Here is a 144,179-nt window from a genome sequence, read left to right on the forward strand (position 1 = left end):
ATTTCACCTTGTTGATTATGAAAAGTGAATAGCATGACGGATGCGCAATGTCGGGAGACATGCAGCGGGTCAGACATGAGTTTGACCACTTCATTAAGTTTTGTTTTATAGTAAGCCTTTCTTTTAAAGTGAATTTTGTTTTGTAGAAATTGTATCTTAATTTCAATCAATGTTTCATTAACCAATTGCCTATATTTAATAAATAGGAAGAAAGCCAAGAACGTCGGGTGGAATGTATTGAAGTGCGTAACAAACGAACATGTTTCTGCGGCCTTTGAATAAGGCTGAAGCAATATTCTGTTTTTATTGAATATCTTAAATAAATATAAATTCATTCGATGAATCTGAATGTATGTTTACATGAACGCTAAATAAAGTGATCGGGTTAACGTGCGCGTTTGTCACAAGTTTCAAATCAGAATTTTTTTTTTTAATTTTTTTTTTAGAATCGTAAGCTGACTTTTTTGTTATTTTTATTTATCCATAGCTGCCTGTTACCATGCCAGGTTATTTCCAAATATGTGATTATTATTATTAATAGGTTATTTTTTTAATCGGTTGGTGCTGTTGGTTCATGTTGTAACTGCAGTTTTGTCTTGTTCTTATCTCGTTCTAGATTTACTTGAATTGATATTGTCATGTAATATTATATTAAATAACGTAATTTGAACTTGCCATACCTTGACTTTTTGTGAATTGACCACTGAGGGACTGTCCATCATTTTTTTCCCTCCCAAATTAAGCCAGTTGAAAAACAAGGGATGATACGAATTATTCTGGCCCACCCACCATCCACTTTCTGCCTCCGCCACTGTCAACAATATCTTAATTTGTGTTCCGAAGATGAACGAAGGTCTTACGTGTGTAGAACGACATGAGGGCGAGGAATTAATTACATTATTTTCATTTTTGGATTAACTGACCCTTTAATGCTCAGTTTAAAAAAAAAAAAAATGCTGTATTTTTCATACATTTCACCTTTATTCTACACCGCTGTTTCCATTGTCATTTGAACGGCCTGTTTGGTTTCCTGATTCTATGATACCACTCCCTCCGAAATAGCGATGGGCTCAGATTGGTTAGCGGGCCCAGTGTATTGTGATTCGCTGAAGCATCCAGTAACACCACGCCCCTTACCATTCGTTGTCACATGTGCTTCAGTGTGAATGTAAATAATGGCGTCTATTGATGTATCAAAATGAGCCCGAATCAGACCCAGATAGCAGTAATGGTGAAGAGGGTCAAGCATAACCTCTGCAAGTACGGTTTTTAAGGGATGTTTCTGAATGTATTTGTATTTCCGTTTGTATTTGTGTCAAAGTGTTTAGATATGCTGTCACTGCTGTTTGTTAGCTTTCAATATATGGTTTTATCCTTATTAAAGCTTTACTGTATCCGAATACATGACCGAGTAGTAGCATTTTTGTAAAGGTATCATTTAATTTATAGCATGAACAACTGTCTATGAAACTAGAAGTTTGAATTTAGATAACTGGCTAGCGAAGCAAAAATGCATTGGTCTTTGTTTACGTCCTTGATGCAACCAAAAAATTGCAACAGAACTATACATTTAAAAGACATACAAACAATAAAACGTACTTACAGTTTGAAGCCAATAAACAGCAGCTTCTGCTTTTAAAAGTGGGAACTGCTTCTTTCAGTAAAAGCCTTTGTGCAAATCCAGCATTGAGCTTGTGTAGATTCTGGAAGCTGTCATCCAGTGTAGAAAATATCACAGATTATTATGGGTTCTATTATCTTTTGACGTGTCGCTCGCATCCGGTATACACAACTCTTCTGCTTCCATAATGCCGCACGACATGGCCTCGCCCACTTTGTTGCATGTTCCCTTGGAGAATTGCAGGATTTATGATGTCACCATCCCAGGAAGAAGCTTGTTGTAGTCCAAACCAGTCGTTTTTGTAGGCAATAAACTGCCATATCTTTAAAAGACAATATCTCCGTTTGCATTGAACTTTCAGCGCTGTAACTTTGCAGATACTGTTTATGCTCAAGCAGCAACATTACACACTAACTAAAGTTAAAAAAGTGGAATTGCAATGATCCAACCCTTTAAAGAAGTCACCACTCACACATCAAAATCATCAAATTCTTCTCAATTGTGATTTCAGAATCCAACTTCTATAGAATGTCTTCAAAATCTTCTTGATCGGATCGGTAACATTACAGCTCAAGTGCTTCCTGTGGATGTAAGTCTTCAAGAGAAAAATGATCAAATAATCAAATAAAATGTAATTGTCAGTTACATAACGACTGACATCACAGTTCTGATTAATTGGCTGTCTTGATATTTACATGTTCAGTAATTGTATTTTTCTGATCAATTAGACTGTGACTGACCTTTTGAATATGGTGCACAACGCTTCAAAGATTTTACAGTCATCATCATCATCATCATCATCAATCAGCCCAGCTGAACTCGCCTACTATGGAAACCGTTTGTTATTAATCAACGAAAAACTCATCTCTACATTGGTGAAGCCAACAAATACGAGTGACAATGTCAGTTTTTCTCTTGCTGCTATAGGTGAGTGGAGATACAGGTATTATTAATGATTAAATATGACGTCAGTGAGTTTATATATTTGTTTGTTTGGATCCCCATTAGCCACTACTTTGATACTTTTCCTGGAGTCCCAACAAGTAAAAATATAAAAATGCATTAATCAACAACAATAAAGTAAAGTCAATAAAACATATGAACCCAAAATTCATTCCAATTATCAAAATGAACAATTTACTATATATTGTGCCATTTAATATTCCTTTAAAGATTTTTTAAGATGCATTTTACATGTTAAAAATATGTAATATACGATAGTAAATCATTCTATATTTTCATTCCTCTACACATTAAAGTCTGTTGCTTTGCACTTGTTTTTGAAACAGGAAGTAAAAAAAAAAACATCCTTTGATGCATGTCTGGTGTTAAGCTTATGACTAGTGCTACAGTCAGTTGACAATACAATTGACAATAGGAACTCTAGACACAGAAATATTTAGCATGAAACAAAGCAGGGAAATAATCGTCCTATCCTTCACCAGTGACCAACCTAATGTTTTGTGCATTCTTATTATATTATCCCTTATTTATAAGTAAGAACCATTAAAAATGGTTGGTGGATCCTGTGGTAAAGCAAGAAAATCCACGTCCAGGCATCCGCATAGTTCGATAGCTAAAATCCTTTATTAAAAGACAGGGCTACATCTTAAAAAACACCAATGCATATCAAAGTCCTGATTGGGCATAAAATAATCATGATATCATGGATCATGTCAGTTATTATTGCTCCATCTGCCATTTTTCGCTATTGTCCTTGCTTGCTTACCGAGTCTGATGATTCGGCTGTGCACAGATCCAGACGTTAATACTGGCTGCCCTTGTGTAATGCCTTTCATAATGTTGGGAAGATAGGCTGGCATATGCAAATATTGGGGTCATACATATTAATGATCCCGACTGTTACGTAACAGTCGGGTGTTATGTTGAGATTCGCCTGTTCTTCGGAGGTCTTTTAAACAAATGAGATTTACATAAGAAGGAGGAAACAATGGAGTTTGAGACTCACTGTATGTTATTTCCATTGTATTTGATCCAAATACAATGCTTTTAGTTTTTGTCTAATTTAGAACCAACTTATTATTCCATACCCACTTTATAACCGATTGTAATTCCTCATCCAGAGTAGACGATTGCTCAATTGATGTTGCTGCTAAATATGTTGTATCATCTGCATACATGACTGTTCTTGCACATTTTAAAACAAAATCATTGGTAAGAATAGAAAAAAAATCATTGGTAATCATTGGTGTGTTGAGACACACCACATTGCAGCTCTTTCACCTCTGAATAATATCCATTATGAAATACACATTGTTCCTCATTAGACAGATCACTTTTAAACCAATGTACAGTATGAGGAGTAAATTTGTAACATTGCAATTTGTTCAGCAATAATTTATGATCCAGTACATCAAAAGCTGAGCTAAAATCTAACAATACTGTTCCTACTAAGTTATTGTCTTCAATCTATGATAAGAAATCATCTGTCATTTGTGTTAATGCAGTTCCTGTTGAATGTCCCTCTTGATGTGCATGCTGAAAATCATGGAGTAAATTATTCTCTTTAAAGAAGAATTTAATCTGCTCACAAACTATAATTTCTACCAGAAAGACTCGGGGAGGTAAGATAACGTGACAACCATATTTATTAGCAATCAGCAAGCAAAATGTTGTAAGAAAGTTCTTTGGCATAGGCCCCGTCCGTAGCTCAGATCCTAAAGGTTTGCATCAGCATCTGCGGGCTCAAACATGTGTCAGCAATCTTTTATACTCCAAGTGCAAGATAATGATTAGCTCTATGGTAACGTAACTTCGAGTCTTTCTGGCAGAACTTACGCTAGAGCTTTCATTTCCAATACTTTGCTAAGGACTGATAACAAACTTATTGGTTGACTTTTGGCACCCAGTGGTGCATTTTTCTGTAGAGGAATAACCTTTGCTTCTTTCCAAGCTAAAGGAAAAATTTGTTTTCAATACTTATTTTAAAAATGTGGCAAAAAGGTTTGACTAAACAGCTGTCTTATAATTTCACAAGGCGACCGTCCAAGTTATTTATGCCTGCTGGTTTATTTGTTTATAGTTGACAATTTTTGTTCCACTTGTTTTATATTTACCTTGTTCAATTCAGAACAGAGGGATGGCTTATCACTTTTCTTCACACAAAATTTCTTCTGTTAGTTTATCAACCTTATTGATAAAAAAATCATTAAAATAGTTTGCAATTTCATATGATTTAGTTAAAAATGAATATAGTCTAGATCACCAGTGACAGACAACAATAAAAAATACAGCTACAGCAAATATATAATTGTGTAAAAGTATAAATATATAAAAGTATATGATCTAACCTTTGACCTTTTAAATGACCTAATTGTTAATAGTGCTTATTTTTACATTGTCAATTAGCAGATTAAATCAACAAGTGATTAAATTAATAACATTTGATGTTATAAAACATTGTTTTAAAGTAAACAGAAGAGTTTAAACTAGTAATTGGATGAAATAGGCATTTTATTTATTTGTCTTTTTATTGTACACTTTTAAATTTCATAAATTTTTTATTTGCACATTTCTGAATCGACTTTAATTTAAAAAATCATAACTGCTTATTTTCTAAATCAGAGGTTGAAGTCTTCATGGTTGGACCACATTTCACCTTAGATAAAATCCCTCAACTCAACACGACAAATTCTTCTGTGGACATTGATCTCATTGGGATCGCCAAGAACAACAATGAAACAAGTATGTGAGATGTTTTAATAAAAATATTTTAGAAAATATATCACTAAACCCCATTTATCAGAGGTTTTTCATTGTGTTGAATACAAGTTTCTTCTGTTTCTGTCACACAGGATCAGCTGCTGTGGCTTTCATGAGCTACAACACAATAGAGAATCTACTGAAGCCCGACTTCTTCAACACATCAAATGACACGATTAAAACCATGATGTCCACTGTGATCTCAGCTACTCTTCCCAAAACCACCAACACTAAACTCACCAAACCAGTCAATTTCACCCTCAAACACATCAGAGTGAGAGACTGAAATGTGTTTCTGTCCAACCTGAGAACTGATGAACATCTGAAAACATCTAATATTCAGTCTTGTAATATTTTCTGCATGTTCTTTCTTCTTTCTGCAGGAGTTCGACCCCAGCGGTTCTCTGTCCTGTGTGTACTGGAATATCAGCGAGTGGATTGTAGATGGTTGTTCTGTCTTAGAGACCAACAGCAGCTACACTGTGTGTTCCTGTGTCCATCTGTCAACATTCGCTCTCATCATGCAAACCAGCAGACCATCAGAGGTACGAGAACATGTCAGACAGGTGAGATTTACACCATGATGGAATGGTGTGTCTCAGGCCTGGTACCAGAAGATTGGTGGAATAGTCTTCTAACAGACTACTTGATTAGTAAGGTTTTGTGATGCTTTTTTTTTCTTCAATTTTGTGCAAGTGGATTTTAAGTGGATAAATTTAAAGAATTGACTTTTTAGTGTGCTTTGGTATGCTGATATAGCAGATGTGAGATAACCGTGTTGTAATCCATTGCGAGGATAGATTGTTTTGTGCAGCATTGTGGCTGATATATTTTAATCAACTAAATATACTGTATGTTGGTTATGTCTATTCAGAATGACTTATGAGTAGCAACCTTTTTATTTTGGGTATGTCATTTATGCTCCACTTGCCAAAATGGGAGGCGTCTAGTAAAGGTCCCGATATAATCACGGCAAAGTTCTTTTTCATTCTTCGTTTAGGGGTAGAAGAAAATTTGAAAATCTGATTCGATTTGATTTGAAGTATAACAGGGCCTTAAGGGGTTTCATTGAAATCAAGGTACCAATTTTCTGGTGGAGATTCACTTGTCCCTAATAATATTTGTAAAAGCTACAAAAATATGATAAAAACAGTTGGAATTTGTCTCACGTGTTCTTGTTTAAATGTTTTCCTCAGAGCGACCCACAGCTGGATCTGTTGAATTTGGTGTTTGTGTCTGTGGGGCTGGTGTTCTTCAGTTTGGCCCTGTTGACCTTTGTCCTTTGTCAGTGGAGTCCTGGAGTGAATAATGTGGCTCGAATCAACATCTGCATCAGTCTTCTGCTGGCTCACCTTCTGTTCCTGCTCACACAACAGTTCCTGAACCTCATACGCCGTCATCAGGTGAGAATGATGAAGGAGCCCTACAGCTCAGCACAGCCTCACTGAGAATCATCATAACCGTCTCTCTTGGTCTCCAGGTGTCGTGTGCCGTGATATCAGGTTTGCTGCACTTCCTCTTTCTCTCCGGCTTTGTGTGGATGTTCATTGAAGCTGTGCTGCTCTTCATCTGTGTGAAGAACCTATCACAGATCAGCTCCAAAAAGAGGGAGGTGCTTAGCAGTGGATTCCTGTGTGTGATTGGATATACGGTTGCTCTGGTTGTGGTGGCCGTGTCTGTCGGGCTTGTTCCTGAAGGTTATGGCAGCGAACAGTGAGTTTAGTTTGAGTGGCTCAGTGATCAACACCTTCATCCACACAGTAAATTCCCGGTGTTAAATTAACACCGCTCACTGTTCTTACCATCAGCAGGGTGTTAAAAGAAACAGTGTTAATTAGATACTTAAGTTATTAATTGAGTGATCATTGTTTGATTATTGAAGACACCTGATGATAACGAGCAGAATCACTGAAGGAAAGAGAAACACAAGAACTACAATTGACTGACTTCAGCCACAACCTCAGATGAAATCAACTGAAAAGACATTAAATCTCTCTTATTACAAACCAGACTGACTTTATTTCTGTAATTTGTCTACAGTTATCTTTGAGAACTAACAGAGATTTAGGTTTCAGTGTATTATTGAAAATGGTCACCATTATTGTGATCAGTGTTTCATTTAGTTGGGTAGTTTGACTCTGCTTTTTTATGTTAGTTTGTGGTTTTTGTAACAGTGTTTACCAAAACACATAATCTGTAGCAGAAGAAACCATAAACAAAGATATTCAATTGATCTATCTTTCATCATAAAAAATGGTTAACTATGATTAGTAGTTAACCATTTTTAGTAGCACACAAAGATCAAGAATCAGCATTTGAATCTCAACGATGTTAACACATAAAGTTGCAGTGCATGATGGGATTCATGAGTTTTATACTATTGGGGCTCCCAGCATGCACTGTGGCATGTCACTATAGTTGAGATTCATATGCTGATTCTCAACATCTGTGTGTCTAAATGATGCACAATTTCTTTTATAAAATAGTTTAAAAAATCTTTTTTTTTTTTTTTTCAAGAAAATATGCATTCAGACACCCCAACATCAAGAATCAACATATGAATCTCTCTCAACAATGGTGGCATGCCTTATGCTGCAATGAATGCTTGGAGCCACAATAGTATAAAACTCATGATTCCCATCATGCGGCAGGAAGTATGCAACCATTGTTAAGATTCATATGCTAGTTCTTGATGTCTGTGTGTGCATCTAAATGACAGACCGATCACCATAATGGTGACTAAACATTTTCAATAAAACATCAACATCTAAACCTCTGGTAATTTTCAAAAGAACTGTAGATGAATTATAGAAATAAAGTCAGTCTGGTTTGTAATAAGAGAGATTTTCAGTTGATTTCATCTAATGCTGTGGCTGAAGTCAGTTGTAGTATTTCTCTTTCCTTCAGTGATTCTGCTCGTTATCATCTGTCTTCAATAATTGAACATTCATCACTCAAATAATTCACTTAAGTATCCAATTAACTCTAAAACTGCTTCATTGTTACCTTTAACACTCTGCTGGTGGTTCCCATATGAACACAGAGCGGTGTTAATTTAACACTGGGGAATTTACTGTGCATGTTTGTTCATTGATATTTTTTTGTCTGTATCTTCTTCCAAACAGCTGCTGGATTAAAATGGATAAAGGTTTTATCTGGAGTTTTCTGGGACCTGTTTGTGTCATACTAGCAGTAAACAAATTTTTCATCATGACTTTTTTTATTAAAACAAAAACAGTGATTAATGATTAATTACTGTTTTTTTTTTTCTTTTCTTACTGTGCAGTTAAACATGATTCTCTTCATCTGCATCACCATCAGTCTGAACTCAACTTTGAAAAATCTGAACGTTGAAGTTTCACAGATGAAACAAACCAAGTAACAAACAATCTTTAAACTTTAAAACAACATATAGTCAATAAAGACACCTTCAATTTATTTATTTCTGTCTCTCTGCAGGATTATGACATTTAAAACACTGGCTCAGTTTGTGGTTCTTGGTTGCTCCTGGATTCTGGGTTTCTTCACTAATGGCAGTAAGGAGCTGGAGATCCTCTTCCTGATCTTGAACTCCCAGCAGGGAACCTTCATCTTCCTGGTCTATTGTGTCCTCAATAAAGAGGTCAATCATCTCTCAATTTACCACCATATGTGTTTAAGTGTTTTACTTTTAAAACTATATTTTACACTAAATTTTGTCTAATTGTCCAAGTTATCTCCATGAATTAACGTTAGAAAAGTGTTTTTTTTAATGTGGATTTTACATAAATAGTTATTTTGGGGAAAAAAATTAAAAATATTTATTTATTTATATAAATTTAAAACATGCCATACGTGATGATCACATTAGTGATGAACACCTGCTGTTTACAAGCAGAATCACTGAAAGAAAAAAGAGAAACAAGAACAGAAAAAATAAGAGACCAGCTGTGGCTGACTTCCAGCCATTACACATTATCACACTTAAAGGTGCTAAAGAGGATCTTTTCATCGACTGAGAACCCAAAGACTGTTAGTGAGTTTTTTTAATGAGCGCATGCGTAAGAACAACTCCCTCCTTCACAGCTCATTTTGAGGGAACGCCTCCCAAAACTCGTGCACGAGTATTGGAACAGGAGTGTTTACCACCGGCATTCGCTGTGTCGTGTTAGTGGGTTCATTATGTCGGACTCACCGCAGGTGACTCATAATCTGCAGTTGTTACTCCTGTCTCCTGACAAAAACATTGCATGAGGCGCCTGTGGAGTGTGGAAAGTTACTGGAGTGCGCAGCCGCGCACGTCTTTCACAAGGAACGTAATGGCAGTGATTGACAAGCCAATCGTTTACGCGATGATCGCGTAAACGGAAACTAATAATAATAATAATAATTCCTTACATTTATATAGTGCTTTTCTGGGTACTCAAAACACTTTTACATATGGAAGGGGGAATCTCCTCAACCACCACCAATGTGCAGCATCCACCTGGAAGATGCGACGGCAGCCATATTACACCAGAACGTCCATCACACACCAGCTTATTGGTGGAGAAGAGACAGAGTGATGAAGCCAATCAGTATATGGAGATGATTAGGAGGCCATGATGGACAGAGGCCAATGGGCAAATTTGGCCAGGATGTCAGGGTTAAACCCTTACTCTTTTCAAAGGACATCCTGGGATTTTTAATGACCACAGAGAGTCAGGACCTCGGTTTAACATCTCAGCTGAAGGACGGTGCTTTTTGACAGTATAGTGTCCCCATCACTATAGTGGGGTGTTAGGACCCACACAGACCACAGGGTGAGCACCCCCTGCTGGCCTCACTAACACCTCTTCCAGCAGCAACCTAGTTTTTTCCAGGTCTACCTTCCAGGTACTAACCAGGCTCGGCCCTGCTTAGCGTCAGTGGACAACCAGTCTTGGGCTACAGGGTGATATGGCTATATCACCTACTGCATTATTTAGACAAGTCGCAACAAAACAGCAACAAAATAAATCAAATATAAGAATTAATAAAAGAATAAGGCTGTGTCTGAAGTCAGTTGTAGTTTTTGCGTTTCTGCTCGTTTCTGAACGGTGTTGGTGGTTAACTCAGTGGTTAAACTGATATCATGAAATCACTGCTCTCATCTCATTCTTGTCCAGGTCAGACAGCAGTACCGGAAGTTCTTCAGATGTCTTTGCTGTGGACTCAAACCCAACAACATCAAAAGTGTCCAGGAAAAAATGTTGGGGACTAAAGCATCCATATTCAGGAAATGAATGAAGCACCATTATCATACAGTAATCAATGCTTTCAGATATTAACACCAGTCTCAGCTTCTGACTTTAAATTAGTAATTACTAGCCTTACTGGTCTAATATTATAGCTATTATTTTTTTATGTAAATCTTTTAACTTTCTTTACTATTAGTTTCTTGGTGGAGGGTTTGTTGCCTCATTCTTTTAGACCTGTGTGTGATTTATTTTACTCTAGACCCCTAAAGAGATTTGTGTTTCCTTTAGTTCACCATAGACCTTTAAGAATAATGATGAAGACAATAAATGATTGTAATGTTTTGCTTAATATTAATCAGTAAATAATGTATTCCCTGGAACATTCTTATAACTTTGACTAATGTTCTGACAAGGTTCTCTCAAAGTTATGAACAAACATTATTCCGGTAACATTTATAGAGTGTTTGTTCAACGTTATCTGGTCTTTAATAATGTTCTCAAAAGGTTAGCATAAAAAAAAAACATTATTTATACATTGTTTCTAGAAGGTTTTTTGAATGTCCTCATAATGTTGGGAGAAAACGTTCTTTGAACAACATTCTTGGAACATCCTTTAAACATTAGAATGACAACTAACTTCAAATAAATAAGATTGTGTTTGCTCTGTTAAAAGAACATCCTTGTAAAGTGAGAAAGTTTCGTAACCTGTCCCATAGTTATTGTTCCTAATTTTCTTTTTAATTTATATAAAGTTTATACAAGTTTATTCTGAAAACACCTGCAAATTAAAAAAAAAAAGCAATAAAAAAAAATTCATTATCACTGCTTCTTTTCTAACTGTGACTGAGACCAGAGTCCTTCTTACGGGGAGTACAGATCCATCTGAACTGCGAGTCCATGTCTAATTGCAGCGATGTGAGAAACAATGCTAACTCAGTCATTTCAAATCAGTCGGCTTATGATCAATGCAGTGAATGTGGTGAAATCCATGGGGAACAAATTCCTCTTGCTAAATTCCTGATTGCACAATTCCTAGTGAGATGATGCTGTTTTGCCTGTCGAATTCGCCATTTAATTTGCTCCTGAGAAATGCAATATCTGCTGATATACTGAGGACCTTATATATAGATGCTGTGATAGGCGTTGTATTCCTATAGGTAGACGCAAGTCACCTGGGAGTCAGCTGATGCGAGCTTGACTGACGTGACCTGCCAGAACTGACGCTAACGCTGGATATTAATTTCCCAATTTTGAAAAAAAATGGACATCTTTATTGACATCTTATGCTAACATTATACTTGAAAATACTAATTAAATAATTCTTCCATTTTCATCCTGTTCAAATGAGAAAAACTATTCAAATTTTAACTGTCAAAAATTCAAACTTTTAGGTCTGGCTTTCTTTCGTTTTGTGCTCAGCAATTAGTTCAGTCATTTTATGATCCCGCTCCATATGGAAACCATTTCACTCTCTGCAGAAACAGCATAAGAAAGAAAAGAAAAGCATCATTTACTTCTGAAAATGCAACTCTCATCTCATTCTTGTTCAGGTCAGACAGCGTTGCTTCAGATGTCTTTGCTGTGGACTCAAACCCAACAACATCAAAAGTGTCCAGAAAAAGGACTACAGCATCCATATTCAGGAAATGAATGGAGTACCATTATCATACAGTGAATTACCACTACAACATAATCAAGAATATTAACACCAGTCTCAGCTTCTGCCTGTAAATTATCCTACTGTATACTGGTCTTATTTTATAGCTATTTGATGTAAATTGTTTAATCTTTTAAATGTCTTTACTATTAGTTTCTTGGTGGAGGGTTTGTTGCCTCATTCTTTTAAGAACATTAAGTGTGACGAAGACAGTAAATGTAATTTTTTTGCATATTGATATTAATCAGTAAATAATGTATTGGTTTCCTTGTATTTTTCTGCAGCTTTAATGAGTCTCTATTAAATATAAAGGACATTATCTAGTAGAATTACACTTTTACAACAGATGTTTCACCATATATCTTCATATACTCTACCAGCCACTTCAGAGATTATATGTTCGTAATATTATCATATAATTAAAGTTTTAATCATAGACATGTTCATTCATCCACAAGACATTATTCACATTGACTGTATGATATCACAGACTCAAATATGGCATAGTTTACAGGTATGAATATATCTATGTTTAGAAACAGCATACTTTGACAAGCATAGTTAAAGAGTAACTAAGGGATGATGTATTCTTAATAGTAATTTCACCCCAATGAGACCCTATAAATGTTTTTACCACACACACACAAAAAAATAAACCTCCAAAAATGGTAAAATACAATGAGATTTGAGTCCATGAGTTCATTTAATATAAATTATATAAACTAACCAATGTCCAATCAAACAAGCACAACTACAAGTGTTAATTGAAAAACATCTTATAATGTGATAATATTGTTGGTTATTATAAAATAGTGAGAGATTATGATATTATTGCTTATGTATTGGATCATCGTTTAATTGCAATTTATTTGGAACAAATTCACTTCATTACAGGAAACAATTTGATCAAGTTCAGGCATTCTGCATCTTCCTCCTGCAGTCTTTATGGTGGAGTTTCAGACCAGACCAGACCTGAAAAACTATAATTCAATTATGACAACTCTCGGAGTGGATTAAATTCAACCAGCATTTATTGGCATGGGGTATGAAGTATACATGGCTTGATTTTGGCGTACGAGATCTGCTACGCTGCTGCTGTTGCTGCTGAGCAAATACAAATTGTTCAGCTTAGTCAAATAAAACAACAAGGAAAAGGCTGCTGCAAGAATGGTAGAACCCCCGTAGCAGATCTCTACAGGTGGCACTGGGGAGGAGGAGGGATAACAGTGCTTCACATTGCGCAGCTTGTCGATCGCAGGCTAGGGTACGATATATATGGTTGCGTGGATATGGAATTACTTCCGATTGGCTGATCAGTGCTCGGTTAGAGTTTCATGACTGAACTTTGTATTTATCAATCATAAACAAGTCTTTTCTCAAAATATATGGGATGATTTTGGGGATTCTCATTAGCTACATCAGCAACAAATGAAACTAAATGATTAAATATTAACTCAAATGACGTCAGGCATTCATCTACTCCTTGGTGGATTTGCATCTCTAATGCAAGATGTAAAGTAGCGGAAAGATCTCTGTTTATCCCATCACAGCAGAATGGAAATAAAGAGATCAGGTGTTTCTCCAAACCATGGTGAAAATCAACAGGGTTCAAAGGTTTCACTCTCCAAAGTGGACATAAATGTAGTGTGAAAGTAATACATACAACTGTTCCCTTTGAATAATGGAAATTCACACTCAAATCATGAACAGTTCAAATAATATACAAGATCACAACTAGGATCATAGATGAACTTAGACTCTGGGCCTTTTAAAACCTGATCAAGTATTTGCTGCAAACAAGATTTTACAATATAGTAACAATAGGATCCTATGAAACTATTCACACTGGGCACAAATATTTGACATTTGACTTCTTTTAATGAAGAGCAGCTTTTGGAGACACTTTTAAAAGTCTAGTTCAAACAAAGCAAATGTGCCAAGTTAGACGTGACCTTTGTATTCATGTTGGTTTCATACATATAAAATAATCTTGGCATGTGTTCTGTCTTTATGAATTTGAATATGAATTTGAATTTGAGCAGGAGGAGATAACAGAATGCGTTTTCTCAGGTAGATGAGAAGATAATTGTCATTGACACTTCTGACTCTCAAATATTTACGTGTCTTCAGCCAAAGATCATTTAAAGATAATTTCATATCAGGTAAGACACTCTTGAAATACTTCATATATCAGATGAGAATAAAGTGCTTTAGTGTCACTATCAATCTTGCAGTTGTTTAGTGCTTATTAACTGTTAGTGATTCATGTTTCAAGTCATTTATAGTCAACATGTTGAGCAGAGGAAATCCTGCAGATCATCTAATCTCTGATATTCATCATGATGAAGACACTTTTCAAACGTATATGAAAAATATGACTGCACACTCACTTGCAAACAGTTTATTCATCAACGTTTCGGCAAAAAGCCTTTGTCAAGGTGTCATTTCGCTCGGAGTGAAGAGCATAAATAGACAGTCATCAAAAGGTTTTCAAGACGCTTTTCATCATGTAATCACCTGTGATTTATGTGTTATTTTGAGTAATTCAGTCTATATTCTTAACTTCAAAGGACTGTTTAATGTTGCAAGGGTTACAGACAGACATGAAGTCAAAATCAAATTGTGAAAATAAAATCACTTTGTTAACACTTGACAGTTTTCAGTCTGTGTTAAATATCTCTGCAGGAACTAACAGTAACACAGCTAGAACGAACTGCTCTCCTCGTCGCTGTCTTTAGTTTTGCTTAGGATTACGGTTGCAAAGGGGAAGAAAGTTTTCGGTAAATTTTCTGGAAACTTTCCATGTGAAGTTAAGTTGGGGAATTTTTGTTATATTCCAAGTTGGACACTTAATGAGAATTTACATGAATTAAAGGGGATTAATTAGCAATTTGCAGTAATTTATACAAACTGTATCATAAACATTTTGTTTGGCCATACAAATTAATACAAATTTTAAAAATATAATTTTTAACTAGTTTTGGGAATCTATTGAGGTAAATAGACTTCATACACTTTATGACATTGGGAGCAGTTGGATAAATGACTGAAGAAGTGAAATTAGTTGATAAAGGCAGAAAAAGCAGCAAGTTAGCCCCCCTTTCAAAGTTCTTAAAAAAATAAAAATAAATAAAAATATAGCTGCAAGCAGCAATTCGGGGCCAAGCCCCAGTAGGGGCAGTAGCGCAATACGGAGCAGGAAGAGCAAAAACAGCAGAAATTGAATGTACATGCAAAACATCTGGTTCAGAAGGACAGGTGGAAATTAAATGAAAATCAATAGAAGTTCAGAGAACGAACACGGAATGAACTAAAATACTTGTATCTCATTGAAGAGGAATAAAGATTAGCACAATACTTATTTGGATAAAAAAGGTATCAAAATGACTCATTACACACAATTGTATAAAGGAACCCCACACGAGATTCGAATCCACGACCTCCGGGTCCAAGGTCCAGTTCTCATCTCATTGCACCACTGTGCAAGTGAATGTTTCCACACCTGCCGAAGTTTATTAGTTCATGTGAAAATGAACTCAAAATGAAGAATTCTTATAAAGCTGCACTTTAGATCATTCTGCAGCTCATCATGCTGTAGTGCAATACAGAGCAGGAAGAGGAAAAAACAGCAGAAAATGAACAAACATGAAACAGCTGGTTCAGAATTACGGGCAAGAATGAACTCAGAATGTACATAAGCTTAGATGAAAATGAACACAGCATGAAACAAAAAGCATTTATTTCTAATCCAAGAGGCAGTAAAGGAATCAAAACACACTATTTTATAAAACCGCTCCACCTGGGATTCGAACCCACTAACTTCGGATACAGGGCTCTTCAGATAACTGGCTTTACACATTGAGCTACTTGAGGATGCACATTCAACAGACTGTGGAAGAAACCTTTTAGTCTAACAAAGAATTCACAAAAAAAGCATTACTTAGCATGCTAACCATATTAGCATGCTAAGCTAACTTAATGCTAATGAAGCTCATGGTTAACTTGATAACTGAAGAGCCACATTAAAGAGAATGACAACTGGTTAGCATGCTAAGCAATTAGCATGCTAAGCTAACTAGCATAAGACAACAAACACAAGCAAGGTCACATTCAGAGATGAATATCTTGGGAATGGTAGCGAATATCAAAAATCCATTCAGTCATTTCTGTGCGGCTCGGTCCAAAGATCACCTGAGCTGATTTTGGACAAAATTGGACAAAAATTGTAGGAGGAGTAGCGAAAAAACTGTTTTCCATTTATTTCAATATGGCGGACAGGTACATTTAAGGAAAATGACAAATGACACATCGTCGGAATCGGCATAAGCCAGGGAATAAAATGACATAAAGCATACACATTTTGGAAAGTGTTTTCAAAAGTTATAAGTGGTTTTGCAATAATCATTACATCTGTGGAACAGTAGGTGGCGCTGTGTTGAAACTTCTCAGGTACCTTCAGGACCTTCTAAAGGTCATACATACCAATTTGTGTGAAGATATGTCAAATTGTTTAAAAGTTATTGCAATTTATGACAAAATTCAAAATGGCGGACACGTGGTTCATCCGATGTTGACGAATTCGATATCCTCGGATTCGGCATGGCACAGGGAATCCATAGACACCAAGATCTTGATTTTCTAATAAAGTGTTCAAAAGTTATTGGCCAAAATAGCCATTTTTCAGATCTCATGACCTGTAGGTGGCGCTGTTCCCAAATTTGGCATGTAACCTCAGATCATGGTCTTGATCAAGTGTACCAATTTTAGTTTTGATTGCTCAAAGTTTGGCCGAGATACAGCCTCTATAGCAGGGGTCATCAACTATATTTGTCCAAGGGCCAGAATTTTTCACTGCAGACACTGTAAGGGCCAGATACTCGTAATATAAAATAAAATTCGAATTGTATCCTAATACTGTATGTTATTATTTGATATACTAATTCTAATTCCAAATTTATGTTATTTTTTTACATATTACCTGTACTGCAGCAAGCCACCAGGGGGCGATAGCGATATTTTAGGCTTCATATTTGTGAGGCTTTCAAGCTGTCCATCACTGTCACGCAATTGTGCGCAAATCCCAGGCAAGGAAAATTTTGACATTTGTGAAAAAATGAGCACGTGAAACAATAAAAGATGTTCAATGAGAGAACGCGTTTATCGTCATTCTTGACTGAAGGCAGGCTATGGCACAAGCTACTTTTCAGAAGGCTTTTTGTTTTGTTAGATTAAAAATAAAAAACGGTTCTCATTCCCCTTGAATAAGGCCGGCGACACACTGGCTGCGTGAGCGACTCAGCTGCGTGGCGTGTCCGTTTTTATTTCGGCTCCCATATTTAACAGGTTGGAGTTTGCACACTGAGACACGCGTCTCAGGCGCGCTCGAGCCACGCAGAAAACGCGTGCATGCTAGAAATAGAACCGACGCGTGTTCCAGCAACGGGAGTGTTCTCTGGCTAGAGCGCAGAACAGCGGAGTTTGTGCATGTCTGAGCTTGTGTTTTGTTGCTTTGACATTGTGGAAAATAGAATAATAGACAAAATGTATTAGCATTTTTACCCGTTATTATAAATCTAAATTAATCTCGTTTTTAATTTAACTTAATTTCGTTTTTCTTTGTTTAAATTTCTGTGTCAATTTGTTAGTCAGAAAATTATTAGACTACCTTAAAAGTATTGCTTAATTTAACAGACCTGTGTGTGTGCGTTTTATATCACTAGTGCAGTGTCCGTTCTCGGAGCATAAGCCCTGCCCGCGTGAGGTGCGCCGCTTCCCGCTCGCGCTGCTCTAACTGTAGTTTACTAAAAGTTTATTAATTCTGAATGTGTCGCGTCTCGCGTGTCCATCTATATTGCACCAAATGCGACACTGCACTCCCCTGTGAAGTCGATTGGATGAACGGTTCTCGAAATAATAAAAATGCAAACGGATATACAGACACAGATTCCTGCCTTTATTAGAGAGAAAAATATGTTCAGCCCCTCTCTCCAAAGCTTCGAATAGTCGATGTTCATCAAAAAATGGTATTCGGACCAGCCCTAAACTTTTTCCTCTTACAAGGCTATTCCTGAATTCAGTATTATTCTGGGGGCCGGATGGAAATCTCTGGCGGGCCGGATTTGGCCCGCGGGCCGCCAGTTGACGTTGCATGACCTAGGAAGTCGAGGAAGGTTTCGTTTTTTTAAGTTTCATTGCAAGCTGTTCACACATTGGGATTAAATAAGCGATTGACACATGACAATTCTTAAATATACTCTCTTCAAAATTAAATAGGTAATATTAACTGTATACATACAAATGTTTGATTTTAAGACATTTTGTTCGGTTTTTTTTTTTTTTTTTTTTTTTTTCTTTTTTGGTAGTATGTTGGATTGAGGAATCTTCAGAGTAGAAATTCAGCTGAATTTGCATCAAATCTGGTTGCTTTAACAAAGATTATGCTGCAAGATTTCAACTACATTTAACCCTTGAGTCAATTTAAAATGTTACTCTGTGGTCCTTAGAGGACAAAAAATGTGTCAAAATGATCGTCATGAAAATTTGATCTCATTTTGATCTCATTTTAAAGAAGACCCATGGCAGATTATTGATGAAGTACAAAAAAAAAAAAAAGTTCAAGTTCAAGTTTAAAATGATTTATGAACATTATTTTATATAAAATATATATTTATTCAAACATGTTGAACTCAAAAACTGCTAGAAAATCAAAGCCATAAATCTAAACAAGGTGTGTTCCAAATTTGAAGATTATTTCAGAAAGATTTTGTTTGTGTGCAGTACCAAATTTCCCCCTGTAGATGCCAGCAAAACTCCACTGGTACCCACAGTGGTTAGATTTGTGATTTGCAGTACAGTAGAGTTTTTCTCTCTCAAATATTATTTATAAATATATTATTTATAAATATAATAATATAAATATATGGGTTTTTTTATTTTATTACACACACAACATCCATACCAACACACCCACACAATTATAGCTGCATAATTTATCCATTTGGCCCTATAATATACAAAAGTAGATAACAGGAATAAACTACATCATTGACAACAGATAATAGACATAGCTTAAGTGACATAGTGACTTATTCGCAAATGCCTAGTTGTAAACAGCTGGCAGAAAACACAAATGTTGAAATATAAGTGAAGTGATGAACAGGTCAATATTAATCAATCTCCTCCACCATCAGCCAAACATGAGTAATATTGTACTGAAGGGACAGAGGTATTTCACTGGGACTCGTGACCCCATAAAAAAGAGACTAGCGACTGTCCTGCAACGAGCACAAACACAAATCTCTCCAGTCTCTCTTTCTTTTCACAAACAAAATTAAGACAGAGTGACTTAATGCTGCCACCTTGTGTCTCTAAATGATTATGACTCTTCTCATTTATAACTGGTGCAACATGTACTGTAACTCATAAATACAGTGGAATATTTCATGTGTTTGACACAAAAAGGAAACAAACTAAAGTCATGCATCAGTATTTTGGGTAATTTGTTTGTTTTTTCCCCTCTAGACTGTAAAGGAAACTCGTCCTCTGAATTATTTTTTTATAAAGAGAAATTCACCTGAATGACCAAACTGACTATGGCTCTCTCTCTTCATAAAGGTGAGTAAATTATAAAAGTGCTTCCCATTGCTGCAAAAACAGTTATGACATGAACTGCAGTCAGATGATGAAAGTAGCTTTCTCAAACTCAAAACTGCAATTCAATCAAATGCATTTTCATTAGTTTTAATAGTTCTTTTTCTTCATATTTCATGACAGGTTTTATAAGAGCACAGACTATCATCTCTGTCATGCTGTGTAAGTCACTAAGCAGTGTTTTTCTTGCTGTTTTTTATTGTGAAAATAACACATAAGCAGGCCCTCATGTTTGTTTAATAAATATTTTATTATGCAAGTCCAATCTGATTAAGACAGTTCACCATGTTTCTCCTCCTCAAACTCAACACAGTAGATGATAAATTAGACTTGATGATGCACTTCTGGATAGATTTTATAACCATTTATTACAATAACATTTTAATAACAATAACATGTCATGATTTCTTAAAATATTTTACAGCTATTCTCTCTGACCCCTGCTACAACTACCGTGAGCTGGACAATCCATGGAGATCCATCAATAATACAGAAAACTCCAACATGTGTGACAAGTCTGTCTCCTGGAGCGGCTGGTATCGTCTCTTCATTAACAGCACGAGCGCTCATATCCCAGACACGTGTGTTGAGAAGAATAGCTGTGGCACTGTTGTCCCACTGTGGATACGTGGTGGACACCCAAAAGTTGAGGATGGAGTCGTCACTCGAGATGTCTGTTGTAACTGGGTCAACTACTGCTGCTTTAATGGGTCTTTTCCCATTAGAGTCAAAGCCTGTCCAGATAATTATTATGTCTATGAGCTGGTTAAACCAACTGACTGTGATTCAGCATACTGTGCAGGTAATAATATTTACATGAGCTCTTATTATTATTTGTGTTTTTGTTCATTTATATTCATCAGTTATTATTTTTTTCAGTTGTTACTAACATCAGCAGCACCGATACAACAGTCACACCAGAGACGACCTCAGCTGGTAATGTAGTCTGATGTTTCCTCTGTTGGATTGTGTTTTGACTGAATGTTTGTGGATCTGTAGAATTGAACAGATGTGTGTGAGTGTGTTTGTTTTTCTAAATAAAGATGAGCAGAGGTTATATCTACATGAGCTCTTTGTATTGTGTTTGTTGATTCATTGCTATTCATCAGTCATTATTCTTTCAGCTGTTACTAACATCAAGAGCACTGATGCAACAGTCACACCAGAGACGACCTCAGCTGGTAATGTAGTCTGATGTTTCTTCTGTTGGATTGTGTTTTGACTGAATGTTTGTAGATCTGTAGAATTAAACAGATGTGTGTGAGTGTGTTTGTTGATTCATTGCTATTCATCAGTCATTATTCTTTCAGCTGTTACTAACATCAAGAGCACTGATACAACAGTCACACCAGAGACGACCTCAGCTGGTAATGTAGTCTGATGTTTCTTCTGTTGGATTGTGTTTTGACTGAATGTTTATGGATCTGTAGAATTGAGCAGATGTGTGTGAGTGTGTTTGTGTTTAAAGACAAGAGATAAAAGAGGGTGTGAAATGTGCAGTTATATTATTAAACATTTCCATGAACATCTGGGCACAAGCTGTTATTAAGAGAAATCATGTTTGACAGTTTCCATAAGGTTGCATGTGCAAATCATGATGATAAGATTATTTGCACATTTTGATCAGACTGAAAGTATGTGTATAGTGGCATAGTCACGTTTAGATTTTAGTTTCATGTTTTTACACATTTCTTATTTTATTTTGATTTTTTTTTTTTTTTGTCGTCCCCACACTCATGATCACATGGCTGCATTTTTCATTATTGTAAATTTTTGTGTTGGATCAATATTTCACAAATTGCAACTTTCTTTCATTTTGACTCCTACTGATCTGTTTGGTAAATTCTGAATAGTTGCTTGTAAGAATAGATATTTTTTTAGGGGCTATTTTTTCAACATTTTGCAGTTTATTGTATTATTGTCTTCATGCTGATTTCTGTCATTGCAGGTATAAATATAATGCTGCCGGATGGATGCACCGTAAGTTGAGTTTCTGAAATTGAAGTTGTAGAGTTGAACTCACAGTTCCTATCAAAAATAGACCAAACTAGAGAAGTGCAATACACTGTGGATATGTGTGTAAATATAAATGTGCTTTTCTTTTAATTGCTGATGGTTTTACGGTCCATGTGAATAGCTGTGGGTAGCTGTGAATGCTTAGCAAGCCATTTAAGAGAATGAAGAGAATCACTGATTCGATCTGTAAAGCTCCGAAGCTGTGTTTTGAAATTGGCCCATCACTAAATTGTTGAAAAGGCATTATTTTGTTTTTTTGCCGCACAAAAGTATTCTCGTCACTTTATAATATTAAGGTAGAACCATTGAACTCACATGAACTATTTTAAATATGTTTTTAGTACCTTTTTTCAAGAGATTTTCAATAGCATTGCTGTCTATAGAGGCCTCACTGAGCCATCGGATTTCATCAAAATATCTTAATTTGTGTTCTGAACATGAACGAAGGTCTTACGTGTGTAGAACGGCATAAGGGCGAGTAATTAATTACATTATTTTCATTTTTGGGTGAACTAACCCTTTAATGCTTAGTTTTTTAAAAAAAAGGCTGTATTTTTCATACATTTCACCTTTACTCTACACCGCTGTTTCCATTGTCATTTGAACGGCCTGTTTGGTTTCCTGGTTCTATGATACCACTCCCTCCGAAATAGCGATGGGCTCAGATTGGTTAGGTGGCCCAGTGTATTGTGATTCGCTGAAGCGTCCGGTAACGCCACGCCCCTTTCCATTAGTTGTCACATGTGCTTCAGTGGAAATGTAAATAATGGCGTCTATATTGATGTATCAAATTGAGCCCGAATGTATCAAATTGAGCCTGAATGTTAAAGAGGGTCAAGCATAACCTATGCAAGCACGGTTTTTAAAGGATGTTTCTGAATGGCAAGTATTTCCGTTTGTATTTTTGTCAAAGTGTTTAGATATGCTGTCACTTGTAAATGTTACTGCTGTTTGTTAGCTTTCAGTATATGGGTTTATCCTTATTAAAGCTTTACTGTAGCCGAATACATGACTGTAGTAGCATTTTTTGTAAAGGTATCATTTAATTTATAGCATGAACAACTGTCTATGAACATAGAAGATTGAATTTAGATAACTGCCCTAGTGAAAAAAAAGTATACTTTATTGTATTTTAAATATATTCCCTTTTTCTATAGTTCACTGCAAATATACTAACAAAAAATGTACTATCATTAAATATATAAAAAGTATATTAGTATCATATTTTCACAATGCAACTTTTAACACACTTTAAAATAATTGTACTTTAGTATATTTTCTAAAAAATATATTTTAGAAAAATATACTTGAAGTGTAAGTTCAGTTTATTTTTTAAAAGTGTATTTATTTGCACTTTATAAAAATATATTTGAGGTATATTTTAACAGTGTGCTGAAAATGATCATTGTAACAATGCACTGAAAGTATATTTAAAAAATACATTATTTAATATCCTGAAGTTGTAGTGTATCTAATGTTAAATTTGAGTGTATTTTTAAGTTTATTTCTTCATCCTTGGAATTCATTATATTACTTGTGCTTATTTATTTCAGTATGAATGCATTACAAGCCCATTTAGTATATGCAGTGTAGCCTATACAATTTCCAAATATGTGTAAATGTTTATTAAGTTTACACTGGCAGAATCATTTTACAATTGTACACACAAATTTATATTAAACAACACACCAGCAGCACAAGTAAAGCGAAAAAATATGTTGAGTGGTTAAACTTATCGGAATTCAAATGTCTCTTCAACTTGGTCTGTGACCAATCAGATTTTGTTGCTCACTGCCTTCAGCCAATCAGAGCTGCTGACGTCACGGTCGTCGTCTGAACCCCCTCGCTCAGGTGAAGTATAATGTCGCAATGTATAATTTATTTAATAAAACACTGAAAGCGCAATACATCGCTCAATCTTGGGGATTCTGACCAGTTCAATCAAGTGACATCGCAGCCTGACCGTGATGGCGACGACAACCGGCTAATCTAATGGCCTACGCGATCCTGAAAGAACCGGAGAAAAGTGCTGCTATTGGGAGGTGAGTTGTAGTCTAACAGTTAACAAACTTTATTTTCTTTTCTTTAACAAACAGAGAGCGATATTTCGGCTTGATATCTCCTTTTTGAGTTTTTGTGTGGTGGTTTATGGCACATGTTTGTATGCAGCACCAAAACATTCATATGATTGGTCAAATCGGCCCGTATTTTGTACGATATTAATTCATAAAGTGTTTTATGCTTGACTATGTACCGAAAACAATATCGACATGCCATTCTGATACAGTTCCCTGCTGCTAATCCTCATTTACTGTTCAAAAATAGTATTGGTTCAATGTAGGATTTAGACAGACTATTGTAAACGTGAATAAAGAGTTGAACATGCTGTCTTATATCTTTGGTATATTCTGTCAACAGATGCTGTTCCTCACGAGTCTCTGCGGTCATCATTGTGCCATCAGACACAGTGAGAAGCTCATCAGAAAATGGAATATAATGTGTAATTTGTATTTGTGTATAGAGGGTCACCATGGTCCAATATTTTTTTTTTTTTCTTTAATGAAAAACATGGTAAGTTTTGCTGAATCTAAGTTTAAATAAAAACCACTGGATTTGTCAATGAAATATGTCTCTTCATTAGTGATGTTGTTACATTTTATTTGTTTTAATGGCCTTGAAAACAAATGCATTCAACTTTGGGAAAATGTGTTAAACTGTATTTAAATAGTAGCACAACTGTATTGTGTGAGATTATGTAATTCAAAGTACAGTAGTCAACATTTGAAGTGGATCAAAAAAGTTAGGACACCTTTGATTAAAGGTTTTGATCTTTGTACAAAGTACAAAGTGTATTGTTATTGACTGCAAAGTGTGTAATGTTTAATATTTGGAATAAGCCAAAGGTACTGAGCATACAGTATATACTATTACCTGTAAAATAATATATTCAGTGTATATTGCTTGTGTTTTCTGAAGACACTCGTAATTATTTTGTAATGTACTTAAATCACAAATAAAGTGTACTTATAACACAAAGTGTACTCATAACAGAAATAAAGTATACTTATAACACAAATAAAAGTATACTTATAATACAACGTATATTATAACAAAAAATATACTTTTAACACAAATAAAGTATACTTATAACCCAACTTAAGTACACTTTAATATCACTAATCAAGCATGTAATTAGTCCCTACACAGACATATACTTAAAGTGTACTAAGTATACTTGAAGTTGTTCCAATTTAGCACACATAAGTATACTAAATATACTTAAAGTTGTATTTTAATACTACTTAATTTCAACTTAAATATACTTAGTACAAAATTAGTTGTTTCAAAATAGCACACTTTAAATGAACTAATCATTAACACACTTGAAATATACTAATAATTAGTCTTGCTGCAAGTATACTTAGTATACTTTTTTTTCACTAGGGTGGCTAGCGAAGCAAAAACGCGTTGGTCTTTCTTTGCATTCTTGATGCAACCAAAAAATAGCAACATAATACATTTAAAAGACATGTACAAACAATAAAACGTACTTACAGTTTGGAGCCGATAAACAGCAGCTTCTGCTTTTAAAGTGGGAACTGCTTCATCTTTCAGTAAAAGCCTTTGTGCAAATCCAGCATTGAACTCATGTAGATTCTGGAAGCTGTCATCCAGTGTAGAAAATATCACTGATTATAATGGGTTCTATTATCTTTTGACGTGTCGCTCGCATCTGGTGTAGACAACTCTTCTGCTTCCATAATGCCGCACGACATGGCCTCGCCCACTTTGTTGCATGTTCCCTTGGGGATTTGCAGGATTTACCAACCCTGGAAGAGGCTCCTTGTAGTCCAAACCGGTCGTTTTTGTAGGCATTAAACTGCCATACCTTTAAAAGACAATATCTCCGTTTGCATTGAACTTTCAGCACTGTTTATGCTCAAGCAGCAACATTACACACTAACTAAAGTTAAAAAAGTGGAATTGCAATGATCCAACCCTTTAAAGAAGTCACCACTCACACATCAAAATCATCAAATTCTTCTCAATTGTGATTTCAGAATCCAACTTCTATAGAATGTCTTCAAAATCTTCTTGATCGGATCGAGAACATTACAGCTCAAGTGCTTCCTGTGGATGTAAGTCTTCAAGAGAAAAATGATCAAATAATCAAATAAAACGTAATTGTCAGTTACATAACGACTGACATCACAGTTCTGATTAATTGGCTGTCTTGATATTTACATGTTCAGTAATTGTATTTTTCTGATCATTTAGACTGTGACCAAACTTTTGAATGTGGTGCTCAACACTTCAAAGATTTTACAGTCATCATCATCATCATCATCAATCAGCCCAGCTGAACTCGCCTACTATGGAAACCATTTGTTATTAATCAACGAAAAACTCATCTCTACATTGGTGAGGCCGACAAACACGAGTGACAATGTCAGTTTTGCTCTTGCTGCTATAGGTGAGTGGAGATACAGGTATTATTAATGATTAAATAAGACGTCAGTGAGTTTATATATTTGTTTATTTGGATCCCCATTAGCCACTACTTTGATACTTTTCCTGGAGTCCCAGCAAGTAAAAATATAAAAATGCATTAATCAACAACAATAAAGTCAAGTCAATAAAACATACAAACCCAAAATTCATTCCAAATATCAAAATGAACAATTTACTATATATTGTGCCATTTAATATTGCTTTAAAGATTTTTTAAGATGCATTTTACATGTTAAAAAATATGTAATATCCAATAGTAAATCATTCTATATTTTCATTCCTCCAAACATTAAACTCTGTTGCTTTGCACTGGTTTTTGAAACAGGAAGTATTAAAACATCCTTTGATGCATGTCGTTATGACTAGTGCTGCTACAGTTGACAATACAGGACATTAGGAACTCTAGACACAGAAACATTTACTATGAAACAAAGCAGGGAAATGATCGTCCTATCCTTCACCAGAGGCCAACCTAAATTTTTGTGCGTTCTTATTATATTAGCCCTTATTTATAAGTAAGAACCATTAAAAATGGTAGGTGGATCCTGTGGTAAAGCAAGAAAATCCACGTCCAGGTATTCGCATAGTTCGATAGCTAAAAAGCCTTTATTAAAAGACAGGGCTACATCTTAAAAAACACCAATGCATATCAAAGGCCTGATTGGGCTGATACGCATTGGTGTTTTTTAAGATGTAGCCCTGTCTTATTATAAAGGCTTTTTACATTTCGAATATGCGAGTGCCTGGACATGGATTTCCTTGTTTTACAACAGGATCCACCTACCATTTTTAATATTTTGTTCCCCTTCTGGAGCACCCATAGTTTTCAATACTTATATTAAAATCTGGCAAACAGGTTTGGCTAAACAGCTGTCTTATAATTTCACAAGGCGACCGCCCAAATTATTTATCCCCACTTGTTTATCTGTTTATAGTTGACAATTTTTGTTCCACTTGTTTTATATTTACCTTGTTCAATTCAGAACAGAGGGATGGCTTATCACTTTTCTTCACACAACATTTCTTCTCTTAGTTTATCAACCTTATTGATTAAAAAAAAAAATATATATATATATGATTTAGTTAAAAATTAACATAGTCTAGATCACCAGTGAAAGAGACAACAATGAAAAATACAGCTACAGCAAATATATAATTGTGTAAAAGTATAAATATTTAAAAGTATATGATCTAACCTTTGACCTTTTAAATGACCTAATTGTTAATAGTGCTTATTTTTACATTGTCAGTTAGCAGATTAAATCAACAAGTTATTAAATCAGTAACATTTGATGTTACAAAACGTTGTTTTAAAGTAAACAGAATAGTTTAAACTAGTAATTGGATGAAATAGGCATTTTATTTATTTGTCTTTTATTGTACTTTTTTTCATTTCATACATTTTTTATTTGCACATTTGTGAATCGACTTTAATTTAAAAAATCATAACTGCTTATTTTCTAAATCAGAGGTTGAAGTCTTCATGGTTGGACCAAATGTCACCTTAGATAAAATCCCTCGACTCGACACGACAAATTCTTCTGTGGACATTGATCTCATTGGGATCGCCAAGAACAACAATGAAACAAGTATGTGAGATGTTTTAATAAAAATATTTTAGAAAATATATCACTAAACCCCATTTATCAGAGGTTTTTCATTGTGTTGAATACAAGTTTCTTCTGTTTCTGTCACACAGGATCAGCTGCTGTGGCTTTCATGAGCTACAACACAATAGAGAATCTACTGAAGCCCGACTTCTTCAACACATCAAATGACACAATTAAAACCATGATGTCCACTGTGATCTCAGCTACTCTTCCCAAAACCACCAACACTAAACTCACCAAACCAGTCAACTTCACCCTCAAACACATCAGAGTGAGAGAAATGTGTTTCTGTCCAACCTGAGAACTGATGAACATCTGAAAACATCTAATATTCAGTCTTGTAATATTTTCTGCATGTTCTTTCTTCTTTCTGCAGGAGTTCGACCCCAGCGGTTCTCTGTCCTGTGTGTACTGGAATATCAGCGAGTGGATTGTAGATGGTTGTTCTGTCTTAGAGACCAACAGCAGCTACACTGTGTGTTCCTGTGTCCATCTGTCGACATTCGCTCTCATCATGCAAACCAGCAGATCACCAAAGGTACGAGAACATGTCAGACAGGTGAGATTTACACCATGATGGAATGGTGTGTCTCAGGCCTGGTACCAGAAGATTGGTGGAATAGTCTTCCAACAGACTACTTGATTAGTAAGGTTTTGTGATGCTTTTTTTTCTTCAATTTTGTGCAAGTGGATAAATTTAAATAATTGACTTTTTAGTGTGCTTTGGTATGCTGATATAGCAGATGTGAGATAACCGTGTTGTAATCCATTGCAAGGATAGATTGTTTTGTGCAGCATTGTGGCTGATATATTTTAATCAACTACATATACTGTATGTTGGTTATGTCTATTCAGAATGACTTATGAGTAGCAACCTTTTTATTTTGGGTATGTCATTTATGCTCCACTTGCCAAAATGGGAGGCGTCTAGAAAAGGTCCCAATATAATCACGGCAAAGTTGATTTTCGTTCTTCGTTTAGGGGTAGAAGAAAAGTTCAAAAAAGTTCAGCGATGTACTGTTATTGAACATCTGACATTTGAACATCTGATCATAACAACATGGGTATGTTAGCACAAGCTCTGCAAATTAGTACTCCAGTAAAGTCATGTCACGTTTATTTATATAGCATTTTATTCAATAGATTGCTTAAAAGCAAGCAGCTTTACAGTATTAAACATGAAAAACAGTGTCACCTCCTATGACATTATCGTCACGGACCAATGGTATAATGAAAGTGTTTTGCAGCTGGAATTAACTTTTCCTAAAAGTTTGCTTTAGCAATCCATTTCGGACTCCCAAAGAGAACCCAAAAAAATCTTTGTTTTGGCCTGATTTTGTTTGAAATGACGTCATATTAGTTTGTTCTTCGATTTGATTTGAAGTATAACAGGGCCTTAAGGGGTTTCATTGAAATCAAGGTACCAATTTTCTGGTAGAGATTCATTTGTCCCTAATAATATTTGCAAAAGCTACAAACACTGAGGTGATAAAAACAGTTGGAATTTGTCTCACGTGTTCTTGTTTAAATTTTTTCCTCAGAGAAATTCACTGCTGGATCTGTTGAATTTGGTGTGTGTGATCGTGGGGCTGGTGTTCTTCAGTTTGGCCCTGTTGACCTTTGCCCTTTGTCAGTGGAGTCCTGGAGTGAATAATGTGGCTCGAATCAACATCTGCATCAGTCTTCTGCTGGCTCACCTTCTGTTCCTGCTCACACAACAGTTCCTGAACCTCATACGCCGTCATCAGGTGAGAATGATGAAGGAGCCCTACAGCTCAGCACAGCCTCACTGAGAATCATCATAACTGTCTCTCTTGGTCTCCAGGTGTTGTGTGCCGTGATATCAGGTGTGCTGCACTTCCTCTTTCTCTCCGGCTTTGTGTGGATGTTCATTGAAGCTGTGCTGCTCTTCATCTGTGTGAAGAACCTATCACAGATCAGCTCCAATAATAGGGTGCTTAGCAGTCGATTCCTGTGTGTGATTGGATATATGGTTGCTCTGGTTGTGGTGGGCATGTCTGCTGCGGTGGATCATAAAGCCTACGACAGCAAAGAGTGAGTTTAGTTTAGTTTGAATGGCTCAGTGATCAACATCTTCATCCATGTTTGTTCATTGATATTTTTTTTCTGTATCTTCCTCCAAACAGATGCTGGATTAAAAGGGATAAAGGCTATATATGGAGTTTTCTGGGACCTGTTTGTGTCATAATAACAGTAAGCACCTTTCTTATCATGACTTTATATTATATTTATATTAAAATCAGTGATTAATGATTAATTACTGTTTTTTTTTTTATCTTAATGTGCAGTTAAACATGATTCTCTTCATCTGCATCATCATCAGTCTGAACACAACTCTCAAAAAACTGAACACTGAAGTTTCACAGATGAAACAAACCAAGTAACAAACACTATGATTTGATCACTCCATAGAAAAATATATGTAGTCAATAAAGACACATTAACTCTCTCTGTTTCTCTGCAGGATTATGACATTTAAAGCACTGGCTCAATTTGTGGTTCTTGGTTGCTCCTGGATTCTGGGTTTCTTCACTAATGGCAGTAAGGAGCTGGAGATCCTCTTCCTGATTTTGAACTCACAGCAGGGAACCTTCATCTTCCTGGTCTATTGTGTCCTCAATAATGAGGTCAGACATCATTACAGACGGTCTACCAGAAAATCTTCTCTAACCTCCTTTATATTAAGTTCATTTTTCAGTTCTTATACATCTATCTTCAGAAATTAACTATAAACTTTCTTTATGCAATATATTATTGATTTTGATTTTAATGATTTTGAAAAACCAGGTTAAAATAATATCTCGTCTCATTCTTGTCCAGGTCAGGCAGCAGTACAGGAAGTTCTTCAGATGTTCTTTGCTGTGAACTCAAATTGAACACTATCAAACGTGTCCTCAAAAAACGCTGATCCAAATTCAGGAGAGGAAGTGTCATTATTATAAAAGTGATCCTATCACTACTTTGATGTTAAATTATAGTCTCAGCTACAAATTTCAGTTAACATGCCATACATTTACAGCTGTCAATACTCTTATGTGAATCTATGTATTTTTTAAGTGCAACATTTCGTTGGTCGAGGAACTGCCATGATTTTTAGAACCGTGTATACTGGAGCGATTTATACTTTCAATACACCCATAAATTAAAAGGTTAGTTCACCCAAAAATGAAAATTCTGTCATTTATTATTCACCCTCATGTTGTTCCACACCTGTAAGACCAACACAAATTAAGACAATTTAGTTGAAATCCGATGGCTCTGTGAGGCTCTCAAGATCCATTAATGTACTAAAAACATATTTAAATCGGTTCATGTGAGTACAGTGGCTCAATATTAATATTATAAAGCGACGAGAATATTTTTGGTGCGCCAAAAAAACAAAATAACGACTTATTTAGTGATGGCCAATTTCAAAACAATGCTTCAGGAAGCTTTGGAGCACAATGAATCAGTGTATCGAATCTGCTGTTCGAAACGCCAAAGTCACATGATTTCAGTCGTTGGCAGTTTGACACGTGATCCGAATCATGATTCGATACACTGATTCATTGTTTTGAATCACAGCTACTGACAATTTCTGACATTTTGGCTGCAAGAGATTCTCCAGTTTTGTTGTTGTTGAGTATTCGAAGCGTGAGCTGTTAAAGCTCTGCCCTCTTCCGGACAGGGCGCAGCAGCTCATTTACATTTAAAGGGACACACAAGAACGGCATGTTTTTGCTCACACCCAAATAGGAGCAAATGAGCTGTGGGTATTTTGAGCTGAAACTTCACAGATACACTGGGGACACCAGAGACTAGTATTTTACAGAGACTTATATTACATCTTGTGAAAAGGGGCATAACAGGTCCACTTTAAAAACAGCTCATAACACACAGTATCTGACAATCCAAGTTAAAGGGATAGTTCACCCAAAAATGAAAATTTGATGTTTATCTGCTTACCCCCAGTGCATCCAAGATGTAGGTGACTTTTTTTCTTCAGTCGAACGCAAATTATGATTTTTAACTGCAACCGCTGCCGTCTGTCAGTCAAATAATAGCAGTAGATGGGAACTTCAACTATAACAGTAAATAAAACTTGCTTAGACAAATCAAAATTAAAACCTGCGGCTCGTGACGACACATTAATGTCCTAAGACACGAAATGATCGGTTTGTGCGAGAAACCGAACGTTATTTATATAATTTTTACCTCTAATACATCACTATGTCCAACTTCGTTCAGCTTCCTGTTAGTGAGGTCAAAAAACGCGTTCTGAAGACGGAAGTGATGTCTCGCCCATATACTTCAATGAGCGCGAGACATCACTTCCGTTGTCAGAGCGCGATCAGACCTCACTAGCCGGAAGCTGAATGAAGTTGGACATAGTGGTGTATTAGAGGTAAAAAATGATATAAATACTGTTCGGTTTCTCGCACAAACCGATCGTTTCGTGTCTTAGGACATCAATGTGCCGTCACGAGCCGCAGGGTTTAATTTGGATTTGTCTATGGAAGTTTTTTCGACTCTTATTGTTCAAGTTCCCAATCACTGCTACTATTTGACTGACAGACGGCAGCGGTTGCAGTTAAAAATCATAATTTGCGTTCGACTGAAGAAAAAAAGTCACCTACATCTTGGATGCACTGGGGGTAAGCAGATAAACATCAAATTTTCATTTTTGGGTGAACTATCCCTTTAAGCTATTGCCTTTATGCAAAAGATGTAAAAGGGAAAAAGTATGTAATGAGAGAAAAAAAAACAAAAAAAAACCCAGAATTGTCTCACAGAATTTATGAATCAACACATTCAATCACAATTCAAAACAATTAGTAACATCAATTACCTGTAAGAAAAAAAAAAAAAAAAAAATTGTATGAGAAATGAACCACAATATCAGTAGTTTGAATCTTTTAAAATTATTTATTTCATTTTATTTATAAATTTGTCATCTAGCTGACTTTGTTTGAGCTTTTGAGTTTCTGAACATGTAACGTCTGTATCAAGTGCTGTTTCACGTTCTTAGAAGTGGGAGGATCCAAGCATGGATCACTTTGGGTCACCACTATATTGGAAATAACGTGGCATCCCTAAATGGTCACATTAGACCGTATTAGAAGAAAAGGTACAGGCTGCTTTCACAGAAAGACATCCCTGAAGTATCCAAAGGATTAGACTGCTTATAGAAAACTATATTATTCACAACATACTCTCAACATACTCTACTGTACACCTATGGAATAAGTAAACTTAAATGTGTGTAGTTCACAACACAATGCTGACCAAGAGGTCGCAGCTGGAGACTTTCTGCTGGACTTGACCCAAAGGAAACATGGGTTCAAAATGTACATGACACAGACAAATAAACCAGTCTAGTCCAGCTATGTTTTGATTCAGATAGTCTCTCATTGGCAGTACATTACAGAATAACAGTTCAACAATTTTGGCAGCTCGAGGGCTTGTTATTGGGGTGAGCTCAAATATTCATCCTTTATATATTATGAAACCAAAAATTCCCAATGGCAACGGCTCCAGCATTGTAGTATACACAGCTCAAGAAGCTGGCAAAACACTTGCAATAGTGTCCTTAGCACTCTGGCTCAATCTTTCGGGAAACTTGATCTCGTATTCGACAATCAAGTCCCCACGGCGATCTGGGGATTTTGGAAGAGGAAGACCTTCTCCGGTGACACGCCGTTTCATCCCGGGGCGAACAATGTCTTGAGTTGTTAAGTTGACCGTGCGACCATCCAGCGTCGGAACGTTAACCGTGCAACCACAAAGTGCCTGAGAAAGAAGAGAAGAACGGGATTAGAAAAATACAAAGAGAGTAAAAAAAGAATGAACAAACTCTTAAAATAAGAACCTGTCTTACCTCTTTGAGTGTAATTTTTGCAGGATAAATTAGGTCCGATCCGTCTCGTCTGTACACTGGATGTGGCTTATCCTTCACCACAAACACCACATCTGCGGGGATATTTGTTGGCGTCTCATCACCTTCCTTGGGGAACGTAATCTTGGTTCCTTCTTTCCAGCCTTTCTTCACTTCCACTGTAAGGATCTTGTCCTCAGAGCGTGTCGTTCTTCCGTCAGGATTCAGGCGCTTGCGGGAGATCTTCATCTTCTTGGTGCAGCCAGTCAACACTTCTTCTAGACTGACCCTCAGGTCGTGAGTCACTGGAGGGTCCTGTTTTTTCTCCAGTCTCCCGCCGTGACCTCGCGTGTTAAAGGAGCGTGGGAAACCGCCCATGCCACCCATGCCAAAACTAGCAAATGGGTCATCAGTATCCATACTCTCATCCATGCCACCATTACGGCCAAAAATGTGCTCAAAAGGGTTTCGGCCTCCGAAAAACTCTGCAAACATTGCATGAGGATCACCTTGGAATGTGTAGGTGAAATTACCACCGCCTCCTCCACCGCCAGGGATGCCTCCCTTCAGTCCTGCACATGGTAAACAAAGAGGTCACATTTTACAGAATTGTAAGGTGTTGTATATAAAATTATAGAAAGCTTATAAATTCTGAACCAAGCGACCAAATGTACTTTTTACTAATACTGCCAATGGAAGTAACAATTAAGAACTTTTACGGTCTACTATGAGTTAATATAGTTTAATTCAGGGCCATAACCACCATAGAGATTGAGGGGGACAGTAGGTCCTGATGGGATGACAGAATGTTTTAGTTTTAAAAGTTACATTTTTAAGCTGGTCTGATCCAGAGGTCTAACAGCAATTCTCAATGTCAAAATGTTTGCGATGACCAATCAAATCAAAGAAGGCGGGGCTTACTGTTCATAGAAGATGAGTGCGAATACCAACCAAAGTCCCTTTCAACGTGACACTTCAGTTTTTGCAATGAAAGAGTGCATGGTAGTGTGTAAGTAGATGTAAATATTTGAAAACTGTTTTACGCTAGAAATGTTCAACGACTGAAGCTTGGTTTATACTCGCCGTGTACGTACGGTGTGCGCAGCAAAAATGATGTCATCGAGGTGTGCACGGTCGTGCGCGAGAACCCATTTCGCCTGGCGGTGTGCGTGTCAATTTTTTGTAACTTTGCGCACCTCCGCATCCGAAGATCCACGACTTCGAGCTGATTCTGGCCGAGCAGGTACATCTGCACAGGCATCTTTAACAGCACCCAGTTTGCGCTTGTCCAAATTAATTGCTTACATTAACAACATGAGCCTGCAATGGCTGAAATAAACTTTTTTAACTAAAATAAAGGTGCATGTTTAATAAAAATGTTCATGAAATTAAAAAAAAAAAAATTAAGAGAGATTGTTGTTTAGTTTCATACATATGTTCTCATATCCATATATATCGTTCTAATGTCACAAGTAATAATCTCAATGTTTACTGCATTTTACACGATTCTTTGGTTCTTTTGCTTGCGCTGCAGAGCCAGGCGAAAGTATAAACAAGGTTTTTTTTCATGAAATTGAAAAATACTATATTTACATGGTTTATGTAATTCATAACGAGAGACAACACGTTTTCCGTTTTTGATATATTAGACATACTAATAAGATTAGATGTGTGCAAATTTTAAAATGAAATATTAGATTGATTACTTCATAACTACAATAGACCTGGAACTGTCCCTTCTTTACTCTCTGAAATCCCTCTTAATCGTTTAATTCCTTTAAATTAAAATACCAATAACACCCCCTCACCCACATAAAAAAAAAATCTGAATAAATAAATAAATAAAACCATTGTTCAAGACATGGTTATGGCCTTGGTTTAAATTAAACTTCATATTTTACCTTTTTATTCCTCAAAAATATTCTAGAGTTGTATAAAAATTTCTAGAAGGGGACAACCCTAGCCCTAGGCCAGAGTGGATTGGCAAGAGAAGCTTGCTGAACAAAACTGAACATGCACAGAACTGCTGACAGCACTCCGCCTTTTTCTACCACGTGACCATCAGAATCTTCCAGCAAGCACAACATTCCAGAACAAGCCGCTCAAATAGCCAATCAGAATGCATCATCACTAAACAGATCCATTTAACGTAATTTGAACAAAGCTGAAGTTTATTAACATTTTAGATTCACTAGACTAGGCTGATTTTCTCGACCTAAAACGCAACAATTATGTAGCTATACATGCGTGAATGCTGTCATCATCAACTAACGTTAATCCAGTCAGTGATCTCATTTAGACACTAGATAATCTCTAAACACAACTGTTTAACATTTAAACGACATTATGTTAAAACTAAATGCTAAAAGTGTCTCTTAATTCATTCTCATCTCAGTGTCATTAAGCAGAGCAGTACGAAAGTTTACATAATTTCACTCACCTTCTTCGCCAAACCTGTCATAAATGTCTTTCTTTTTCGGGTCACTCAACACGTCGTACGCTTCCGCGATCTCCTTGAACTTTTCCTCGGCGCTGGGCGACTTGTTTTTGTCCGGATGGTATTTGAGCGCTTGTTTGCGATACGCTTTCTTGATCTCATCATCAGATGCGCCTTTCTGAATCCCCAAAACACTATAATAATCTTTCCCCATCTTCACCATTGAGAGTTTATTTTCTTTAAGTAGATATCCTCCAAAAATAAAACAGCGGTTTCAGAGCAGTCCTGCTTGCGTTGCGGTGTTTTTTTTTAGTTTAGTTCGGTTCGCATCAACTTGATAAAATAATCTTAGCAAATAGGTCTCAGGATAAATTTCTTGCAGAGCTGTTGTCTCATCCACCTGCGGTTTTTATGCAGTGCCTCGCTGCGGCACGTCCCTATTTGAAACCGTGAGGAAAGTTCGAGAAATGTCTCAAAGTCTCTGGTTGTTTCCACACCCGAACCACGTGAATGAGCTGCTCCACCCAAAGACCTGCGGGACACTGATGAAACCGAAACTAAAATAAACTGAAATAAAATAAATATAAGAAATATATGAAACAAAATAAAATAAAAATAGAAATAAATAAAATAAAACAGATGCCTTTCACAAATAAGAAACTATGGCACGGAATACTCAAATGTAAACACGCCTGTTTACGTCATAACGGACGCTTTTACTAAATCGCGTATTTGCATAATCCAGTTACAGTTTTGACCGAGTGACCTACAAAATACATTAGTGTTTTTTTTTTGTTTTTTGTTTTTTGTGTGCATCGTTCTAATTTTTAAGGATGGGACCTATATGAAAATATATTTTTAAATTTATTTTATTTGAATAAATTGTAATTTATTTTATTATAATTCTAATTTATTTTACGTTTAAGGTTTAAGTTTATTTATTTTTAAAGCACCTTTACAACAGCCACAGGACTGACCAAAGTGCTGTACATGAGTGAGATAAATAAAAACAACAATAGTAATAATAAAACTACACTCTAAAAAATGCTGGGTTAAAAACAACCCAAGTTGGGTTGAAAATGGACAAACCCAGCGATTGGGTTGTTTTAACCCAGCGGTTGGGTTAAATGTTTGCCCAACCTGCTGGGTAGTTTTATTTAAACCAACTATTGTTTAAAAATTGCTATATGGCTAGCTTAAAATGAACCCAAAATAGTTGGGAAATCAAAAACCAGATGCAATTAGAGGCAACAATAATAGACAAAAGGTGAATGTTTATTAATAAGCTTGAATATTTTATTAATATAAATGTAATAGTTTACTAGTTTATTAATATAAATTTATTAATAAGCAATTTAATAAATGTTTATTGTTTAATAATTATTCATTGAACATTAATAAATGTTCATTTCCAACATACTTTGGTTAATTTTAATTAAGCAATACAGTAATTTTTAAACAATAGTTGAGTTAAATAAAACTACCCAGCAGGTTGGGCAAACGTTTAACCCTACCGCTGGGTTAAAACAACCCAATTGCTGGGTTTGTCCATTTTCAACCCAACTTGGGTTGTTTTTAACCCAGCATTTTTTAGAGTGTAATAACAGAAACTTAACAAAAGCAAAGATTAACAAGTATTAAAGGGTTAGTTCACCCAAAAATGAAAATTCTGTCATTAATTACTCACGCTCATGCCGTTCTACACTCATAAGATATTTTTGTTGAAATCCGATGGCTCTGTGAGGCCTCCATAGCCAGCAATGACATTTCCTCTCTCAAGATCCATAGGTGCTAAAAACATAAATCAGTTCATGTGAGTACAGTGGTTCAATATTAATATTATAAAGCGACGAGAATATTTTTGGTGTGCCAAAAAAACAAAATAACGACTTATATAGTGATGGCCGATTTCAAAACAACGGAGTCTGATCCCCCCTTACCCTCAGCAACGTAATTAAAGCTGCGACAGTTAAGTTCATGAAGTGTCCACACTTCATTTTTTCCATTAATTTAGTGCATCATCCGGGTATTTAAAGTGCACTTTTTCTTTTTGAATCTTCATAGAATAGTGCATAAGTACGAGAATTGAGATGCACCTTATAGCAATGGAATACACAAATGTAAACACACCCGTGTACGTCATAACAGATGCTTTTCATCTTAAGTCTCGCATTTGCATAATCCATTTACAGTTCTGACTGAGTGACCTACAACATATACATTTTTCAGTTAGTGCGTTTTTTTTTTTTTTTTCATCATTCTAATTTTTAAGGATATGGCCTATATGAAAATAATATTTCTAATTTATTTTATTTAAATAAATTGTAATTTATTTTATTATAATTATAATTTATTTTATTATAAACATCTCCATTTTTCTTACGTTTTCCTATTATAAAATTTTAATTAATTTATTGAGTTATATATAAATATATTTATCAGAATGTTTGTTTTTTCTTTTTAAATTTCCTCTCTGTAAGTATAAAAAGAAATTAAAAATGATGCCTTCTTCAAATATAAACTCAAACAATTTCAATTAGCTTGGTATTTTACACACAATTTGTAATTGTTTTATAACAAAGAATCGGTGTCTTCAAATAACTGCTGTCACAAGCATGTTTTCGCCTCACATCTCCACTAGGCGGCGCCTAATGTTTGTTTAACGCTTCATGTGTCTAGTCGGATTCCGATTGGTTACTAGGTCAAAAAGGCGGCTCTGATGCGTTTCACCAATGACAAGATCGACCGTAGGTCTCCGTATTTGCTGGAAAACGCTCAGCACTCAATGCCCATTGGATGTTCAGCATCTTCCGTTCCTCTTGATTGGACTTCGTGCTTGTCTCTCACCTTGCTAGGATAAGCCATTCAAACTGCAACAATGAAGCATTACGAGGTAAGATATTGTTACTGATTTTCAGAGTTCTCATTTTATAGGCGTGTGTGTCTCAGTTGATGCTATGGAGATGAGGAAATGATCATGCCGTGTTAAAATGAATGATAAAGGCATTACTGAGGTTGCAGATTATAGAGAATAACACCCTATGTGACAAGCACCTCGGCCTAATAGGAAATAATTGCTTGGTATGTGGAATTAATAAACTGACAAGAACACACACGCATTATGATAGATCACAGATTATGCATACTGGACTGAAGTAGGAAAGGGAGATGTAGTTTTTGCATTAAATGCTCGCCTCGACCCAGAGAGACTCTGAAACAACCCCTGTTCCATATTACGACACAGTATGTGTAATAGGGATATCGCTTGCAACATAAGAGGTGGTTGTTGCGATTAAATTCATCCAAATAGGCATAAGTATAAAATATCAATGGCTTTTCAGAAACGAAATGTAGTTTTGAGTAGCTCGTGTGCACCTGACTGACTAGTGATTTAACGTCCCTTGTATTCACTAGTCGTTCGGTGTTTCAATTTCTGACCTAAAACAAGTGTGCTGTGACAGGACGGCGAGTATTCACTCAATAAGTGTGTTCATGTGGGACTCGATCGTAGAGAATTAAGTCAAATCATAGCTCTCCATAAACCCGGAAGTAGTTGAATGTTTCTGTGTGAATTTGCTATTTGTGCACATCAAACCTGACTAACGCAGAACTAGTCTTGAAGGATATTTTACATGCTGATGTAACACTTTGGCACATATTGAACATGTAGGACATGTTCGGTCAAAGTCTTGTTGATAAAACTGACATAAGTAATGTTCTATGATGTCCACAAGAGGACGCCAACGGTTTTGAAGATCTCTCAGGGACATAAAACATATAATTCATCGTATTAAGTAACTAATAAGTCAAGAAAGAATCAAAGAGGCGAGTAAAACTAACATATAAGATCAATAAGAGGTACATTAATGTCGATGTTGAGCGCGCGGAAGTCACTCACGTGCTTCTCTTTGGACGGTTTAACGGTCGCTGCTGCTGTCTCTTGTCTGGAGTGTTTCTGTCGTTCGCCTTAAAGTAAACTTTAAAGTAATTTTGGTCCTGTTCCTCGCATTTCTCATTCAGTTGGGGTTTCTCTCGGTGGCAGTGGGGTTTTCCTCCAGTGTCATCTGCTCATGCCCTTTCAAGTTATTAATAATCTCTCTCTTCCTCCTCCCTAAAATAGCAACGCTCCGAACAACGCACGCTATCTGATAAACCAATGAAAATCAGGGTAAATTTTCACCGCAAAATTTTGAAAAGGAAGTCTATTTTTGTAGATTTTTATTATTATTATTATTTTTTTAAATAACATTCATTTATTCTGATTTTATATTTGACGAATATAATAATAGTTTTTTAATTAATTATTGCATATAATTACGATAATAAAATAATTAAAAAACAGAATCATAATTTCAAATAGCCAGAATGGGAGATTTGCTTAATTGTCATGAAAATAATGCAACATATGTTTACAAACTAACTTCTTCCTTTTGGTTATTTTTTATTTATTTATTGCTTGTTTGTTTAAATATGACCAGGGCCCAGTTACATTAAGACTAGTCTTATAAGTTAGTCTTTTTTTCTTCTTTTTCTTTAAATCTGTGCCACCTTTTTAAAGTCAGTTACAAAAAAAGTGCATTGGCCTAATTTGATACTGAAAAAAGACTGACTGCCCTTTGACTAACTGCTTGTGGGCATTGTTGGGGAAAGTTACTTTTCAAAGTAATCCCTTACAATATTGCATTACTCCCTAAAAATGTAACTGATTGCGTTAGTTACTTTTTATGGATGCATTACAGTAGTTTTGCATTACTTACTCTCGGCTGGGCTGTTTGTTTTAACAACAAAAAAACAAAAAAAGTTCTATTTTTGGCAAATCTAAAGGCCTTTTCACACCAAAAGTGAAATTATTAAGATTCAGGCTTATTATAAATGTGATGTTTTTCTATAGTAATTTTTGCTTATTAGTATGGTTGAATTGGCTCATCGAAGGTCAGCAGCGAATATATTTTTTTGTATACAAAGGTAATGTGTTACTTTACTAGTTACTTGAAAAAAGTAATCTGCTTACATAGCTCAAGTTACTTGTAATGTGTTACCTCCAGCACTGCTAGTGGGCCATACTAGATCTTAAGACACTGTCTTAACATAATGGCTATGTTTATGTAAACATATTTTTTGTGAGAATAACCTTTACATTATCATTATACTGGCAGATATACCCCAGCACAAAGGTGCAGACCTAAAATCTTAATACTGTAATGGTTCTGGTCTCTCTAGATGAGAGCATGGCTGGGCTCTGTTGCATTCGTGTGTGTGTTCATGTGTGCATCCATAAGGCAAGTTATAATTAGCACATATTGGGATGACTGGAGAGGGGTCACGTTTCCCCTGGAGGTTCAGAGGAAAAAACAGAATTAGGTGCATGTGAGTGAGAGAAAGAGATAAAAGTTTTGTTTAATTGTTTGTGCATGTGTTTTTAGGAGGGCTGTTGGCCAAATGTACAGGTATAGATGAACAAGAGGGTGACAACAACATAGAGGAAGGGGAGGGTTGAGTTAAAGCGAGGAAGAGAGAGAGAGAGGGGTGGGGGCTCAGACAGACAGATTTATTTCCACAGCTGACAGTAAAGCTCATGCTTTCCAGAAAGTCCTGCACTCGTTTCTGGAGGTGAGAGAGGGGCTAAGAGAGGAAAGAAGTTTAAAAACTCAGAGAAAGTGGATAAATAAAGCAGACAATATGGATGCCTTGGCTTTAGAGGCCACTCAGCCCAAAAAGGCTCAGAACGGGGCCATGCTGGCAGCACCCGGGTTTCCCACCCCGGCCAAACGCAAACCTGCTAAAAAGACTAAGAAAGCTGTTGTCTTTTTCGAGGTGGAGATTCTGGACGCCAAGACGAAGGACAAGCTCTGCTTCCTGGACAAGGTAGGAAAAACACTTGGCTTCATTTGGATATTTGACGTCCTGTATGCATTACCCCATCTGAAACCATTTTAAACAACATGATCTCATGCATAATTATGCACATGCACATTTTACAACCTCATATTGATTAAAAGACAACATGGGATGTATATGCATTAAAAGATTTATTTGTCATGCTGCAGCAGTGTTATTTTACTATCATTAATACACTATTATTATTATATTTTTTTTAAATATCATTTTATTATATTATAACTGTTATAATTATATATATATATATATATATATATATATTTTTTTTTTTTTTTTTTTTGTCTTTTCATTTTCATTTTTATGTTTTAGTAATTTAGTTGTGTTAGTTTTGTTTTTTAAATGTGTATATAGTTTTTATGAACTTCTATTACAGTAGTACCCCAACTTAAACTACACAAAAATTAGAAATGTTGCCTTGGCACCTAACTGAAAAAAAAAAAAAAAAAAAAAAGTTTTGTTTATTAATATTATATTCCAGTTAACATTTACTTTAAGAAACAAAAATGTTTTTTGATGGTTTTAGTTTTAGTTAACGATAATAACCCCGTGCAGCAAAACAATTTATGAACTGCAAAAAAGCTAAAATACTATTAAAATTGTGAGAATAACTCAATGGAAAATGGTAACCAGTCTGTTATGAACTTCGCCTTAAAATTACCTAAAAATGTTCCAAATCAGTGATATTTTTCAACTACCCAGTTATAGATGCTACCTCGTAACATTAGCTTCAGTCAATTCTCGTTCCATTTACTCTTCATTATTTTCAAATGAATGAACACATTTTTCCCGCTATAAAATGTGAAGTTCTCATTCCTGCAGTGGTGCTATCTATAGAAAATGTCCGGGCCATGCGCTGTGTGCTCATGGTTGTGGTTTACTCTTGCACAGAGCTGTACCTCTGGCTTGAGGTCTTGCTGTAGTCGTCCCTGTAAGGAGGTGCCGTAATGAGGCCTCTAGAATGTCAGGAACCGCGCTGCAGGATTATCGAGGATTGCACTCGTATGTCCTTGGATTAACTGCCGCTTCCCCTGTGATGTCACTGGCTACTGGTGTTGTGATGTCACAGAGGAATGCTAGCCTGTGGTGATGACGTCATACGTACAAGGCAGAAAGAAATGACCAGCTCAGGAAGATGCTTTAATACAGACTGTTTTAATATATAAGGCCTACTTATCTCAGAGAATGACATAGAGTTTACTCAAGGTGCTTCAAAGGTACTTTCAATGCAAAAAAAAAAAAAATAAAATACTAATAATAATATGTTGGTCATTTTTGTAAGTAAAAAGCCTTGCATGAGAGCGGCGAGCACCAAGGTTGTTTTTGATCCTTAAAGGTGCAGTAAGCAATTTCTGAGAATCAATGTTGAACACTGTTGATATTTGAAGTCAACCCAAACAAACACACCCACTCTTCATTGCTCCACCCCCAAAATGCACGGTGCAAGAGTGGGTGTCTCTTTACCATAGCAGAAGTGAAAATAATGCTTCATGAAAAATGAAGTGAAAATGACGAATGAACAACAAGGAAGAATAAAAGATGAACATACTAGGGCTGGGTATTGACACAATTTTCAAAATTCGATGGATTACTATTCACATGGATTCGATTTGATTACGATTTTGATTATTTTGGATGTAGTATATCAGTTACAGTACATAGCAAATTTTCTAGAGAAAAAAAAAATCAACTAATGCTGTAAAGTAAAGTCAGCTGGTACTACTAAAATAATATTGAAGGTTAAATTAACTTATACAAACACTTAAATTACACTCAATGTTTTTATAATAAATAAAGTTTAGAATTACATAATCATATTTCTACTCCAATTCGTTTTTTGAAATATAAACATTTTAAATTACGGCTGTCATAACTGATTTATTCAAACATGCATTAAATATTGAAGAACATTAAAAATGATAATGAGTATGTAACGGTGCATAGCTATATTCATCAGAATGCTGCTTTCTAGAGTTCATTTTTCTAGCTGACTAATGAGTTTATGCTCACTGAATGTGTTTTTCTGAGGTAAATGTGACGTTACGTGTCATTGTTTACAAGCTGTTTTATTGACGTCTTTCCGAGGTTGAAACACTGATTGGACATGATACGGATTTCAGTAAGTTGTACTGTATATTGTAACATACCTTCAGATGTTTATTCATGTTTATTTCACATTGTAACTGGTATTAAAGCGGAGGAGAGGATGTTCACAAGCGCTCGTGCTGCCGCTTCTCTTTAACTGAGGTGCTAAAGCGATCTGTCACGCCACATTAAACAGCGCCAAAACGGTATTTATTTTTTGAATCTCATAATAAGATGGACGTCATTTGAAATCTGAGACTTTGCTTCACATCAAAAGTAACAAAGCACAAAGATTATTGCGATTTAATGGATGGGAGGCCCTACATATTCTGCTCATTCATCAACTGAAAACAGACTAGACTAATCGATTCTTGGGATTTAAGAATCGATATCGGTTCATAAAAATGAGAAATCAATATTTTTTACCCAGCCCTAGAACATACAGTACACAAGTATATAAGCAGGAGTTCATTGTTAGTCAGCAGCACCACACACTCAAAACCAATGTTCCCATACGGAGCAGAAACATCACAACCTCAGCTTCTGTTTTCAGGCCTTCCCGCTTCAGTCTCTCCAGTGCTGGAAAGCTTTTCTAATATTACCATGGGTCGTAAAGTTCTTGCCTGATTATAACCCTTCTGAGTTTTTCTCTTTTGTAATGTCTCTCAGACATCTCTCTTTCTACAAATCTCCCTCTTGCTCACACTCTCCCCTCCCCCATCGTGACACGCCCCCTACTGCTGATTGGCTCATTCTCCTACCTCATTATAAGTGGACGCGCCCCCTACTTTTAATTTGCTCACTCTCTTTCTTCCCCATCCTGTGTGGACACACCCCCTACAGCTGATTGGCTTACTCTCTTTCCTCCCCATCATGAGTGGAAACGCCCCTACTGCTGATTAGCTACAAGAGTTTTTCAAAAATCGCTTACTGCGCCTTTAACACTGTGAAACAGAATTACAGACATTTCTTAAGCAGGAGTGTCATATTGCAGTGGTTTTTATGACAAATACATATTTGAGCATATTCATTCCAGCACTGAGGTCTTGCATGTTCATTAAAGGATTAGTCCACTTTTAAATAAACTTTTTAAACTTTTTTAAAACAACTTTTCCTGATAGTTTACTCACCCCCATGTCATCCAAGATGTCCATGTCTTTCTTTCTTCAGTCGAAAATAAATGAAAGTTTTTGATGAAAACGTTCCAGGATTATTCTCCTTATAGTAGACTTGAATGGGCACCAAACAGTTGAAGGTCAAAATTACTGTTTCAGTGCAGCTTCAAATTGTTCAACATGATCCCAGATGAGAAATAAGGGTCTTATCTAGTGAAACAAGTGCTCATTTTCTAAGTTTTAACCTTAAATGCTCATCTTGAACTAGCTCTCTTCTTCTTCTTCTCTATTTGTAGACACTGCTAAGTGTATTACTGCCCTCCACAGGCCAAAGTTTGAACTAATTGTTATATACTATATACTATACTAAAAATTAGTTCAAACTTTGGCCTGTGGAGGGCAGTAATACGCTTAGCAGTGTCTACACTGCTGGAATTCAAATAGAGAAGAAGAAGAGCGCTAGTTCAAGATGAGCATTTCTGGTTAAAATGTATATAATTTTCAATTTTTTTTTCAGAAAATGAGCGATGGTTTCACTATATAAGACCCTTATTTCTCATCTGGGATCGTGTTGAACAATTTGAAGCTGCAGTGAAACTCATTTTGACCCTCAACCGTTTGGTGCCCATTCAAGTCTACTATAAGGAGAAAAATCCTGGAATGTTTTCATCAAAAAAATTTCTTTTCGACTGAAGAAAGAAAGACATGGACATCTTGAATGACATGGGGGTGAGTAAATTATCAGGAAAAGTTTATTTAAAAGTGAACTAATCCTTTAAGTTTTTGGAGTATTTAAGATCATGTTGGTTGGAGAAAGAGGGGAAATTATTGGCATTGTGGGTTTGGAATAGCATTTCAAATTCAATTATTCCTGCTTTCAGTTGGTTTCACATTCAGTAGTTATTTTGCTATACTGACAGAACATGTACAAACATTAGATCAAGCAGTTTCTTGGAAGAATTGTTGAGGCGGAAGATGTCTAAAATCTCCCAGCTGTTTGTTACTAACTCAACACCAGACCTTTTGTGAGATCTGGTCAGTTGGTCATGTTTGTGTTTGTGGGTCTGTTTGTTTGGTGTTTTGTTTGTCTCTCAGAACAGCTGCTGTACTAAAGTCACGTCGTCTGGGGATTGTAGCTAAATTTACCCCTCATTCAGACACACACTCTAACATTTGTTTGATTGGCAGGTTGAGCCCAATGCCACTATCGGGGAAATCAAGTCCATGTTCCACAAGAGTCGTGAGTATAAATGAATTTCTGATCTTCACTCAGCTTTAACTTCCATTTAAAAGTTTGGTACTAGTAAGAAAGACATGTTACAAAAGATTTCTATTTTAAATACATTCTGGGGAAAAAACACTTCCACACTTTTCACATGTTGTTAAACAACACAACCGTTGCCCGCTGTTACAGTAATCAGAAATGTTTCTTGAGCAGAAAATCATCATATTAGGATGATTTCTGAAGAATAATGTGACTCTGAAGACTGGATTAATGAAGCTCAAAATTCAGCTTTGATCACAAGACTAAATTACAATAGAAAACGGTTATTTTAGAGTGTAATAATATTTCACTATTACTGTTTTACTGTGTTTTTAATCACATAAATGCAGCCCTTTTGTGAGCAGAAGAGATTTCTTTCAAAAACAATACCGACCCCAAACTTTTGAAAGGTAGTGTAAGTTTAAAATGTGTATTTTACTGTGCTGTAATTGTATTTTCCATGTTTGTTTCAGACCCTCAGTGGTATCCGGCCCGACAGTCCATTCGTTTGGATCCCAGTACGTATGGAACTTTTGTTTAACATGACTCCATTATCTCGACTGAGTGATTGGACCTTAGATCTGAGTCTGCTGACATTTACTGTTGGCATGATAAGAGATTCATGCTGTCAAAGCTCTTGCAGACTGTTTCTGAGTATTATAGAAGTTGTCTGTGGTGTAGGTTTAAATAAGATTTACACCAAAATCAATATTAGGTTTTTACCAGACGGTACTAGATACTGTTTTTGGAGCAAACTGCTTAAATTAAGCTGGAACTTGGTTAAGTTAAGCCAAACATTGTACCGAGACTGTTCTTTAAGGGGTTAAATATAAAGGGTAGATTCTATTGTACATCTGTATAGATGAAGGTTTCTATTAGTAGACATTTGCTGATGCATTATGGGCTTGTGGTGCAGAGGGGAAGTCTTTGAAGGACGAGGACGTGCTGCAGCACCTGCCTGTGGGAACCACTGCAACCTTCTACTTCAGAGACCTGGGAGCCCAGATCAGCTGGGTCACGGTGAGAGACCACACACACACACACACACACACACACACAGGTTTGTTTTGCTATCTTAGTGAGGACATTCCATAAACGTATTGTTTTTTTTATACTGTACAAACTGTACATTCTCTCCCCCTACACAACCCCTACTCCTAAACCTAACCATCACAGGAAATGTTCTGCATTTTTACAATTTTAATAAAACATTGCTTAGTATGTTTTTTAAAGGGTTAGTTCACCTAAAAATGAAAATAATGTCATTTATTACTTGCCCTCATGTCGTTTTACACCCGTAAGACCTTCGTTCATCTTCTGGCTCAGTGAGGCCTGCATAGCCAGCAATGGACACTCCCTTTTTCAGTGCCCAGAAAGCTACTAAAAACATATTTGAAACATGTGACTACAGTGGTTCAACTTTAATGTTATGAAGCAACAAGAATACTTTTTGTGCACCAAAAATAACAAAATAACGACTTTATTCAAAAATATCTAGTGATGGGCGATTTCAAAACACTGCTTCATGAAGCTTTGAAGCTTTACGAATCATTTGTTTTGAATCAGTGATTCAGAGCATGTATCAAACTGCCAAAGTCCTGTGAAATATTGAAGTTTCAAAACACTTATGACATAACAAAGCCTTGTTTACTGAAATCATGTGATTTTGGCACTCTAAACTATGATTCGAAACAAAAGATTCGTAAAGATTCGAAGCTTCATGAAGCAGTGTTTTGAAATCGCCCTTCACTGGATATTGTTGAATAAAGTCGCTATTTTGTTATTTTTGGTGCACAAAAAGTATTTTCTTCGCTTCACAACATTAAGATTGAACCACTGTAGTCACATGAACTGTTTTAAATATGTCTTTAGTAGCTTTCTGGGCATTTAAAAAGGGAGTGTTATTGATGGCTATGCAGGCCTCACTTGAGCCATCAGATTTTATCAAAAATATCTTAATTTGTGTTCTGAAGATGAATGAAGGTCTGCCGGGTGAGTAATTAATGGCATAATTTTCATTTTTGGGTGAACTAACCCTTTAAAGCTATTTTAAATATGAGGACTCATGAAATGTTTTCATAAAACATGTTTACGTCGTAATACCAGTGTAAAACCCGTGTCATTATACAAATCTGTGTCCTCATAAATCATGAAAACAAGCACACACACACACACTTATACACACACGCTCACTCTCTCTCACAATCACACACTCATACATACACTCTCTCTCTCTCTCTCTCTCTCTCTCTCTCACACACACACACACACACACACACACACACTGTGCAAATGAGCTCATACCATAGACGTTAGTCAGGATAGCCCCATATTTAATTTTTGACAGGAGTGAAAATGAGGCTGTGAGGGACAGAGTACAGTGCGTTCAATGGATTGTACTGTTGTTCAATAACAAACCAACTGTTCAGCTGACAAAACATTCAGTCGACAAAAACAAGTTGTGAGTTGTGAAAATGACATGAGAACAACCTTTACGCCATGTTTTAATGATGTAAAGGTTGCGATAAGATTCCAGCGACAAGCAATTTTTGTCCACATCAGATGTGACACGACTACAAGACATGACAAAATCAATCAAAAATCACAGCCAATCAGAAGAGTGTGGGTGGAGTCTCTCTGAAAAGCAAACTGCACTCGCAGCCAAATGGCTAAGTATATAATCAACGTCATAAATATTACACCATTTTAACATTATTAAAAATACATACTGAGTGACTGATACAATCTTTGTCATAAAATAGACACAGTTTGAACGTTCTTGGTTCAAAGATCTGAGGAGAATTATTCATTGTCGCTTTCGTTATGGCTACAAAGGTCACGCAAAATGATATTAAAACTTGCATTAAATTCAAAAGCACATAATCTGTGCTTGATATCATCATTGTCATACTCTGTATGTCCTTGTTCCAGCCGCGACTCTTAAGTCTATCCCTCACAGCTTAGCTTTCATCCACATTTAATTTAATATAGCGTCTAACCTGACTTCTAAACCTCAGCCAGAGCTCAGAGTCTACTAATGTTCTAATTTCACTCGATTATCTGCATTTATATGTTCTTATGTGAGTGTTTGTGTGGCTGTGTGTTAATCTGTTTCTCTTAACTGGTCCGTTTAGTGTCTGTCACATTATCTCTGTGAGAGCATGAGATATTTATAACCTGGAAACGTGAACGTGTTTCCCGACAGCTGAGGAACTCGGCTCATGAACGCGTTATAAAGCTTATGTACTGACGCTCTCTCTCTCTCTCAGGTGTTTCTGACAGAGTACGCCGGCCCTCTGCTGATTTATCTGATGTTTTACTTCCGAGTCCCGTTTATTTATGCACCTAAATATGACTTCACCACCAGCAAACACTGGGTCGTACAGTAAGTCTCAACACTACAGCAACAAATGCACAAGAAAATGCTTTTCACAGTTGACATTTGAGAAACATCTTTGATCCGCTCCATGCAAATGTTAACATCCATATAAGTGTCTATTTTTGTGACATATTGCCACAGTAAAAGCTTCAGAGGGCTGATGGGTAATTCAGTGTTTTGTTGTTGTAGTTTGGCATGTATGTGTCATTCCTTCCACTACGTTAAGAGACTTTTGGAAACATTGTTCGTCCATCGCTTCTCGCACGGGACTATGCCGCTCCGCAACATCTTCAAGGTGAGATATACGACTTCAGGATACACACAAACACACACACACACACACACATGCAGTTTGTATACGTTGAGTTCATCAGTGACATTTAAGTGCTTTTATCATTATGTTTGTAAATATATTTGCATACTAGATGCATGCAAATGCTTAATGTGAAATTCAGTCATATTGCTAAATTATGGCATAATAAAGATGTCATCTTTCTTCAGATGTGGTATGCATCGTTCAGGAAATGATTAATGGCCAATCAAAACCTATATGATTGATTCATGTTGATTGATTAATCTTTATTTCTCTCTGAGCACACATCCTGCACTGGGCTTATACTACGCTTAATAATAAGAATAGAGTTAATAATAACTCAGATGGTCTGTTGTTGTGATTGGTCTACTCTGCTTTGATTGGTCAAATGGCTCAGTCTGGGCTGCGTTCAGCCCCAACAAAATGTTGCAAAACGTTTTTTAAACGGAAACGGTGGTGCGTTGAACACCCTGTTCTGATGACGCAAGAGTTGCAACTTTGGCAGCTGAGAAGGCCATTCTTTGTGTTCTTTCTGGAGAATTGATTTGCTACATTTTTAATATAAAACTCTTACGACAAACATGTCTTCTAATATCTTCAATTGTTGCATATACTGAGATGCAGCGGACACATTTGTAAACGACTTTACTTGGGCCCATTGTGTGAGCTGTCTCTTTAATACAGCGTGGTTTATATAATATGTTGCTGCTGATTGGGCTGACATTTTTGACACACCCACCAAACAAGAGAAAATGTATCTCAAACCCCATTGCACACCATTTCCAGGAAACATGCCGTTCAACCCGGAAACTGTAGCAAAATGTTGAGCACCGGTGTGAGCTTGAACATGCCCCTGTTGTGATCGGTCTACTCTGCTCTGATTGGTCAGATAGCCCAGTCTGTTATGATTGGATGCTGGAAACACCTGATACTATATCCGAATTGCAGCTCTTCCTCAGCACTTGATTCATAGTGATACAAACAGTAATGATGATCCAATGAAGTCCACATTTTTTACATGTAGGTTTGTGCGGGAACCAACATTGGAATAATACTGCCTTCACGTGCTATCAGAATTACCATAATTATGAGTTTCCTAGTTAAAAATTGAACATGAACGCCCTCTAGAGTCGTATTTACCACTGGGAAGCTCAGGGATCATTTTGATACCCAATTTTTTCTGAATTGTGCGTCTTATAAAGTTTAATAAAGAATACCAGTCACAGCAGCAGTCATTCTCCTCTCCACCATGGTTAGTTTTTTTCACAGCTAAATGGTCTTGTCAGTAAAATTGTGCATATTTACATACAGTACAGTCCAAAAGTTTGGAACCACTAAGATTTTTAATGTTTTTAAAAGAAGTTTAGTCTGCTCACCAAGGCTACATTTATTTAATTAAAAATACAGTAAAAAAACGTAATATTGTGAAATATTATTACAATTTAAAAAAACTGTGTACTATTTAAATATATTTGACAAAGTAATTTATTCCTGTGATGCAAAGCTGAATTTTCAGCATCGTTACTCCAGTCTTCAGTGTCACATGATCCTTCAGAAATCATTCTAATATGCTGATCTGCTGCTCAATAAACATTTATGATTATTTTCAATGTTGAAAACAGTTGTGTACTTTTTTTTTCAGGATTCCTTGATGAATAGAAAGTTCAAAAGAACAGCATTTATCTGAAATACAAAGCTTCTGTAGCATTATACACTACCGTTCAAAAGTTTGGGGTCAGTAAGAATTTTTATTTTTATTTTTTTGAAAAGAAATTAAAGAAATGAATACTTTTATTCAGCAAGGATGCATTAAATCAATCAAAAGTGGCAGTAAAGACATTTATAATGTTACAAAAGATTAGATTTCAGATAAACACTGTTCTTTTGAACTTTCTATTCATCAAATAATCCTGAAAAAAATATTGTACACAAATATTTTGTACAATTGTACACATTAAATGTTTCTTGAGCAGCAGATCAGCATATTAAAATGATTTCTGAAGGATCATGTGACACTGAAGACTGGAGTAATGATGCTGAAAATTCAGCTTTGCATCACAGGAATAAATTACTTTGTCAAATATATTTAAATAGTACACAGTTATTTTAAATTGTAATAATATTTCACAATATTACTGTTTTTTACTGTATTTTTAATTAAATAAATGTAGCCTTGGTGAGCAGACGAAACTTCTTTTAAAAACATTAAAAATCTTAGTGGTTCCAAACTTTTGGACTGTACAGTATGTAAAAATCATTTGAAGCATAGTGCATGTTTTATAAACAGCTAAAATAGCCTGTATTTGACCAAAATTCCAGAATTAGTAACCTGACTATCTAGATAGGGCTGTGAGTGTTTATATAGTTGTCAATAAATGGGATGCTAAATATCATTATGACTTTAAGATTTTCCCAAAAATAGGGAAGAATAAATCTGGTATCCTTCATAATTCCTGTTCTATCCGCCAACAAAGCACTTGAATGCGATAAGGACGTAATCATGACTTGGAAGTGGGAAATTTCCGATAGCAGGTGAAGGCAGCATTACTGACTCGTTTCAGCAGTTCAGAATCGGTTCTTTCTTTTGGGAGAAAATAACTTGATTTATCTGCTCTGTGATCTTTGAAACTTTGCAGACCTACATTCACAAACCGCTATATTGCAAACTACATGAAAGGGAACTTCTGTAAAAGGATAATTGGGGCATTTTAATAAATTCTCATTCTTCCTGTTCAGCCTGTCATAGTAATATTTTTAGCTATTATAGCAGTTATATTAAATCATGTCATTGTGTGTTTTTGCAGAACTGCACATACTACTGGGGATTTGCAGCTTGGATGGCTTATTACATCAATCACCCGCTGTACACGCCACCCAGTGAGTCCTTACTAACCGCTTTAGCTTCATGTACTGCGTCCTGCTTTTTTGTTTTTGCATTTATTTATAAATTACACTGGCATTATCTGGTGGTGTCATTTCTGATGTCAGCAGATAACTGAAATGTGTGTTCAGCTTCACGGTTCACACTCTTGTTTGCATTACAGCCTATGGAGAACAGCAGATCAGACTGGCCCTCATCGTGTTCCTGGTAAGATCAGCTCTTATACAGGATCATTGTGATACAGTATATCCGTGATGAAACTGATCTCAGGTCAGAGCTCAAGACTAATGATCTCTTTATGGCCACAGTTCTGTCAGATTGGAAACTTCTCCATCCACATTGCCCTGAGAAATCTCAGACCACCAGGTGAGATCCCAAACTGAAATTCTGGTTTAGATATTCATATTCTGTAACACATTTACTTGGCTCATTATTGAATCAAGACTGCCAAAAGTAAGGATTTTTTTTTCTTCTGCAGGATCTAAGACCAGGAAGATCCCATACCCGACGAAAAACCCCTTTACCTGGATCTTCCTGTTGGTCTCTTGCCCCAACTACACTTATGAGGTCAGGAAGATCTCCGCTCAGATGCTCATGTTCAACTCAGATGCCTGAATCTGCCGTTTTATTGAAAACTGTGCTGATTCGGCATCGGCTTGTCTTTTGTATTCTGATAAAGATTTTAAAACAGATGCTGAGACATTTATAATAATTACACTCTGGCATAGATTTATTGTTTGGAATAGGTTAAATGTATTACAACCTAACCTGACCCAAACTAATTGTAACCTCACAAGTCCAGCTCATAGACGACCTCAAAGAGGTTTTCAAATGTTGTTTAATCAAGTTAGTGATCAGAATCAGCAACAAGACCAAAGTTATATATCAGTAAAACAAAACTCTTACACACTTGTAGTTCGATTTGCTTGGTTCGTTTGGTCTGGACCAAAAAAAAAAAAAAAAAAAAAAAAAAACATTTAGTCCTGGTCTGCTTAGCGTTCAGATTGGCATTTTTATCACCGAAGATACTGAACCTAAAGGCATAGGGACTCGTTCACAATCTGATTGGTCGGCATTTGACATATTGCCTATTTTAAAACAGAACTTACCGAACATCCAAAACAATGCTGTGTGCTGAGATAAATATGTTCGTTGTCTATGTGAACATATGATGGTATTTTGACCAGCTGAGAATTCGTGAAGAGCTTATAAAATGTGTAAAGGAGTCAAAACAGCGGCAGAAATCCCTCCGTCACACACTCTGCTGTGAGAGATGGTTCGGATGCCTGTACCGAACTGTGATGGGAAACATCACGACTATGACGCGAAAAACTGATATGCGTGAGCATTCTGTCCTTTTTAGGGTCTCATCTTCCTGTTTTTGGTTAGTTTAGATGTCTTTGGTCCATGTTGCGTTCATATATCATTCGAACCACACCAGTTTTTTTTTGGAAGTGGACCGAGACTCATCTTTTCAGGGCTTTTTGAACCGCACAGGGTGTGTTCACATTTGGCATGTTTGGTTAGATTAAGGGTGCTTTCACAATAGCACTTCTGGTGCGCACCCGGGTTCGATTGACGTCAGAGTTCGGTACGTTTGGATGATGTGAACACTTGTCTTCTGAACTCGGGTGCGCACCCGCGAACCGTAAAAAGGGTGGTCTGGGGTGCGGTTCAAGTGAACTCCGGTACGGTTAGCTTCTGATATGAATGCAAACGTACCAAACTGCGGAAGTGAACCGCTATTAATGCCGTATTATTTGTTGGCCCTATGTGTGTTTCACTCACTTTCCCGACGAGCGTTACTGACGTGCTGTAAACAGAGAGCTGTAGGGTAGCTTTGCTCATTTCTGCTCGCCTTCAGCATTCTACATTCGCGGCAGATAGACGCAAGAGCCGTTATGAACAAAACCAACGGTTCAAAAATATGAAAGTGAGGAGAGCAACGTTATGCATTTTGCCGCCTTCTCCTGCGCCATCGTTACTAAGCAACGTAGTAAACAGTTGCTGGTTTGATGACGCAAACGAACCGCGGGTCTGACCCAAATAATATAATGTGAACACAGTCCATTGGCGGCAGGGGGAGGAGGGAGCAATCGAACTCTGGTTCGGTCCAGGCAATCGAACCAAGTGTGAAAGCACCCTAAAACAAACCCTGGTGCAATTTCTCTGTTAGTGCGGTTCATTTGAACATGTAAACGCTGCCATCCGAACCCTGGTGCGCACCAAACAAGTGGACTGAGACTGCTGAAAAGATGGGTCTCGGTCCACTTCCAAATGAACTCTGGTGCGGTTCGAATGATATGTGAACTCAACGCGGACTAAAAACATGTAAACGAACAAAAACAGTATGAAGAGACCCTAAAGGACCACATGTTCTGCACGCATATCGTTTTTTTCTCATAGTGGCGAGTTTGCCCATCACAGGCATCAGACACCTGTCTCCACGCAGCAGATTTTGTGTGTCCCGCCGCTGTTTTGACTCCTTTACACATTTTATAAGTTCCCAGCTGGCCAAAATTACCATCAAATGCAGGCTACGCACACACAACAAGCACATTTTGCCCAGCACACAGCATTGTTTCGGATGTTCAGTAAGTTTCGTCTCAAAATAGGCAATACGTCAAAATCCGATCAATCCGGTTTTGATCATATCCCTATGCCTTTTGGTTCGGCGATTAAAATTGGCAATCTGAATGCTAATCGGACCAGGACTAAGGGTGTGTTCACACTTAAAATGTGTAAAAGAGTCAAAACAGTGGCAGGAATCCCTCCATCACACACACAAATGATCTGATGCGTGGAGATGCGCATCATCTGATGCCTGTGGTGGGCAAACTCGACTATGACTAGAAAAAGCGATATGCATGAGGATTCTTCCTATTTTTTTGTTTACATGTCTTTGATCCGTGTTGTGTTCATTTATCATTCGAACCACACCAGAGTTCGTTTGGAAGCGGACCGATACACATCTTTTCAGCAGTCTCGGTCCGCTTGTTTGGTGCGCACCAGGGTTCGGATGGCAGCGTTCACACATGCTCAAATGAACTGCACTAACAGAGCAATCGCACCAGGGTTCGTTTTAATCAAACCAAACATGACTGAAGTCTGAACGCAAGGGTGAAGCTCATGAAAAACATCAGGAAACACCTCAAATCTTAAGACAAAAATGGCATTACATGAATGCAATCTACCATTATGATATTTTTGCATTGTGAAAAATCATATGAATTATTTTATGTGAATAATTATTGTAATGATGACCACCCCTCCCAAAATTTGTCATTACTGTTGTTTATTTTATTCAGTTGTTCTGATTTTTTTTTTTTTTTTTTTTACTTTACATTAATTATATTATTTTTTTTTTCTGCATTATAGTAATGAAAATAATTAAAAATTACTATATTAAAGTAATGATTCAGGGAGAAATGTGCTTAACTATCATGAAAATAACACCACAATGCAAAACAATCTTGAATGTCCCAATTTTCATAAAGCAAACACTTTTTTCCCCTTTTAATCATTTGGGTGAACGTCACAAGGAAATGTCCATGTCATATTTCACCCCAAAACCCTCAGTGTGTGTAATGATGTGCGTTATGTGGCTGAAGTATGTTTTATATCATGAACTGAATTTCCTCTGGTCTCTCTGTGTGAACGCAGCTGGGATCGTGGCTGGGCTTCACTCTGATGACCCAGTGTCTGCCCGTGGCGTTCTTCACCTTGGTGGGCTTCATTCAGATGACCGTGTGGGCGAAAGGGAAACACCGCAGCTACCTGAAGGAGTTCCGCGACTATCCCACGCTCCGCTCTCCCATCCTTCCCTTCATCCTGTAGGACAGTCACGCAGTATTCCTCTCGTCTTTTTAACCTTTCTTCTCTCGTCCTCCTCATCGTCTCTCTTTTATACTGCACATGGTCTGCCTCCATTCGTTTTACATCCGGCATTTGTTCACTGCTCATCTCTTAAAACGGACTGATTCTGAATAATAATAAAGTCTACTCAGATCCAGAACCTCGAAAGCTTCATTCTAATGGCTCAATATGTTGGATATCTTTATCATCATGAAAACTGTCAAAAGCATGTCCAGATCATAATTATATCAAAATCAAGAAAGTAGTAACTAATATTTTGCACCATAATTGACATTATTTTCATAATTAAGCATGCCATGAATTGTGAAAACATTTTTTGAAGTACAATTGTAAGTATACAAAATCCTTGTCTGGTCAATGTGATTTATTTTGTATTGTATTGCTGAATATATATTGCATTACAATTATGAAAATTTGAGAAACGAGAATACTTGTCACAATACAAAATCTTTAATGGGTCATTTACTTTATGCAAAATATTTTTTTTCCCCCCACACCTGGACGTTTCTTCATTAGATTCCTCTCATCTAGTCATTTAACATCTATAGAAGCTTTGAGGGAAACTGGTCAAACATGTATTTACAGTTTTCCCCCCTCTGTATCATGTTTGTGCTCCATTACTGAGAGTCATTCTGTATTTTGAGTGCTCTACATGCTAATGATCTCTGATATGCACTGACAATGTGACAGCTGTAACCTCAGTAAAGATGTTTAGTTCTGCTTTAATTCATTGTGATGATCTCAAAACACTAACAGGAGGACCTGAAGTATCCGGTCAAAGACCATCAACTGTATTCATCCCTGTAGAGACGAGTTTCCTTCAGACACGCCACACTGTATGTGATTATTAGTACATGTGAAGCTAAAGGAAATTTGGCGTAAACTGCAGATGTTAGATCTGTTTTGTTGACCTAACAATTTATATAAAAGAAGAAAAAAAAAAACGTATTGTCTTGTGATTTGTCCAAGTTTTTACAAATGGTAATGTGCATTGCAATTCAAGAAAAGTGTGTAACATTTTATTATATTCTGCTAGGCTGGTTGTGCAACTTACGAGTTTCTAGATACAAGTCTGCTCATGTGCATCTGTGTTTTAAGAAAATGATCCATTCTGTTGAGCTCACAAGATAATCTTTATTATTATTGAGAGAGCTATTTATATACACAGAAACAGGAGAAAATTATGGAGAAATGAATGAAGGCGGGATATTTATGCTGCATTCACCTCGATCCTCTTCTTCCTCAAGTTCAGTCTTCTCTCTCGCTCATACTCTTTCATCCTCATCACATAACTGCAAAGAACAAGAGAAACTCAATAAGACAACAGTGTTTTAAGAAATACACCAATACAAATTAAGCAAGCAAAAAAAAAAAAGTTATATATATATATATATTTTTTTTTTTTTTTTGCATGACTGGTGATCACCACAGTATGAAATGTGCTTCACATACACAAAAATAAATGTTCTTTATTGGCATTGATGGTTCCATGAAGAACATTGAACATCCATGGAACCGTTTTAATGTTCTTGAGACACTAAGAAAAAAAATGTTTCTTTTAAGAACTGTTCACTGAAAGGTTCTTTGGGATTTATGTCATCACTGACCTTTATTTTTAAAAGCACAATATAACTTTTTGAATCAATACACCATCAATCCTTTTTCTAAAACATGTTTTTGTCATGTTTTAACCTGATTCACTAAGGTAAGCCATTACCAATTATAAGTTTACATTTTAGACCAGACAGGATGCTTTTTGTGTGAAATTGCGTACATATGTCACTCGCACATGTCTCTTGTCATATCCGTACATATATTTTTGTAAAAGTTTTTACTCCTTTTAAAAAAAGAAGTGTCCACACAAGCACGGTTTTTAAAAAATTCACCGTCCACATGAAAACGTAAAAAACATGCTCTGAAGTGCAGTCAAAAGCCATGTTGGCCAATCAGAAGCCTGGAAAAATGTTTATTACCAGTTCCAGTAGGCTGACAACATTGTCATATTATTAAGCATTTTATTACCATTATTAATTCCATAAACCAGAACAATACAATGAGACATTCATTCAAAGTATTGCATTCTGACACATTTGTTCTGCAATATAATGGGAGAACTGTGCATTAATCTGTATACATAAGCCCTGTTAGCAGCTATTAGCAGCAATATTTTGGCTAAGTCCGTCAATGCACAGACTCACCTCACATAAAGCGCCACACAATCTGACGTCAAACAGAGCACACTCCGATATCACTGGCCAAAATCTCCAGTTTCACCGTCTACACTGTACGTATACTGTAACAATGCTATAACCAGAGTTTCTAAAAATCTTCACCCTGGCAGAAGTTTTCAAAAAAAGTTTGGTTTCACTGACCGGTTACTGCATTTGCGTGTGGACTAACAGCCAAACTGCATAGAAAAACTGTGAAAATACCCGTGTTTGTGTGGACAGGGCCTAAATCTCCACAAATCTCCTAAATCTCCACAGAATCACCCGTTTCGAAAAAAACACCAAACAGGGGAGAGTCTGCTGGCAAAAAGTGACAGAGCTCGTAATAAAACAAGAATCAACATTGGCTTGGCTTTTCGGAGATGGCGAGAACTGAAGGATCTGAAATGTTGTAAAAGTGTTTTTATTACTCAACAGGTGAGTAAGGTATTTTATTAAACATGAACTGCCATGTGTATCTCTCTAAGAGAGTTCATTGTTAAGCATTATTTATTGTGAAGGGTCATTTCATTATTGTCGTTGTAGCGCTTGAATTCATTTTCAAGGAAGTATCGTGTTTATTAATGGCTAAAGCTACAGTAACATCTTCAACTAGTTAGCTTGAGATCCTTTCCATCTAAACTGGTTATATCTCTTAGTAGTAAATGTTTTCTGAGCAGTTGGACAGCCATATTCATGTGAAATGTCACGCAGAACCAAAGCACATCCAAAACAATGTTCTTCCGCAAAATGGATGCAGTTTTGTTTTGACCGCTGGAGGGCCAAAAGTTACACAGTGGACCTTTAAGAGTCTATAATGATTTACTTAGTAACAATTGTAGGCCATTCAACATTTAAAACAGAGGACTTCAGAAATAAAAGGTATTTAAATAATTATAAAAAAAATGAAAAGTTGCAAAAACAGCTTTGGGTTTTTTTTTCGTATGCAGTTAATGACCAATTATAATAAAGTTTTTAAGACATGTTTTTGTATTCAGGGTAATGCACTTGCACTTCTAAATTAATCTAGCAGGAATGTCAATCTAGTGTGAGCAGCAGATAACAGAATTACTTTTGGAACCAAATTATCTTTCAAAGGCAGATTTTTCAAGCCTGAGGATCCTGCATCAAACTGCTGATTTAAAATCAATTAAAAAGTCTTACATTTACTGCCTACATCTATAATATGTGTAAGTCTACAAATACGTGTTAGTACAGACTGATTGAGAAGAGCGTTTCTTACTCCTGATGTTCACAGTAGTCCCAGTCATGTCTCTCATGTTTGCAGGCCAAGAAATTAGGGAAGTTGTCTCTCTTGCACTTCATGAGTTTGAGCAGGTAGTGTGCGCAGTAATCACGCTGCTCCACTGGCAGCATCGCCAGGTTCATCTGCTCCTGTGTCGCCACCATTACTGAGAGGAACACAACGCAAACCATTTGAGCTTCACAATCAAATAAAATTGACAATCTATAATGATATGTTCATTCTTAGTCGGTTTTATTACATGACAGAAAAGTGAACAAGATATGACAGATCAGCATTACCAGGTGTCAAAGAGGACACAATGGCTAAATAAATGCAAATGGCTAATAAACTACAATTGAGTACAATAATTGTACCAGTTTCATTTATGTACGAGTATGAATATGCATCACATTACATTCTTGAGATAAGAGACAAATAATGTTTTAGAAGTTAACTTAATATATTTGTAGACAAAGGTCTCAGCTAATGATTGTCTGGCTATCACCAGACCAAGCTCAATTTAAAATTGAACATTGGTCTGGGGAGTCTGCCATGTATTTTCTACTGCACAAGAGGCGTGATCAACGAGCATTATTCACGCAATTGGATAGTCCTTCAACCAATCAGATCAACGATCCGGGTGAAGTACTTTGCAGAGCGACGCGAAAACTCCAGACAGGTTTAGTTTGTATTGGTTTGTAGCATTGATCAGCAGTTTGCAGAAGCACCAATTGCATCGAGCGATTTTTGCAGGTTGTGCAAAAAAACATGAAAGTGAGTTGGTTCCCGCAAAAGTGTAACAGAAGCAGTAGAAATGAATGTACGGGTTTCCAGACTGAGTTGCCGGGCGAAATCAAATCGCCGGCAGATCAGGCTGGGTTTACCCAGTCTAAGCTAATGAACCATGTAAGGGAAATGTTTTTTTTTTGTTTTTTTTCTTTCTAAAAATGTAGATTCACTTCAGAATTTGTCTCAAGTCCGTCAGACACATTAAAATGCATGATATTTTATTCCATCCAACAACAGTGTAAAGTCTTCAATTATGTAATAATGGTGTTCGGTAAAGGAGCTAGTGAAAAAAATAAATTCTCCAATTTTTTTTTTCTTCTTGGGTTAGGGCTATTATGAACAATCCAGTTCCTAAATTCCTTAATTATCTACCCTCCTTTTTGATATTAAAGATATGTAACCAATGTTCTTAGGTAAATCAGACATGATATCATGTAGTTTAGTTGATGTTTTAATATTTTAACACAATGAATTGAAAAAAAAAGAATAAGACATTTCTTTCAAAATTAACAAAAACCTTCACCTTATGGTTGACAAATGCCGACGGATTTGACAAATGCTGATGGAGTTGACAAATACTAACGGAGTTGACAAATACTGACGGAGTTGACAAATGCTGATGGAGTTGACAAATGCTAACAGAGTTGACAAATACTAACGGAGTTGACAAATACTAACGGAGTTGACAAATGCTGACGGAGTTGACAAATGCTGATGGAGTTGACAAATACTAACGGAGTTGACAAATTCTGACCGAGTTGACAAATACTAACAGAGTTGACAAATACTAACAGAATTGACAAATACTAACAGAGTTGACAAATACTAATAGAGTTGACAAATTCTGACGGTGTCGACAAATACAGACAGAGCTGGCAAACACTGACGGAGCTGACAAATACTAACAGAGTTGACAAATACTGACGGAGTTGCCAAAAACTGACTGAGTTATACAGTAACAGAATCATGAAACAACATTAGAAGATTAAATTAACATTAAATCACATTATATAGACTTTTTGAGACCACTTGTCAACCATGACGGAGTTGACAAAACTGAATATTTTTCACCATAACAACATGTTAATTTTGTTTTCTTTCTCAGTTGTAGCTGCCTTAATAAACATATCAAAAGTGGTAAGATTTATCTGACAACTATTTACAGAAACTATTACACCGGGATGACGGAGTTGACATGTTAAAGCTGTGACCGCAGAGACTTCAACATTGTTTGTATAAAATATTACAAAAATATAAAACTTCCAGGACTGTTTCCTACTGTGAGATCCACAATGAGTAGGAAATAGGAAAGGGTCCTCAGAGGTAAAGATGACCATGACATTGCCTGATTTATTCAGAATTATATTTTAAAAAATCTGACGGAGTTGACACAAATTGAAGACACAACTTTGATAGCCATTTTTTTTTTTTTATAGAAAATATAATTCAAGATCAAGACTTACTTTTTGTATTGTTTGATATATTGCAGATCTCTGCCTTTCAAATTAAAATTCATATTTCTGAATTTGTTGCCTTTTTAAACACAGTTTAGCAGTTTTACATTGTGAACTCATGCTGAAGACAGGCTAAATTACATGTATTTTCCAAGTATAGCATTTAAATACTAACAAAATTATTTAAAAATAAAAGCAATGAATGTCCTGAATATCCAGATTTGCTTTAGATGTAACTTTTTAAGTATTTTTATTTTGAAGAATGTATTTATTTTTAACATAAAGACGGCTTTTGTGTGTAGGACATGTTTTGTCCCTTATCTCAATAGTCAGTGATTAGATTATTAGTTTATATTAAAGCTGTATTAAAAGGTATTGTGTTTTGGGGAACAATGTTCTTTAGTCAACTCTACATGAATATGAGTTATGATGACACCGAAAATCAGGTCTAAGCACACATCTTGGCATATTTTGGCAGGAGCCTCTGGAATGGACCTGAGGTTCAAAGTCAATCTGAGGACCTAAAGACTCGCGGTTCATATTTAGAGACTTGATTAAGTCTGACGGGGACGGATAATGTCTGAAATGCGCTGATAAAGTGTGTTTGAGCGTTTTTATTGTCACCTCTCTCCTTCCGCTCCGCGAAGCCCAGATTCGGGTCATATGCAGACGGCTTCTGCGGGTCTGGCGCCGCGTCTCTTTCCGTGATATAACTCCGCACGAGATGAGAACCCATTCTGAACGCAGTATTTCACCGCCGACAGCAAAAACAGTTCAACGTACAACTACAGAGAATAATAATTCCGCTTATAATGCAGAAAGCGAATCAATTCTGCACACTGGCAGTCGGTCACCTCCAGAAACCATCTGAAGTTTCCGGTCTGCACAGGAAGTAAACACGCGCAACGAGTAACACACTCCTGAACGTCCTCGACACTAATGACACCGTTCCGCCTCAAGATATCTCCCTAAAGGCTGTTAAAAATTAACTCAAAAATCAATTGCTGAGGTTGTTGTTGCGTTCATAACACGTACGTCAACATAACATACAATTTTCTGCACCCTTCATTAATAAAAATGCAACAAAGCGCAATCATTTAATATTTGATTATTTTTAGTCACTGAGAGACAGTTGACATTAGCATTAATCGGGAGCTATTATGGCGTTTAATTAAATAATTGAGTTTGACTTTTATCCCAAACTCGTTATAATGTTCCATAAATATATTAATAAAATTGACATCTTAATTGTTTACTTGACGAGCTATAACTTTCAATGCTTCATAAATTTCAATTTATTTCTAAGTCCGAGAAGTGACAGAAAAGCCCGCCACAGATTTTCAAAAACTAACGGTCGACTCGATCTGCATTTCTCTTCATTTAATGCATTCATGCATGTATTTATGATTCTTAAAAGATCAGGCTAGTTAGAAAATGATAAGTGGAAACGAGTGGATTATTTTGCTTATTGGCAGACTTAAATGGGTGAATCTGCAAATTTGTTTTGTGGTAAAGATTTAGGCAGCTAATCCCTTACGAAAATGATCCATAATCACAAAAAAAAACATAGTTAAACTATTTTTTGTAAGGGATATTTTCTTAGCCTAGCTAATTGAACGTTTAAACAAAGTTGAGTTTACTGTCTTGTTTTGAATATATAATATTGACATTATGGTGACATTTAAAGGGTTAGTTGACCCCAAAAATGAAAATAATGTCATTTATTACTCACCCTCATGCCGTTCCACACCCGTAAGATCTTCGTTAATCTTCGGAACACAAATTAAGATATTTTTGTTGAAATCCGATGGCTCAGTGAGGCCTGCATAGGGAGCAATGACATTTCCTCTCTCAAGATCCATAAAGGGACTAAAAACAGATAAATCAGTTCACGTGAGTACAGTGGTTCAATATTAATATTATAAAGCGACGAGAATATTTTTGGTGCACCAAAAAAAAATCAGCGTATGGAATCATGATTCGGATCACGTGTCAAACCGCCAAACTGCTGAAATCATGTGACTTTGGCGCTTCGAACAGCTGATTCGATACACTGATTCATTTGTGCTCCGAAGCTTCCTAAAGCAGTGTTTTGAAATCGGCCATCACTTTATGTCGTTATTTTGTTTTTTTTGGTGCACCAAAAATATTCTCGTCGCTTTATAATATATTGAACCACTATAACTCACATTAACTGATTTAAATATGTTTTTAGTACATTAAGGGATCTTGAGAGAGGAAATGTAATTGCTCCCTATGCAGGCCTCACTGAGCCATCGGATTTAATCAAAAATATCTTAATTTGTGTTCCGAAGATTAACGAAGGTCTTACGGGTGTGGAACTGCATGAGGATGAGTAATAAATGACAGAATTTTAATTTTGGGGTGAACTAACCCTTTCAGGCACAAACACAACTAAACCTAACTGAGATCTTCAGAAGAACTTGATAATTACAGACAGGTGTGTTGTATTAGGGACAGAGTTGGATGGATCTTAACTCTGCAGGTAGGCAACCTGGATTGGGAAAAAGATTGGGCACCCCTGATTTAGAAAGTGGTTTCTACAGCCAGAAGGGGTTTAATTAAATTTCCTTTATTAATGTCAGACACACATTCACATCAACACATGTATTTAAAAACATCATTTTACAATTTAATGTGAATAATAGGCATTAAATTGAATATTTCTGAGATTTTTTTTTTCTAGCAGACCTAAAAGAGATCATAATCTCTTACTTATAAATCTCTTACTTACTATAATCCCTGTCAGAATGGGAAAAAAAACAAAGATATGGTTGTTTTTCACTATTAATAACCATAATGTGCAGATTCCAGTAGCAGTTTCGTATTTTCTCTCCCTGTTGCACACACCAGGTGTTGGGCTGGTCGAGGATTGTTGACCTTTATTACTGATAGAGATCATCATCTCCATCATTTCTGAAATGACCCCCAGAGCCTTGGCCTGACCCTTGACCTCCACCTGACTGAGCTGCTGTAGGAAACCTGAAGATGAGTCAAAGAATGAACGAGATTGAGGTATGAAGTGGCATGAGGTACCTTTGATTTGTGCGTTTGTTTGTTTGAGTACCTGAAGTTCCCGAATCCACGGCTCTGTTGAAGAGTCTGAGCAAACATCTCATACTTCCGTATGTCATTATCACTAACAGACCGACGAGCAAATCTCATGGCTTCCTCAAAATGATCCTTCCTGATCTCAGGCACCGGGTCATAATCATCATCCTGGAAACAGTTATGAAGGTATAAAGCACAGGTATGAATCATGTTTCTTTATTTCAGAGTATATTACACTCTAAACCAGGGGTCAGCAACCTATGCTGCTATACATTTCAGAGTTTTTCAACCAAGTACATTGAGTCCTATTAAACACACACACACACACACACACATCAAAATAACTGTGATACATGGAAACTCTGTTCAGGCATACCTGGTCACTTCATGTGTTTTCTCTGATTGGATAGCTATCCAATTGTGAAAAGACCGAAAAAGAGGGCATTTTTTCGAATTTGGGTTGAAAGACAAAATGCATCTAGTTGTTGAAACCACATATCTAAAATGGTAAAAACTAAACATGTGAGAGCATGTTATAACAGCTCCTATGACAGAGCTACTGCAGCACACATTGCAGCAGATGAGAAGAGACCATTTCTTCGGCAAGCTGATGTTCAAACTGACGCAAATGAAACTGAAAGTTCAGCGTCACATCCTGAATCTCAACACACAGTTTTCATTAAAAGTAGTGAGGCTAAATGATCTTACCAGTGCTGATGCCGCTCTCTCTCCAATTGCAGTCATTGATCTTGCAATTGGCTTATGATAAATAAAATGAAGCTCATATCCTGCTTTCTTTGATGTTATATTTTAATATAGTGTGGGAATTGAAGATTAGATTCATATTTGTTTCGTGAAGACACAATTAAGCTATCCGATCAGTAAACACATGAATGACCAGGTGTAAATAGGCCCATTGGAAATCTGTTCTTTAAGTGAAAACAAACAAACTAAAGGATTTTGACAAATGTAAAACCAATTTTATGAAAAATTGCTTTATGCACTATTTTTGCACAGAATCCTGGTAAAAAATGAAACCTCCAGAATCCTGGAAAACAATCTCCAGAATTCTTTTTTCTCCTCAATCCTGGAAAGAAAACACTTTCACTTCATTACAAAAAGGTTGCCGACCCCTGCTCTAAACACACAGTAAAAATCACAATATGGCTGATCTTTTGACCGTATTCGATTTTTTTTGGCCAGTGTGTTTACATTCACTTTAGACGCGACTGGTATCCGATATCTGTGTTTACATTAATTCCCGCCCAAAATGTTTGTCCTTGATAGCTTTACATGCACATGGTAGACCCTCGGATTTTGAATGGCCGTGCTTTTAAAAAGATTTACTTCACGTTGGGTGGCCATGCTGCCAGAATGGATAAGTTAACAGCTGTCAGTGTCATGGATGTACTGCAACATGAAATCTGACTGAACGAATATAGACTGGAAAATAAAGGTAATTTGCATTTGTTATTTTGTGTACAGACATTAGATTTAGAATTCTAAAGGGAAATAAAATAGCAGGTAAGATTACATTCATTTGAATGAATGATAATGAGAGAGTGAGCGAGGGAGAGAGTGCACACGAGAGAGTAGCCTACCCAGTGAAGATTTAGGTTTATTAAAAACAAACAAAAAAACAAACGGCAATCTCTTTTAAATGAACCGGGAGGTTGAAATTCAGCTGCTGAATGTGTGTGTGTGTGTGTGTGTGTGTGTGTGCATGTGTGCGCAATTTCTTTCTAGGAAAAAATAGATAGACAAAGTTCCCACCTCAATAATAAAGCTGTGAATTTTAAGTGCACATCTGCTTCATAATACAACATTAAAGCTACCTTTTAGTGAGCAAACGTGCCGCTCCTCGCCTTGTGGTGGCTTGGAATTCCAAGAGGAATTGGAAATGCGTGTTTAGACGTAGGTTGCATGTCCAGAGATCAGATATGTTTCTGATTTAAAACCACATTTGGAAGTGGCTCGGATTGGATGCGAAAAAATCGTATTAATCAAATAATATAATTGTAAAATCGAAATAATGTGCAACTAATTCCGATCTGTGTCAGTCGTGAGCAAAAAATCAGATATTTTGTGCCAGTGTAAACGCAGCCTATAAGACGCCTATGAGATTAAAGCTGAGGGATCTGATTTATCATAAACGAGAATGACACAAAAGACACAAGGGATTGGTCAGAATGACCATCTAGTTTGACATTTGATTAGTGAGGTTGACTAGTTTTTCTGTGTTTTTTAGCAACAGTACTCTAAAGTTGCTAAAAAAGAAATTTCCTAAACTGTTAGTTAAGATTATTTCACTAAATTATTTAAAATTAGTAATAGACCAATTTGGTGTTTGCAAACAGCGATGACGTTTTTTTGTGGGCGGAGCCTACCTGGTTGCAAAAAATGACAGTTGAGCAGTAGCAGTCTATGGAAAATAATTAAAAAAGTACATTTCGAGTTTATATCTCACAATTCTGACTTTTATTTCTCGCAAATCTGAGTTTATATCTCACATTTCTTACAAAGAAAAACAGAATTGTGAGATATATTTGTTATTCTGTCTTTTCTGAATTGCAAGTTTATCCCGCAATTCTGGCTTTTTTCCCCTCAGAACTGTGAAATAAACCCACAATTGCGAGTTATAAAGTCTGAACTGGGAGTAATAAACACGCAAATGCAAGAAAAAAAGTCAGAATTGTGAAATAAAAATTTTATAGGCTATGTTTAAAAGTTATCTATGTAAAATGTTATAGGTTTAAATATTATTTCATGCTGTAACTGCTATGTATGTATGTCCTCTGAACTGCATATGTGAATATTATGTAGACTTACTGTTTACATCAAATTCCTGCTTTAATAGTAGACTAATCCTTGCAGGTGTCATCAGTCCAGTCTGTGAAACGTCTCCGTTTAGCTTCAAAGGACGTTTTCAACGATGGTTCTCTTTAAAAATGAAGACTATATTTTTTTGCGTGCTGAGTCCAACATCCAGAGGCACAACAAAACATTTTTCTCTTATTCTGTGGATTTTGCACATTTTCCTCCAATTGCTACCGCTATTTTTCTGCAACCACTATGCGCGCGCAGCTGCAAGTGACGTAATTGTGACGTCTGCTCCAAAGGGGTCTATAAAATCTGACATCAGTTTTGCTTGTTCGGCTTAAATCATTCTCAAAAACGGTACTTTTCCTTACTGGCACAGTCCGTGCACATGCAAATTCTAGAGTTAACAAATGCAAAAATATTCTTTTAACTAACAATACACATTTTCATTTCTCCAGTCGCCATATTCATTGTGCATGTTCTTCTTTATGAATGTGTGTTTTTCATGTAGTTTTGCTTTGTTGGTGGCCAGTCCCAAGTCTAGCTACGAAAGAGTTAGGGAACCAGGACTTTACCGCTCTCTCTGTATAAATTTGTGTTCAGCACACATGGCTGTACACCACAGAGCAGTGGCTTTCTCATTCACATACGCACTAACCATAGCAGTCTCTTTCCTCTCTTGCCGCTGTCTCTCAGCACGGATCTCTGCCTCTATAGCTTCTCTGATAGCAAGCTTACAGGCCCTCTGACAGATCTCAGTCAGGTCTGCTCCGGAGAAACCCTCTGTTATCCGGGACAGATACGCCAGGTCTACGTCCTGAGATGAACACAAAGAAACACACAGTTAGAGGCTGGTTTCGTGTGGAGATGCGTGTACAGTACAGTCCAAAAGTTTGGAACCACTAAGATTTTTAATGTTTTTAAAAGAAGTTTCGTCTGCTCACCAAGGCTACATTTATTTAATTAAAAATACAGTAAAAATAGTAATATTGTGAAATATTATTACAATTTAAAATAACTGTTTTCTATTTGAATATATTTCACAAAGTAATTTATTCCTGTGATGGCAAAGCTGAATTTTCAGCATCATTACTCCAGTCTTCAGTGTCACATGATCCTTCAGAAATCATTCTAATATGCTGATCTGCTGCTCAAGAAACATTTAATGTGTACAATATTTTTTTTCAGGATTATTTGATGAATAGAAAGTTCAAAAGAACAGTGTTTATCTGAAATCTAATCTTTTGTAACATTATAAATGTCTTTACTGCCACTTTTGATTGATTTAATGCATCCTTGCTGAATAAAAGTATTCATTTCTTTAATTTCTTTTCAAAAAAATAAAAATAAAAATTCTTACTGACCCCAAACCTTTGAACGGTAGTGTATAATGCTACAGAAGCTTTGTATTTCAGATAAATGCTGTTCTTTTGAACTTTCTATTCATCAAGGAATCCTGAAAAAAAAGTACACAACTGCATCACAGGAATAAATTACTTTGTCAGATATATTCAAATAGAAAACAGTTATTTTAAATTGCAATAATATTTCACAATATTACTGTTTTTTACTGTATTTTTAATTAAATAAATGTAGTCTTGGTGAGCAGACGAAACTTCTTTTAAAAACATTAAAAATCTTAGTGGTTCCAAACTTTTGGACTGTACTGTATATATGTGTGTGTGTGTGAATGACCTTAGCGACTGGAGACTTGCGGAGGTTGGCACGTAGGATGGCAGTGCGGGAGCCCATGTCAGGGAGAGGGATGTAAATCAGCTGATCCAAGCGACCAGGTCTCAGGATTGCAGGATCTATGATATCAGGCCTTGAGCGACAGACATGATTAGCACATCCCTTCCTCACATGATCCACTGCCAACAAATATAAGCAAGTTTTTTTTTTTACCTGTTGGTGGCGCCAATGATAAAGACGTTCTTCTTGTCACTCATCCCATCCATTTCTGTCAAGATCTGGTTGATGACCCTGTCCGCCGCACCTCCTGCATCTCCAGCTCCGCCCCCTCGTGATTTAGCAATAGAGTCCAGCTCGTCAAAGAACAGAATGCACGGGGCCGCCTGCCGGGCCTGTTACCACGACAACACAAGCAACATGTGATACAGTTCTGACAGTTTGAACACACTTATACTTTCTAAATGGGGTTCAGAATGCTTTATGAGTGGAACATTAAAACCACATTTTGAGTTAACAGGCTAAAACACATTTGGCCACATACAGAATAATGTGTCTGAATACAACTCAAAACTTCACAGTTGTGCTGAGATTGTTTTGTATTGTATTAACAATGATGTAAAAGTGACAGTAGATTATATGCACTACCATTCAAAAGTTTGGGGTCATTTTATAGTGACATTTATAATGTTATTTATAATGTTACACGCTTTCAATACTTTATTAAACAGCACAACCCTTGTCAACTGTTATAATAATCAGAAATGTTTCTTGACAAAACAACTCAGATTTGAGTTCCACCTCTGCAGCACCCAAACCTTCAGATAGTTCTAGGGAGGAAGCAACACCCGAAGCCACACCCTCTTCCGGTAAGATCATTTCAAGTCAAGTCAAGTCACCTTTATTTTAACAATGCAGCTACCAACTACTTTTGTTTTACAAGCTCAGTGCGCAGCATCTCCTTAATCTCCTTCTTAAGTGCATGACGAGGTACGACAATATCAAAGAAATCTGCAATCAGTAAAAAATCATCTTTACGGCACTTATCAAATGTGTGGGTGCAATTGTAAATTTGTCCAATTAAAATTTTGACGTCATCACGCTACCTACACTTCCTCCCACACAAAGTAAAAACACCAGGCAAACAAAAAGTTGAATAATGCTTAAAGGGTTAGTTCACCCAAAAATGAAAATTCTGTCATTAATTACTCACCCTCATGTTGTTCCACACCCGTAAGACCTTCGTTAATCTTCAGAACACAAATTAAGATATTTTAGTTGAAATCCGATGGCTCTGTGAGGCCTCCATAGGGAGCAATGGACACTTCCTCTCTCAAGATCCATAAAGGTACTAAAAACATATTTAAATCAGTTCATGTGAGTACAGTGGTTCAATTTAATATTATAAAGCGACGAGAATATTTTTGGAGCGCCAAAAAAACAAAATAACGATTTATTTAGTGATGGCTGATTTCAAAACACTGCTTCAGGAAGCATTGGAGCTCAAATGAATCAGCGTATGGAATCATGATTCAGATCGTGTGTCAAACTGCCAACGGCTGAAATCACGTGACTTTGGCGCTCCGAGCAGCAGATTCAACACACTGATTCATTTGTGCTCCGAAGCTTCCTGAAGCAGTGTTTTGAAATCGGCCATCACTAAATAAGTCGTTATTTTGTTTTTTTTGGCGCTCCAAAACTATTCTCGTCACTTTATAATATTAATATTGAACCACTGTACTCACATGAACCGATTTAAATATGTTTTTAGTACCTTTATGGATCTTGAGAGAGGAATGTCATTGCTCCTTATGCAGGCCTCACAAAGCTATCGGATTTCAACTAAAATAGAAAGAATGAACGAAGGTCTTACGGGTGTGGAATGGCATGAGGGTGAGTAATAAATGTCAGAATTTTCATTTTGGGGTGAACAAACCCTTTAAATCGACCCGTTTTACTCATGAAAAAATGACAATTTTGAAATTTCGTCTGAGAAAAAAATAGGACGAGCTCCCAATTTCATGTTACGCCCCATCTAGGTCAAAGGATGTAACATGAAAAAAAGCAAAACAATAAGGTATTTTCAGAGGTGTAAAGTACTTGAGTAATTTTACTTGATTACTGTACTTAAGTATTATTTTTGGGGATTTTTACTTTCCTTGAGTACATTTAAAAATCAATACTTTTACTTTCCTTGATTACATTTTTTGAGAAAAAAAAAGTACTTTTTACTCCTTACAATTTTATTTACAGTCAAAAAGTACTTATTTTTTGGAGATCACTTCATTCTATCTTCTTTTGCTATTACCAAACCAATTGAATTGCGCTGATGACCAGTTTAATTTAATGGTTATTTATTCAATGAGATTCATTTTCACATTCCATGAAATTGGTCAGACATGTTCATTGGTCCTTTGGAAGTGACATCATGTTGCATCAATTACCACAATGCACAGCACCTTGACCTCAAAGAATATACACTAACAAGAAGCGACACTCAACAGAATGTTCCATTGCAACACCGGCCTTGTATTTCTGCCATTTTGGGGTGAAGGCGACTTGGCAGTCCACTAGTTTCTATGGCAATATCAGCTGCTTTGTTAAAAAAAAAAAAAAAAAAAAAAAAAAACTTTTTCACAAAAACTTTTTGCTCTCAGTCAGTTTGGGTTAAAACTCTTTAAAAGATCTAGTATTAGTATTAGACTTATAAACACTGAATTAATACCGACATATGAAATTGAAATTATGACATGCATCAGAAAAATTGGGAATGTTGGACAATAAATATATGAATATAACAGCTTGATTTTGCAGTGTTGTCTAATGTCCATTGAAGCAAAAGTGTCCAAAAGTGGGAATTATGCGATAATGGACACAGCAGATCATAAGATCATTATGTTTGTAGCGTGATCCATTAAAACGTACAATATAGCTTATTTCAGTTCAGATCTAGATGTTATTATTATTACTCCACTAGGTCTGAAATATATTGTTCGCTGCAAACATGATGATCTTAAATTAATTAATTATTAATTTACTATTAAAAAATGTGTAAAGTTTCATAAAATTAAAAAGGCTCAATAAAGTAGGCTAACTACGTTACCTCAGATGGATGAATGGTTGGATTCCACAACTGATAAAATAAAATGTATATAAGACAATACAACATTTACTGTAGGAGCCATACAATTTACTGGTGACTTAATTTAAAAAACTGTTCTACTGTGCTTCTGATTTGGCAGTGAAATTCAGCGATTTTGGGTGCATAAGATGTGAAGGATTCAATGCTCCAGTTAGTATTTTCACCCCATAATGGTGGCCGCGCTTCTGGAGCGCCATCTAGTGACTGTTGCCTAAAAAGTATCAGAGTGTCGCCTCTTGGGTTCTATACTCTTTGTTGACCTGGAAATTACAGTGGGTACGGAAAGTATTCAGACACCCTGAAATTTTTCACTCTTTGTTTGTACACATAGCACCCCGTATTGACAGAAAAACACAGAATTGTTGACATTTTTTGAAGATTTATTAAAAAAGAAAAACTGAAATATCACATGGTCCTAAGTATTCAGACCCTTTGCTGTGACACTCATATATTTAACTCAGGTGCTGTCCATTTCTTCTGATCATCCTTGAGATGGTTCTACACCTTCATTTGAGTCCAGCTGTGTTTGATTATACTGATTGGACTTGATTAGGAAAGCCACACACCTGTCTACATAAGACCTTACAGCTCACAGTGCATGTCAGAGCAAATGAGAATCATGAGGTCAAAGGAACTGCCTGAAGAGCTCAGAGACAGAATTGTGGCAAGGCACAGATCTGGCCAAGGTTACAAAAAAAAATTCTGCTGCACTTAAGGTTCCTAAGAGCACAGTGGCCTCCCTAATCCTTAAATGGAAGACGTTTGGGACAACCAGAACCCTTCTTAGAGCTGGCCGTCCGGCCAAACTGAGCTATCGGGGGAGAAGAGCCTTGGTGAGAGAGGTAAAGAAGAACCCAATGATCACTGTGGCTGAGCTCCAGAGACGCAGTCGGGAGATGGGAGAAAGTTGTAGAAAGTCAACCATCACTGCAGCCCTCCACCAGTCGGGGCTTTATGGCAGAGTGGCCCGACGGAAGCCTCTCCTCAGTGCAAGACACATGAAAGCCTGCATGGAGTTTGCTAAAAAACACCTGAAGGACTCCAAGATGGTGAGAAATAAGATTCTCTGGTCTGATGAGACCAAGATAGAACATTTTGGCCTTAATTCTAAGCGGTATGTGTGGAGAAAACCAGGCACTGCTCATCACCTGTCCAATACAGTCCCAACAGTGAAGCATGGTGGTGGCAGCATCATGCTGTGGGGGTGTTTTTCAGCTGCAGGGACAGGACGACTGGTTGCAATCGAGGGAAAGATGAATGCGGCCAAGTACAGGGATATCCTGGACGAAAACCTTCTCCAGAGTGCTCAGGACCTCAGACTGGGCCGAAGGTTTACCTTCCAACAAGACAATGACCCTAAGCACACAGCTAAAATAACGAAGGAGTGGCTTCACAACAACTCTGTGACTGTTCTTGAATGGCCCAGCCAGAGCCCTGACTTAAACCCAATTGAGCATCTCTGGAGAGACCTAAAAATGGCTGTCCACCAACGTTTACCATCCAACCTGACAGAACTGGAGAGGATCTGCAAGGAGGAATGGCAGAGGATCCCCAAATCCAGGTGTGAAAAACTTGTTGCATCTTTCCCAAAAAGACTCATGGCTGTATTAGATCAAAAGGGTGCTTCTACTAAATACTGAGCAAAGGGTCTGAATACTTAGGACCATGTATTTGTATATTTCAGTTTTTCTTTTTTAATAAATCTGCAAAAATGTCAACAATTCTGTGTTTTTCTGTCAATATGTGGTGCTGTGTGTATATTAATAAGGAAAAAAATGAACTTAAATGATTTTAGCAAATGGCTGCAATATAACAAAGAGTGAAAAATTTAAGGGGGTCTGAATACTTTCCGTACCCACTGTATAACAGTCAGTGGAAGAAAATGGAGGAAGTCAAAAATCAGCCACAGAATCAAGAGCACGCTTGGCCAACAGTTCATCTGATGATGAAGATTTTTTCGCTTCTTTGAAACAGACAACACATGAAGCCAGCAAAGAGTTGGATGGATATCTGGCCTGTGTTTCAGACACCAGTGTTTCAGGCACTGCAGGATTGATTTTTAGCCCCAAAAGAGCTAGGCTTGACACTCACAATTTTGAAAATCAGCTTCTGCTCAAGTTAAATCCAAGGTTTTGGCAACTTTGAGTAGCATGTTGCATACTGGCAATAGGTAGTAGTCTTATAGTTTGATAATTAAATACAATTAAACACAAACAGTTCTAAAGGAGGATAAAACTTTGTATGTGGTTCATTCACTTCATGTTTTTAGAGATTAAAAGCTTAAACAAGAATCTCTAGTTTTCATTCTTGCTGTTACTTTTACTTTTTTAATACTCAAGTACAATTTTAATGTAGTACTTTTTTACTTTTACTCGAGTATGATTCTGGACAGATACTTTTACTTTTAATTAAGTAAAATTTTCACTCAGTACTTGTACTTTCACTTGAGTAACATTTTTGAGTACTTTTTACACCTCTGGGTATTTTATGGAAAATGTGAAAAAAAAGTAACTTAACTCCCTAATCCAAACAGGCCATAAAGTTTAAACAAAAAAAAGGTGTCTGTCTCCGTACCTCCAAAATTACTATACACAATTAAATACAAGTATAACAGCTAACAAATCTGTACAGGGGTATTCTGGAATCGAGGTCGGTAAACAGGCGGTAGTCAGTATCACAAATATGGCAGTTCACAGGAAACAAACAAACAAACATCTTCTCTCCCAATCAAACACTCGAATGCAACAGTCTTACTAATACTCTCTGGAACTAACTAGCAAAGTCAGACAAGAAAAGAGTGAGTACAAGGAAATGATGGAGGCTTTCATAAACATTCAGGTGTCAGCTGACCAAGCATTTAGCCTGCAGGAATCAATCCGGTATTTTTCCGGAACAGAACACATACAAACACCTCCCACAACAGAAGAGAACACAGAAACGGTTCAAATGGGAAGCAAAAAGCCTCAAATCAGCATATCAGAATGATATCTGAAGGATCATGTGACGCTGAAGACATGAGTAATGATGCTGAAAATTCAGCTTTGATCACAAATTACATTTTACAACATATTCACATAGAAAACACTTATTTTAAATTGTAGTCATTTTTCACAGTATTACCATTTCTGACTGTATTGTTGATCAAATAAATATAAGACTCTTCAAAAATTCTTACTGACCCCAAACTTCTGAACAATAGTGCATGTAGTCACTTCTTCTTTTGAATAATCACAATTGCCACAGGAAACACTTTTGAGAGGCATGAAGGATGTTAAAACCACATGTAAAACAGAGGCGTACTCTTTGACAGCCATTTGTTCACCTTATCAAACACATCTCTGACGTTTGCCTCTGATTCACCAAACCACATGGTGAGCAGCTCTGGGCCTGCAGTCAGTAAAAAACATGGAGCAGATTACACACACAGATGTACACTTACTATTCTTTTTTCACTGTTTTCTCACACACACGTACCTTTAATGGACACAAAGTTGGCCTGGCACTCATTGGCAATGGCTTTAGCTAGAAGAGTTTTGCCACAACCAGGTGGACCATAGAATAGAACGCCTCGAGACGGAGTCATGCCAAACTTCAGAAATTTATCAGGATACTCCACAGGATACTTGCCAGAGAGAGAAAGAGAGAGAAAGTGAGCAGAAGAAACTGAATGAATACTTCATATCTGTTTGTATGTGTGTGTATGTTTGTGGTTTACCTGCACAAGCTCCTGTAACTCTCGCTTCACCTCATCAAGTCCTCCAATGTCCTCCCAGTTTACCTGAGGAACCTCCACTAAAGTCTCCCTCAGGGCAGATGGGTTACTCTGACTTAGAGCCCACTGGATGAGACAAAAAACAATAGATATAGAACTGCGGTACATCTATGGAGCACCTAAATGGACATGACAATTGAAAAACTTATGAGACCTGGAAGAAAAATTATGTTTTAATGCTTTTGCATTTGTTCACAAAAGCATTAAAATACAATTCTTTTTCTCCCATTTATTTTTTTTTTTTTCTTACCATCACCATGTCCTTTTAGTGGCTTTGTATGGAAGCTTGTTTCCACCACAGAATAAAAAATAATTGCGACTTTTTTTTCTCACAATTCCGACATTTTTATCACAGTTGCAAGTTTACATTTTGAAATTTTGCCTTTTTTTTCCCTCAAAATTGTGTGATACAAACTTGCAATTGCGAGATATAAAGTCATAATTGTGGGATTGCAATTGCGAGATATAAAGTCAGAATTGTGGGATTTAAACTTGCAATTGCGAAATATAAAGTCAGAATTATGGGATTTAAACTTGCAATTGCGAGATATAAAGTCAGAATTATGGGATTTAAACTTGCAATTGCGAAATATAAAGTCAGAATTCTGGGATTGCAATTGCGAGATATAAAGTCAGAATTGTGGGATTTAAACTTGCAATTGCGAGATATAAAGTCAGAATTGTGGGATTTAAACTTGCAAATTGCGAGTTATAAAGTCAGAATTACGGGATTTAAACTTGCAATTGCGAGATATAAAGTCAGAATTGTGGGATTTAAACTTGCAAATTACGAGTTATAAAGTCAGAATTACGGGATTTAAACTTGCAATTGCGAGATATAAAGTCAGAATTGTGGGATTTAAACTTGCAATTGCGAGATATAAAGTCAGAATTGTGGGATTTAAACTTGCAAATTACGAGTTATAAAGTCAGAATTACGGGATTTAAACTTGCAATTGCGAGATATAAAGTCAGAATTGTGGGATTTAAACTTGCAAATTACGAGTTATAAAGTCAGAATTACGGGATTTAAACTTGCAATTGCGAGATATAAAGTCAGAATTGTGGGATTTAAACTTGCAAATTACGAGTTATAAAGTCAGAATTACGGGATTTAAACTTGCAATTGCGAGATATAAAGTCAGAATTGTGGGATTTAAACTTGCAATTGCAAAATATAAAGTCAGAATTACGGGATTTAAACTTGCAATTGCGAGATATATAGTCAGAATTGTGGGATTTAAACTTGCAATTGCAAAATATAAAGTCAGAATTACGGGATTTAAACTTGCAATTGCGAGATATAAAGTCAGAATTACGGGATTTAAACTTGCAATTGCGAGATATAAAGTCAGAATTGTGGGATTTAAACTTGCAATTGCGAGATATAAAGTCAGAATTACGGGATTTAAACTTGCAATTGCGAGATATAAAGTCAGAATTACGGGATTTAAACTTGCAATTGCGAGATATAAAGTCAGAATTACGGGATTTAAACTTGCAATTGCGAGATATAAAGTCAGAATTGTGGGATTTAAACTTGCAATTGCGAGATATAAAGTCAGAATTGTGGGATTTAAACTTGCAATTGCGAGATATAAAGTCAGAATTGTGGGATTTAAACTTGCAAATTACGAGTTATAAAGTCAGAATTGTGGGATTTAAACTTGCAATTGCGAAATATAAAGTCAGAATTGTGGGATTTAAACTTGCAAATTACGAGTTATAAAGTCAGAATTACGGGATTTAAACTTGCAATTGCGAGATATAAAGTCAGAATTGTGGGATTTAAACTTGCAATTGCAAAATATAAAGTCAGAATTACGGGATTTAAACTTGCAATTGCGAGATATATAGTCAGAATTGTGGGATTTAAACTTGCAATTGCAAAATATAAAGTCAGAATTACGGGATTTAAACTTGCAATTGCGAGATATAAAGTCAGAATTACGGGATTTAAACTTGCAATTGCGAGATATAAAGTCAGAATTGTGGGATTTAAACTTGCAATTGTGAGATATAAAGTCAGAATTGTGGGATTTAAACTTGCAATTGCGAGATATAAAGTCAGAATTGTGGGATTTAAACTTGCAATTGCGAGATATAAAGTCAGAATTGTGGGATTTAAACTTGCAATTGCAAAATATAAAGTCAGAATTACGGGATTTAAACTTGCAATTGCGAGATATATAGTCAGAATTGTGGGATTTAAACTTGCAATTGCAAAATATAAAGTCAGAATTACGGGATTTAAACTTGCAATTGCAAAATATAAAGTCAGAATTATGGGATTTAAACTTGCAATTGCGAGATATAAAGTCAGAATTGCGGGATTTAAACTTGCAATTGCGAGATATAAAGTCAGAATTGTGGGATTTAAACTTGCAATTGCGAGATATAAAGTCAGAATTGCGGTATTTAATCTTGCAATTGCGAGATATAAAGTCAGAATTGTGGGATTTAAACTTGCAATTGCGAAATATAAAGTCAGAATTGTGGGATTTAAACTTGCAAATTACGAGTTATAAAGTCAGAATTGTGGGATTTAAACTTGCAATTGCGAAATATAAAGTCAGAATTGTGGGATTTAAACTTGCAAATTACGAGTTATAAAGTCAGAATTACGGGATTTAAACGTGCAATTGCAAAATATAAAGTCAGAATTACGGGATTTAAACTTGCAATTGCGAGATATAAAGTCAGAATTGTGGGATTTAAACTTGCAATTGCGAGATATAAAGTCAGAATTGTGGGATTTAAACTTGCAATTGCGAGATATAAAGTCAGAATTGTGGGATTTAAACTTGCAATTGCGAGATATAAAGTCAGAATTGTGGGATTTAAATGTGCAATTGCGAGATATAAAGTCAGAATTGTGGGATTTAAACTTGCAATTGCAAAATATAAAGTCAGAATTGTGGGATTTAAACTTGCAATTGCGAGTTTATATCTTGTAATTCTGACTATGTAACTTGCAATTGCAAGTTTATATCATGCAATTCTGAGAGATGCAAAGTCGCAATTGCAAGAAAAAAAGTCAGAATTGTGAGATAAAAAGTCACAATTACCTTTTTTTATTTTTTATTCAGAGGCAGAAGCAAGTTTCCATAGCTTTGTGCACTATATATCCCTCACAGCTTCACTTTTAGTTGGTTAAAGTAAATTCATACATTTTTCTCATTTTGTCTAATTTGATTTCTCTCAAAGAATTTTAGCGGAAATATTTGATACAAAGTCGATACTTAAATACAACATCAAGATCTCCATTATGTCTCTGGATCAATGAAAGAGCAACGCCTGAGTAACAGATTTGTCCTCTGGTGTAGAATATTGTGTCTGAGTGTGAATGTTGAAACTGACTTTGAAGTCATCCATGGTGACAGCCAGTGAGTTGAGAAGGTCTGCATCGATACTGTCGTCCTCCAGATCAATTAAGGTCATCTTTTTGCGGATGGCCTGCAGCGCTGCCTCTGAACACAGAGCGGCCATATCTGCTCCCACGTGCCCATGTGTTTCAGTGGCGATCTACCATAAACAGAAACAGTTTCAGAAATATCTGATATGAATTAGACACTCCTTCACTCTCTTATTCTCACCTGCTCCAAGTCCACATCTTCTGATAGTTTCATGTTTTTGGTGTGAATCTGTAAAATCTCCAGCCTTCCGGTGGAATCAGGGATGCCAATGTCAATCTCTCGATCAAAACGACCTGCACAAAGGAGCCAATGCAACACATACAAGTGACCTTTCGGTAGAGGGTATGTTTTGGGCCGTTTATTTATTGGGCCATTCATCTGTCGGAATGAATGCCCCTTATATGTGCATATGTGTATGTTCGCACCAAAACGCCGAAGAGCGGGATCCACGCTGTTCGGTCTGTTTGTGGCCGCCATGACCACAACATGAACACGTTGTTTCAGGCCGTCCATCAGGGTGAGCAGCTGAGAGACGATCCTCCGCTCAACCTCACCGTGAGTCTACCAACATGACACAACCATCAAAGCAATGACAAACATCAGACTGTACAGTTACATAACATACTTGTCTCTTTCTCTTCTCCTTACCTTCTCTCGTTTCGGAGCAATTGCATCCAGCTCATCGATGAAGATGATAGCAGGGGCGTTTTTTTCGGCCTCCTCGAAAGCTTTTCTCAGGTTGCTCTCAGACTCCCCTGCCAGTTTGCTCATGATTTCAGGACCTAAGATACAAAAGCAACAACATAAAGCACAGGAGATGCACCACCAAAAGAGTATAAAGCCCTGGAAATACATCATCAAAGGCCGCAACCATGTCTTGAACATTCGGTTCGGTGCACGTGTGTACTGAAGCATTACATTTCAACATTGTAGCCTAACCACCAATAATCGCAATAAGCTCCGCGTTTTGTTACTTTCGATATGAAACAAAGTGTCATCTTCAAATTCTGTCCACAAAATCATGAAATTCAAACAGAAAATGAGGCGTGACAGATCACAGGCGCCTCAGTTCAATCGGCAGCGCGAGCGCGGTGCGCGATCACCTCTTCCTCTTTAATACTAGTTACAGAATGAATGAACATCTGAAGGTATGTTGAAAGATACAGTAAAACTTACTGAAATGATCATATCTCGTGTAATTGCTCAATCAGTGTTTCAACAGCAGACATCAATGAAAGCTTGTAAACAATGTCATGTAGCATTTACCACAGAAAAGCCATTCAGTGTCCAATGTTTGTTAGTTCGCTAGAGAAATGTACTCTTTCGCTTAATATATACACTGTATTAGCCTATATATTCATTATATTTTACTTAACCTTTTAGTGATGTCTTGATTACTTAATGTATGTTTATATAAATCTGTCATGAAAATGACAGCCACTGTGTAGAAATGATTATATTTCAACAATGAATTGGAGTAAAAACATTTAGAAGTTAATGCAAAAACTGCCTTCGGTGCAGCTTACATGTTTGCATACAATTTGTTATTTGAGTGTTGATTATTTTATCTAAAAATAAAAAGCAACTGAATTTAGGCTAATAGTTTGGGCTCAGTTGTTAACCTTTAATATTATAGTAGCATAATGTTCAAGTAAGGGCTCCTTACATAGTTTATTAGCAGAGCAGAGACATTTTTTTATCCTTAAGAGACTTTGTTATAATTTAATTTATATATGTAAAGAAAAAAATATGATTTGTTCATTAAACCACTGTTTAATAATAAAAAAAAGCAATTTTATGTTAAGTTTTCTCCCCACCTGCTGTACCAAAAAGCATACCGAACCGTGACTTCAAAACCGAGGTACTGTACGTACCGAACCGTGGGTTTTGTGTACGGTTACACCCCTAATACGGAGTGTTTCAAAGCAGCTTCACAGTAAATAACATTCAATAATGCAAGCCATAAAATATGCAACAAATTCAAATTCTGCTGTAAAGCAGCTGTAATTTTTCTTCTCAAGTCAATTCATTGTTGAGATTCAGTTTAGTTCAATAACGTCATTATTCATCAATTATGAAATGAGTTTAATTCAGCTATAAGCAGCTCTACAGAAGACAATAGTGTCAATATTCAGTTTAGGTTTTGTTCTCGTTCAAAAGTGTCAGTGCAGTAAAATGAATATTACTAAATATTAAGTGTCTTTTATTGTTCACAGTTCCCATTCCAGACTGTGGTTTTCAAGTGTGTGTTTGTACCATTGATAAGAAAGAAGAAAGCTCCCGTCTCATTGGCTACAGCACGAGCCACCAGCGTCTTGCCTGTGCCGGGTGGGCCGTACAGCAGAATCCCCCTCGGAGGCTGAGGAACGACAGTGAATTGGTGTTTGTGTGCGGACAGATATTTTGTTAGATGCGTGTAGTGATTCTTGCCTTCACTCCGATGGCTTTGAACAGGCCGGGGTGTCTGAGAGGCAGCTCCACCATCTCTTTAATCTGTGCCAGCTGTTTACGACAACCCCCGATGTCATCATACCCGATGTCATTCAGACTCTCCTCCTCATCCTGACACCGTCAACATACGGCATCATGACGTTGCGCTGACGTTAAAATGGAGAAAGTGTACAGGTATGATGAAATCACACTTACCTCTCGTTTGATTGGTTCTCCCTCACAGTGGATAATAGTATCCGGGGCAACAATGCAGTGTGGGGAGGGGTCGGTTTCTATCACTTTAAACTCCACTGCTCGCATGCCTCCTCTGACCAGGAAAATATCACCTTTAGAAAGTGTAAAAACAAACTCCATTATCAATTTTGGTGCATAATGAAATATGTTGTGTAGACCAGCGGGTGTGTAGTAAACTAGTCCATATCTGTTGCATTGTTGTTATTAGCAAAACTGAAACTATTAAAAATCTTTTTTGTTAATTGAAAAAAAGCTGTGATAAAATAAAATATTAATATATCTGAGCTAATCAAAACAAAATAAGTTAAAGTACTAAAACTGATAATCGCCTAAAACAATCACTTAAAAATAGAAATATTAAAAAATAATAAAATTACAAACTAAAATGAAAAACTGAAAATATAAAAATAAAAGCTTTAATCAAAGTATTAATAAATACTACAATATTATAAAAAAAAATAATAATGGTAAAATACCCTGTAAACCTGAATAAGTTGGTAAAACTCAAAAAATTTGAGGTAATCAGTTACATTATATTTCTTAAATTTAGAAATTCAATGTTTAAGTAAGCAGAACTGGAACTTTTTTAAAATGATTTTAATTGCTCTTAACTTAAATTTGGAGTAAGTTAATTCATATGTAACTTAAAATTATCATGTAATCTCAATTTATACATTTTAAGTAGAGGAAATTTAGCTATAATTAGGTAATTCAGCAAATACTAATTGGTAACACGATGCTTTGATAACATTAGCATAGCATAGATGCTTATAGATGTTATTGCTGAAAGAGTATGGCATTTAACATAATCTCAAACCTTTGACCTTTTCTCAAACTAAGCTCATGCTCCACTCGTCACCATGATGGTAACCCCCCCACAAAAACCCACATAACAGAAGCTCTGGGGGATTTAGTAGTATTTCATGTTTTGCAATCCCACTTATCTTGCACAAAAAAACATTATATAACACATAATTTTAGCATTTATTCTCCCTTTGGCAAAGCTTGCTGGGAAATAGAAATCCTAGCCCAGTTTCAGGTAAATTTAAGTTTGTCTAAATTAAAAGAAACAAGTTCATAAAATTTAAAAATTAAACAATTCAGATTACTTAAAATATGAGAGTATCATGAACTGAAAAGAAAAAGAAAGTTCTAAATACTCACAAAAGTTCATTTGATTTAACTAATTAGCTTACTTTGAGTTTGCCCTACTCAAACCAATTAATTATTTTGAGCGTTCAGGTTTACAGTGCAATAATACTATTATATATATTTATATTTATATTTATATTTATATATTTTACTATAAAATATATTGTGTGATTATTGCCATTGATTGAAATCTGTGCCTGCTTGCCTGATTAACAAAACCAAAGTTCCCCACTAAATTGGCATTGATGGATTTGATGGATTAATCGTTTTTCCAAAATTGTTTTGATAAATAGCAGGCAAAATAATGATGTTGCAAACATTAGTACAAAATCCTGGCTTATCATCTAATCCATACCTAAACCTGGTTCTTATCTTAACCCCAGCTGTCCAAATGTCAATCTAAAGCTTAAAGTAGATCCAAAACAAACACTCAATCCCCCGGTTTCACAGACAAGGCTTAAACCTAGACTAAAATGCATGTTTAAGCTGTTTTAACAGAAAGCAACTTGTACTGACATATCTTAAAATATGTCAGTGCCTTTGTTTTGTCTCGAGATGCACACCAGTAACGTTTATAGAAGCTACTTAAATGTCCTAATTGAAATAAAGCCTAATCCTGGCTTAATCTAAGCCCTGTCTGTGAAACCAGGCCAATAATATCAAACCTAACCCAAATGCAAATTTAAACTCTACATTTCAGCACACTTAATGAGCTTGTGTACCTTTGTGAACAGGTCGGTAGGCCTCCAGAAAATACGGCTTTAGAAAAACATCGAACAGGTTGCCCGTCAGCCCCTCAATAGTGTCATCAATGGGTAGAACATGGACGCGCTTCCCATATTTCACATCTGGACAGGCGTGGATACTATACACACAGACATTTGTGTGAGTACCACAGGAGATGTTGCAGATGTGATTTATGTGCTTTAACACTAACTCTAACTTTAACACTAGCAAAAGCTCAATTTAAAAAAAAAAAACGTATTTAATGATCTTGCTGGGAAATGAGATGGCACTAAAGCCTGATGTCATCACTGCACACCTGATGACATCACCGAGACGCACACGCAGGTTGTTGCGGGTGACCCTGTTCATGCGCACGCGTTCATTGCTACACGTGTCGTCTGTGAGAACGATGCAGACCGTCTGTTTTCGTTTCCGACCGCGCAACACCACGGTGTCTCCGCGGAACATCTGCAGCTCCTCCATTTTAACCTGTAACACACACATACTCTTGAAAACTAAAGGTTCATAATTGGCATCAGCGGAATCTTTCGATCGCACAAAACATTCTTTATAGAGAAAAGAAAAAAAATGGTTCTTTTAAGAACTGTTCACTGAAAGGTCCTTTGGGAAACCCAATGGTTCTATGGCATCGCTGCGAAAAACAAAAACCTTTTTTATAACTTTTATTTTTAAAGGATCGGTTCACTTCAGAATTAAAATGTCCTAATAACTTACTCACCCCCATGTCATCCAAGATGTTTATGTATTTCTTCAGTCGAAAAGAAATTAAGGTTTTTGAAGAAAACATTTCAGGATTTTTCTCCATATAATGGACTTCACTGGGGTTCAACGAGTTGAAGGTCCAAATGTCAGTTTCAGTGCAGCTTCAAAGAGCTCTACACGATCCCAGACGAGGAATTTCTAGTGAAACGATCGGTCATTTTCTAAAAAAAAAAAAAAAAAAAATGTATATACTTTTTAACCACAAATGCTCATCTTGCACTGCTCTGTGATGTGTCATGCATTACGTAATCACATTGGAAAGGTCATGCTGTACTTCCGCCTAAGTCAATTTGGACCTTCAACCTGTTGAACCCCAGTGAAGTCCATTATATGGAGAAAAATCCTGGAATGTTTTCTTCAAAAACCTTAATTTCTTTTCGACTGAAGAAAGAAAGACATGAAGATCTTGGATGACATGGGGAGTAAATTATCAGGAAATTTTAATTCTGAAGTGAACTAATCCTTGAAGAGTGCAGGCATATACATGGACATGTTTGGAAAACCTGTTTGAAACAATATTTTTGTTAAATTTGGTGCTGCTAGTGTTGTAACACACTGCAGTTTCATCATCATTCAACCACAAGCAGTGTTGGGGAGTAACTAGTTACATGTAATGGAGTTATGTAATTTAATTACAAAATAAAAGTAACTGTAATCTGTGACAGTTACTGAGAAAAAAAAACGTGTAATTAAATTACAGTTATTTATGAAAATGTTAACGATTACAAAGGGGGTTACAGATTAATATTTTCTGTAAAATCCTAGGATATGTTTAATAATATAAATTTGTATTTAACCTCAGAACAATCTCAAAGTAAAACGAGGTGCTAAAGTCTGATTTTGTGGCTGTGCTTTAAAGGTGCCCTAGATTCAAAAATTGAATTTACCTCAGCATAGTTGAATAACAAGAGTTCAGTACATGGAAATGACATACAGTGAGTCTCAAACCCCATTGTTTCCTCCTTCTTATATAAATCTAATTTGTTTAAACAACCTCCGAAGAACAGGCGAATCTCAACATAACACCGAGTGTTACGTAACAGTCGGGATCATTAATATGTACACCCCCAATATTTGCATAATGCCAGCCCATGATGTTCCCAACATTATGAAAGGCATTACACAAGGGCAGCCAGTAACGTCTGGAGCTGCACACAGCCAAATCATCAGACTAGGTAAGCAAGCGAGGACAACATGGCAGATGGAGCAATAATAACTGACATAATCCATGATAGCATGATATTTTTAGTGATATTTGTAAATTGTCTTTCTAAATGTTTTGTTAGCATGTTGCTAATGTACTGTTAAATGAGGTTAAAGTTACCATCGTTTCTTACTGTATTCATGGAGACAAGAGCTGTCGCTATTTTAATTTTTTAAACACTTGCAGTCTGTATAATGCATAAACACAACTTCATTCTTTATAAATCTCTCCAACAGTGTAGCATTAGCCGTTAGCCACGGAGGACAGCCTCAAATTCACTCAGAATAAAACTTTAACATCCAAATAAATAATTTACTCACATAATTCGAAGCATACAGCGTGCATGACGAACATCTTGTAAAGATCCATTTGAGGGTTATATTAGCTGTGTGAACTTTGTAAATGCGCTGTAATATAGTCGACAGCTGGTGTGGCAGGAAGCTCGCGTCTTAAAGGGGCGGCGCAGAGTGTAAATCAGTGCATTGTTAATGATGCCCCAAAATAGGCAGTTAAAAAAATTTATTTAAAAAAATCTATGGGGTATTTTGAGCTGAAACTTCACAGACACATTCAGGAGACACCTTAGACTTATATTACATCTTGTGAAAAAGCATTCTTGGGCACCTTTAAAATTTAATTATTATAATCTTAAATCAAGCGATGAAGGATTTTGAAAGTCTGACAGTAATCAGTGTTGAGTACTACTGTAAGGTTAACCTTGCCTGGTTTAAATGTTTGAAAAATGATTAACAGTTGAAAACATTTGTTAGAAATGTAGAAAAGTAATCAAAAAAGTACACTACTTTAATAAAGTAATTGAAATAGTTACACTACCTATTACATTTTCAATAGGCTAACTTCTAATCTGTAACCTATTACATTTCCAAAGTAACCTTCCCAACACTGACCAAAACCACAGACACAGAAAATACACATTACCTGTGATAAACACACAATACTGTTGTCCTCGTTGGTGGCTTCATCCACAACGAGTCGATTCGGTCGAATCTTCTGCTTCAGAATAGCAGTGGAGAAATCCTCCGACTTCGGACTGTTCAACACACACACATTATAACAATGCACAATCCAATTTTCCACAACATTAATTATACACAGTGAAGTACATGCATGTTTCTTTACGAAAGCCAAGTCAGCACATGTGTAAAAGCCTACCGCTGTTGTTTTGCTCAATCTTTCTTCAGAATCAGCGATATTGAAAATCACTGTATATAAATATTACAGTAGACTGCACAATAATATTACACTAAACAGCACAGATCAGTTACAATAGACTGCATAAAATGTCACTTATAGAAGTAATATTTATACTCATGAACTTTCAGAAACTGGCAGAAATAAAAACAGAATATCATTCAAGCATTTTGAACACAAAAGTGAATTTGTGGGGAAGGTTTCAGTTAGAAAACATTGTAACAGATCAATAGTTCATGTACATTCAAATATACAACAACTGAAGAAAATGCAGGTCCATTTCAAGATTCAAGCCATTTTATAGTCTTAACTGTGAGTTTTAATGAGAATAAAACATAAAAAACAGTTCTTGATCACACTAATGTGAAAACAAACACACACACACACATAGACTGCGGTCTCCTGTTTCTTCATGTGACACTGGTCTGTTTTTAGAGCAAAGTTATGTCTACTGCCAAGATCAAACTACCCAGACAAACACAAACACATGTACACACACATTACTTTTTATGATCAAATCTATAATGAATCAGCTGTAAAAGATGCTTACAAACACTCTACAAAGTACTGAAATATTTAACAACTAAAGATTTGTTTTTTAGAAGAATCTTACATATGCAGTTTAAATAAACACACACACCGAACCCAAAGCTCAGCGGTTATACTCACTCTGAGGCTCCAGTGGCAGGCATGGTAGAGCAGGCTGGTAGAGGTGTTTTGTCAGACGAAAAAGAGCCTGTTCTGGGGCCGAGACGATCGGAAATCAGCCTATCCTTATCCCAGAGGTCAGAAATCCAGGTCTAGTCTGTAGTCCTCAGTTCAGTGCAATGCGGTACAAAGTGTGACGCTCTGACTGCAGGCTCCATGCCTAGAAAATGTGTTTGTGTGGCACGTCTGAAACCCATCCCCTCACGTATAAATAAGATTCTCCCACGTTACATGCACATATACATAAACAGTGTGTAATTGTGAAACTATTTCAGTGTTCCTTTGTTTTTGAATGCGTTTGCCCAGTTTTCTTTCCCGCCGGGGCATCGTGTTTTCCACCCAGCTCATTCCAGACATTCCTCTCCTTCATCGAACAAACATACACACACAAGATTCATAAACTTCGATTCAGTCATATGGAATGTCATTTTTAATGAAAGTAATCAAAAAGCTTTCAGTTTTATTTTCATTACAAAACAACAGAGATAAACAGAAGCAGCGAGAAGACAAGAAACAATTGCTGTTCAGTTCGTTCAGCCTAAGGCTGAAGTTCCTCAAAATGAACTGAACATTAAAGTGTTAACGTTGGAAAGAGCACAATGAAGAAACACTTGGATATTCAATGATTTGCACAAAGATCGGACAATGCATTAGTCACTATCACAGCATCTACATTCATCAAGGCGGACGCTGGTCGCTTGTGTTGTAACTTATGGCTGACGGTACACATAATACATAATAACCCTGATGACATTTACAATCGGTTCCCAGACTGAACGTTTTGGCATCTGTGCCACCCTCTGCTGGCAAACCCTTGAATATTACATCTCAACGGTTGTAGCTTCTCGTAACGTCTAAAATGAGTTCTCTCCTTTGTGTTATGTGGCATTTCTATAAGTACCTTACTAAAGGTTTGTTGACATTCTTCTTGGTTAATAAGTCAGACTAGAAAAGAGGTTCGTCATGGAGGCGTGATCGACATTGCAGTGAGTTCCAGCTTTTATGTTACAAGTGGTCAAACACTAGACCGTAAATCAACCTAAGAACCTCTGCGCATTTTAGACAAGGAGTTGTAAACGTCATCAAAACGAAGATATTATTTCATAAACAAACATACAAATAAATAAATAAATTGACAGTTTGAGGAATTTGAGGTGCTACAATTGTCAGGCGAAACAAAGGTTTCCGTAATCTGAAATCAGATTGACCTATTGCACAGAGCAAACTCATTCAGGGTTTCTTCACAATGGAAATGAACCTGCCTTGAGTGAAAGAATCAGTAACAGTTCCATTTACAAGTGTGATGAATCCATCTGTATGTGCAATTTAAGGATACAATAGTCACTGGAGCTAAAGAGCAGCCAACATGTTAGTCCCATTTCCACATCCAAGTCCCTTCCATTGTTATTTGATTGTTTTACAGGTCCAGTTTCATTCTAAAAGTTGTAACTTCTTCCTGAGTCTCTCCATCAGTGTCGACTCCGGTTTGAACAACGCAAGGCTGAACACCGTTACTGACAATCCTCATTTTCGCTGCGTGAGATTCTCCAGCTTTGTTGTTGTTGAGCGACCGAAGCGCGAGCTGTTAAGCTCCACCCTCTTCTGGAAAGGGGGCTGGGAGCAGCAGCTCATTTGCATTTAAAGGGACACACACAAAAATGACGTGTTTCTGCTCACACCCAAATAGGGGCAAATTTGACAAGCTATAATAAATGATCTGTGGGGTATTTTGAGCTGAAACTTCACAGACACATTCTTGGGACACCAGAGACTTATATTACATCTTGTGAAAGGGACATTATAGGTCTCCTTTAAATGGACCCTTCCATTGTTATTTGATTGTTTTACACATTTATTCATAATATTCAACAACAGCGATATCCGACGAGCTGAAATATATATATTTAACAAACCGTGACGTTCAACAGCTGCATGGCTTCAGGGCTCTCTGAGGAATTCAGACACATTCTACAACTGCTGGTGAAGGAATATCTTCATTGCTTCGCAACTTGGACTTCACCTCAAAAATGGAATGATATTTACAAAAGTTAAGCTCCGTCATCAATGGTGATATTCCATGTGTGGGGCCACAATGATATGGCTGGCAAATCCGAGATTAAAGGAGTCAAAGTCGCTTGCAGGCTTTAAAGGGAAATCCTCTGTGAGATGAGCCCACTTGATTGTGTGCAGGAGGTCTGCATAAAGTCTTACGTTGCGGAAATAACCACGCAAGACGCGAAAACACTGGGAGGAACGTTAGAATGTCAGGAAAAAAGAATGCAGTCCATCACTGAAGGAAGACATTTTCAGTGTCATTGCAAAAGACGAGTTACAAGAACAAATATCCAATCAGAATTTACCTCTCTCAAACTGTAACCAGACAGTTTTTTAAACATTGGAGGACATTTTTAACAAAAAAAAGTTCATGTGCACTGTGGAAACCATCCAGCCTTGGGCAATATTGAAACCAATGAGGTCTTTAAAAAAAAGATGTTCTGCCCTCTACTGGACCGAAAGAAGTTCTGCAGAAAAAAATCCACTTGATGAAATGAATGTCACAATCCAAACAGTGGTATCCATTAACTGCACAGATCCACAAGTCTTTACAAAAAAAAACCAGTGACATTTCTTAAAAAAAAAAGAATCTCTTTTCAGTCTTCTTTGTCCCAAAATCTTGCCATGCTTTTTTTTTTTCCGTTCAGCAGTTTGAAAAAAATATATACATTTGTATGTGCGACTATGCGTGTGACGGGAGCAAGAACTGTTTCTGTTCAGGAAGAACATGTTGGTTCTGGGACTAGCAAATATTGTATGGTAATGTGCATGCGAGTTACTTTATCATGTGCGATCGCTTAATATATATACAAACACAAGTGCGTGTGTGTCTGTATTAGCAGAAAGCTTCGTCATCTTGGAAATGGGTCCTCTGCAGAACCTTCACGTGTCTTTCATAGATCTTTAGGGCGGGACCAAGTCTGATTGACAGGCCTGTCAGCACATCATTCCTCTGCATTAGAAGGAGGGACTTCCCGTCGATCTCCTGTCAGGAACACAGATTCAGTCTTCGAGTCTAGAGACGTATGCCTACTTAACGTTTCAAGGTTAATGTAGTGGAGTTCGGCGTACCTGTGTCCTGAAGGCGAGCGCCTGCTCCGGAAACCCCGCCGCGGTGAAGTAGCTGGCCACGTCTGCTACGGTCCAGTCCACCGGGCTCATGCCGCTTGTCTCCGACTTCACAAAGCCACCTCTGAGACAGCACAGAAAATACGAACGGATATGTATTCATGTAAAGAAATGTATGCTGAAGAAAATTGAATATCATGACTCAATGTCAACCCTGAATCTTCTTCAGACAGTATGTGTTTCTTTCATTATGATTCACTTCTAGTGATTCTGTTAGAAGGTCAGTTGGTATTTTACAGAGACTGTTACCCCAAACAAAGCCTTTTCTCTATGCTCTTCCTTCAGTCTGTTTTTTGTATGATACTCACATTCCTTCATTCATCCCTCGTTCTTCAGCGGCTCCCGGTGAGGCAGAGGGAGTCAGTAGACATGACGAAACTCCCACTTCCAGCTTAAAGCCTTGATCTGATGGGCAGACAACACACACACACAGCTATATAAAACAGAAATAGACACAAACTAACACAACACATACAATCACAATACAATAACACAGAACAACACAACTATTTAAACACAAATACATGAAGAATAACAACTATTTAGAAAAAATTCCGTATGAAAACAGAATAATACCACATAAAACAACACTAACAAACATCTATATAAAAACACAATACTTAATTTCCAAAGTTTGGGGTCAGTAAATTCTTTAAGTCTCTTAATAAAAAATACAGTAAAACTCAAAAAATTCTGTGAAATGTTATTACAATTTAAAATAACTGTTTTCTATTGCTCTATTGTTTTCTGTTTTCCATTACTCCAGTCTTCAGTGTCACATGATCCTTCAGATGCTCAAGGAACATTATTGTTTGTTAATAATTCTTGTTATGTAATAATAATCCTTATTATCAATGTTATATGCATATTTTGGTGGAAACCATGATACATTTATAAGGGAGCTTTTCTTTCCAAGCATTTCTTTGAAATATAAATCTTCCGTAACATGATAAAATGTCACTTTGAGCAATGAATGCAACTTTGTTGAACAATATAATTAATTTATTTGAGAAAATGTTCATATAAAAACCAAATGCACGCAAAATAACTACATAAAAAATAACACAACTGTATGAAAACGAAAGTATCACACACAACATTGAAACACAGAACACACAACTATATTAAAAAACAAAACAGAATAGCATAATAAACACAGCTATATCCACAAACACTCATACATGCAGAGTGACATTGACTGGCACAAAGATATTAACACAAACACACACACGAAATACAGGACACACAGAGATATGAATACACTCAATCAGAAAAACACCAAAACTTACAGTTTCTTATAGGCATTGATGATGGAGCCTTTACAGTCTCTGACATCACATTCACCTGATCCTAAATGTGAAAGAGGGAGAAAGTGATTTACTCCATAAGATTGTATTAAACAATAGGAAAAGGGAAAATGACAGACAGCAGAATGAAAGGATTTTAAAAGTGGAGAATGTAATCTCTATGAAAGCTTGTTTCCGCCACTAAATGAAGAAAAAAAAAGGTAAATGTGACTTTTTAACTCACAATTCTGACTTTTTTTCTCTCGCAATTGCAAATTTATATCTCACAATTCTGACTTTATTTCTGAGAATTGAGTTATAAAGTAAATTGTGAGATATAAAGTCAGAATTGAAAATGTCCGTCTTTTTTCTCCTCACAGTTGCACAATATAACACGCAATTGCGTTTAGAGTTTATAACTCGCAATTCTGACTTTATATCTCATAATTCTGACTTTATAACCCATAATTCTGACTTTATATCATGCAATTCTGACTTTATAACTTATAATTCTGACTTTATAACCCATAATTCTGACTTTATAACCCATAATTCTGACTTTATATCTCACAATTCTGACTTTATAACTCATAATTCTGACTTTACAACCCATAATTCTGACTTTATATCACGCAATTCTGACTTTTTATCTCGCATTTCTGACTTTATAACTCATAATTCTGACTTGTAAACCCATATTTCTGACTTTATCTCACAATTCTGACTTTATATCTCATAATTCTGACTATCTCACAATTCTGATTTTATAACTCATAATTCTGACTTTATAACTCAATTCTGACTTTATATTATGCAATTCTGACTTTATAACTCATAATTCTGACTTTATATTATGCAATTCTGACTTTATAACTCATAATTCTGACTTTATAACTCAATTCTGACTTTATATCATGCAATTCTGACTTTATAACTCATAATTCTGACTTTATAACTCAATTCTGACTTTATATCACGCAATTCTGACTTTATTACTCATAATTCTGACTTTATAACTCAATTCTGACTTTATAACTCAGAATTCTGACTTTATATCACGCAATTCTGACTTTATAACTCAATTCTGACTTTATATCACGCAATTCTGACTTTATAACTCAGAATTCTGACTTTATATCACGCAATTCTGACTTTATAACTCAATTCTGACTTTATATCACGCAATTCTGACTTTATAACTCAGAATTCTGACTTTATATCACGCAATTCTGACTTTATAACTCAATTCTGACTATATCATGAAATTCTGACTTTATAACTCATAATTCTGACTTTATAACTCAATTCTGACTATATCATGAAATTCTGACTTTATAACTCCGAATTCTGACTTTATAACTCAATTCTGACTTTTTATCTCGCAATTCTGACTTTATATCACACAATTCTGACTTTATATCACACAATTCTGACTTTATATCACGCAATTCTGAAAAAATGTCAGAATTGTGAGGTAAAAAGTCACAATTACATTTGTATTTTTTATTTCATGGCGGAAACAAGCTTCCATAAATCTCTGTAGTACTAATAGCACCAAAGAGAATCAGAAAAAAAATGTTTCCAAACAGGTTTTCCCAAACACTTACAGGATAAAGTCAACCTATGAATGGCTTACATATTCTCTGCACATTAAACAGGGATAGTAGAACGTTAAAAGCTCAGATGTTAAGTAAACTCTGAACTGCCTGTCATTACCTCCATGCTGGGATGTGGCTGATCAGGCGTTTCTGTGTTTTTCTCAGTACCAGCATCCTCAGGCTCAACGGACATTGTTTGCTCTGAAAGGGTGTGAGAGAGAGAGTGGTTTTAATGCTATCATTTCTGGTTATGACACAAGATTTCAAACTGAGATAAAGACATGAGATATAGACATTTGTCACACATCTGCGGGGAGCGCGTGTCTGTATTCATTCACAGATTCCTTCAACACTGCGCTAAAGACCTACAAATCTCACATCACACACACACACACACAAGCAGAGTTTGCACTGAATTCCAGCACCTGACAGAAGCACCGTTTGGGAAATTGGTGTTAGAAGCCGTGGGACAATTATTTTTGTTTACTTGGCTACCACATCAGCAAACGAAAATATTCCTTAAAAAAAGCCAAAACATAACTTAAAATCTCCAATGCATACAACAATACCTTCCACATGCGCTTCCTAAGCATCACACAGTGAACACCTTTGCTTCAGCTAGAAACAATTCAGCATTTTCAACTGTAATGTCATCTGGGAAAAGTCATATTCACTTCAGCTTTGATTAGACTGACTTTGTTTTTTGTTTTTTTTTGTTTTTTTACAAAAATCAAATTTTTAGAAATCCATTTCAGCCTGTCTCTTGGTATCATGTTGACATTGTGGTAACGCATTACAAGTAACATGAGTTGCGTAATCAGATTACTTTTTCAACTAGTAAAGTAATGCATTACTTTTAAGCGGGGGCACTACAGTCAAAAACACTGTTTGTTCAGGCACCGGTCAATTTTGAGATTTTGCACTTTTTGGCTTTTCATAAAGTGTTTTTTTTGGACGGGAGGAAAGAAAATATCCAAAATACACTTTTAAGTGTATATTTTATAGCACTTTATCTATTTGCGTCTGTAGATTTCAATTTCAGTACATATCTTTAAAGGCCGTTTTCTCAGAAATCTGTTTTTTTTTCTGGCTGTTGATAGTATTTTCCGATTTATGGAGTGATAAAAATACAGTAGATATCCAAAATTCCCTCTGTAAAAACCTTTGACTTTAATATCAAAAAAATTGAAAAAAGTATTTTGAATCTGACGTCATCCAATATTCAGGTTTTGTTCTAGAAACGTATGCAAATTAGCACATATATAATTAGATAATGCCTCATTTACATATTTAAACATAACATTTCAGAAAACTTGTAATACAAAACAATTTTTGCAATTCTATGGTGGGGAAGTATGGTGATATCTATTAGTTCATTTTTTTACCCTGTTCACCTGGGGTGTCGCCTTAAATTTACATCAAAATATCGGAGTTACTTTTTCAAATAAGTAACTCAAGTTACTTTGTTTTCCCATATATTGACTGAGAGCTCTCCTGTCCCCATGTTGAGAGAAACCAGGAGTAAGTGCAGAGGCGCTGTGTGAACATGATGGTTACTGTAGTTCTAGTCTAAGGTCCTGTTCACATGGGTATTTTCAAAACCATGGCCATTCGTCCAAAGTATCTGGTCAGTGAAACCGAACATTTTTGAAAACTCCTGCCAGGGTGAAGATTTTTAGAAACTCCGGTTACAGTGTTGTCATGTAGACAGTGAAACCAGAGATTTTGGCTTGTGACATTGGAACCAGAACTGATAATAACCTTTTTTCCAGGCTTCTGATTGGCCAACATGGCTTTCAATTAGGGTCATATCACCACCTGTTGGTTTGGCATGCTCTTGACAGCACTTCATACCGCATTTTTCATGTGGACGCGATTATTTTTTTTAACAAAGGAGGAAAATCTTTATAAAAATTTATTATTAAGCAATAAAGTACGAGAGGCTGTGCTGTATTGTGAATAAGTCACGGCTGAAAGGTGTTGTTCCTGCAAACCCTTCAGCCATGACTTATTCACGATAAAGCACTAGCTTCGAGTACCTTATTGCTTTTATAAAACGGTTACCAAAGCCAAAAATATGTATCAATGCAACTTTCTTTATGAGTGTGTCAGTCAGTAGCGAAGACTTTTACATTGAAAAGACTGACTGTTGTGAACACGAAACAAGATGCTACTGACAGTTTACATTGCTAAGAGTGTTGTGTAGTGATACACAGAATCGTTGGGTAAAGCGGTCATTGCCGTGTTTTATTGTGAATAAAACACAGCTATTGACCAATCAGAATCAAGGACAGGAACTAACCATTTTATTCAAAAAAGTTTATAAAAATACCCATGTACGTGTGAACTAGGCCTAGATGTGAGCAGGCATTTACTCATCTTACTTGCAACAGATTCAGTATTCCTCAAAATGAATAAAAACAGTGAAATGCAAACTCAGAATATTACACAAACCTGCAATAATCAAATGTTAAATTATACAAATGTAATTTATGCATTTAATTTCACTTTATTAATTCTTTTGCTGCTGACTTTCAATGATTCAATTCAACCATACTAACATATTTGTTTCATTTTTTTGCTTTATTTCTTTCCTGTGTTGTATTCTTCTGCGATCCAGAATGGCAGCACAGCTGAAAGGTTTGTTTGAGCTGCGCCCTCTACTGTACAGGCATAAATATGCATTTCCTTTTAAATTTGCACTTTTGGTGTGAAAAGGCCTTTACTTTTGCCAAAAAAAAGGAACTTTTTTGTTATTAAAAAACAAACAAGCAAGCCCAGCCCAGATGAGAAAAGTTACGCAAAAATGTAAAGCATTACTTTACATAAAAAGTAACTAAGTAATGCAATTAGCTTTTTTTTTTTTTTTCTTTTTTTTTTTTTTTTTTTTTAGGGAATAACGCAATATTGTACTTTTAAAATGAACTTTCCCCAACACTTGTGGCAACAGATGTAGATACACCAGATACTGATTATACAAACAAACTAATCTGTTTTCATTACTTGTGAAACGACAGTGTGGACAATCAATGTGCAGAACAAATCTGATTTAAGTGCTGCTCTGAGAACAAACCCTTAGATCCATACAGCCTCTAGACACAGCATCTCCAAAAAGTCCTCATAATGCTACTTTCATCCTCCATTCCCTTTTAATGACTCGCTCACAGATATATCTGGCAATTTTTGAGTTCCAGAATAGTTTCCCATGTGGATAAGATATTGTCTGAATTTATTAAAAGCCATGAGCAAAAAAATACTTCTATAATTTACCTTTTGTAAGGTAGGTCAACAATTTATTCTGAGGAGGACTGTGCATCAATAAATTCCACTTCCTGTCAATCAGATTTAACTTCCTGTGGGGTGTGGCCAATTTAATTCAAACTCTAACTCTTGAGTTGAATAGGAGCCTGTTCTTAAACCTTGAATGGGTGAATATTAACAGACATATAGTGAGCTTATTAAAGCATATAGATTTCTGTGTAACATTAGAAATTGTGGTCACAAATTCTGGTATTTTTCTTCGAGTTTCATTTAATGATATTCAGTTTCGTTTAAAGGGATAGTTCACCCAGAAATGAAAATTTGATGTTTATCTGCTTACCCCCAGGGCATCCAAGATGTAGGTGACTTTGTTTGTTCAGTAGAACACAAATGATGATTTTTAACTCCAACCGTTGCCGTCTGTCAGTCGTATAATGGGTGTCAATGGGAACTTCGTCTATAAGAGTAAATAAAACTTGCACAGACAAATCCAAATTAAACCCTGCGGCTCGTGACGACACGTTGATGTCCTAAGAAACGAAACGATCGGTTTGTGCGAGAAACCGAACAGTATTTATATAATTTTTTTACCTCTAAAACACATCAATGTGTCGTCACGGTTCAAATTTGAATTTGTCCATGCATATTTGTCTATTATAGACAAAGTTCCCATTGACACACATTATATGACTGACAGACCGCAACGGTTGGAGTTAACAATCATGATTTGTGTTCTACTAAAGAAACAAAGTCACCTACATCTTGGATGCCCTGGGGGTAAGCAGATAAACATCAAATTTTCATTTTTGGGTGAACTATCCCTTTAAGTAAAAACAAAGGGAGATTGTGAGATTGTGGGCTGACAAATCAAACTCTTCTTGAACTTTAGTAACTGAGAAACTGAATGTTTTCCTCCTTGAAAACTCTTGAATCTGATGTACAGACTGTAAAAAAATCAATTTTGATCAATATTGTGGTCTTGTTTTCTAGCACAAAAATCTAAACATAAAATATCTTCAACCTCAAAACAAGATACATGTACTTGAGAAGCAAAATTGCTTATGTGGTGTAAGATATTTGTTTTCATAGACATCAGTTTCTTCCATTAACACCACTGGCAAAGAGTTTATGTTCTTTACACACAAATCTTACAAACTTTTCTGAAGTCAATACTTAAAACAAGCCATGTAAAAACATCCTATTTCAAGCATGTTTAGATGTTTTACTGGAAAACAAGACAAAACACTCATTAACAAAATGGTTTCTACCACGAAACGAGTACCTTCACTTCCACCCACGTCCACTTCCTGCTGTAAGGAGCATTGGTTTGACGACTCCAGCGATGAAGACGACAGAGATTTCCCCTCAGAAGTCACTGGTGAAGTGGTGACCTCCATGTCAGGTGACGTTGGGTCATCGGTGCAAGCTGTGACACCTGTAGGACCTCCATCACTGACGCTCACAGGAACATCCTCCGCTGAGCCCGCTATGTTTTCCTCTGTGCCATTATCCTCGCCCTCCACCTCCATCCTTTCTTCCTCCTTCACCTCCTCCTGACAAACATATCGAGACACACCATCTCTAATGTAGACTCAACAGCAGTCATTATAAAGCATTACTCAACGCTTTTGTTTTAGAGTGATTTGAAAAGTATCTCAGTAAATGGAAAGGATTCAAATCGTGACTGTACCTTGCATCACATTAGTTGTACGGGAAAGAAAAAAAACTCGACGCCTCCACTACGGGAGAAAGGCCAAATAGCGGTGTGCGCGGCGCGCGTCCCTCAAACCCAACGACCGTGCGTGCGTGCGTGTGTGTGTGTGTGTGTGTGTGTGTGTGTGTGTGTGTGTGTCCGTCCTCCTGTGCGACCTCCATCGTCTGCACGATTTTACGAATCGCGGTGTTCCCCCTACAACTACAAAATCTGAAACTGGCCGAACATCCGCTGTAGATCTTCTTCTTGATCAGATAACAACGATTTATCCGAGCACTAAGTAACTCACTGGGTTTCATAATCAATTTGGCTGTGTTCTGTAAGTGAGCGGGACAGTGGCTTGAGAAATCTGATCAACGCAGCGCAAAAACAGAAGCAAACGCACATCGCTCAAACTGACTGGATGCGCCGCGCGGAACGGAACTAAGAGGCTTAAGCAGCGAGCACAGGGCGCGCTCCACTCTGGCTCGTCATGCAGCGAATTTCCGCCATCGCATCTGCTTTTACCTCGCATGACCGAAGTATCGCACTGAGCGACGGCTCGCCCGAGAAAACAGACGCGAGCCTCGGGTCCCCCCCTCCCTTTTACATTTTCCGTGCGCGTCTAACTTAACAGACACCGCCTAGTGAAAAATATCCAGCACAACTTTAACACAATCATTGGCCCTGTCTGTGAAATGCACTAATGTCCGCGCAGACATCAATGTTTCAGCACCGACGAGCGCGCTTTTGTGTATTGAGTGTCTACTAGAACAAGAGAAGCGACGGTGTCTCGCACGCACGCACGCACGCGAGCAGGCAGGCGGGCGCTGCCGAGCGCGAGTCCGCACCTTTTGTGCCGAGACGCTGAAGTAAAACACACAACTGATGTGTCGCTTCTCTCAGCGTTTATTTGTCGCACACAACAAGCAGGAAAAACACACAGTTTGGATGTTCTGGCGCACACTTGTACGTGAGAAAAGAGCGGAAATCAGATGGTGCGGCGCTGCGCTTCTTTTTTTTTTTTTTCTTTCGCTTTTTTCCCCTCCAAGCGCGATCATTTATTTATACGAAAACGGGGTGTAACGCTGCGCGCCGCGCAGGACGTGTTGGAAATATTAAGTTACCTTTTTCGCGAGATGTCTGTCCTGCAGTGCGCTCTTCAGGAGTCGCGCGGACGGCTTGGCCGCCCCCATCCCCCTCGCGTGGAGAGTGATGTGGCCGAGGCGGGTCCTGCGGAGACGACCCCTCTCGATCTCGCGCTCCAGCACCACTTTGACGCGGTTGCGGGTCAGCTTCTCCCCGGGCATCCCGCTCTGTGTGCTGAGGTAGCCGAGTATCTCTTTGAGTCCCGGTGGTGCGTGGCCCCGTGTTGCGGCGGAGCCCCGATGTCTCTCGGACAGACTTCGGACCGCATCAACCAGCCTATCGCCCAAATCAGCGCTGCTCTCGTCCGGAGACTCCGGCGCCCCAGAGCCCTTGAGTTTGGGTGACGCGGGGAGCTTGTTCCTGCAAGTTTTCTGCTCTTTCCCGTCATCATCGCTGCCCTCGTGGCGAGCGTCTCTCGCACTTGAAGCATCGCGTCCCCCCGCCTCGGTGACTAATCTCTTGTCTTTTGATGCACTTGCTTTCACGCTCCCGGCGGAGCAGACCGTTGCGCCACAACTAACAAAACTGTTTCCGCTAGGCTGTGGTAAAATCTTTTCTTCCTTCTCGAGATTGGAGGGCGAGGTTTGAGGCAGGGGGTCAGGAGGACACAGGTTCACCCCACTTTCCTCGGGCTCCCTATCCTCGCACTCTTCTTGGTCCGTGAGACTGAGCGCGCTGTCGCCGTTGTTATTGAAACTGGCGTGTTTGGTTTGTTCACGCGCAGACTCGCCGCCGCTGTCGGTGGTTTGCTCCGTCCTCTTTCTGCATTTTCTTTGCACTTTAGCAGCGTTCCTGTAGGAAATCGACCCCTTGTAGCTAACTTTCAGCACAGTTTGCTCCTGGATCAGTTTTTCTAGTTCAGCCCTGGTTTTGTCCGGGTCTGACCCGTGTCTTCTTCGGACCATTCGGCAGATCCTTTCCAGGTCCGGTCGGGCTTTTCTCGAGCGCAGGGAGTCGATGGTCTCCAGGATCCATTCTCGGTATTTTGGCTCCGACATGTTGCAGCACTGGTTCCGTTGGCTTTGGCCGAGCGCCTCTCTCTTGTCTCCGAAGTGATCCGCTGCGAGCCCGGCTGGGAATGAAGCGGAAGCCTCGCTGTACGCCTGCGTTTACCCACTATGTGCGCTTAAGGTGGACTAACTGCGAGGAGAATCATGCGCTGCGCTCTGCGCCGATGCGAGGCGCTCATTTAAGGTGGTATTGCAGAGTTTCACGTTTTGCGCACCTCGTCAACGGGCGTTTGTTCACGCTCGCGCTGCAGTCCATTACACCTAATCCAACTGATTGTTTTTTTTTTTTTCATATGTGATCTCTATTAATTTAAACGCATCAGTATTTAAAGGTTAGATGACAGATGGCTCGCTGGTTTCACGTCACTGACAGCTGTTTACAGATAAATTGCAACAAAAATATTATGAAAAAACAAGTGGTAGCCAAAACTGATAAACATAAAAAGGGCTAAAAGTTTAATTAAAGTCCTAAATTTAATTGCAGAACGTGTTAACTGTAAATCTGGTCTATAATTTGCATTGTATTAATTAGTGAAAGCAGCATGAAGGAATTGAAGAGCTGACCTTTAGAATTGTCTCTTCTAGTAACATGAATTATATTGCGTATTTAAAAATTCATGCATTTGCAGAAGAGTTGCCTTCCACCAAAAACACGTTTACGAACAGTTAAACAGGTTGTTGGATCTTTAATGTATGGGCGTACATCTTCTCAATCTTTTCATTTCTTAACTTTGGGGAGTTGTGTAATGCTAATTACGCAACTAATACATGACCAGGTGCACTTTATAATGCAAACATGCTAAACAAATTCAGAAGTGTTTCATCTTGAATATGATGGATGACCACGCTTAATATACTTAACTTGTTTTGGAGGTTCTGGAGCAGTGGGTGTGAAATAGTCTCCTCAACTCATCTCTCAGTCTTCATGAAAAATGGTGCAGTATCCCTCTATACACAGACATGCTGCTGCTGTACAATATAACACACACGAATTACCCGTAGCAGATCTATCCACCTTTTCATTTTCTCAAGGTATTTTCTGTGAATGTGCGAGACTTCCGATTTCTTAGCCGATATAGGGAAATAACGAGAAGAATATCAAAGTGCAGTAAACTGTAAAACTATTTGCGCTACAAACCAGTGTGTTTTGTAATGAAGACATTAAAATAATATGGTAAGAAATACCAGATTGAAATATCAAGCAGCATAACAAGCTGTTTTGTAGAGATAAAAATAACTGGAAGTGAATGACACTGGAAGCCAGACACATTCAATTTACAAACGGCCGCACCGCCTTTTACCTGAAAAATAAGGTGGATACAGGTGGAGCTGGGGAAGGTGGAGGGTTTTTGAAAGCTACTGATACAGCAGGAACCAATCAGCTGTGCTCTATAGAGAATGACGTGATTGCAAACAGATTGAATTAAGGACCTATTAGCAGGGCCTAAAATTAACACTCGCCAGGCGCCAAATGCAATTAAAAATAGGTCAAAAATAGGCGAGTATATGAAATGGTGTCAGCCGCCAGATGGTCGGTAACATAAAAAAAAAAAAAAAACATAATAAAAAAAAAATCTCACTAAAAAAATCCTATTTTGTTATCCTAGTTGTATTATATAGACAAAATAATATGATTTTTCTAACATATGTTTTGTTTGAAATTAAGGTCCTATCATGTAAGCCTGGATAATGTACATCCAGCTTGTTACTTTATAATCCATTACAATATACAAAACGCGAAAGGGGATTCGTTACTCACCCGCTATGTCTCTGCGAGTATCTAAGTAAATATAGTTGGTTATGTCTTCAAATTGTGCATTTGCTCTTAAAGTGACAGCATCCTAATAATCCCGCTGCTGTGCTGTCTGAGTTTTTTAATATTAATTTTTTAATATTAAAAACTCTTTATGTCATTAATTACTCACCCTCATGTCGTTCCACACCCGTAAGACCTTCGTTCATCTTCAGAACACAAATTAAGATATTGTTGATGAAATCCGATGGCACAGTGAAGCAAAGCCATTGAAAATCTCGAGGTCCATAAAGGTACTAAAAACATATTTAAATCAGTTCATGTAAGTTCATTGGTTCAATCTTAATATTATAAAGCAATAAGAATACTTTTTGTGCACCCCAAAAAAAAAAACTTTTCATTGGTTCAATCTTAATATTATAAAGCAATAAGAATACTTTTTGTGCACCCCAAAAAAAAAAAACTTTTCAACAATATTTAGTGATGGGCCGATTTCAAAACACTGCTTCATGAAACTTCTGAGCTTCATGAATCTTTTGTTTCGAATTAGTGATTTGGATCTCCTATCAAACGGCTAAACAACTGAAATCACGTGACTTTGGCGCTCCGAACTACTGATTCGATTCGTAAAGCTCTGAAGCAGTGTTTGAAATCGGCCCATATAGATACTGTTGAAAAGTCTTTTTGTTTTTTGGTGCACAAAAAGTATTCTTATTGCTTTATAATATTAAGATTGAACCACTGAACTCACATGAACTGTTTCAAATATGTTTCGAGTACCTTTATGGACCTTGAGAGTTTGAATGGCTTTGCTCTCAACTGAGGCCTCACTGAGCCATCGGATTTCATCAATATCTTAATTTGTGTTCTGAAGTTGAACGAAGGTCTTACGGCTGTAGAATGACATGAAGGTGAGTAATAAAAGGACATTATTTTCATTTTTGGGTGAACTGACCCTTTAACCAAACAACAAAGGGGGAAAAAAAAATAAAATCACTCAGAGCTCTTGAACTTTAGAAAGGGTATGAAGACTGCAGTTATTTATTTGATTATCAAACTTTAAAAACTGTTAGACCTGCCTGAAAAGCACTGTTTATTTAATTTGTATCTTTGTTGTATTATATTTATTTGTGCCATTTTTTGTAATTTGATTATTTGTTCTTATTTTATTTACTTGTATTTAAAAATATAGGCTATTAAAATTATATTAAGCAAGTAGTTTCAGCCGTGGTTTTGAAATTGGAATAGAGGATTGTGAATTTTCACTAGTATCTAAAATATTGGTGTCATAAATTGCTGTTTTGGTTTCATGAACGGTAAAAAAAAATAGTTTTGGCCTGTAATTTGTTGTATTGTGTTAGCTTTAGACCCTATCAGCCTGCCCCATCTGGTTTCATGACAGAACTTTGTATTTCAGAGCTCATTTAGTAGTGATGGGAAGTTTGGATAATCTTGCAGACTCGGATCTTTTAGTGCACTGTAAATCCGAATAAGTTGGCAAACTCACAAAAAATTGAGGCAATCAGTTGCCTCAATTTTTAAGTTAAGAAATGCAAAGTTTAAGTTAGCAGAACTGGCAGATTTTTATTTTGTACTTATACATTTGAATTGCTCTTAACTTGAAATGTTTGATTCATACATTTACCTTCAAATTTTCATGTAACCTCAAGTTTTATTAGTATTTTAGTAATTACAAGCTAATTTAGAAAATGCTAACTTGCTAACATGTTACCAATAGCACTTGCTGAATAACTGCAGCAATATAAAGGGTCCCACTTTATATTAAGTGGCCTTAACTACTATGTACTTACATTTAAATTAATGATTTGATACAATGCACTTATTGTGTACATTCATGTTTTTACATTGTACTTATATTTGAAAAACACCTGCATGTAATTACATCTGTAATTAATTTCTGTAATTACATTTATAGTTACACTGTTGACCCATCCCTTAACCCTTACCCCTACCCTTAAACCTACCCATACCACCAAAGCTTTCCCTAAACTTACCCGTATCCACCTCAATAGCAGAAAAAGTGTTTGCAATTCAATATGAACCCAATAAGTACATTGTACTTATTTTTTGATGTAAGTACATAGTAGTTAAGGCCACTTAATATAAAGTGGGACCTTAACAGAAACTCTTCTGAATTAGCATAACAAAACATTAATCACTGTAAAATCGCCCACATTAATCTTGCACAAAAAAACATTATATAAGACTTAATTTTAGCATTTACTTCCCCTTTTGAGTGCCATGGGCAAAGCATGCTAGGAAATATAAATCCCAAACAAGTTTCAGTTAAACTTAAGTCTGTCTAAATTAAAGGAAATACATTCATAAAACTCAAAACAATGAAAAGTTCTGCGAGTTTTGAAAGAAAGTGCTAAATACTCATAAAAGTTAATTTGACTGAACTAATTTGTTTAATTTAGTTTGTCCTACTCAAACCAATTATTTTGAGCATTTACAGTGTGTCGTTCAGCAAAATGAACTAATCTTTTGGCTCATTTCAACAGAATATAATTCAAATGTTAAAGGGATATTTCACCCAAAAATGAAAATTCTGTCATCATTTAATCACCCTCAGGTTGTTTCAAATCTGTATGAATTTCTTTGTTCTGTTGAACAACAAAGGAAGATATTTTGAAGAATGTGTTAAACTGAACAGTTTTGGGGCACCATTGACTTTCATAATAGTTTTTTTTCCTACTATGGAAGTCAATGGTGCCCCAAAGTGGCCTGGTTACAAACTTTCTTCAAAATATCTTCCTTTGTGTTCAACAGAACAAAGAAAATGATACAGATTTGAAACAACATGAGGGTGAGTAAATGATAATAGAATTTTCATTTTTGGGTGAACTATCCCTTTAATTCCCCAACACACCAACTTACGCAAACATTGATCAAATTTAAAATAAGAAAAAACTATAATGCAGCCAAGGCCAAATTATGAGAAACAGAAATGATTCATTCATTGTTTAGCTGGGTCTGTTAGTTCACCTCACCTCCTGGTCCGAGTCGTTCGTTCTTTTGTCACGTCACATCCCCACAGGCTGAAGCTATGCGGTGTGTGAACGAATCACTCTCTGAGACGACTCTGAGTCATATTAAAGATTCATTCAAAACGATGAACGAATCGTTCATGATCGACCCATCACTAAAGCTGCAGACAAAAGATGGAACTCACTGAAAATGTCACACACAAAGGGACGTAAAACCGCTTTGGTATTTATAGTAATACTTTATTGGAATGATTCTTGTGGTGCAAAATATCACAATTAACTTGAACCATGTCCTCAGGAGTAAGCACTGGTATCCACTGAGTTCACCTCCAGCTTAGAGGAGATATTTGTAGCCTAGAGAGTTGCGTGTAAGAAATTCTCACCCAAAAAGGAGCCAGATGCTCTGCACCCATTCAGAGAGAAGACTTTGCCTATTTAAAAATGCAGAAATGGAAGAATAAAGGGGGAAGAGATGGCGAAAACGGAGAGAGCGATGCGGCGGCTCGCTGGAGAGTGTCGACCGACCGCAAGGCTTCGCCGAGTGAATCGCGCACAGAGCGTGTGCAATTTCGTCAGGTACTAGAAATGTATAACCCAATGAGAACCGTAACAATTATAGTATTAACGATACTAAACAAACGAAACGAAAACATTCATCCCCTCCTCTGCACGAAGGCTCGACACGGTCCGCTGTCGACTGCTATCTGTCAGCTAGAATCAATGAAACGACTGATGAGCCAAAATATTGACACTTGTAGGATTTCATGGCACATTTCATAGGTGAAAGTTCATCAGTGAATATTTTACAGAGCGCAGTGGACCTACAGCTGAAAGAAGAAAAGAAAAGAGGTGCTCATATTATGAAATCATGGCTTCTTTTCTATGCCATTTTCACTTTGTCATCCCTTTCAGTGCATTTTAAGAGTAAAGAAACACATGACAGTATACAGGACCAAAAATATTTCGGTTATTACACAGGAATACATATTTTTTCATTCTTTTTTTTTTCTAGTTTTTTTTTTTTGTATGGTTGTTATGGTGACCTAGTGGAGAACTTGCACCTTAGCGGTAACTGCTCAAGATTAGAGATATAACTAACCCCGTCTGTCTTTTGTGCGGAAACAACTATCCCAGTCCACAGGCCAACAATTACACCCTATCAAATCCATCATGATTAATATCACATGAACAGAGATTTAAAAAAAAAAAGAGAAAATTACAAACATGATTAAAATAGAGGAGATGATAAAGGCCTCACTGTTTATCCCTGGAGGTCTTCTCTGCACTCTTCCGCTGGTTTCTCTGCTGTTTAACAGGAGGAAGGATCGGTTTTAAGATTCATGCACTTTTTCTCCTTCTCTCTCTCTCTCTTTCTCTCCACCTATATCCCTCTCTCTGATTTCTATCGTTTCTTCCTCTAGAACTCAGCAAATTCTTTTGCACACTTCTCCGTGAACGACACACGGATCTCTTCTTCTTCGTAGTCGTCGAAGTTGCTGGTGTCCCCGGGACCTCTGCATTTAGGCACAAATGGGGCCTCCACCTGTGAAAGCACACAGAAAAAGGGATATTTACCTGATCTTAAAACGTTTTCACACTTGATAGTTTACATTGATGCATGAAATATGGATGCAATTCTACTATTTCTCTTACTGGTCCTCACCAATAACAATATATTTATTCGCTCTTATTTTTAAGTATGACAAAGATCATATAATTCCCATTTGTTTATGGGTAACAACAAAATCACACAATATTATATATGAAGAGTTTGGTTCCAAAACGCGATAAACGCCATTTTCAAAAAAATGAGTTTCCGCCAAAATCAGTATTGTATCTGGTCGGTATTTAAAAGTCATTTATTAATTTTGCGCAAAATGCAATATCCGTCGTGTTATTCTGTCATGTTTTCTCTCTTTCTTTCCAAAACGCGACGAACGGCAGTCTCCTTTTTCTGCAGAACGCGATATATCCACTCAACCAATCACAGCGCACCATTTCACCCACTGTAAACATTGAAGCTAGGGCTGGGCGATATATCGCATGCGATTGTCTAAATCGCCATCACCTGCTTTCAAATGGAGCGGCATTTAATAGACAGAACCGTAGATCACTGACAAGCCACGCAATATCGCGTTCATATCGCAGATGAATCGCCTTCGATAATGAACGCGATATTGCGTGGCTTGTCAGTGAACTACGGCTCTGTCTATTAAAAGCCGCTCCATTTGAAAGCAGGCGATGGTGATTTAGCGGTAATCAGGGAACCGGCTTTACTGACGAAATGCGCGTGACAATCGCATGCAATATATCGCCCAGCCCTAATTGAAGCCTTTTTTAAAAGCTGCTTTTAATGCCAATGTACTCGGCAAATGTGTTTATATAACCGTGCGGTAATGACAAATAATTTATAACATTAACAAAATGACCATTTTGGGAGCGACAGCTGAATGTATTTTCAGTAAAATGCCTGTATATAAGATAAATATTGGCAAAGTTTAGACTCTGTCATATATGTGAATCAACTTACTTTGTTGTGTATTTTCAATTTGAAAAATAACTTTTATATTGATGGATTAATTGCATTTTGAAAAAAAAAAAAAAAAGTGTCATGGATTAATATTATTTTGGGAAAAAAATAAGTTTTTATAATAAACTTTTTAAAATCAAAATGTAGATTTGAATTTTTAATGTTTTTATATCCAAAAGATGCTATGTGAAAGTTTGAAACAGAATATAGTGGTTTTCATCTTGCCACTTTCTTGGTAAAGAAAACACCTTTTTACTCAAATGAATCAAAATGGAGTTATTGCGTTTTGGAACCAAACTCTTCATATGCTTCTTTTGATCTAACAACATTTGTGCTTGGTTTACTCTTGACATGGATCATATGTGACCCGCACAGGCTAATTACGAGCTACAGGCAAAACAAGTGAAAAATGTTGATTTTGTCGAATTTGAGTAAATATAGTTTTCCTAGATATTTGGTTTTGACAAATTTGGTTTGGAACCTTCAGAAAACTTTAACTCGATTTTTCTCAAAATTGACTCTATCGAATTCAAACAGGTGTGGCTCAGTCATTTTTAGTCTGTTTCCAACAAATCATACATCATTTTGAAGTTTTTTTTTTTTTAAAGAGAATATGAAAAGAACTAAAAATAACAAAAACTCGTTTTTTGAAAATTTGCTCATCATGACTCATTTTGCCAAACATAATTTTCAAAAAATACATTAAGATTAGAGCTGCATGCTCAAAACTGAGAATCACAGTCAATCAAAGTGTAATTTACTAGAGCTTCTGACAAAATGTTAAAGGTGCAATGTTTAAATTTTAGGATGATCTGTTGACAGAAATGCAACATAATATACATAACTATTTTTTCAGTGGTGTATAAATACCTTACATAATAAACCGTTATGTTTTTATTACCTTCGAATAAAGCAATAAGTCCCAAGAAGCCATGGTTTACAGTGAATTTATAACAGCTAAGGGTCCCTTAGCTGATATAAATTCACTGTAAACTATGGCTTCACAGGGCTTATTGCTTTTATAAAATGGTTACCACACAATACAAATATTAAAGCCAAAAAATATGTATCAATGCAACTTTCATGAAGTAGAATCATTAAAGGTCCCGTTTTTCATGTTTTTTTGAAGCTTTGATTGTGTTTATAGTGTGCAGTATAACATGTTTTCATGTTTCGCGTGTAAAAAAACACAGTATTTTTCACATAATTTACTTATCTGTATACCGCTGTTTCCACTGTCATAAAAACGGGCTGATGACTTCCTTGTTCTATGAAGTCCCTCCTTCAGAAATACGTAATGAGTTCTGATTGTGCCAGCGGTTCCTGTGTTGTGATTCGACAGCAGTTTAGCGCATCTTGCCCGGAAAGGTCACGCCTCTTACCATAACGTGGAGATGCACGCGCTCAGTGTTATTGTAAACATGTCTTTAATTTTACCCTATCAATTTGAGCCGGAATCAGACCCGGTGATTGGACTGCGGGATGAAAATAACAGCGTTTCGACGACATGGCGACAAACACACTCTACAAACGCAACTCTTGTGTATTCCTGTGGGCGGAGGTTAGTCAAAAAACTGTTTTAGTGACGTCATTAAAGAAGGAAGTAGAGGGATGTAGTCCTAACTGGCCGTTCGATGTAGGCGACTTCTGTTAAATAAAATATCTCGCTTGGCAATGAACTTTGAGCTTTAAAATTTTACAGATTTTATTTATACTCTAACAACAACATTACACACTAACTAAAGTTTGAAACATGGGATCACGAAGAACGGGACCTTTAAAAGCCTTCCTTCCGCTGGAAAAAATAGTCCCTGACTGTGAACAGCAACAGAAGTTACATTTATTACGCCATAAGATGGCGGCAAAGATTGTCTTATGTTGCTGTCAGTGTCAGCAGGTCACGGGAAAACCCATTAAATGTTAAAAGGACAAAATTGCAGCAACAGATTTTTTATTATGAACATAGGACTGACATGAAGGAAAATGCTAAATTTGAATGCAGGTAATAAATTTGGTCACTCGATATCTCTCTCACGATACTCTTGTACATAATGCAGTAAGCTTCAATGAACAAAATCAATTGAGAAAAAAAACATGTTTACGCTGCTAAGAGTGGCAGCGATATGTATGTAATGTGGTCAGCTGTATGTTTTTGGAAATTTTACAACAGCTTCGAACGCGGCTCCACCAATCAGAATCAAGGGCCAGAACTATCCGTTTTATAATGAGCCATTTCTATCTACATACACAGCGGCTCCCCTTACATGTTTAGTCACCATTTTGCACCGGCATGTTTCTACAGTAGCCCTAAACGGACAAACTGCTCTACAGAGTGCGTCTGATTGACAAGCTACTTTCTGCTGTCTCAGACGACGACATCTTTGTCCTGTGTTGGCCACCGTAGTTTCTCTATATTGCAATTCACAATCTCATCGCTAGATGCCACTAAAATTCACACACTGCACCTTTGATTGCTGCAGTGCAGTCTATTTAAAATGTTTACTTAATCTGAATGAATTATTTTTATAAAATCGATCAATTGCCACGTTTACATGTTCACTTTTTTGTCATTCCGATTAAAATCATTCCTGAAAGATGCGGTGGACTGTTTACAAGAGATGTTATCTAATCCGATATGGTGTTTACATGTGCCGGCGCTGAATGACTGTGTGACATGAGCACATTAGCCCATGCCATCTTTAATTCCTGTCAACATGGAGTTTAATTATTTCTTATGCGCGCTATTTTTATGTAAAGTGTTGCTCTTAATCAAGCAACAGCATGAATTTGTAGCATTTTACTGCTGGAAGGTATGAGGAAAAGATGGGCACATCTGTTTGGTGGCTGTGCATCTCTAAGGAGCATCTCAATACTACCCCTCCCTCTGAAGAAAAGCAGATGCGTGTGGATGAAGGTCTGTAGTAATGATAAACTGAGTTCCTTCAGTGTATTTAATAAAAACGTTTTACTCCAGATTGTGCATTCTGACGACCCCTGGCCTCTTGACGTGATGACGTAGATGCACAGTAATTGGTTTAACGCGTTTACATGGCTGAATTTTTATTTTGTTCGGTTTATAAAAAGGTTTATCCCACTTCTCTCAAACTGATTACAATTTAATTCGGTTTTGGCATTTTTATTCCGATTGAGGTGTTTATATGGAGCTTTTTCATTCAGATTGGACTTTTAAACCGTTTACAATGCTTCATGTAAACGCACCGAATGACTCATTTATAAATACTGCATGACTCAATGTTTTTGCACTAATCTCTTGAAAGAATGATTCAATGACAGACACATTTTTTAACAGTCACTTGTCGCCACCTACTGGCGTAATGATGTAATTGACACAATCATTATTTGATGCGCCATGTTACTTTCAAAAGCTGCTTTACTCTATTTTGATCGCTTCCATAGACATCAGTGTTTATATCTGAACTATAAACATTTATCCCAGTACTTCTGAGGCCATTTGAATATTTGTAACAGAAATAATGATACTGTGGGACTACTTCATACCTATACATGACATCTGCTCAGTCTGGATCAGCGGCAGCACCAACCAAACGCAGATCTGAATGTTCTGGTTTGTTAACCCTTAAATGCATGACTGTTTCGCCAATCATTCTTACATATTCAGGTCTTTATCGACCCGGATCTATATCTAACACAGAAGGATCTCTACCTGTCGCGATAATATAAAACTCCTCTGGTATTAGAGTAACAATTACAGAAGAATAAAATAAATCATATTTTGTTACCTTTTGGAGCTTGAAAGTGCTCTGTTTGAGCAGATGTTTTATGCCATCACTGTCCTCGTCAGAGCTCATTTCCCAGTAAATTCAGCAAATAATAGGCTAGTTTTATGTTTGAGGTCGCAAATATGAGCCCATTCGCGATCTCAAACATATTCTCAGAACTATATAATTTTCAGCATCTTCAAAATCAATATTTCGATCGCTAACAGCTTCACCAGATTCATCCTGTGACAGTTACAGTCATATTTGATTGCGTTCAGTACTTGCTCTGCAGTAAATCGCTGAGCCATTTCATGTTTTTCTTATTATTTCGTTTTCTGTCTAAATGAATCGTCACTTCAGCATTGTGTATCAGACATTGCCACCTTGTGGAATAAAGGTGAATTGCACTTATTCCGTCATCTAAGATTCAATTATTGTTGTGCAGAAAAAATATACGTACACTCATACAAACCTCGAGTCGTTAGCGACCCTATACAATTTTTACAAAAAATGAATACAAAAATAGGCATTCTTTTATAATTTTATGATTTTTTTTCTTGTTATATTCTTTATAATGAATTGACTGAGGAATACCAAGAAGGTTGATGTCTAACTTTAAAAAAATGAACGAGGAGGAGGGTAATGAATGACGTCCCGGGTCACTAAAGACCCGAGTTATGCATTTAAGGGTTAACAGGCGAATCATTGTCATTTATATAAGAAATAAGATCACATGGGTGTTTGAATCGAGATTGCGATCTTTTAACTATTAATCTTGAAGCTCCAATACGGATGTATATAAATGTAAAGTTGGTCACAAATGTTGACTTTCACCAATACCAATATTTTATTTATTTCTTTGTTCTTATTTTTCTTTAATTATGTCATTTGATTTAATAATATTAGTCATAATGCAATATATAATATGACATACAAGAATTAAGCCCCGTTCACATCGCCAGTGACACACAGCGATATGATCCCATTTTTTAAAATGGAGAGCTGGCGATTTCCGGCAACATGGGCGATTTCACTGTACATGGATGTAATAAAATGATGCATGGAAAAGAAACTGCCAGCAGTCTTAGTGAGCTTGATTGATACACATTGATAAATTGTGTGTTGTTTACTATATGATGAAGTGAACAGTTTAGCACTGCTGCAGTCCGTATTACTATTTCCCCAGAATTATGTTGATTATTAAGGCCAAAAAAAAAAAAAAAAATGTCAAATTCGAATGAATTTTAGTATTTTTGAACAGATGTGTGACTTTAATTGTTTGATTTATCGATCGTTAATCTGGTTAATGTTTTAATGCAGTGGCAAAGAGCACTCGCTGTTTCCGATTTATCTTTAAAATTAAGCATTTTATGTATTATATGTACTTGCATTCCATTTATGTTCAGTCTTTTCCTTTTAAAATGTGTTTTAGTTGCAAGAAAACAGATTCATTGTCTATTCAACAACATGGAATAACCGGCTCACCGCCAGCTTTACTGATGGAGTCTAAAGACTGAATACATCAGATCACTGTCAGTGATTAAGGGATTGTGTGTGTTTCTCACCCTCCGCTGGTAAATGGCTATCCAGTCAGTAGTGGAGAACCACTTGTGTCCTTTGATGTCGTTAACTCCGTTTTTAAGGTTTCCGTAGCGTTTGGTGAGATCCACCTGCAGCAGGTTTCTCAACAGGTCCTTCAGGTCCGAACTGAAGTGCGACGGGAATCGTACCTGTGAAAAGAAACTGTGCTTGAGCAAAACTAAACAACCACAAAGAAAGAAGCCAAGAATATCAGATATTGCAGAACAATGTGATTCATTTAGAAATCTATAGGCTATAGTTTGGCAAAATTACCTTTCCTGAGACAATCTTTTCGTAGATCTGAATGGGTTGATCGGCGAAAAATGGAGGATAACCAGCAGCCATCTCGTACATCAACACACCCAGAGCCCACCAGTCCACCGCCTTATTATAACCCTATGAGAGAAAACACGTCAGGATGAGTTCAAGAGAAAATTAATCATTTGAAATCTTACTTTGCAGACTAAATGTTAGTTGAGCTGGGAAGATGATTTAATCTAGTGTCTATTATGTAAGGAATAATTGACGACGGTCTGTTGAATTATTAGAAAATAATGCATACCCAAGGTGGTAATGCGGTCACGACGCATAGTTGCTAAACTATATCATTAATAAAATCATCAGAGCAGCGCTGACAATACGTTTGTGTGCGAGCGTGTGTCCGTACCGTATGCGTGTGTGCATTTGAGTGAGAGAGAAAGCACAATTTGTGTCAAAAAACATGGAAATAGTTTGTCGTTTTTATCCTATTGTTTACTATATTTATTTGCTTGGTCAGTGTTATTGTGGGTTTTGTTTCTATTGATGTTGAAATAACTGGCGTAGTGATATGGACATGTAATGCGGTCAAGATCTGCCTGGAACTACTTTAGCCGTGCGTTTCCCTAAAAATAATTACACACCTTAGAACATTCGGATTCAGATTGAAGCATTCAACAGCCCTGTAGTGTACATTTTAATATTAAATTGCTTTATTTCAGACAAATGACGTGTTTGGAGAACTGTGCAGCACAAAATCATCTGTCAGCTGAAGGCTCTTGCAGTGAAAGCGCTTCGTTAATTATAATGTGAGTGCTGTAGTTTTGTTGCATTGATTGTAGACGTGTCTCCGTCTCCTCGGGTAAACTAGGACAGCGTGGCTCACCTTGCTGAGGATGATCTCTGGGGCCAGATACTCTGGGGTCCCGCACAACGTCCACGTGCGGCCCTTCACCCGCTTCGCGAAACCAAAGTCTGTCACCTGTAACAAAGTTGCTCTGTAATTTATACACAATACACACATGCTTACAGAAACATTTCTTTGATTTCATTCTCAGATCAGCCATGAGGGGGCAGTAATGGTGAGATTATGAGCTGTATGTGATTGAAAGCACATCTACACTGTTTGCATCACAGACACACTTTCGGCTACATTTACACTCAAATATGATTTTTTTGTAACCCTACTTTTTTGATTACAGAAAAATAGCAGTGATTTTGGCATGTTTCTGTTCATCTAACACAACATTTGTCATAATCTGTGCTTGATTTAGCCTTGACATGGATCATACATTATTTTCCAAATGGCACTATATTGAGTATTACAGTGAAAAATACTTACTTTAAAATACATACTGATGTAAAGTAGGTCACAAATGTTGAAATTTGCTTCATACAGTAATGATAAATATTAACAATTATGTTATTAATTCTGCTAATTAAGAAATTTAAGACTGGAAAAAAATGCTTCATGTCAGATTCTAACTAAATTTATTATATTAAAGGATTAGTTCACTTTTAAATAACATTTTCCTGATAACTTACTCACCCCCATGTCATCCAAGATGTTCATGTCTTTCTTTCTTCAGTCGAAAAGAAATTAAGGTTTTTGATGAAAACAATCCAGGATTATTCTCCTTATAGTGGACTTCAATGGCCTCCAAACGGTTGAAGGTCAAAATTACAGTTTCAGTGCAGCTTCAAAGGGCTTTAAACGATACCAGACGAGGAATAAGGGTCTTATCTAGCGAAATGATCGGTCATTTTCGTATTTCGCCCTTATGTATTCTTCAAAAAGATTAAGCTGTATGTCCTACGCCTTCCCTATTCTACTTACGGAAAAAATGTAACTTGTGCCGCGTTCGTTCCGTAAGTAGAATGGGGAAGGCGTAGGACATACAGCGTAAGCTTTTTGAAGAATACGAAAGTGCGGTTTTGGCAGAACCACTTGGAAGGCAATCATTTGTTTATATAAAGCATATACATTTTTTTTTTTCTCAAAAATGACAGATCGTTTCACTAGATAAGACTCTTATTCCTCGTCTGGTATCGTTTAAAGCCCTTTGAAGCTGCCCTGAAACTGTAATTTTGACCTTCAACCGTTTGAAGTCCATTATAAGGAGAAAAATCCTGGAATGTTTTCATCAAAAACCTTAATTTCTTTTCGACTGAAGAAAGAAGGACATGAACATCTTGGATGACATGGAGGTGAGTAAATTATCAAGAACATTTTATTTGAAAGGGAACTAATCCTTTAAATGATATTGTGAAGTTACGATGGATTTTATATTTCTGTTCATCTAACAACGTGTCAGAATTTGTTCTGGACTTCATAAATATTTGTTTAAAAAAGTTCTTCATATTCATTTTACATAATAACTACATATTATATCATATTACATTACTTTATGAAGCTATCCATCTAACACAACATTTGTGCGTGATTTACCCTTGACGAGGATCATAAAATATTTTCCAAATGGCACTATATTAACCCTTAAACGTCTTTAGTGACCCGGGACGTCACTTACCACCCTCCCCCTCATTCATTTTTTTAAAGGTTGACATCAACCTTCTTAGTATTCCTCAATCTATTCATTATAAACAATATAACAAGATAAATTGTCTTTTTTCTAATAGTTTTTGTGTAAAAAGTGTATAGGGTCACTAGCGACCCAAAGTACACAATAGTGTAAGTATATATTTTTTTCTGCGCAACAACTAAATCTCAGAGGACTCAATAAGTGTAATTCACCTTTATTCCTCAAGGTTGAGAAGTCTGACACACAATGATGGCGTGAGCGATCAAAATATAGCTTTTAGAAACAATGAAAACTATAGTTTTGTGAATATGGTTGAGATGGCGAATATGAGCCAGATGCTGAATATACAGGGGAAAAACATCTGCTCAAACTGAACCCTTCCAAGTTCCAGAAAGGAACAAAATATGCTTTATTTTATTCTTTTGTAATTACTATTAAAATATCAAGAAAGTTTTATACTATTGCGGGAGTTGGAGAGTCAGATCCAGGTCGCTAAAGACCCAAATATGTAATAATGATTGGCAAAAACTTGCATGAATTTAAGAGTTAACCTTTACAGAGAAAATATTTGTTTAAAATACATATTTATGAATATTAAAGTAGATCACAAATGTATTTGCTTTACAATATCATATGAACATTGAACATCCTCACAAAAAATACTGGGATGAGCGGAAAAATTGAGCACCTTGCTGTGTGAAAACAGCCGAAAATGTGTCTGTAGGCAGTCGTATTGGACTGTTCATTTACTAAGCAATAAATATGTGTGTATCTTCAATTTGAGTGTAACTCGTGTACAGTGGCGTACATGCGTTTTATTACCTGGATATAGCCCTGCTGATCGATGAGGAGGTTCTCTGGTTTAAGGTCTCTGTAGATCAGGTCAAGGGCATGCAGATATTCAAAGGTCAAAACTATTTGTGAAGCATAAAAGCGTGCATGGGGTTCACTGCAGAAGAGAAAGACAAGCAGAAGCCCGGGAGAAAGAGAGAGAAATGAAGAGAAAACACACATGAAGGCATCTGTAATAATAAAACAGATGCATCAGTGCATCAGTGATTTACTGTATTTTGTACACGTTTACTGTATAGAAACATTGCACAAGCACATTTTTGTCACAAAGAAGTTTGTGAGGTTTGAAAGCAACAGATAAAACATTGAGGCTTCAAAAATAATGAAGAAAGTCGCTTTGACACGTTATCTAATGAAATAACATTCATAGATTTTTAGATGCAACCGTATATGTTGATGCTGCTAAGTGGTTCATTTTAGTAGCCCAACAAATAAATATGAAGTGTGGAGTGCTTTAACTCAACTGAGATGAAACCACTTTCTCACATTAGGCACATTAGCGCAGCTTTCAGCACAGGATTTCACCATGATGACCTGAAAGCTGCAGTGCTCAGGTTTTGCCTCTTTGTCGCCATCTCTGTTTAAAACCTGCAATTGCAGTTATTTGTGGAATTATTATCTTTATGTGGGTTGTGCATCAGCACAGCTCCTCAGTGGATGAATCTAGTGTTTGCTGTCAGTCACCACATCGGTGGATACTGTACTTCACAATCACAGATTCTGTCTTGGAAATATGACCAAAATAAGAATTTTTCACCAGAAAATGTCATCTGAACAAAACAGTAACAAATCTGCCAATTTTGTTCTGATCAACTGAGAAAAAAAGCATTACATTAAATCGCGCTGCCAATGGTGATTAAATCTAACGATCGCTTAGTTCATTTCACATCAAACCGTGCAAATTATTATTATTGTTATACTTAATTATACTTATACTGTTAAAGGTGCCCTAGAACCATTTTTTTTACAAGATGTAATATAAGTCTAAGGTGTCCCCTGAATGTGTCTGTGAAGTTTCAGCTCAAAATACCCCATAGATTTTTTTTTTTATTAATTTTTTTAACTGCCTATTTTGTGGCATCATTAACTATGCACCAATTCAGGCTGCGGCCCCTTTAAAACACGCACTCCCTGCCCCCCGAGCTCTCGACTATTACATTGCATAAACAAAGTTCACACAGCTAATATAACCCTCAAATAGATCTTTACAAGGTGTTCGTCATGCATACTGCATGCATGCTTCGGATCATGTGAGTATAGTATTTATTTGGATGTTTACATTTGATTCTGAATGAGTTTGAGGCTATGCTTCGTGGCTAAAGCTAACATTACACACTGTTGGAGAGATTTATAAAGAATGAAGTTGTGTTTATGAATTATACAGACTGCAAGTGTTTAAAAATGAAAATAGCGACGGCTCTTGTCTCCGTGAATACAGTAAGAAACGATGGTAACTTTAACCACATTTAACAGTACATTAGCAACATGCTAACGAAACATTTAGAAAGACAGTTTACAAACATCACTAAAAATATCATGATATCATGGATCATGTCAGTTATTATCATTCCATCTGCCATTTTTCGCTATTGTCCTTGCTTGCTTACCTAGTCTGAGGATTCAGCTGTGCACAGATCCAGACGTTAATACTGGCTGCCCTTGTCTAATGCCTTGAACATGAGCTGGCATATGCAAATATTGGGGTCATACATATTAATGATCCCGACTGTTACGTAACAGTCGGTGTTATGTTGAGATTCACCTGTTCTTCGGTCTTTTAAACAAATGAGATTTATATAAGAAGGAGGAAACAATGGAGTTTAAGACTCACTGTATGTCATTTCCATGTACTGAACTCTTGTTATTCAACTATGCCGAGGTTAATTCAAATTTTGATTCTAGGGCACCTTTAACAACATCAGCATTGTGTGACTATGTGTATTTAACATGATTTCAGTTTCTGTACAGTCTAATCTCTAACATTAATTTGTCATACTATACAAACCACCATCAAAATGATACGTTTAATTATTGCAGCTGCTGTGAGAAAAGGCTATAAATGATCCGCCATCCTCACATCATATAACCTACTAGCAAGGACTCCTCCTTTATGTAAACAGATGTGACGTAATGACGCATAGACGAATGGCTGCATGCTTTTCCCGCGGAAACCCACCAGTTTTTCTTTTTTTTTTTTTTTTTATTTGGAGAATAAAATAACCTTTTTTTTTTGGTTCCTCAAAGAACCTTTCAATGAACAGTTCTTTAAAAGAACTTTTTTTTCTTAGGGTGTTTTCACACCTGGCTCGTTTAGAGCATTTTTCCGGAACCAGATGTGCTTTCTCCCTTAGTTTAGGCATATATGAACACAGATGAGATAACCTGAACAAGGTGGCTTCGGCCTGATTTAAAACAAACTCTGGAGAGGTTCAGTTGAGGTGAGAAAGCAATTCAGACCAACAAACCAAGTGGTTTCATAATTCATAACAGGAAATGTGGTATATAAAAAGCAGCAGTTTGATTCTATGAGTTTTTGTGGTTGAGAAACAAAGAGCTCCTCTTCATCTTAAAATGTCGTGTAATTGCTCTTCTCCATGCATTGCTAGAATGCTGTCCCAACGAAGCCTTGATTCCCGATCTAACTGAATTTTATATATATATATATATATATATATATATATATATATATATATGTTACATTTAAGAGCGAATTTATCAATCCATCTTGATGGATGACACAGAGGAAACTCTGACCAATAAGAGGACTTGCATAAACACATTTTGGTATGCTTTTAAATGTTGCCTTGTGAAAAAGAACCGAACCAAAAAGAAAATGCAACATTGTAACAAATTAAGAAATTAAGTCCCTGTTTTGGAACAAAGCAAACGATCGACAGGTCTGAAGACGCCCTTAGTGTGAAGAACATTCTAAAAATCTGAAGAATCATTTTTCACTCTATAGAAGGTTTTGTTCAATGGAAAGGTTCCATAGATGTTAAAGGTTCTTCATGGAACTATAAAGAACCTTTATTTTACAGATTTTTTTAGATGTAGGTCAGATGACCAGATGATCAAATTTGCATTTTTAAAACAGATGCAAACAAAAAAAATGTAATCTCTTTTGATTTCTTTTTTGTCATTTACACACATGCAACAAACAAGATTCAATCTGTCAAAATAAATATAAAAACGTGATTTCCAGTCAGAGGTTTACACACATTTGACTGTTCGACTGTTCCTCATCAATCTTAAAACCATTTGATTTAAAGGCTTAGTTTACCCCAAAATGAAAATTATCCCATGATTTACTCACCCTCAAGCCATCTTCTTTCAAACGAACACAATCTGAGTTATATTAAAAAAAAATATCATGGCTCTTTCAAGCTTTATAATGGGAGTGAACGGAGAAATGAGATTTTGAAGCCCATAAAAAGCAATCCATCCATCATAAATATAATCCAGGGGGTTAATAAAGGTCTTCTGAAAAGAAGCGATGCGTTTCTGTAAGAAAAATATTCATATTTATAATTTTATAAACTAGAATCACTGACTTTCATACGCATGATGCATTGACAAACACGGAAGCGCAGAGGAGAGAGCAAAACAAAACACCGGTCACGAATTACAAGTCTAAAACGAGAATTTTTAAAGAGAAATGTCGGAGGAGCTTGAGTTGTCCATCTCTATTTGTTTGAACCGCGAGAGGTGTCTACTCTCATGTAAGCCTGGTTTCTCCCAAGGTTTTTTTCTCCATTTTAACACCTATTTGCCACTTGTTTGCCACCTGATGTCACCTGTTGGAGTTTGGATTCCTTGCCGCTGTCGCCTTTGGCTTGCTTAGTTGGGGACACTTGACATTTGACTTTACATTTGATATTTAACAGTGCTTTGATCTGCCTGCATTGACACTATTCTTTAAGAGCTGCTGTGCAGCCAAAATTATGTACCAGTTATCAATGTAAAGCTGCTTTGACACAATCTGCATTGTAAAAAGCGCTATATAAATAAAGGTGACATGACGTAAGCTTATGCTACTCCAACATCCTACGTCATACGCCAAAACTCGACTCTCTCGTGAAAGCACAGATGGACGTTAACGGAAGATAGTGATTATAGTCTGTAAAGTTAAAAATATGGATATTTTTCTCACAATAACCCATCACTTCACTTTAGAAGGCCTTTATTAACCCCCTGGAGCCATATGGATTACTTTTATGATGGATGGATGCACTTTTTGGGCTTCAAAATAGCAGTTACTATTCACTGCCATTATAAAGCCTGGAAGAGCCATGTTTTTTTTTTATAGAAGAAAGTCATATACACCCAGGATGGCTTGAGGGCGAGTAAAGTAATTTTCATTTTTGGGTGAACTAACCCTTTAACGGCTTTGGCTTAAATGCCTGACAATTGTGATTTTTAAGAATGAGTTGAATCAGATAGTGACGGAAAAGCACAAAGTCATACATGTGAACTCCTTTATTACGCTATAAAAATGGGTGAGCGGAGCTGGAATCTATATTATAGTCTTCATTTAATTCTTCTGTTTAAATCACAACATCATTACCGTATTTTCCTTTGTGTTTTTCATGGTTTTGATGACTTCACGATCTTTCTAAGATGTGGAAAATAGTCAGAATGAAGAATGAGTGGATGTGTCCAAACATTTGACCTATCGTATGTGTATGGTTGTGTATTTTTTATTTATTTGCAAAACTTAAATTTCAACAAAAATACAACATTAGAGAAAACAGAGTGGGGGAATACAGAGGGAAAAAAAGAGAATTTATTTAAAAATGTTTCTACTTTTGTAGCTTTTGTATTGAAGGAGATTCTTTTGAAGTAATAATAATAGTAAATGTAAATCTGAAGCAAAAACATTACAGCTGGGTTTACACTGAAGGCATGTACAGTTGTGTATTTGTGCACTTCATGTTGTTGTGCTCTGCATTTCCCCCCCCCCAGGAACCTCAGGAACACAATAAAGCACATCAAGAACGTAAATATATTCACCTGAATCTGCCGATTCTACGCAGGTGTGAAAACATCTCCCCTCCCTGAACGTACTGCATCACCATGTAGAGATTGGTGTTGTCCTGCAACAAACACACGCAAACAAACATGTCCGTTACATGCGCCATCATCCAGCTATTCCTGTTCTGAACCGTATTCACCTTGAAGGAGTATTCCAGGCGCACTAAGAAGGGGAAGCTGACGGCCTGCAGTATCCTCTTCTCATTTAGAGTGTGTTCAATCTGCTTCAGCTTCACCACCTAAAGAGAAACAGCGTTAGGGAACGCATCCATCACGTCTAACGGCGATGTCATGGCGTATGCCCACCTTCTGTTTGTTAAGGATCTTCATGGCGTAGTGCTGGCCGGTCTCTCGGTGTCTGACCAGCATCACGCGACCGAACGAGCCAGTGCCCAGAGTTTTCAACCGGTCGAAGTCCTCCAGACAGGCTGTGTTCTGAGGGACAGACGGAAGATTAAAAAAACTCAATTATATTTTCATTTCTTTCGAAGTTCCTAAGGAGTTCTGAGTAGGGCTGTCACGATTCCTTGATTTAATTTGAGTACTCGATTTTTCCTTAATTGCAATTTGCTCGTCTCAGTAATTCTGTGAGTTTGGGTTGCTTATAACGTTCATCTGGGAACGTAATGTGCGCCATTTCATCAGATTTGTAAAATAAATATTTGAAATATTAAAGATTAAAGGGTTAGTTCACCCAAAAATGAAAATTCTGTCATTAATTACTCACCCTCATGCCGTTCCACACCCGTAAGATCTTCGTTTATCTTCAGAACACAAATTAAGATATTTTTGATGAAATCTGATGGCTCCGTGAGGCCTGCATAGGGAGCAATGGCACTTCCTCTCTCAAGATCCTGCTTCAGGAAGATTCGGAGCGTTATGAATCTTTTGTGTCGAATCATGATTCGGATCGCGTGTCAAACTGCCAAACTGCTGAAATCACGTGACTTTGGCGCTCCGAACATATGATTCGACACGCTGATTCATTTGTGCTCCGATGCTTCCTGAAGCAGTGTTTTGAAATCGGCCTTCACTAAATAAGTCGTTATTTTGTTTTTTTGGCGCTCCAAAAATATTCTCGTCGCTTTGTAATATTAATATTGAACCACTGTACTCACATGAACTGATTTAAATATGTTTTTAGTACCTTTATGGATCTTGAGAGAGGAAGTGTCATTGCTGGTTATGCAGGCCTCACTGAGCCATCGGATTTCAACTAAAATATCTTAATTTGTGTTCTGAAGATGAACGAACGTCTTACGGGTGTGGAACAGCATGAGGGTGAGTAATAAATGACATTATTTTCATTTTTGGGTGAACTAACCCTTTAAGCATAACATAGCATTATGAGTTTTTATAAAGAATCACTCACAGCAGACTGCTAAATTATTCAAAGTAATTTCACACAAGAGACATTTTCTTCTCACACAGCACTAAATTGACCATGTTTCCCCGCCCCTTTTCATTGACAGGATAAAACTGGCGCTGATCATTGCCGTTTTTAAACAGTGAGCCGATGTCCGATAGTGTACATAACTGCTTTTCGGCTGATAAATCGGTGCATCTCTAGTTTCTATTACCAGTGTCTATATGATTTTACCTGATCTTCTAAACAGTTTTATACATTTGTAGACATGTTTAATGACACATATAAAGGAAGAGTTGCAGTTAATAGTCTCTTATGGGCCTGATTAACCAAACTCTGCATAAAACAGTCAAAACAAATGAATAAAATAGCATATATTCTACAGACACTTCATATTTAATGGTATTAGATGATGTGTTAATTTCATTTAATAGATTCATTTTCAATAAAACATTTGCGATTGGTTTGTAAACAGTGTTTTTATGCATGTTGTTTGAATTTTCGCTGCATTTACACAGTTTTGACCAGCAAGCATCACCAGCGTGTGGCGTTTTGAACGAATTGAAATGGTGAATCATTTTGCAAAGCAATTGTTTCAATTGATTCAAAGTTTAGAAAAGCTCCCATCACTCGTTTCTAGCGTGTTCTGGCCCAAGTCAAAGGAGTGTGTGATCTTCTGGGTTTGTTCAAATGGCCACAGCAAACGCCAATGACCATTAATAACTCTACTGTGGTGGTCTGTAAACTCAGAGTGCCCCTGAGAGCACACAAACCTGGTTTAAATGACCAGAGACACTTATTTAACATAATACAATAAACAAGCTCAGAGAACCATTTCAAACACTAAACACTCACTTCTGTATTCAATGCTGCAGACTCGTTTTCTCTTTCTCTACCCGAATGCAACATGCTTCCCTCTTACCTGTGCAGGACTCTCCCATTTCCTGAGGAAATCTTCTTTGGCGAAGGCCAGAAACTCTTTGACTGTGGGGAAAAAAACAAAACAGAAAGTACACTTAAGATTACCTGAAAAACCTGTTGCACACAATCTACTATGCGCCTTCTGTCATCTGATTGATTTGTTAGTTTAGACTTTTTTTGGCAAGTAAAAGGCCTTTTAGTATAATTGTAAAGGTTGCGATACATGTGTCATTTTTCTGTGAAATCTTTAATGATTTTTATAAAGTAATGTATTTCAAGATGACTGGATTGAAGTATCTTAGGTTTCTTGCTTATCCATACATCATTTTTTTTTAATGTTAAAATTAAAGTATCGAATATGATCCATGAAGATTTTGACGAAGGTTTATCTGTTCATCTCTCAATTATCATAATTGTATTGCATTAGTATGTTTTGCCTCCACAATAAAAACTACAGAGCTCTGATCATAAAACTAAGATTCAAATAACATCTTAAGTCATCTTATAGGGAGATATAGAGTGATAACTGATATGTATAAGCATTTTATCATGCAAGTAGTCTGTTATGTTGTTAAAAATGGCATTGATTTACATTATAATCTAGCCTAGAATTTCATCGTACTTTTTGGCCACATAAATATCAGCAACTGCACCAGATTGTGTAGTTTTGCTCAGTTTGGACCTTTGAATAAAACTGGGCTTTTTTTTCTTGAGTATGAGCTCCATATTCTCACTGTAACATACTATATAAGCTATAAAAGCCTGATGTATTGAATAAGTTTAGAGGGTTAAATGTGGTAATATGCCAAAATCAGCAATGCAAAAACATGCGAGTTGATTCAACTTCAGCTTCCAATCTGAGCTCCATTTAAACCTTTCACCATTTTAAAATACATTCTGCAGATTTCCCAACAAACTCAGATGGATATATGGATATATATATATTTAGACCCATCTAAACTTCCTGTGTGATTGAAGTTAAAGGATTATTTCACTTCAGATTTAAAATTTTCCTGATAATTTAAAGTTTTTGAGGAAAACATTTCAGGATTTTTCTCCATATAGTGGATTTCAACAGTTACCAACGGGTTGAAGGTCAAAATTATAGTTTCAGTGCAGCTTCAAAGGGCTCTACACGATCCCAGACAAGGAATAAGGGTCTTATCTAGTAAAACGATTGGTCATTTTCTAAAAAAAAAAAAAATTTATATACTTTTTAACCACAAATGCTTGTCTTGCACTGCTCTGCAATGCGCCACACATTACGTAATCATGTTGTAAAGGTCATGCGTGACGTAGGTGGAAGTACCGCAGTAGGGCGAAAAACTAATTTCTAATCCAACTTCTAAATCATCCGACATCATTGTTTTACCTTTTTTTGTAAAGGGCGTTTGACTTAGTCTTTGTAGACACTGGAACGGTATGTTCGCCTACGTGACGTGACCTTTCGTGATTACGTAATGCGTGGAGCATCGCAGAACAGTTTGTGGTTAAAAAGTGTATAAATTTTATTATATTTTTAGAAAATGACCGATCGTTTGACTAGATAAGACCCTTATTCCTCGTCTGGGATCATGTAGAGTCCTTTGAAGCAATTTGGACCTTCAACCCGTTGAACCATGTTGAAGTCCACTATATGGAGAAAAATCCTGGAATGTTTTCCTCAAAAACCCTCTTTTCGACTGAAGAAAGAAAGACAAAAACATCTTGGATGACATGGGGAGTAAATTATTAGGACATTTTAATTCTGACGTGAACTAATCCTTAAAAAACAACTTCTCAACACACTGAAGTCAAGTCAAATGTATCTGTAGAGCGCTTTCCATGATGCACATCATTTCAAAGCAGCTTCACGGAAAATTATGACGTCAATTTTTATAATATCTTCATGTCTTACAGTAACATTTAGATTAGAACTGATAGGGTTTACATTTTTGCAACGACACAAACAATAAAGCAGTTGAGATTTGCTATATAGTAAACTGTATGTATGTGGATAAAGTTGGATATACTATTAGTCTTTTTAACCCCAGGTTAAGGCCTCTTTTAACCCTGGATTAAGCAACTTAGCACTAATTTTGCACTACCAAAAGTACGTGTTATGCTGAGTAATTTCGCAACAGACAAACCGATCATAACCGAACTCCTGCCTCAAAAAATATTCATTCATTTGGTACAGTCACAGAAACTCCAGCGTCAGCATCGAGGAAAACGGTTAAAGACCATGAGCAGTTTTTGTTCCTGTTTTGGCACATTTCAAAGTAAAACAGGAAGGTTGGGTGGGAGTTGTGGAACATATCGAATATTTATTCATTGACATAAAAAGTAGCCAGCGGTTTACGCCACAGCTGTGCACCACGATTTGATCATTACAGAGAGCATTTTATTGGACAAAACATGCAAGACGATGGCGTCAGGCATTCTGATTGGTTTTCCAAAAGAGAAACTCATTAAAAATGTCAAACAGTGATTATTTTAGAGCATTATTAAAACAGATTTCAACACGTTCAATCAATGTAACATCATAAATATGCAAATAATGATGTTACCCACGGTTTTACATGTGTAAAATGTGAAATCACTAAACCAGGGTTAGTATAAACAGTGTGACTAACCCAGGGTTAAACATTTTCAAGTGTGAAAACCCAACACACAAGACACCAGAAGGACCGTACCCATCACAGATGTTGAGAAGAACACATTAATATGCTCAGATTGTTTAATTCTTATATTTGGTTCTTTGAATCTTAATTTCAGACACATCTGGACCCCTCAAATACACATATATAGACCCTTTTCTATTGCATAAACATCCTTGACACATCATATACAGGGTGCAGCATAAACACACACACACAAAACCCCCAAACGAAGCGCTGCTCGCTCTTATTTAAGCATCAACACATTGTTTGAGCCTGCAATCGCCATGACAGCATCAGCATCATCTGTGCTGAAGCCTCGCACATGCACGAGCATATTCCCGAGGCTTGGTGAGCATCTGATGATGCCGATCGCCATGATCGATGATGATGACTAAACAGAACGATTGGGAAGCATTAAAGACACCCACCGCTTTCCATCTCGTTGCCCCGTTTCGCAGCCGGCGTGTTGCCCATGACTCTGGGCCTGTCAGGCGCTGGAGAGCCGCAGGTAGGGAGGGATGCTGCCGCGCCTGTCGCGCTTCGGCTCTCGCGGTCCGTTCGTGCGATTGACGTCTGCCGATCGGCTTTGAATGTGAAAATAGGGGACGTTGACGCGTCCGACCTGTTCTCGGATAAACAGCGATCCCTTATGAATGCAGCAGCAGCGGCAGCAGCATCCGTGTTTAAAGGGCGGACGGGCCGCCAGCATCAAACCGGACTCGGGCGTCCTTTCCTGGCCTGGCTCTCCGCCGCACCTCCGCGGCCCCGCAGTCCTCTCTCTCGCCTCCCCGCGGGGGTGTTCCGTGAGCGGCGCTCGCAGGGGGGGAAATCGCGGCTGAAAAACACGGATGCAGGTTCGGTGAGATCGTTCATGCAGCTGCGCTTCCCGTGGCCATCGACACAGACTCCGCCCCCGGACTGATCCCGCCCCCCGCCTCACCCCATTGGTCAGACGGAGGAAGACGGACAGATGTGTGGAGTGATTGACACTAATGAAGCTGTTATGAGTTGCGATTAGTCGATATTGAAACAGAACATGGTTCATTTTCATGTTCCATTTCCAAATGGACGAAACTTTATGAATGATGTTATTGAGTGGATTAAACTTATAAAATTATATAAAATAAAAACATATGTTGAACATTTCTACAGGTGTTGTCCTGAGAAAAAATACTGATTCTAACCCAGGTGAAAAAATACTATAGTAATTTATAGTATAGTGTTTTTAAACCATACTACTATAGTAAAGTACTTGAATTAATGTGGTGTAATAATTCTATAGTTGTTGTGGTAATATAAACAAATTACGTTACCCAATACTGTACTAAGTTTTCTTTAATCTATACGGTATATTATACTACAGTTTACTGTAGTAAAAACTTAAGTATACTACAGTATTTATTACAGTTGATCAGTTCACTATAATTAATATTACAGTATGCTGTAGCATTCATTAAAGGGTTAGTTCACCCAAAAATGAAAATAATGTAATTTATTACTCACCCTCATGTCGTTCCACACCTGTTCATCTTCAGAACACAAATTAAGATATTTTTGATGAAATCCGATGGCTCGGTGAGGCCTGCATAGTCAGCAATGACATTTCCTCTCTCAAAATCCATTAATGTACTAAAAACATATTTAAATCAGTTCATGTGAGTACAATATTTTTGTAGAATATTTTTGGTTCGCCAAAAAAAATAAAATAACGGCTTATTTAGAGATGGCCAATTTCAAAACACTGCTTCAGGAAGCTTCGGAGCATTATGAATCAGCGTGTCGAATCAGCGGTTCGGAGCCAAAGTCATGTGATTTCAGCAGTTTGACACGCAATCCAAATCATGATTCGATACACTGATTCATTATGCAACGAAGCTTCCTGAAGCAGTGTTTTGAAATCTTTGTTTTGAATATTTTTGAAAATATTCTCGTCGCTTTATAATATTAATATTGAACCACTGTACTCACATGAACTGATTTAAATATGTTTTTAGTACCGGTACATTTATGGATCTTGAGAGAGGAAATGTCATTGCTCCCTATGAAGGCCTCACGGAGCCATCGGATTTAATCAAAAATATCTTAATTTGCGTTCCGAAGATTAACGAAGGTCTTACGGGTGTGGAACGGCATGAGGGTGAGTAATAAATGACAGAATTTTCATTTTTGGGTGAACTAACCTTTTAACAAAGTGTTGTAAATACTATAATATATACAGTATACTACAATTTACTATAGTATGGTTCAAAAACACTATAGTATTTACTATAAATTACTATAGTATTTTTTTCATCTGGGAAGGATCCAATAGAAGGACATTTTATCACTCTATATGGTGCCAGTAATCACTTTAGGCCTGGAAAATTTGAACTGTAAAACAAATATAAAACACAAAAATAAAAAAATCAGCTAAAATGCAACACAAAATATCAAAGCATTATTTGATTTCCCTGTGTATAAACTAGCCACGTTGCAGGGTTATTATAGTTAACTAAAACTTGGTGGATCCAAAATGGTCAAACTAAAACCATTAAAAAAGTTTTACTTGATATAAAATAAATGTTAAGTGAAATAAAATATAGAAAAAAAAATATATATAATGTATAATTATATATTATTATATAATTATTTGATAAATAGAAAACATTTATTTGAAATAGAAAGTTTTTGCAACATTATAAATGTTTATACTGTCACTTTTGACCAATTTAATGCATCCTTGCTGAATAAAAGTATTAATTTCTTTCCAAAAAAAAAAAAGGGCTCTTACTGACCCCAAACTTTTGAACAGTAGTGATAATGTTACAAAAGCTTTCTATATATATATATATATATATATATATCAGACAACGTCCTCATTTATGTTCCTGTTACACAATTTTCCTGGTTAAGTTAACATTACATAAAAAGAGAGACCAAATACAATTCTATTTTGTATTTTTACACTATGTAATGTCCTATTTATTAAACCCAAGTATAAATTTCATCAAGTTAGTGTTTTTATGCATTTTTACATTTATTCCAAAATAATAACTAAAGGCAGTAACAATTTAAACAAAATATTTTATAAACTGATATTCAGCTTTTCTTTTTAAAAATCAGTTTATTTTCAGCAGTCATCAAGCGTGTACACACTGTCACTCACTCACAGACACAAAGATGTACCTTTAATTTCACTACGCTGATTGCTCACTAAAAACTCCCGCAGTCTTCATGTTTTCAAGCCATTTCGAGTTTGTTTTGACATGAAATAAAGCGGTGATCTAAGTGACAGTAGTTTACTTACTTTTTAATTAGTTTTACCATTAACACCATCACTGTCTTCATTCAGGCCGATTCGACAAGAATGCGCACAAAAACAAGAGGCGGGATTTATCGCACGAACCAATCATGTCCAATCGTAACCGATCATATCCAATCATAGCGCGATGGAGGCTTTGCCTCCTCTCACGTGACTTTCCCCATTCATTCTCAGTTACCCCCCACTAAACCCACCGCACGCTTTGGGGGCTCTGCTTTGTTTCCATGAGCTGAAGGGAGGCACAGAGACGCGGACCTTCGTTGTAACTTTACCTGCGGGTGTCGCTGTTTAACAGTGTTTCTTTAGAAAAACGAGTGACTTTTACAATTTTTAATGTCAAATTTTGTAACGTGCATTGTTTTATTTTTGTAATATCGATTATTTTCTCATCCAGTTTTTTTGAGGCACTGCCTCCCTTGCCTCCTCGGAGGAAACGCCCCTGATATATATATATATTTATAATTAACTAATTAATTCAAAACACCTGCAAAGGCCTTTAAATGGTCTCTCAGTCTAGTTCTGTAGGCTACACAATCATGGGGAAGACTGCTGACTTGAAAGTTGTCCAAAAGGCGACCATTGACACCTTGCCCAAGGAGGGCAAGACACAAAAGGTCATTGCGAAAGAGGCTGGCTGTTCACAGAGCTCTGTGTCCAAGCACATTAATAGAGAGGTGAAGGGAAGAAAAAGATGTGGTAGAAAAAAGTGTACAAGCAATAGGGATAACCGCACCCTGGAGAGGATTGTGAAACAAACCCCATTCAAAAATGTGGGGGAGATTCACAAAGAGTGGACTGCAGCTGGAGTCAGTGCTTCAAGAACCACTACGCAAAGACGTATGCAAGACATGGGTTTCAGCTGTCGCATTCCTTGTGTCAAGCCACTCTTGAACAACAGACAGCGTCAGAAGCGTCTAAAGACAAAAAGGACTGGACTGCTGCTGAGTGGTCCAACGTTATGTTCTCTGATGAAAGTAAATTTTGCATTTCCTTTGAAAATCAGGGTCCCAGAGTCTGGAGGAAGAGAGGAGAGGCACACAATCCACATTGCTTGAGGTCCAGTGTAAAGTTTCCACAGTCAGTGATGGTTTGGGGTTCCATGTCGTCTGCTGGTGTTGGTCCACTGTGTTTTCTGAGGTCCAAGGTCAATGCAGCCGTATACCAGGAAGTTTTAGAGCACTTCATGCTTCCTGCTGCTGACCAACTTTATGGAGATGCAGATTTCATTTTCCAACAGGACTTGGCACCTGCACACAGTGCCAAAGCTACCAGTACCTGGTTTAAGGACCATGATATCCCTGTTCTTAATTGGCCAGCAAACTCACCTGACCTTAACCCCATAGAAAATCTATGGGGTATTGTGAAGAGGAAGATGCGATATGCCAGACCCAACAATGCAGAAGAGCTGAAGGCCACTATCAGAGCAACCTGGGCTCTCATAACACCTGAGCAGTGCCACAGACTGATCGACTCCATGCCACGCCGCATTGCTGCAGTAATTCAGGCAAAAGGAGCCCCAACTAAGTATTGAGTGCTATACATGCTCATACTTTTCATGTTCATACTTTTCAGTCGGCCAAGATTTCTAAAAATCCTTTCTTTGTATTGGTCTTAAGTGATATTCTAATTTTCTGAGATACTGAATTTGGGATTTTCCTTAGTTGTCAGTTATAATCATCAAAATTAAAAGAAATAAACATTTGAAATATATCAGTCTGTGTGTAATGAATGAATATAATATACAAGTTTCACTTTTTGAATGGAATTAGTTAAATAAATCAACTTTTTGATGGTATTCTAATTATATGACCAGCACCTGTGTATATATATATATATATATATATATATATATATATATATATGCGTGTGTGATGTAAAAGATCGTGATTCGTCAGACCAGGCCACCTTCTTCTATCGCTCCGTGGTCCAGTTCTGATGCTCACTTGTCCACTGTTGGCTCTTTCGGCAGTGGACAGGGGTCAGCATGGGCACCCTGACTGGTCTGCGGCTATGCAGCTCCATACGCAACAAACTGTGATGCACTGTATATTCTGACAACTTTCTATCAGAACCAGCATTAACTTCTTGAGCAATCTGAGCTACAGCAGCTCGTCTGTTGGATCGGACCACTGATCATTGATAGTAAAATAACACTGCTGCCATTGTTCCATGTAAACTGCATAGTCATCCTGGAAATTCCTTGAACATAAAGCAAAGACTCCACTAGTTTAAAATGTTGTATTTTATTTAACTTTACCATCTTCCACAGCACACCAGATGCCAGTGTGTCCGTCCGTCGCCCCTCTGACCCACAGTCTGCATATTTCCACAGACCCAGATCAGAGGACAGAGAATAGAGGGAAGGAAAATGAAACTATGGGACGAGAGCAGAGGGAGTGATGGAGGGATGAAAGGAAGAGTAGTTGTCTGATGTGATGTGTGGATCAAAGGTGGAGCAGCCCAAAGTGCCATCTCTAATATCTGTTGCTTAGCAACATCATAAAAAGACACACACAGGGTGTGTCTGTATAAAAGAGCGAGAGAAAACCAAAGACAGTTTTACAAAGACAAAAGTTCAAATTTATTCAATCAAAGACTTCTCAAACAAATATCACATGGGATGAAATAAGGCAACAAAAGTTACAATATAAACCAGGCATTCCGATTAAAACCGAAATAACAAAACACTTCTCTAAATAAACTCACACCCCAACAAAACAGAAAGAGTTGGAAATGTGACGGTTTTCAAAGATCAAACATATCTGAACAAAAACACTCCCAGAAAAGTTCTGATTTCTGAGCGTAACGTATCACAGCGTGAATCTCACGAAAACATGTCAGTCACATTTCACACCAGAATTAAGAAAACAAAGCTTACAGATGATATATATAGTATCAACGCTACCCTGATGTATAATAACTTACAATTTATACCAGTTATTATTATCATCATCAATAAAAATGTTCTATTATTATTATAATCATTAATCATGTTGCATTTATGAAAATGAGCTTGTTTTGCATTATAATAAAGACAACATGGGGGATTTATTACTCAGAATGTAAAAATAATAATGGTCCTAAAAATGCTTAATTGCATTTAAGCTAAATATAATTTCTCATTTCTGTAATTGCGCAGAGAAATGTGACTCGAACATGTTTTGATGACCTGAACATGTTTCCACTAGTGATGCGCACCACAGGAAAACAGAAGAAAACAGTCCGTGTCTGCTGGTGCTGCAGGTTCCGCCCCCTGGTGTTCAGGACAGGGAGTGCAAGAAGAGGCCTGCGAAGTCCCTGACTGCTCCAGCTGTGGCATCAGAGCAATAATAAGTGCCAGAGGATGGAGATGAGTGCGCGTGTGTGTGTCCAGTCACAACTGTGAGAACATGTAGGTGTATAAATACAAGATAATACATTTATTACTTTATGTATGAGGTTGTATGTTGTTGTGTGTGAGTTCTATAAGCAGTCCATAGAGTTGTCAGGCATGAGTCCAAGGGGCGGGGCTTTGCCGGGCATGGAGGTGGGCGGGAGCATTGTGTTGGGGGCGGGATCTACATTCTCTGAATCTTCCATCTTGTCCACAGTTGCTTCCCAGTTAATGTGGAAACGGGTCACCCGAGGGTTTGATGCCAAGATGTTCCTTTGTAGCTGCGGAAAAAAAAAACATGATGAAAAATTGAAAAAAACAAACAAACAATGATTTGGATTTGAATCTGTCGTTTAAAGACACAGTGCTTACATTATTCATTAAAATATAATATATATTAGTACAACTTTACAACAAGGTCCCACTAGTTACAGTTAGTTAATGCGCTAATATTAACAATGAGCAATAGGGCTGGGTAAAAAAAAAAAATAGATTTCTTGATTTTAATCGATTCTCATTTTTTACGAACCGATATCGATTCTTATATCCCAAGAAACGATTAGTCTAGTCTGTTTTCAGTTGATGAATGAGCAGAATATGCGTCTCCCATCCAATAAATCACAATAATCTTTGTGCTTTTTTACTTTTGATATGAAGCAAAGTCTCAGAATTCAAATGACGTCCATCTTATTATGAGATTCAAAAAATAAATACCGTTTTGGCACTGTTTAATGTGGCGTGACAGATCGCTTTAGCGCCTCAGTTAAAGAGAAGCATGTGATCATCCTCTCCTCCGCTTTAATACCAGTTACAGCGCGAAATAAACATGCATGAACATCTGAAGGTATGTTAAAATACACAGTGCAACTTACTGAAATCCGTATCATGTCTCGTGTAATCGCCCAATCAGTGTTTCAACCTCGGAAAGACGTCAATAAAACAGCTTGTAAACAAGGTCGCGTAACATCACATTTACCTCAGAAAAACATATTCAGTGAGCATAAACTCATTAGTCAGCTAGAAAAGTGAACTCTAGAGAGCAACATTCTGATAAATATAACTATGCACCGTTACATATTCATTATAATGTTCTTCAATGTTTAATGCATGTTTGAATAAATGACAGCCATGATTTAAATGCTTATATTTAAAAAAACAAAACAAATTGGAGTAGAAATATGATTAAGTAATTCTAAACTTTATTTATTATAAAAAAGAACATAATTGAGTGTAATTTGTGTCTGTATATAAATAAGTTAATTTAACCTTCAATATTATAGTAAAGTATACCAACTGACTCTCATGTGTTGTTTACAGCATTAGTTGAGATTTTTTCCTCTAGAAAATTTGCCATGTACTGTATCTGATATACTACATCCACAAATAATCGATATATTTCTGTCATGAAGTACACGCCCTCATGTTGTTCCAAACCCGCAAGATCTTCGTTCATCTTCGAAACACAAATTAAGATATTTTTAATGAAATCCGAGCGCTTTCTGACAATTTAATTATCACTTTCAAGGTCCAGAAAAGTAGTAAAGTCATTGTTAAAACAGTTGACGTGACTGCAGTGGTTCAACCTTAACATTATGAAGCGACGAGAATAATTTTTTTGCGCAAAAACAAAACAAAAGTAATGACTTTATTCAACAATCTCTTCTCTTCTCTCACTCTCATTCAAAAATTAGTTTTTGCGCACAAAAAGTATTCTCAACGCATCATAAAATTAAGGTTGAACCATTGCAGTCATGTGGACTATTTTAACCATGTCTTTAGTACGTTGAAAGTGTTGATCATATTGCCCTCTATGGAGGGGTCAGAGAGCTCTCAGATTTCATCAAAAATATCTTAATTTGTGTTCTGAAGATGAATGAAGGTCTTACGGGTGTGGAACGACATGAGGGTGAGTAATTAATGACAGAAATTTCATTTTTGGGTGAACTAACCCTTTAATACTGTATTAGTAAACATTGAAATTAACATTAACTATGATTAATAAATGCTTTAAAGCTATTTTTCAATGTTAGCTCATGTGAACTAATGTAGTTAAAGGGGTTATGACATGAGAAATCTAATTTGCCTTAATCATTAGACATATACGAGGTGTTTGTACTATTAAAACATCCTGCAAGTTTCAGAGCTTGTTGACAAGCTGTTTTTGAAGGTCTTTGAAGCACGGTTGAAGCACTGAATGAGCGATTACATGAGTCATTTGGTATTCATTCATACTTATTTCGCTCTGTTGCCTGTAACTGGTATTGAAGATAGAGGAAGAGATGATCCGTTCACGTGCGCCGCGCGGGCGCTTCACTTGATCTGAGGCACGCCACATGATCTGTCACCACGTTAAAGAGTGCCAAAACGATACTTGTTTGAATTTCATAATAAGACGGACAGAATTTGAAATCTGAGACATTGTTTCTTATCAAAAGTAACAAAGCTTATTGTGATTTAATGGATGGGAGGTGCGCTACAATGTTGTGTTCATTTATCAGCTGTAAACAGGCTAGTGTAAAAGATTCTTGGGATATAAGAATCGTTATCGGTTTGTAAAAATGAGAATCGATTAAAATTGAGACATCAATATTTTTTACCCAGCCCTACTATGCAATGACATTAGCCAATCATAACAGTGTCCATTTACTGACAAGTCAGAGCTGCCACTTAAAAAAGGATAATTTTAGACCGAGGGTCAGAAAGAAGGGTAAAAAGAAAGTTTTTCAACATACAGTACAGTCCAAAAGTTTGGAACCACTAAGGTTTTTAATGTTTTTAAAAGAAGTTTCGTCTGCTCACCAAGGCTACATTTATTTAATTAAAAATACAGTAAAAACAGTAATATTGTGAAATATTATTACAATTTAAAATAACTGTGTACTATTTAAATATATTTGACAAAGTAATTTATTCCTGTGATGGCAAAGCTGAATTTTCAGCATCGTTACTCCAGTCTTCAGTGTCACATGATCCTTCAGAAATCATTCTAATATGCTGATCTGCTGCTCAATAAACATTTAATGTGTACAATTGTACAAAATATTTGTGTACAATATTTTTTTTCAGGATTATTTGATGAATAGAAAGTTCAAAAGAACAGTGTTTATCTGAAATCTAATCTTTTGTAACATTATAAATGTCTTTACTGCCACTTTTGATTGATTTAATGCATCCTTGCTAAATAAAAGTATTAATTTCTTTAATTTCTTTTCAAAAAAATAAAAATAAAAATTCTTACTGACCCCAAACTTTTGAACGGTAGTGTATAATGCTACAGAAGCTTTGTATTTCAGATAAATGCTGTTCTTTTGAACTTTCTATTCATCAAGGAATCCTGAAAAAAAAGTACACAACTGTTTTCAACATTGAAAATAATCATAAATGTTTCTTGAGCAGCAAATCAGCATATTAGAATGATTTCTGAAGGATCATGTGACACTGAAGACTGGAGTAACGATGCTGAAAATTCAGCTTTGCATCACAGGAATAAATTACTTTGTCAAATATATTTAAATAGTACACAGTTATTTTAAATTGTAATAATATTTCACAATATTACTGTTTTTACTGTATTTTTAATTAAATAAATGTAGCCTTGGTGAGCAGACGAAACTTCTTTTAAAAACATTTAAAATCTTAGTGGTTCCAAACTTTTGGACTGTACTGTATATATTTGTTGTTTTGTGCAAAAACATTAAATGTCCTCAAAGAACATGTTAAAATAATAAACAAAATCCACGCCATGACCTCTTTAACCAATGATAACAAATAGAAACCTTAAATATAAAGTGTTACCAGTATATTATTATTAAGACATATCTCAGTAGTGGTGGCCATTTCCCATTTCTATGCTTTAAAGCAAACTGTTTCATGTGTCAAATATGAAATGAGTTTTACATATTCATTGAATGGTTTAAGAATCTCTTAATTCGCAACAGAATGAACTGATGGAAATTCGGGATTCTGTAACAACACGCACAATGGCAGCGACCCGGAATCGTTTAGCAGAATGAATGAATTACAAACGATACTGGACTATAAACGGCAGCCACCTGCCTCTTTGATCCGACCGCCATTACCGCATTTCAAATGCAGCAGATCTGTGTTACACAAATACACTCTCAATATATAACATGCATAATGTGTATTGAGTGTTAATGGGTTTTCTTGTCTACATTCACTTTCTTTTTCATATCTGTATTCCTGCTTTATTCCAATTCATCCGTAATAGATTAATCATGTAATCAGTCAACAAGTAAAATCATAATAATTTCAATATAAATATATGTATATACAGTTCAGTCCAAAAATTTGGAACCACTAAGATTTTTAATGTTTTTAAAAGAAGTTTCGTCTGCTCACCAAGGCTACATTTATTTAATTAAAAATACAGTAAAAAAACAGTAATATTGTGAAATATTATTACAATTTAAAATAACTGTTTTCTATTTGAATATATTTGACAAAGTAATTTATTCCTGTGATGAAAAGCTGAATTTTCAGCATCGTTACTCCAGTCTTCAGTGTCACATGATCCTTCAGAAATCATTCTAATATGCTGATCTGCTGCTCAATAAACATTTATGATTATTTTCAATGTTGAAAACAGTTGTGTACTTTTTTTTTTTCAGGATTCCTTGATGAATAGAAAGTTCAAAAGAACAGCATTTATCTGAAATACAAAGCTTCTGTAGCATTATACACTACCGTTCAAAAGTTTGGGGTCAGTAAGAATTTTTATTTTTATTTTTTTGAAAAGAAATTAAAGAAATGAATACTTTTATTCAGCAAGGATGCATTAAATCAATCAAAAGTGGCAGTAAAGACATTTATAATGTTACAAAAGATTAGATTTCAGATAAACACTGTTCTTTTGAACTTTCTATTCATCAAATAATCCTGAAAAAAAATATTGTACACAAATATTTTGTACAATTGTACACATTAAATGTTTCTTGAGCAGCAGATCAGCATATTAGAATGATTTCTGAAGGATCATGTGACACTGAAGACTATAGTAATGATGCTGAAAATTCAGCTTTGCCATCACAGGAATAAATTACTTTGTCAAATATATTCAAATAGAAAACAGTTATTTTAAATTGTAATAATATTTCACAATATTACTGTTTTTTACTGTATTTTTAATTAAATAAATGTAGCCTTGGTGAGCAGACGAAACTTCTTTTAAAAACATTAAAAATCTTAGTGGTTCCAAACTTTTGGACTGTACTGTATGTTAATAATGTCTATACGTATTGTTATATTGATGTTATAAATCATTATATAATTCATAAAGCATTATGTGCTCATTCAGTAAAAATCAGTAAAGGAAAATATCTATGCTTTGATAATTTTACTTCTTTCTGTTACATTTTTATGAGCATTTTGTGATTTTGCATTAAAAGAAAAGCTGGATGGAAACATCAAGGTGAGCATAAATTCTAAAAATGCACTCAATTGAGGAGGATAAATGTGTTATCAGATAAGAAAACATGCGCATAAACTATGATGGAAACACATTTACCCAAATAAATTCCTTGATGCGCATCAAAAAAGTCATGTGAATTTCGGGACAGCATAACTGGACCAATCAGCAGACTGATCTCGTTGCACAGAGCAAATGTTGTTTCGGTCTTTCTGTTTTCTGTTTCGAACACTTGCGCAAAGTCGGTCTTCCGTCTCCAATAGCAAGACAATATGACCACATTTATAGACCATTTGGGTGTTTGCAAAAAGTGATGAAATGTTTTGTGGGCGGAGCCAACCTGGTGGCAGAAAATAACAGTTCTGCAGCAGCAGTCTGTGGAAGCCACAGAATAAATCTCAATTCTGTTCACTTTTTTCTCGCAATTCCAAGTTTATTTCTCACAATTCTGTGAAGAAAAATCAAAATTGTAAGATATAAACTTGTTATTCTGTCTTTTTTCCTCAGAACTGTGGTATAAACTCGCAATTGCGAGTTATAAAGTCCAAATTGGGAGATATAATCTCAGATTTGCAAGAAAAAAGTCAGAATTGTGAGATAAAAATCATGCTTTAATAGTAAACTAATCATCACAGATTTCATCAGTCCAGTCTGTCTGTTTAATGACTTGCAACCAAAAATGTCTGCGTTTTGCTTTAAATGCCATCCTTGATGACAGTACTCTATAAAAATGAAGACCTTTTTTGCCCATTTGTGGATTTTGCCTGTTTTCCTCCACTTGTTACCCTTTTTTTTTTTTTACCACCAAAATGTGCATAAGTGTCGTAACTGTGATGTCTGCTCCAAAATGGTCTATTGTGTTCGTCTACGTGCTCTGAGATGCAAGTTATTATATACGAAAAAAGACAAAAAGTGTCTTTGCCTACTGCAGCAACCTAAATTTTTCATTGTGATATTTAGCATCAGTTTATCAGGAAGTGATGATTTTGTTCCCTTCTACTCGCTGGATGGAAATTATGCTTTTTTTCACAATTTTTTAATGCGATATTCCATTTTTAAATTGACTTTTTTTTTTTGTTTGTGTACATTTCATTTTAAAGGTTTCATGTAAAAAATTCCTTTTTCAACAGCAGTATAACCAGAATTTGTGGAATCTTAGTCTTTAAAAAAAAAAAAAACATTAAAACAATTGTGCTGTAACATTAGCTATGTTTCCATCCAAAGTTGTGAATTTAACAAATTTGGAATTTCACATAAAACATTTACGAATAAAGCAGCGTTTCCATCCAATGAGTTGAAGAGAACAAAAAACATCACTTCCTCATAAATTGGCGCTAAAAATAACTAAGAAAAATGTAAGTTGCTGCAGTAGAAGCCACTGTATATAATAATTTACGTATATAATACGCAATCATGTGAGACACTTCTGGGAGGGAAATATACCGAACTTTCCTCAGAATGACCAAAACAGCATTTCAGATGCTGTGCAACAAGATCGGTCTGCTGATTGGGACGGCATAACTGGACCATCGCAAAGTCACATACTTTTTTGATGTGCATCTAAAAATTTATTCAGTAAAGTGTTTCCATTGTAGTTTATGCACGTTTTCATGTCGCATAAAAAATGTATCCGACTCAGTTGAGCGCATACATTTTTTTTTGCACATTTTTAGAAGTTATGCACATCTTGGCGTTTCTATTTAGCTTTTTTTATGAGATATCCCACAATGCGCATAAAAATAAGTGCATGGAAACATAGCTATTAGTGGGTAAAGCACGATCTAAATGTAATGTCTCACCTGTGTGTAGTCGGGTTTGACTGGTGGGTTTTCCCGTAGCTCAGGGTCTGTGTACTCATTGTTGACATAATAGCCAATGCGAATGAATTCCTGTCCCCGATAGGTGCATGTGATCAGCACTACGGTCACGCCCACTGCATCACTCTCAGGGATCAGCCCTGTGTTTGGAGCGTCCGCCTGTCAATCAGGTCAAGAGAGAGAAACTCTTGGTTCACTCATTAAATAACCTGATATCTACAAAAGGCCCTGTGTATTTCAAGACTAATCTAAGTAGATTGTAAAGATGCTGTCCACTGTTTCCAAAAGATAAATGCAGATCAAATCTCAGTGCCTCACCTGAATATTTTTCTCTCCAATCCACTTTGTGCACTTTATGGCAAATTTACAGATCTACTTTCTCAGTTTATCTCTAGGTGGCAGTGCACTGCCATTTATGTATCAAGAAGGTGTTATTTATACTGCTTTGAGCTGAGATTTGAATGCAGGAAGATGATCAAATTGCACAGAACCAGGAATTAGTATTTCGGCTCACCTGAAACACAAACATGTGTCTTCCTGCAGGAACTGGGCCGACCAGAACCGAGTCTAGAATCTGGTCATACTCCTCACTCTCTGCAGAGCCAACGTAGATGATCTTCCACTCGAGATCTGAGAGAGAGGCAGAAACCGAGGGATAAGACATATTCAGTGACAGCATATTCAAATCTCTCGATTGCACAAGGTCTTTCCAATGCAATAAACTCAAGACTGAATGTTTAGTAGTAAAAATTACAGCTGCAAGTAGACAGAACATTTAGTGAAAAATTACCACAAGGATGTAAGTTTACATGCATGACAAATTGGACAGCCTTAGTAGTCCTTATATTTGTATTTCAAGTTTCATATGTGGTTATGATATCAGACGTATCATTTGAGGGTTTGTATTTGTGTTAACCACAAACATTATTTTACTTATAAATCAAAAACTGCTATTCTTAAAATGTTCAGAGTTGGGTGGTTGGACTACAAATTTGATGCCATGACTGAACAACTTTTTATGAGCATTTTATGTGGCCATTAAGTGTCATATCTGATCACTGTTAAAGGATTAGTCCACTTTCAAATAAAATTTTCCTGATAATTTACTCACCCCCATGTCATCCAAGAGGTTAATGTCTTTCTTTCTTCAGTCAAAAAGAAGTTAAGGTTTTTGATGAAAACATTCCAGGATTATTCTCCTTATAATGGACTTCAATGGCCTCCAGACGGTTGAAGGTCAAAATTACAGTTTTAATGCAGCTTCAAAGGGCTTTATATGATACCAGGCGAAGAATAAGGGTCTTATCTAGAGAAACCATCGGTCATTTTCAAAAAAAAAAAAAAAAAATACAAATTTATATGCTTCATAAACACAAATTATCGCCTTGTACGTGCTTCCGCTTTCCGTATTCTAGGACATACGGTGTAAGCGTTTTGAAGAATACGGAAAGTGGAAGCACGTACAAGGCGATAATTTGTGTTTATGAAGTATATAGTTGTTTTTTTTTTTTTTTGAAAATGAGCAATCGTTTTGCTAGATAAGACCCTTATTCCTCGTCTGGTATCGTTTAAAGCCCTTTGAAGCTGCACTGAAACTGTAATGTTGACCTTCAACCATCTGGAGGCCATTGAAGTCCACTATAAGGAGAATAATCCTGGAATGTTTTC

At 36.6% G+C, this 144,179-nt stretch overlaps 9 protein-coding genes across 12 annotated transcripts in view; 3 read left to right on the plus strand and 6 right to left on the minus strand.

Annotated features, from left to right (window-relative positions):
• The first annotated feature begins 1,687 nt into the window (after positions 1-1,687).
• On the plus strand, positions 1,688-12,472 carry LOC125278117 (adhesion G protein-coupled receptor E3-like). 2 transcript variants are annotated; one of them, XM_048206958.1, is made up of 12 exons: positions 1,688-2,210; positions 2,350-2,548; positions 5,207-5,326; positions 5,437-5,618; positions 5,728-5,889; positions 6,541-6,747; positions 6,825-7,057; positions 8,470-8,536; positions 8,631-8,722; positions 8,804-8,966; positions 10,471-10,608; positions 12,093-12,472. In XM_048206958.1, the coding sequence occupies exons 2-11, from the start codon at positions 2,371-2,373 to the stop codon at positions 10,585-10,587; spliced, it is 1,521 nt and encodes a 506-aa protein (XP_048062915.1). In that variant the 5' UTR covers positions 1,688-2,210; positions 2,350-2,370; the 3' UTR covers positions 10,588-10,608; positions 12,093-12,472. The 2 variants fall into 2 exon arrangements, with proteins under 2 accessions (XP_048062915.1, XP_048062908.1); XM_048206951.1 differs by having other exon boundaries at positions 10,471-12,472.
• Positions 12,473-20,353: 7,881 nt separating this feature from the next.
• LOC125271533 (adhesion G protein-coupled receptor E3-like) lies at positions 20,354-30,968 on the plus strand. Its single transcript, XM_048195607.1, has 15 exons — positions 20,354-20,651; positions 20,729-20,785; positions 20,974-21,030; positions 21,160-21,216; positions 25,922-26,004; positions 26,144-26,339; positions 27,847-27,966; positions 28,077-28,258; positions 28,364-28,525; positions 29,529-29,735; positions 29,813-30,042; positions 30,135-30,201; positions 30,297-30,388; positions 30,473-30,635; positions 30,829-30,968. Exons 1-15 carry the CDS (start codon positions 20,354-20,356, stop codon positions 30,871-30,873), a joined length of 2,016 nt encoding a protein of 671 aa, XP_048051564.1. The 3' UTR covers positions 30,874-30,968.
• Positions 30,969-32,893: 1,925 nt separating this feature from the next.
• Positions 32,894-40,389, minus strand: dnajb1b (DnaJ heat shock protein family (Hsp40) member B1b). 2 transcript variants are annotated; one of them, XM_048207000.1, is made up of 3 exons: positions 40,198-40,389; positions 33,866-34,434; positions 32,894-33,777 (listed from the first exon to the last, which is right to left on the minus strand). In XM_048207000.1, the coding sequence occupies exons 2-3, from the start codon at positions 34,355-34,357 to the stop codon at positions 33,544-33,546; spliced, it is 726 nt and encodes a 241-aa protein (XP_048062957.1). In that variant the 5' UTR covers positions 34,358-34,434; positions 40,198-40,389; the 3' UTR covers positions 32,894-33,543. The 2 variants fall into 2 exon arrangements, with proteins under 2 accessions (XP_048062957.1, XP_048062947.1); XM_048206990.1 differs by lacking the exon at positions 40,198-40,389 and adding an exon at positions 36,303-36,866.
• tecrb (trans-2,3-enoyl-CoA reductase b) lies at positions 39,037-57,833 on the plus strand. 2 transcript variants are annotated; one of them, XM_048206979.1, is made up of 12 exons: positions 39,037-39,192; positions 42,114-42,164; positions 46,583-46,634; positions 47,132-47,176; positions 47,575-47,678; positions 49,928-50,043; positions 50,227-50,332; positions 53,155-53,227; positions 53,395-53,438; positions 53,540-53,597; positions 53,710-53,798; positions 56,895-57,833. In XM_048206979.1, the coding sequence occupies exons 1-12, from the start codon at positions 39,178-39,180 to the stop codon at positions 57,066-57,068; spliced, it is 927 nt and encodes a 308-aa protein (XP_048062936.1). In that variant the 5' UTR covers positions 39,037-39,177; the 3' UTR covers positions 57,069-57,833. The 2 variants fall into 2 exon arrangements, with proteins under 2 accessions (XP_048062936.1, XP_048062928.1); XM_048206971.1 differs by lacking the exon at positions 39,037-39,192 and having other exon boundaries at positions 41,848-42,164.
• A 388-nt stretch (positions 57,834-58,221) lies between these two features.
• Positions 58,222-63,711, minus strand: ndufb7 (NADH:ubiquinone oxidoreductase subunit B7). Its single transcript, XM_048207012.1, has 3 exons — positions 63,428-63,711; positions 60,558-60,726; positions 58,222-58,399 (listed from the first exon to the last, which is right to left on the minus strand). Exons 1-3 carry the CDS (start codon positions 63,537-63,539, stop codon positions 58,318-58,320), a joined length of 363 nt encoding a protein of 120 aa, XP_048062969.1. The 5' UTR covers positions 63,540-63,711; the 3' UTR covers positions 58,222-58,317.
• A 1,669-nt stretch (positions 63,712-65,380) lies between these two features.
• zgc:136908 (Transitional endoplasmic reticulum ATPase) lies at positions 65,381-89,344 on the minus strand. The gene is made up of 19 exons (XM_048207030.1): positions 89,146-89,344; positions 88,204-88,315; positions 85,594-85,766; positions 85,274-85,416; positions 83,361-83,491; positions 83,145-83,276; positions 82,971-83,073; positions 81,363-81,496; positions 81,140-81,275; positions 80,895-81,007; positions 80,659-80,823; positions 77,242-77,364; positions 77,001-77,148; positions 76,849-76,913; positions 70,601-70,779; positions 70,391-70,520; positions 69,354-69,512; positions 65,892-66,043; positions 65,381-65,806 (listed from the first exon to the last, which is right to left on the minus strand). Exons 1-19 carry the CDS (start codon positions 89,166-89,168, stop codon positions 65,710-65,712), a joined length of 2,418 nt encoding a protein of 805 aa, XP_048062987.1. The 5' UTR covers positions 89,169-89,344; the 3' UTR covers positions 65,381-65,709.
• A 1,508-nt stretch (positions 89,345-90,852) lies between these two features.
• Positions 90,853-102,634, minus strand: samd1b (sterile alpha motif domain containing 1b). Its single transcript, XM_048207042.1, has 7 exons — positions 101,333-102,634; positions 99,795-100,065; positions 95,370-95,452; positions 93,657-93,717; positions 92,676-92,772; positions 92,311-92,431; positions 90,853-92,224 (listed from the first exon to the last, which is right to left on the minus strand). Exons 1-7 carry the CDS (start codon positions 102,350-102,352, stop codon positions 92,075-92,077), a joined length of 1,803 nt encoding a protein of 600 aa, XP_048062999.1. The 5' UTR covers positions 102,353-102,634; the 3' UTR covers positions 90,853-92,074.
• A 4,713-nt stretch (positions 102,635-107,347) lies between these two features.
• prkacab (protein kinase, cAMP-dependent, catalytic, alpha, genome duplicate b) lies at positions 107,348-129,554 on the minus strand. Its single transcript, XM_048207054.1, has 10 exons — positions 129,021-129,554; positions 125,952-126,013; positions 123,970-124,098; positions 123,804-123,902; positions 123,643-123,725; positions 118,603-118,729; positions 116,124-116,219; positions 115,253-115,375; positions 114,964-115,128; positions 107,348-108,671 (listed from the first exon to the last, which is right to left on the minus strand). The coding sequence occupies exons 1-10, from the start codon at positions 129,064-129,066 to the stop codon at positions 108,546-108,548; spliced, it is 1,056 nt and encodes a 351-aa protein (XP_048063011.1). The 5' UTR covers positions 129,067-129,554; the 3' UTR covers positions 107,348-108,545.
• Positions 129,555-134,450: 4,896 nt separating this feature from the next.
• The window catches only part of asf1bb (anti-silencing function 1Bb histone chaperone), an 11,283-nt gene continuing 1,554 nt past the window's right edge, over positions 134,451-144,179 (minus strand). The window contains exons 2-4 of the mRNA XM_048207069.1: positions 143,026-143,141; positions 142,494-142,670; positions 134,451-135,547 (exon numbers count right to left, since the gene is read on the minus strand). Coding sequence (XP_048063026.1) covers positions 135,356-135,547; positions 142,494-142,670; positions 143,026-143,141 — 485 coding nt within the window. The 3' untranslated portion in view covers positions 134,451-135,355. The remainder of the gene's footprint in view (positions 135,548-142,493; positions 142,671-143,025; positions 143,142-144,179) is intronic.

The sequence above is a fragment of the Megalobrama amblycephala genome, linkage group LG1 (assembly GCF_018812025.1).
Source record: "Megalobrama amblycephala isolate DHTTF-2021 linkage group LG1, ASM1881202v1, whole genome shotgun sequence".
Lineage (NCBI taxonomy): Eukaryota > Metazoa > Chordata > Actinopteri > Cypriniformes > Xenocyprididae > Megalobrama > Megalobrama amblycephala.

Excerpts from the sequence above, each read along its gene's own strand:
- LOC125278117 (XM_048206951.1), top strand. The coding sequence starts at position 2,371 with ATGGTGCACAACGCTTCAAAGATTTTACAGTCATCATCATCATCATCA. Across the intron at positions 5,890-6,540 it reads AAACCAGCAGACCATCAGAG|AGCGACCCACAGCTGGATCT; the intron begins GTACGAGAACAT and ends TGTTTTCCTCAG. Across the intron at positions 6,748-6,824 it reads ACCTCATACGCCGTCATCAG|GTGTCGTGTGCCGTGATATC; the intron begins GTGAGAATGATG and ends CTTGGTCTCCAG.
- tecrb (XM_048206971.1), top strand. The coding sequence starts at position 41,979 with ATGGATGCCTTGGCTTTAGAGGCCACTCAGCCCAAAAAGGCTCAGAAC. Across the intron at positions 42,165-46,582 it reads AGCTCTGCTTCCTGGACAAG|GTTGAGCCCAATGCCACTAT; the intron begins GTAGGAAAAACA and ends TTTGATTGGCAG. Across the intron at positions 50,044-50,226 it reads AGCAAACACTGGGTCGTACA|TTTGGCATGTATGTGTCATT; the intron begins GTAAGTCTCAAC and ends TTGTTGTTGTAG.
- ndufb7 (XM_048207012.1), bottom strand. The coding sequence starts at position 63,539 with ATGGGTTCTCATCTCGTGCGGAGTTATATCACGGAAAGAGACGCGGCG. Across the intron at positions 60,727-63,427 it reads CGCGGAGCGGAAGGAGAGAG|TAATGGTGGCGACACAGGAG; the intron begins GTGACAATAAAA and ends TGTTCCTCTCAG. Across the intron at positions 58,400-60,557 it reads GACTACTGTGAACATCAGGA|TTATGTGATGAGGATGAAAG; the intron begins GTAAGAAACGCT and ends TGTTCTTTGCAG.
- samd1b (XM_048207042.1), bottom strand. The coding sequence starts at position 102,352 with ATGTCGGAGCCAAAATACCGAGAATGGATCCTGGAGACCATCGACTCC. Across the intron at positions 93,718-95,369 it reads AGCCACATCCCAGCATGGAG|GATCAGGTGAATGTGATGTC; the intron begins GTAATGACAGGC and ends TTTCACATTTAG. Across the intron at positions 92,225-92,310 it reads CGCTCGCCTTCAGGACACAG|GAGATCGACGGGAAGTCCCT; the intron begins GTACGCCGAACT and ends TGTTCCTGACAG.
- zgc:136908 (XM_048207030.1), bottom strand. The coding sequence starts at position 89,168 with ATGCCTGCCACTGGAGCCTCAGA. Across the intron at positions 83,074-83,144 it reads TCAAAGCCATCGGAGTGAAG|CCTCCGAGGGGGATTCTGCT; the intron begins GCAAGAATCACT and ends GTCGTTCCTCAG. Across the intron at positions 70,521-70,600 it reads ATCATTGGCGCCACCAACAG|GCCTGATATCATAGATCCTG; the intron begins GTAAAAAAAAAA and ends CTGTCGCTCAAG.
- prkacab (XM_048207054.1), bottom strand. The coding sequence starts at position 129,066 with ATGGGCAACACGCCGGCTGCGAAACGGGGCAACGAGATGGAAAGCG. Across the intron at positions 126,014-129,020 it reads GGGCAACGAGATGGAAAGCG|TCAAAGAGTTTCTGGCCTTC; the intron begins GTGGGTGTCTTT and ends TTTTCCCCACAG. Across the intron at positions 124,099-125,951 it reads AATGGGAGAGTCCTGCACAG|AACACAGCCTGTCTGGAGGA; the intron begins GTAAGAGGGAAG and ends TCTGTCCCTCAG.
- dnajb1b (XM_048206990.1), bottom strand. The coding sequence starts at position 36,522 with ATGGTGAAGATGGGGAAAGATTATTATAGTGTTTTGGGGATTCAGAAA. Across the intron at positions 34,435-36,302 it reads TGACAGGTTTGGCGAAGAAG|GACTGAAGGGAGGCATCCCT; the intron begins GTGAGTGAAATT and ends TACCATGTGCAG. Across the intron at positions 33,778-33,865 it reads CAAAAATTACACTCAAAGAG|GCACTTTGTGGTTGCACGGT; the intron begins GTAAGACAGGTT and ends CTTCTTTCTCAG.
- LOC125271533 (XM_048195607.1), top strand. The coding sequence starts at position 20,354 with ATGTGTGACAAGTCTGTCTCCTGGAGCGGCTGGTATCGTCTCTTCATT. Across the intron at positions 20,652-20,728 it reads TGATTCAGCATACTGTGCAG|TTGTTACTAACATCAGCAGC; the intron begins GTAATAATATTT and ends TATTTTTTTCAG. Across the intron at positions 21,031-21,159 it reads ACCAGAGACGACCTCAGCTG|CTGTTACTAACATCAAGAGC; the intron begins GTAATGTAGTCT and ends TTATTCTTTCAG.